This window comes from Phytophthora cinnamomi (assembly GCF_018691715.1).
Source record: "Phytophthora cinnamomi strain GKB4 chromosome Unknown Contig32, whole genome shotgun sequence".
Classification (NCBI taxonomy): domain Eukaryota; phylum Oomycota; class Peronosporomycetes; order Peronosporales; family Peronosporaceae; genus Phytophthora; species Phytophthora cinnamomi.
Genome location: NW_027150965.1, coordinates 316,521 through 448,933, shown reverse-complemented (window position 1 = coordinate 448,933; position 132,413 = coordinate 316,521). Strand labels below are relative to the sequence as shown.

Sequence of the window (132,413 nt, the reverse complement as noted above, 5' to 3'; positions counted from 1 at the left end):
GGGTTCGATGAGTGATGGGAATGGGGTCTCATGCAATCATAATATAATTGAAGGATACGTAGCTTAGCGAGCTGATAGATGACGATAGATAGACGTATCGGCCTTTTGAGCTTAAGGCGACGTTTGTCCTCGCTGAGTCCAACCGTTCCATCCGTGAACTCAGTCAGGTTGTTATGAGTGAAGTGCTCGATCGCCTTGTTAATAACGTTTGGATCAGATTGATAGCTTATGTGGAGTAGCGCCCTCACAGAAATCTGCAAAGTCGTCCTCGCACTAACCCGTCGCGTCCGCTGTCGGTGGGCGCGTCGGGTATTTCCCCAGGACTTGAGTAGCGTATCTCAGGATAGGGTAACGAGTAGCTCGAGCTTGGAGCGTGAAGTCTTCCTTACTGGGACGGTCTTGTCCTTGATCCGTCTTTTCTCCTTTCTTGCCCTTGAACACGTGCGGTTATCGGTGCGTCGCGTCCTTGGGGTGCGCGGCGATATCGGGGCCGGTATGGGTCTTCGCCTTCAGCGACGCGTTATCGGGCGTGTTTGAGCGGTATCGTTTAACGTGTCCCTCTTGTTGGGCACGGGTCTGAGGGTGAGGGCACCGACGACCGAGGGACGGGGGGCCGCGTTATCGGGGCGGCTCTGTTTGCCGGTACTCGGAAGCCTTGGACCGAAAGGGAGACATTCACTTGATCGGCACAAAGAAGATTCGGGACTGAGCCTTACACCTATCCTATGCTACCGACTGACTACTTGAAGATTGCTAAGCTACGGTTCCATGCCTAACCCTACTTCGATGACGCATGCCCTGATTTATGACGCTTGATCTCTGAGACGGATTCCTCCAGACCGCGTCTCAGGGGTTCCTAGGACGGGGTCGTCCTAGACCTGAGACGGGGCCACTCAAGCGATGTGTCACTAAAGTGAGGTAGTCCAAGAGCCCCGAATGACAGCTCCGACTCAGACTTGGCATCTGAGGCGTCTTTAACCCTTTCCGCAGAAGATTCCGTACAGATCGCGTTCTTTCACTCTCGGCAACGGTCCTCTGGCGCGCCTCGCTCGTCACTTCTCATCTCGTGGTCTGCTTCACCACAGCCGTCCCGCTGGTGCACGCGCGCACTCTCCAGGTGGGTGCGTTGCAGCAGAACCTGTATGTCTCCTTCTCTCCCTGCTCATCTGTGTCATGCTTGCCTGGCAGGCTTCCCGCACATCCCCTCCGTCTTCACGTGGGTCTTCGCCATGCCATCCAGCCTCGATAGCGGGAGCAGTGGCTCTACGGTTGACACCGGCCCCGAAGACGTCGATTCTGGCAGTTGTCGCGTCTGCGCGTTGCGTACGCGCCATCCTCCGGTCCCACAAGCGTCCTCTGTCCAGCTACCATCGATTGAAGACCCTGATATATCGTGGCGACACTCTTCATCGACGCCACCGGTTTGGAGCACTAGGTCGCCAGGTTGCGCGAGTACTGCGAGCTGGCCACGGCTTACAACGCCGGTCTGGCCGCTCACGCGTCGACGCTGCATGACCGCAATCGGGCGCTATGGCAGTGAGCCTGTGAAGGCTTTGATCTGGGCGCGGCGACTGTGAACGAATTGCACGAGAAGCTTGACAGTTTGCAGCGCGAGAACGGCCGGCTAGAAGACGTCGCCGCCCATCTTCGCGACCGTGCGGATCACGCCGATAGTTACGAGACTCGTTACCGCGTCCTCGAGCAGTCGTCTCTTGAGTACGAGTATGGTCTGCAGGCCGAGCTCAAGGCCGCGCAGACTCGCGTTGCAGATTTGGAGGCTCGCCTCGCCATCGTCACTTCCCCGCCGACTGTCCCCAATGTATCGTCTACTTCGTTACCAGACGCTCAAGCGCCTCCTGATCGCGAGATGGCCGCCGTTCAAGCCAACCTCGCAAGCACGCGGGCGACCCTGTCCGCCGTGAACGCGCGGCTTGTGACGGTAATGGCTGAACGTGACCAGGCTTCGAGCGAGTCTGTCGAGCACGGACGTCAGCGTGACGCCGTGGCCGAAGAGCTCCGCGTCATGCGAGACCAGCTCGTGCGAAGCCAGCGCGAAACCGAGTCGGCGCGTCAATTAAACACACCCTTGGAAGCCGACGTCCGTCGTTTGAACGTGTTGCTGGTCGCACACGCGGAGGAGCGCCAACGTGACTTGGTCCGGATCCGCGTCCTTGAAGCCTCTCTATCCTCCTCCGAAGCAGCGCGCATCGCCGCCCAAGCCGACTTGACTCGCGCCCAGGCGGAGGAGCTTCGCGCATCTTCTCGTGCAGACCGCTTCCGCGACGGCCTTCGTGAGGCGCGTGATCAAGCCGCGAGGCAGCAAGCGACGGGTGCGGCACGCGTTCATCGTCGCGGCACCCGGATGGTTGGGCTCGAGGAGGAGCTCGCGCGGACGCTCCGTGATCGTTACGAACGAGCAGCTGCTTGGCTGCGCCTGTTGCGCGAGGCGCGTCTGGGACGCGAACGAGCTCGGCGCGTATGTCCGGCCGGCTTGCGTCCGTAATCACGTCCGTCGGGAGGTCCGTGAACACAGCGGACTTGATCCGTAGCCTCGAAGCTCAGGTTGAGGCCGAGGCTAGGCGCGCCGTTCCCCTCCCTCCAGATGATGTTGCCTTGGCGGGTGCTGACGGTGGCTCAGCAGGGTCTGGTTCCACGTCCTCGGCGTCGTCCGCGTCTGCGGCCGCGACCTCTTCGTCGGCTCCTGCGGGGGGACCTTCGTCCACTACGGCTTCTGGCGCTCCTGCTAACCTAGGTCAGCCTTCGGCCCCTGCGCCGTCGAGTGTTGCATCGTCGTATATGGTCCCGCCGCGGTCGGCACCCGCCGCTCCCGCCAGTGCTGCTGCGGCCCAGCGTCGGCGTCCAAGTGCGTCTCCCGGCGTTCCTGCACAGCGTACACATGCGTCTTCTCCGCCGGAGTCCTCCACTGGAGATTCGTCGCCTCGCCTTGTTCGGCGATCGAAGCGCCGGCGCCTTAGGCGCTACGCTTCCCGCTCTCGGTCCCTTCGGGGTCCGACACTTCGCCTCTTGGGTCGTCCGGGGCGCCGGCCAGTCCGAGTACGTATTCGGACGTTGGCGGCGAGTCGCAGGCCGACTCTAGAGCAGGTTCTCAGGCGGAGGCCCGCGGAGATTCTGTGGGCAACAGCGCTGCTTCCGGCGGCGCGGAGAGCGACGAATCCTCCTCGCCCAGCGCTTCATCGTCTAGTTCTTCGTCCTCTAGTTCGACGCCGACCCCCGCACCGGCTGGCGACGTTGCCTTGCCGTTCTTCGCGCCGTGTATCCCTCCGCTGCGGAACGGATCGGAGTGGGCTCGTCGGCGCTATCGCCCCTGGCCGATCGGCCTTCGTCAGCTACGTCTGGGGGGTTTGACGGTGCATGATCTCCGGTCGGTCTACATGCCACCTCGCGATTGGTTGTTCCCCTCGGCCCCTGCGCCGCCGCCGCAGACCTGGAACGAGGCCTTAGTGACCCGGGCCAATGTCGACGCGTTGTACGCGACGCGTCCCTGGGCCTACCTGATCCAACCCACGGAGACGTTGGACTTCGCGGCCGGGGACGCGTCCTTCCAGGCTCTGCTGACCCGGTATCGGTGGCATTTGGACCATTGGGCCCAAGCCTACTGGAAGGGCACCCACGAGTTGCTCATCCCTGCCAACGCGACCTGGGCTTCTTGGCGCCGTCGACGCAACTCTCGCCGATCCCACGCGGGGGATCACTGGGCTCGAGTCGTCCAGTCCGTCCTAGAGCTATTTGGGCGAGGGCTCGCGGACTTGGACCTCTTGCTGGACCCGCTGTTCTTGCAGTTTCCACCGTCCAGGTCGACCGTCGGGCGGTGGTATCCGGGCGTGGAGCACGCGACCTTGCAGGAGGCTCTGGACGCCATCGACTCAAACGAGCCGTGGCGTCGCTTCTTCCGTGGCCAGCCCGACGCGCGCGGAAATTGCGCGGTGGGGCGTGCTCACCCAGCGTACGCCCTTGCTCGACTTCGCGGCAAGTTCGTCCAAGAGATCTAGGCGTTCCTCATTCAGTAGGCCACTGTAGCCTCCTAACTTCAATATATCGTCCTTGCAATTCTTCCGCGTTTGGTTTCTTCCGTTGTTTCTTTCCACTCTTTTCCTATGAGACGACCCTCCGTCGTCCCATCTTCGGCCAACTGGCCGGTCCTCCAGACTTCCCATCTACCCATCGTCCTCGCCCTGGCCACTCCCAGAGGCGAGGGTTCCACCCTTCCTCCCGTCGACGGCCTTCCCGTCGACTTCCATCACACCACCCAGGCCGTCCCCCCATCGGGAACAGGCCCGTCCACCGCGCTCTCGTGCGACTGCATCGCCTCGAACCGGTTACGTCCCGTGCGTTGCCGGAGAAAATCGTACAACAGGCCTCCACAGTTCAAGTCCGTTTCGTCGACCCAAGTGGAGTCAGGATAGTCCTTCCACTTCACTTCAAATTCTCGCCGCGTTCGCCCATACCGCGTAGCTCGACCCTCGCACATGTCGAGGATCTTCTCGACCTCGAAGACGTCGTCCTCCAGTTCTTGCGCGATCCAGCTGTCCTCCGGCAGGCGTTCCTCGTCGAAATCGAAGCGTTCGTCTGCTGGGACCGTCAGCCGGATCGCGGGTCGTGATGGGAACTCCAGGACGGGCTTCAGCTTGGAAATGTGAACGATTGGGAACAACTGATAGGGTGTTCCCGCCGTCTCGAGACGGACCGCAAACGCATTCACTAGCTCTGCGACGCGGAACGGGCCGTGCCACATGTGCGCCAGCTTGCGAGCGTACCCGGGCTTCACGCGATCCAGGTACAACCAGACTTGTGAGCCCGTCTCGATCGAGTGCTGAGACGCGTCCTCGTTCTGGCGACGGGCTCGTCCCGCGACGGCCTCTTGGACTAACTCGAGTGCTTGCGCGCGCGCCATCTTGTAGTGCCGCTGGATCCGCATTCTCCAACGTCGGGCTTCCGCGTCGCGGTGTGACGTGTGGTATTGCAGAACACACAAATATCGTCAGATGTGGATCTCCAGCACAAACCACAACAATCGCCGAGTTAGGTCGGCGCTTGTTGGCCTGCGCAGGGGTTGTCCCCTCGCGGTTCGGCCCAACCGGGACAGCGGGTATCTCGCCTCTCGCCGACACCTGCCAACCAAGGTCCACTCTTCCGGAGATCCGCCGAGCTAGCGGACTCCGTTCACAAACTCCTGTGCCCTCCACCAAAGGATGGACGGCGGTGCGCTAGCGCTTTTACAGGCCGCCGGGGCAGAAGCAATCCGACTTGAAGAGTAACGGCACCCGGGCTGTCCGGCGAACCGGCTCGCTGAATTAGCGAGACTTTTCCTTCGCACTTGGCGAGCACCCAACGCCCAATCCCGGACCGACCTAATCTCTTGGCGCTGCCAGTCGAGTACCCTACAAGCTATGCCTCTCAAGTACCGACGGCAGGCATAATCCGACCCCGTGCAGGGACTTACCGGAAAGTGTGCACGTGTTGTGGGCCTAGAAAATTCTGCTCTGTTTGTTCTTAAGTCTCCTGGGCGCCCTGAAAGGGCGCCTCTACTATTCCTAAGGTCCTATACGAATATCAAGTGAAATGGAGTGGTTTCGGATCTCGGCCGACCCTTCACCCTCGCTACAACGCCTCGAACTCGGCGGAGCCGGATAAGTTGTCCGGATAACCCGGCGAGCTCAACGGGGAGGTCTGGCCGACTCGGCTGAGTGCTGCTGGGCTCGCCGGGCTCACGCTTGGTCCTCTTGTGCGGCTTCTGGCCGTGCCCCGCGTCGTCTGGGCGGCCGGCGGCTCTGTTTAGCCGAGCTCAAGGCCTGGAAACTGCCTTGAACTCGGCTGAGCGTCTCCTAGCGCCCCCGCACTCGGCCCGCCGTACGTGCGTCTTCTCCTTGCGTAGAGCCACCCGTCCTTGGTCTCCGGTGCTCTTGATTCCCATTCAGTCGGCCGCAGTGCGCTCGTGAAGCCTGCGAGCTCGGCGAGCTCGGCGGACTGGCACAGTGTACCATCCAGCCGAGCAGTACCGTCAGCGCCGCTTTCCTGGCCGTCTTGGTACTGCGAGCTCGGCGAACTCGGCGGACTGGCACAGTGTACCATCCAGCCGAGTAGTACCGTCAGCGCCGCTTTCCTGGCCGTCCTGGTACCTTGTTCCGCCTTAACTTCGAGTGCTCCACGAAATCTGGTGTTCCCTACACCACAACTGCCCCGGTCACGTTCCGAGCCGAGGTGGTGAGGGACTTGATCATCACTCTGGGTCAACCTTTCTCTTCGGCTCCAAACCCAACGGTGTCGTCATTCTTCCATCGTCATGCCGAGTCGCGACGAGCCCGCTGCCTCCTCGGTAAGTTGCTTCCCCGTTTAGTACTCGGCGGTTCTCAGGTACTGACCAGCTTGCTCCCTCTCTCCCCAGGCTTCATCACCAAGTGTTCCAAATCCACAACCGCCTCTAGGTGTGGTGAGGTCCGCCGAGGCGCTTGGTCGGCCGTCCCAGGCTTCAGGGGTCAGCGGTATGCGAGATGGCTCGCTCATCGATCTGACCAACTCCCTGGAGTTCGACCGGGAGTCTGGTCCAGCTGCTCGCTCCTCTCCCCCTCGTCCGCCGAGTTCGCATGGCGACACCACTTCGGGCGCCGCCGGTGTTGGCCGGTCCAACTCGGCGGAGCAAGCGAGCCTAAGCTCCCTTGAGGCGCTGGTGCGGGCCGAGTTGGCTAACCGTCAGGAGGAGAACGCTGCTCTCGCCCAACTCCTGGCGTTCATCTCGACTCGGCCTCCTCCTGCCATAGACCCGGCGGGGCGACATGCTCTCCTCTCCTCTTCTTCTCTTGCCGAGGTCACGGACGTCCTTCAGGGCCAGCAACCTACGCCGAGTTCCGCGAACGACGTGGCCTCTCTCCGGGTCGAGCTGAGCACCGCCGAGTCCGTCAACACCCATTTATCTTGGCGTTTAGACTCACTGGCTGTGGAGAACACCGAGCTCCGGAACAAGCTGGAGGTCGCCGAGCACGAACATGCTCTTTGGGAGCGGGAGGCCAAGAAGCTGGCTCCATTTATGACTTCCCTCCGTAAGTCTCTGGCTGCAACCGAGGCCTCCCTCAAGACTGCCCGCGAGGACCAGTCAAAAAAGGTGGCTGCTGCTTTTGCTCACGCCGAGGCCTTCCGTGCACAAGTCAGGGAGCGCGACGCCGAGATCGCGCGTCTCGTTAACGCCATCTCGGCGCGGGACACTGAGTACGCCGCCTTACAAGGGGTGGCGGCTAAGCACTTCGAGCAGCTCACCGAGTCAGCTCGGCTCCTCTCGTCCGGGGACTCTCAGCCTCTCCGTCACGCTCACGCCACCACCGCCGACCAGCGCCTGGTCATCCTGAACTAGAAGAGGATCATCGCCCGCCAGGGGTTTCTGCCCATGCACGACCCTCACATGGCTGCAGCTGCTGGTGCCGGTCTGGATGTACCAAGGCTCAACCCCGCCGAGCTGCAGCTGAATGCGCGCTTGTGTAGGGTATTGGCGGCGAGGTTCCCGGAGGTGATGGACATCCCCGCCGGATAGACTGGATCGGTCGAGTTGATCATTCATCGTCGCCAAGATGGGTCGTCAGCGACTCCGCCGACTTCGGTGGTTTCGTCGAGCTCGCCGTTTCTTGGCGTCTCGACTCGTCCATCTTCTCCAGTGTGTCCGCCGAGTTCCTCCGTGGCGCCTGCATCTGCATCGGCCGCAGGGTCAGCTCAGTCGACCCGCTCGTCGAGGCTCCGGCGGAGTAAGTCGGTGGATCAGCTTCATCGAGCTCGGCTGGACACTTTGACGCCAGCTGAGCGGCTTCGCCGACTCGCGAATCCCAAGTCGCCGACTGCTGCGGGGCCCCGGCGGAAAGAGCACGTACCGCCTCCTCAGCCTTACGCCTGTCCCCTTCCTGGCGAGCCTGGGCACGAGGAGGCAGGTGCCTTGTTCGACGAAGTTACGTAGAGCTTGGTCTGCCGAGTGTCTCCTCCTCGAGCTCGGCGGACGTCCGGGTCGGCGACCTTGGTGAAGCTGGTTCAGCCAACGACTCGGCTATCGACTTCGACGAGCCGGATCTTGCCGAGCCAGTGGTTCCTCTCGTTCCATACTCGGGTTCTCCATCACTTTCACCGGCGGTTGGTTTCGATGCTGGTACTCCGTCGGCTGGACAGGTGGCTCCACCTGCAACGGCGGCTGCCTCGTCGGCGAACTCCACTCCAGTTCCGAGCTCGGCGAATCCAACACGCGTCGGCACCTCGGCTCCGGTGGTCCCTATGACAGCTTCGGCGAGTCCTTTCGTGGTTGGGAGCGCGGGTCGCTCGGCTGCTGCTTCGGCTTTGGCTTCGGCGACACGCCGACTATTATCTTGTTCGATTCCCTGGTCATCGTCGCGGCTTCTCGTGCGTGGGGCCGACAGATCCAGTTCGATTTCGTCGACCGTACTGACTCAAGCTCCAAGCACTCCGTCGAGTTCCACTCGGCCTGCCGTGCCTTCTGGCTCCGCCGCGCTGACTTCGCCCTCCGGTCGGCCAGCCCGAGTTAAGGCGGCCACTTCTCGGGCCCTCAGTGCGCACCTCCTGCATGAGCTGGACACTCCCGACGACGTCGTCCTCGGTCGACTGCACGCCCAGGACTCGCCCAGCGGTAGCTCCGTTGACCCCACTGGGACGTCGGCTCACCCGCTGAGTATTTCGGACGGGTCTTCGGATTCAGATGATGGTGGAGATGAGAGCGATTGACTCGGCGGAGTCGTTCCTAGGTCGAGCTCGGCTACTAGCGACGAGTGGGAGGAGAAAGTTGAAGCTGATGCAGAAGAGAAGGAAGCGCGGAGTCAGGATTCACCGGACTCCGACGACATCCCGCTACGTTCCCTCGTTTCGAAGTCCCTGCCTCCTCCTACCGGCAAAGCTCAGTCGTATCGCGCGGCCCGTCGGACCCTACTGGGCTCCTCCGCCGAGTCGGATGACTCGGACTCGGCCCACTCCAAGAAAAAAATACGGTCTAAGAAGAAGCGCGTTCACAAGCACAAGCACCGGCACAAGCACGAACGCAAGTCCAAGCACGAGTCGAAGCATCGACCCAAGTCGAAGAAATCAAAACGCCGAGCTTCTCTTGACTCGGTGGATGACTCTCGGTCGGCTAAGCGGAGCAAAAAATCGGCTCCGCCGAGTTCCCCTGGGTCGGCTAGCTCGGCTAGTCATTCCCGTCCAGCTCCGCCGAGTTCTCCTGGGTCTGCTAGCTCGGCTAGTCGTCCCCGGCTGGATCCAGCTCGCTCAGCAGGGACCCGGATCACAGCGGGGGACACCGGTGTGCACCCCAACCTGGTGTTGCCCCTAGCTCTGCGGATATCGTATACTGTGTTGCAGACTCGTGCTGCGCAGGCGGTCTCGCGGGACTCCCGAATCTCTGCGCAGTTGGCTCAACTCAAAGACCTGCAGTTCCTGCACTTTGGATCTGCCCGGTGTTGGAACGCGATCCTCGGCCACCAAACTAGGCAGATTGCCGTGGATACTTCGACCGGCAAACCCCGGGTGCCTCCCACCAAGTGTTCTCCAGCTGGCATCCGAGCTTTCGTGAACGTCTTCGATCCCGGCCACCCGGCGCAATGTATTCGCCGTCTCCTTCCTGACACCCCTTTTCTCTTCTCTCTGCGGGTGTTCGAGGAGGCGCGATCTCGACTCGCTAGCTCGGCTAGGCCGAGCAACTTGATGGAGCGACTGGGTGACCTTTGGGTGAAGATTCGCGGTGAGATTCCGGCTCCGGTTGGCAGCAAGCGTTCGGTCGTCGACAATCCAACCCGGTACTTCTTGGCGCTGTTTGAGCGGAATCACTGGCTCGTCGAGTCGAGTATCCTGACGGGTCTTCACCCCTCTCAGAATGTCGGCTCGACCTACGAGGAGATCGCCGAGTCGTACGAGCTCTGGCTCTTGTACAAGGCTGCTCGGAAGCGCCGCAGCGACGCCCTTCGGAGCTTGATGACTATCCTGCCCGACGAGCTACACGCGGTGGTGATGAAGGAACTCGGCGGACTGGCAGCTCCGGAGGTGGACGCCGAGCTTTTCTTCGAGCCTTTCGTTCCGTTATACCCACTGGTGAATCTCGCTTGAGTGCCCTCGGACAAGGATTGGTGTCAGACAGCGAAATCAGTTGATTGCAGCGAGCCTTGGCGAGCTTGGTGGTTGACGGATCCGGCGGCCCACCCTTTCAACACGTGCTTCAGATCCCGGAACGTCGAGTTCTTGGTGTTCACGTCGAAGGGTGTTGACCCTCGTCTGGTGGAGGACTCGGTCGGCGAAGACGTGGACTTGGATGAGGCGGACCCGCCCCAGATGTCGTCGAGTGCCCCGGCCCCATCCAACCGGTCAGGCATTCACATCTTCCAAGGGTGTGAAACCGGAGAACTCGGCTGGTCGGCGGAGGACCTCGATCCGCCTTCTGGGTCCCTGCTCAGCTCACCCAACCTGTGTGAGCCGTCGCCAGTGTATTACATCTTCGGGCCAGCGTCGCCCGAAGGGCCTCTCGACTCGACGAGTCAGTCGGTGTTGCCTCCCGGCTCGGTTGGTGTCTCCGCGGCGACCGCTCCCGGTACTGACGGCCCAGTGAGCTCGACTACAGCGGCAAGCTCGGCTGCGGCAGCAAGTCCAGTGATGGCGGCGAGCTCGGCGAGGATAGCGAACTCGGCGATGGCTGCCAGCTCGACTGCTCCTGCTAGCTCGGCTACCGTGGCAAGCTCGGCGAGAAGTTCCATGAATTTGTTGGCCGCGGCTGCTTCGCTTGCGGGCTCGACTACTTCGTCAGCACACTGTGATGTTCCGCTTTGATGCGCCAGCTCGGATCCTTGTGATTTCCTTTCTCCGTAACTTCCATTTCGTAATTCATGCAATACATGTAGTTTGACGCAGTAACTTTCTTCAACTCATCTCGGCCTGCTGGTCTTCGCCGAGTCGGTGGATCATCATTTTTTTGGTGCAATAGCTTTTAAGTCTCATCTGCAACTTGCACCATTTGCAGACGGTTTTCACATTTCTTTTGCTGCAGATAGTCAAAGAGAAGTCCTCCGCACGAGAGGATAGGCAGTGGTTCCCAGGTTGGCTCATCGTAGCCGACCCACTTCACTCTGAACATCCTCTGCGTCCTGGCCGTGCTTGTGGATAGCGGTAACTCGTCTTCTAAAATGGCCTCGACTTCGTACTTGTCAGCGTCCTCGTCCGGTTCCCAGCTGTCTTCCGGGAGCAGTTCCTCATCGAAGTCGAGTCGGTCCGACTCGGCGAGCTCGGCTACCAGCCGAGTTGACGGTCTCTCGCCGGGTCCAGTAACGGCTTTCAGCCTGGAGACGTGGACGACAGGATAGAACCGGTATCCGCTCTTGTCAGGAAGTTCTAGCTCGTAAGCGAACTCTTCAACCTTCTTCGTTACTCTGAACGGCCCATGCCATCGGTGGGCGAGCTTCTTGGTCAGACCCGGCTTGACTCTTTCCATGAACAACCACATTTGGTCACCTTCTTTGAACAACGACTTCCTGGGTTCAGCGAGCTCGGCGGACTCGGCTGACTCGGCGGATTCAATGCCTCCGTCTATTTTTGTCCGCCCAGCTGAGTTGTCTTCTCCGCCGAGTTGTTCTGACTCGGTTTCTGGATCGCACCGCTGGGTGTTACCTCGAACACTTGTAGGGACAGCTCTCCTTTCGACTCGGCTGAGTGCTTAGTTGTGTTCCCTCGCTCGCCGGGCTTTCTCCCTTAGTTGGAACTCGGCAGCCAGCCGTAATGCTACTTCTCTCTGTCGGTTGGCTTCTCGGCGCCACTCCACAGCTCCCGCCGAGTTGCCTCCACCCTGGCGGACGGACTCAGTCATAGCCTTGAGTGTAGACCTAGCGTCCCAGCCGTGTACCAAGTAGAACGGTTTTTCCCGCCGAGTCGAATCTCTTGAGTTGTTGATAGCATGGACCAGCTTCTCGGCTACGTCGTCCCAGTCGGTTTGGAGTGGATCTTCCACGTAGACGCGGACCGTCTGTATCATGGGCTTCACAGACCGCTCTTGCTGGCCGTTCGCCTGTGGCCTGTAACTCAGCGTTGCTCTTGATCTCGACTGCATCATATCTGAGAACTTCTGGAAGGCTTCACTCATGAACCTTGGGTCTCGGTCGTGTCGAATCAGTGACGGGGCTCCGAACCTCCGGAACACGCACTCTTCGAACGCCTTGGCGACTTCAAGTGCCCTTGTCTCGCTCATAGCCTTCGCGATCACGAATCCAGTGAAATGGTATTGGAATAGCAGTAAAGCCGTGTTTCCCCGCCGAGTCTTCGGCAGTGGGATCACGAAATCCATGGACACGACGTGGAACGGTCTATCTGAGACCACGTTGCCCGGCGAGTATCCTTTTAAGTGAGGCTTGCTCTTGTTGGTGCTGCAGTCTTCACAGACTTGGACGTGCTTGACCACATCAGCATATAACCCGATCCAGTAATAATCCGCTCGCACGCTATGGTAAGTCCTGACGATTCCTTGATGCCCTCCTTCAACGGGGTTGTGGCAATTTTGCAAGATCTCGTCAATCATGGTCGTCGGAACCACCAATCTTAGCGACAAGCCCAGTTCGCCGAGTTCGTTGGTCTTCTCGCCTTGTCTTGTCGATACAGAAGGCTGTCTTCACTGAGTACGAACTGTTCGGCGACCTTTCCGGCATTGTGAGCTCGGCGGAGTGTTAACTGGGCGTAGTCGCCCCGCAGATAAGCCTTGAGGTCCGACCACCGCAGTTCTTCATATTGCGCTTTGGCGATTCTTTGGCGGCGTTCTGCTTGTACGAGCACTGGGTCGATATCCATAGCGGTTGGCTCCCGGGCTTCGCCGAGTTCCACCGGGAGCTCGGCTGGGCTTGCCGGAGTTTCTCGTTTTCCTCCGAACTCGGCTTCGCCTTCCACCGCCCGTCTCTCGCTTGGAGGCCTGCTGCCTTGCTCGAATTCGTCTGGTGGACCCCTTTCTTGTTCCACTAGTGCCGACTCGTCCTCGAATCGGACTCGGCGAGCTTGGCTCCGCGTCACGCTGCGACTTTGGGTTCTAACTCGGCTTTCTCCGTCGAGTCTTCAGCTCGGTACAGCATCTCTTGGATTCGATTGAACGTTTTCAACTCGGTTTTCCGCTCGGCGTTCAACACCACCTTCTCAGCCTTGGCTTCTAACGCTTCTGTTGCGAGGGAGTCGGCCGCCGAGTTGTAGAGGCACACTACGTGGAGGTATCGAACTGAATCCAGTTGTTCGACTAGCTTCTTGTGACGTGCCAACTCGACTTGGAGTGCTTCCTTCTTACACGCGATCACCCCCATGGATAGCTGGATTGCAAGCCGAGAGTCACTTACGATTATCAGATCAGTGACCCTGCGCTCCAAAGCGGCGGTCACCCCATTGTTCATGCCAGTGTACTCGGCTATATTCACCGTGGTCGACTGGAGGTGCGCACTCGCAGCGATCTCAATGTGCAACTCAGGTAACCGCCACAAGATCCACGAGCAGCTGCCGTAGCCACCGTTTTTTTTTTCGGTCTTCGCCGAGCCGTCAAATGACAGTACGTGCCCCTTGAAGGCTACTGGTACACGCGCATAGAGGAGTTCTGGGTCCATCCGGACGGTCGCCGAGCTCTTAGACGGTGGGGCCACATGTGCGAGGAGTTCGTCGAGGCCTACTGCCGGGGGTATCGACGCCTGCAGCAACTGAACGAAAGCTGCGTCTTGTTCTCGAACTCGCTTGACCTTGAGGTGATACGGCGACAGGAGCACCGCAAAGCTGACCGCTCGGCCATAGAGAGACTTCGAGTTAAAAACCCATTCGAGCGTCGAGAACCGCGTGTAAACATTAATCGTCTTCCCAGCGAGGAGTGTATAGTACACTTTGATGAGCTGGATGAGGGGTAGTACTTCCTTCTCGGCGGGGTGATAGCCGAGTTCGTTGTCCTTGAGCACTCGACCACAGAACCGGACTGGGTGGAGTTTACCATCGTGCATCTGCATCAGTGTGCTACTCAGCGCCCAGTCGTTCGCAAATAGCATAGCGTGGACGTCTTCCGCCGAGTCGAAATGCCGCAGTATTGGGGCGTCTGCTACCTTCTTTTCAACTCGGCGAACACTGTATTGGCTGCGGATAGGTCACCCCCTAGCTCGAAGTCGGCGTCCTTAAGTTGGTACAGTACGGTCCCATACACTGCCAAGTTCTGGATGAACCGGGCATAATAGTTCAACGCTCCCAGGAACGCCTGCATTCCTTTCTTCGTCTTTGGGAAATGGAGCTCGGCGATGGCCAACACCTTCTTCGGATCGGCTTGAATCCCCTCCGAGGTCACCCCATGGGACAGGAAGTCGACTCTGGGCTGAACGAAAATACTCTTCGGGAAGCTCACACGGATTCGACACTCGGCGAACCGGGTCAACAATCTGTCAAAAGCGTTCAGGCAGTCGTCGAAACATCTTCCACCAAAGCAAATGTCGTCCACAAACGACCTGCGCTCAAACACGGGGGCCACCTGCGACTCATCCGGTTCTCCAGTCGAGAACATATCTGCATCCGGGTTGTTGATAAAGTGTTCAAGCGGATCGGGCTCAACTTGAGCTCGGCGATCTGCTTCGAACTTCGACATCAGACTCGACTCGGGTCTGAACTCGGCTGAGTGGGTCTTCCGCTGGGCTTCCGACTCGGCTTCAGCTCGGCGGATGCGCTCGGCGAAGGCGGCCCATCCACCCTTCGGCTGCACGTACCCCCACAGTGCGTTGTCGATCAATCGTTGATATATCATGGGTGCGTTCTTAAGGCCGAATGGCATTCGTAACCATTCAAAATGACCCAGTGCGCAGACGAACGCCGAGATCCACCGAGCTCGCCGAGTCATCATCACCGCCCAGAAGCCGCTCGCTGCGTCGAGCGAGCAGAACCACAGGTAATTCTCAAGCTCGGTGAGCAAATCATCCACCAGTGGCATGGCGTATTCCATAAGCAGCGTGACGGCATTGACCATCTTATAGTCGATGCACAGGCGTGTGTCGACCCCATTCTTCTTCAGGACGATCACTATCGGGGAGGCCCACGGGCTGTTGGAGAACGCTATGAGTCGTGACTTCAACAGCACCTTGAGCAGCTCATATAACTTGCCCAGATGTTTCAACGGAACTCGGCGGGCGCGTTGCCGGATGGGCTCATGCCCCTGGACGTCGATGTCGCACACCACCCCATACGCGGTGGGGACAACGCGTTCCCACTAGAAATCATAACGTGTTCGTGTGACTTCAATACGTCCAACAACCGCTTGGACTGCTCCGCCGAGTGGGCCTCACACGTCACGTTACTCACCGAGTAGTCGAGCTGCGTCGGGACGACCTCTGTCAAATCAGACAGGAAGGCCAACTCGTGAGCGTAGTCCTCTAACGCCAGATCTACTGCGGAATGCTCGAACTCGGCGGACTGCCGGTCTTCCATGGCTTCCCGCTCTTCGCCGAGTCGTGCAGCGAGGAGGTAGCGTAGCCGGAGGTTCTCTTCCGGGTCCTCATCCAGGAATTCATCACTGACATCGACTTCTTCGCTGTTGGGACGACCGGAGGGCGGGCTAGGTCCGGTCTCCCCAGGGATCAACTCGACTGACTTCGAAAGATGCGTCGACTGTTGTCCTTGCACCCTTGGCTCAGCTGAGTCGCTCGGCGAGGAGGGGCCGCTCTGGCCGGTTGAGCACGTGGCCATATCCTGGTCGTGTGTCAAGGTGAGGCGGCTGTTTTCGTCTACGACGTCGTTCTCATCGCCTCCCGACTCGGCGGAGTCGTCCTGTGGACTCCATTCGCTGTTAGCCGAGTTGATAACGTGGCCGCCGTTCGCGTCTGATAGATTGGACGGGTTAGTCCGTCCAGCGAACTCGGCTAGCTCTTCTCCTCGCCGGGCCAGCAGTTCCCATTGCTGGGCGCACGTGAGTCCCGGTTCGCCTCCTGCTTCGGGGGGTCGAGCGACCACCGCCTCAGGCTCCTTGTACGGCCTACGTTCCACAGCTGGCGGCTGTCGTGCCAGCCACCCTTCATACAGCTGCTCTTCTTTGTTCAATAGAACTTTGTCGATAGCAGCTTCATAGGCCAGGACCTGCCAGTCCCTGTACTTCACCGAGCTCAACCGGATATATCCCTCGGGAGGAAGTACCCCATGCGGGGCCCACGCAACCACCGAGAAGTGGGCTGGGCACCAGACAGCCACCGCCCTCACATTTGTGAGCACTACGCGCACGGCTTTGCCACTCCGGTTGACGATCACGGTGGGAACCCAGTCTCGTGTGCGCCGTATCCACAAGTCGTGCGTCGAGTCGTCGGGTTGTTGCTTACGCAATTAGAACTCGGCGGGGAGCCTACTCGGCAAGCTCATAGGCTCCGCAGGCCCGTCTGTGATGTACAGGCTGTCCCGCGGCATTTCCGCTGCATTCTTCGATCGAAGCAGCGGAACGATCACCTCGTCGGGCAGTTTGGCCGTCGAGTTAAACAAGTCGAGTCGGATCCCTGCAGGGATCATGAAATCCGTACCTAGGATTAAGTCGACTCCTGCATGGTGGTTCATAATCCACACATCGAACTCGTAAGCTACTTCCCAGCCGAGTGTCACTTTCACTGTCGCCTTGGTCTGGGTTGGGATTTTGTATTCCCCAATGCCTTGTACATCGATCTGCATGTCGTGGCTCACGACTCGCTGCTTCAATCGCAGCTTCTTGGCGAACGCTTCCGTGATGGCAGTCACATTCGCCCCCGTATCCAGTAGGATCTTCGTCCGCTGGTCGTTCACCGCCCCCATCACAAGCGCTCTCATCCGAACTCGGCGGTCGAACTTCTGGGACGACCACCACCCCAATTTTTCTCCAGGGAGCAACTTCATCACCTTCGTGGTCGTCACCAACTCTCTCGTCCGCTGAGTCGCCACTGCACTATCCACTATCGCTCGGCGTTCTTCATCCGATCCGTCGAGCTCACTGCCATTACCGTCGTTTTCACTTGAACCATCACTGTCCTCACTCCGTTCCTCGGGCCATTTTGCTTCGCCGACGAAAGCAAACACAAAGGTCGCTTCTACTGCCGACTCGGCGGACTGTGGCAGCCCGGTAGTGTCCAACCCAGTCAGTGTTGGCGGGCCGCCGAGTTTAAATCACTCGGCGTATAGAGGTCTTGTAGATCATCTGGCACCTTCGACTTGTCGACATTTGCCTTGACAAATAAGGCCAGCTTCTCGTAGCGTTGGAACAGTTCACATTGCCCTGCATCACGGACTTGCTTGCAGAACTTGCATCGCCGACGGCAGAAGTGGACGGAGTGGTTGGCTCCACCACAGGCGGCACAGGGTCCGTACGGTGGGAGTTCACGGGAGTCATCATAGTCTCGGCGCTCGGCGGACCGCCCAGTTCGCTCAGTTGCCCCGGGCGGAACTCGGCGAACATCACCCCTTGGTGTCTTCGCCGAGTTGTTGCGATCGCCAGACCAACGACCGCGATCGCTCACGTTCCCAGCGTCTAGGAAGTCTTCTTCCGAGTCGTCCGCCGAGTCCGAACAGCTATGATAGCTGTCATCGCTGCGGTCGCTCTCGAAATCGTACCGAGCCATGCGTCGCCGGTCCGCCACCTCGTACGGATCATCCTCCAGCACTGCAGCTGCTGCAAGTCGGCGGTCCCGGCCCTCGTCTCGGCGCAGTCGCCGGTCGTCTCGGCGATCTCCGCGTCGATCATCTCGGCGTTCGTCTCGTCGGTCATCTCGGCGGAGGTCACTCCGCCGAGTCGACTCAGACCGTTTCCCATCTCGACTGTACGCTCCTATGAGCCGGTCCCGCTGCTTCTTCCGCTTTTTCCCCAGGATCTTCTGGTTGATAATCTTCTCCACTTTCTTGATGGCGTCGAGCTGCTGCGGATAGAGCAGGTCCATGATGTCGTCGTCTCCACAATTCAACAAGAAGTGCTCGACGTGATCAGCAGCGTCCGGCCCCTTAGACTTATACTGGATCTTGGCCGACTTCGCGTATCCGTTCAAGCATATCAGGAAGTCGCACACAGGTTCGTTCTCCTTGCGTCGAGCTGAGTAGTAGCGCGTACGCGCTGACTGGTCGAACTGCGAACAGTAGTAGTCCAGGAATGCCTCGCTGAGAAGGCTCCACTTCCGCTGAGTCTTCTTCGGCAGCTGGGGGTACCATCCTTTAGCTGCGCGCCCTAAACTCAGCGAGAACAGCTCGCACCAAGCATCTTGGGCCATCCTCGTGCCTTTCATCTCGTAGATAAATCGCTTCAACCACTGGAGCGAGTCTTCAGAGCGGTAACGCTTTCCCTCGAACTCGGCGATCTTGTCCAGCGAAGCGTGGGTACGCACTTCCAAGTACTGGGCCCTGTCGCTGTCGTCGAAGCTCAGTCGCTTGATTACCGCCTTCGCCGAGTCTTGGTAGTCCCTTTTCCATCGTCGTCGTCTCCGCCGAGTTCTGCTTCGTCCGCCTCGTCGTAGAACTCGGCGTACCGACCCCCACTCGACCTCTCTCTCACAGGAGTCTTCATGTGGGAATCCTCAAAGTACGGGGTCCCTTCCGTCGCCCGGAACACCTCACGCCGACCTTTCTTCATCTCCGGCGTCTTCGGTAACGGAATCCTGCTGGGGTCTTCGCCGAGTTGATGGGGCTCGGCGGTTCGTTTTGCAACCGATTGCCGAGGTCCCGCCGGTTGTTCGAGTCCGAACGCCCATCTCAGTCGCCGTTTCCACCGCATCAACTCCAGCGAGGCTCGCCTTGGGGTCCATCCGTCCAGCATCAAGCTGCTGGGTCGGCTCTTGCACCGATACCCCATTGCCTTCAGAAGCAGCATGGTATCCTCCGCCAACTGGTTGACATCGGTGCTGTTCACTGGCTGGGCCAGCTCCGACCCCAGCACAGGCCATTTCGCTTGGGTCATTGCCACCGGCCCAAACATCACCATCCAATCACTCTGCGTCTTCATCTCTTCGCCGAGTCGAGCCAAAACCTTGTTCGCACTCGGCGTATCCGCATTCTTCGTCGCTCTCGGTATTGGGGGCGGACGGTCCCCTGGAGCAACGTCGTCATCGTCATCGTCCGCATCATCGCCGAGCTCGGCGGTTAAGTTTCGCTGAACTGGGAGCGGGTTTCCCATGCGCCCAACTTGTAGCGACAACTCCTCGACTTCGTCGAGTAGTTCCGCCGTCGACTTCACCGCGTCATACTCGGCCTTCATCTCCAACTCTTCCTCATCATCACTTCCATGGTCTCGGGCCTCCTCATCGTCGAACGAGACGGAGCGCGTCACTTCCGCCGTCGCGTCCATAATCGCCGCCGCCGTCGAGTCCGTCGAGTTGGTTAGCTCCGCCGAGTTAGCTCTGGCCGTCGCCAGGCTCGGCGTTACAATTCCTTTGACCATCTTCTCTCTCCTTGCTCTTCTAAAACCGTGGTTAGCTGGTACCTTCGAAACACAAGCTCACCCCTGTTCCCGGGTCGCGGCACCGGTTGTGGTGTTGCAGAATACACAAATATCGTCAGATGTGGATCTCCAGCACAAACCACAACAATCGCCGAGTTAGGTCGGCGCTTGTTGGCCTGCGCAGGGGTTGTCCCCTCGCGGTTCGGCCCAACCGGGACAGCGGGTATCTCGCCTCTCGCCGACACCTGCCAACCAAGGTCCACTCTTCCGGAGATCCGCCGAGCTAGCGGACTCCGTTCACAAACTCCTGTGCCCTCCACCAAAGGATGGACGGCGGTGCGCTAGCGCTTTTACAGGCCGCCGGGGCAGAAGCAACCCGACTTGAAGAGTAACGGCACCCGGGCTGTCCGGCGTACCGGCTCGCTGAATTAGCGAGACTTTTCCTTCGCACTTGGCGAGCACCCAACGCCCAATCCCGGACCGACCTAATCTCTTGGCGCTGCCAGTCGAGTACCCTACAAGCTATGCCTCTCAAGTACCGACGGCAGGCATAATCCGACCCCGTGCAGGGACTTACCGGAAAGTGTGCACGTGTTGTGGGCCTAGAAAATGCTGCTCTGTTTGTTCTTAAGTCTCCTGGGCGCCCTGAAAGGGCGCCTCTACTATTCCTAAGGTCCTATACAAATATCAAGTGAAATGGAGTGGTTTCGGATCTCGGCCGACCCTTCACCCTCGCTACAACGCCTCGAACTCGGCGGAGCCGGATAAGTTGTCCGGATAACCCGGCGAGCTCAACGGGGAGGTCTGGCCGACTCGGCTGAGTGCTGCTGGGCTCGCCGGGCTCACGCTTGGTCCTTATGTGCGCCTTCTGGCCGTACCCCGCGTCGTCTGGGCGGCCGGCGGCTCTGTTTAGCCGAGCTCAAGGCCTGGAAACTGCCTTCAACTCGGCTGAGCGTCTCCTAGCGCCCCCCGCACTCGGCCCGCCGTACGTGCGTCTTCTCCTTGCGTGGAGCCACCCGTCCATGGTCTCCGGTGCTCTTGATTCCCATTCAGTCGGCCGCAGTGCGCTCGTGAAGCTTGCGAACTCGGCGAGCTCGGCGGACTGGCACAGTGTACCATCCAGCCGAGCAGTACCGTCGGTGCTGCTTTCCTGGTCGTCTTGGTACCTTGTTCCGCCTTGACTTCGAGTGCTCCACGAAATCTGGTGTTCCCTACACCACAGACGTGTTTCCGATCGAGAGCGTTGCCTCCAGCGTAGACCGCGCGTCCCAGCCGTGTACGAGGTAGAACGGGGTCTCGTCCCGCGTTCTATCGTGGGCCGTGTTCAACGCAAAAGTGAGTCTCTCGGCATACTCATCCCAGTCACCCTGGTCGACGTCCGTGATATACATCTTGACCACTCTTGTTACCGTCTGTACCATTCGTTCTGCAGCACCGTTCGCCTGAGGACGACACGCGAGTGTCGCTCGCTGTCTCTGGCCCATCAGTTTGTTGAACGCCTTGTAGAAGTCGGCCATGAAACCGGGCTCGCGATCGTGACGGATGGCTTCACTTGCGCCGACACGTCGAAAGACGGCCTCTTCGTAAACTTCGGCTACCGTCTGTGCACTTCACGACGCATTCGCCTTCGTAATGACAAAACCCGTGAACAAGTCAACCCACACAAGCAGTTCGGTGTTCCCTTTGTGCGACGCGGGTAGCGACGGAATATGGTCCATCGCAATGACTTGGAACGGATACGTCGCGACAATGTTGCCTGGTGACTCGCCCTGTATCGTCGGTCGACCTTTTCCCGTCTCACAGTCCGTACATTCTCCGACGTAGCGTTGAACGCTCTTGAAGATGCCGGGCCAGTGGAAGTGGTGTCGTATGCGTTGGTACGTATGTCCAATCCCCTGGTGGCCTCCTCGAGGCTCGCGTGGTAGTGGTGGAGAATGTCGTATCGGAGCGTTTCTGGGACGACCAGCTTGAGGATCGCGTCTCGATCTTCGGCGGCCTCGTTGCCTCGTGTGCGATAGCACAGCAGCCCGCTCTCGCCTTCCTCGTACTGAGGTGCGATCTTGCGGCAGTATTTCGCTTCTCGCTTTGAGAGACTTCCCAGTTCACCTCGCAAGTATTTCTTCAAGTTGGCGATCCAAACTTCCTCGTCGTGGGCAGCACGGACGCGATCTAGCCGGAGACGTTGTACTTCCAGCTCTCGGAGAGCCTCTGGAGCTCGCGATCGGTGGGACGCGGCTCGCGTTGCAGCGGATCGTGCGATCACTGGTAGCACCGGGGCCGCCGTTTCTCTCACATTGTCGTGGGGCGTCGTCGGTTCCTGTGGATCGAGATCCGCTTCGTGCGTCCTAGGGCGCACGACTTCCCCCAGTCTATTCAACGTGATCAGATCTTGAGTCTCTCGCAGGTCGGAGACGTTCAGCCCGGCTTGCCGCTGCAGAGCTTGACCGGCCACCATGTCGGCGCTTGCATTCCAGTCCCGACGCACATGGAACAACTCATGACGAGGCCACGCTTCCAGCGCGTTCTTGGCCTGTTGCCGTAGCAGCTTTAGCCCCGGCGACTTGTAGTCCATCTCATCTCGCATTTGGCGTATGACGAGATTAGAGTCCCCGCAGACGATCAGCCGTACAACTTCTAGTCCTTCGAGTAAAGAACATCCCAGCAGCAGGCCTCGATACTCGGCTTCGTTGACCGTAAGGTCGGCCGCGTACCCAGAGGCAGCTCGAGCGACCTTCCATCCAGGCAGCTTCTAGACGACTGTGCTGCACGCTCCTCCTTCTCGTTTGGCTTTAGCCGAGCCGTCGAAGCTCACAACGTACAACTCCTCATCGGAGGCAACCGTGGGGATCGGGATCACCGTGGTCCGGGATGGACGTCTTCGCGGGGCGATCTCTTCCAAGGCCGCGTCCACGAACTCGCGTGGGGTTATACTCGCGGCCAGCGTCCCGAGTATCTTATCTTCGCCCTTCAGCGACCGGAAGACTTCCAGTCTCCAGGGTGAGAGCACTGCTGCCCATTGCGACAGCCGGCCTTGCAATCCTTTCGGCCTGAACAACCATGCCAAAGTCGTGTGACGCGTCAAAACGCGCACCGTCCGTCCTGCCAGCATCGTGAAGCAGTCGTTCAGAGCCCGCAACAGAGCCAAGATTTCCTTCTCGACGATGTTGTGATTCAGCTCGTTGGGCTTCAACGTCCGGCTGGTGAATTTAACGGGCATACACACGTCATCGTGGACTTGGGCGAGAACGGCGGCTATGGCCCAGGCGTTCACATAGACGATCACGACGGGTTCCCGTTCTGGGTCGAAGTGCTTCAACATCGGGGTCTCAGTCAACTTGGCCTTAAGAATTTCGAACGCGCGCGGGCGTGCTTCCACTTCTCCTGTTCTCGGACCTCTTGTGATGTTGAATACGCTTCGAAATCTTGCCCCGTGAGCGTGTAGAGCGCGGCCGCGTATACGGCGAAGTCCTGCATAAACCGGTGGTAGTAGTTGAGGCTACCCAAGAAGGACTGCAGACCCTTTAGCGTGCGTGCAAATTATAACGCGGTAAGCGATTCCAAGTTCTTCGGAGACCACGTTCCGTGACCTAATGGCCCAGGTAGTCGACCTGCGACATTCCCCACTCGCTCTTCTCGACGCTGATGGACAGATGCCATTGCTCACATACGTCTAGTAGACGTTCAACCTTCTCACACAAGTCGTCCCAAGTCTTGCCTCCAATCAGAATGTTGTCGATGTACGCGCGACGGCCTAAAACGGAATGCATTCCCGGCCGTTCGGGATCGCCTCCTTCGAAAACGTCCCGCGCGGCATTGTCGGGCGACAATCGTAAGAACCCGTAGAGCGCGTTGTCGATCAAGCGTTGGTAAATCTGGGGGGGGCGTTGCACAATCCGAAAGGCATGCGCAGCCATTCGAAGAAACCCAATGGGGTGATGAAGGCCGAAATGAGTCGAGCACGATCTGTCATGGGAACGACCCAGAACCCGCTGGCCATGTCCAAGGAGCAGTACCCCAGATGCTTGTCGAGGTCCTCCAGCAAGTCGTTCACCAGTGGCATCGGGTATACCATCAGCTGCGTGAGGCCGTTCACCAACCTGTAGTCGATACAGAGTCGAATGTCGACCCCATTCTTCTTAACGATCACAACGATGGGTGATGCCCAGGGTGACGTCGACGGTTGGATCATGCCTGCACTAAGGAGGCCTTTAATGAGATCGGCCACCTTCTCCTTGAACTGTGGCGGGATTTTTCTGACACGTTGAGCGACGGGCTTCGCGTCTCCAACATCGATGTCACAGACGACTCCGACGGCTACGGGCGGTAACGCGTTACCCTTCCCGATTAGCCACTTCCGCCGCTTCCAGATGATCTGGCGCAGGCGTTCTCCCTCGCGGGCGGCTGCTTCTGGATCGACGTTGGTCGACTGCCCGACCTTGAGGTCTTCGATCTTCACTTCGGCGGTCAGTGAGAGATCCAGCAAGACTGCCATCTCTGCCTCCAGGTCTTCCGCGAAGAGGTCGGAGCCTTCATGGATGAGGACTGCGTCCTCTTCCGCTTCGACCTGGACATCCATCTCAAAGTCTGAGACGTGCGTCTCTGGGCTGCTTCGACGTGCTTCTCGATCTTGGGTCGATTCTTCGTCGCTTCGCTCTGAGTGGTCACAATCGCGGCGATCACGGGCAGCACATCTGGACACTCTTCCTCAGGGCTGGCAGACCGTCCCCCATCTCGACACAGGACTCTCTGCGGGGTTTGGTATGTCGGGCGTTCCGTCATGGGAACGTTGGATTCCTCCCCAACCCAGACATCGTCAGCATCGCAGGTTGCGCTGTACGCCAGGTTCTGTCATTCTTGGTAGCGGCGCGAACCCGGTTGAACGAAACCGAACGCGCGCGGAACAGCGTCTGCAGGCGTCCACCAGCCTATTGGAGTGTGAGCGTCGAGCGTTACCCTTCACTCCCCGATGTTCGTAACACGCAGATACAATCTCCGCCCGATCCTTCCTTTGATGAGGGTGATGGATGACCCACGACTTCCCTCGAGTTACCCAGAGCAGCGGTGCGGCTCGGTCGGATCTCAGCGAGACGTCCTGTGTCCGTCCTGGGTCGATCCTCAGTGGCGACGCGGCGGATATTGGATGCATCTTGGCGCCGTACAGAGGTCGCCTCCCGATCAGCTGAATGCGGACTTCGTCCGGCAGGCAGGCAGTCCCATCCGCCGTGTCGATACGTACTCCTGCTGGGACAAAGAAGTTCGTCCCCAGTATCGCGTGTTGGCCTACTAAATCCCCCACCCAGAGGTCCATGAAGTACACCAAGTTCCCCGCCAAGGTGATCTTGACTCTCGTTCTTCCGATTGTGTAGTACGTTTCATCGTGGATTCCAACGCAAGTTTGTGTCACATCTGTGTCGATCAGGCAGCCTACCTCACGAGTTCCCATGAATCTTGGCTTATTTGTACCACTTCTGCGGCGCGTAATGTTTCCAGTACCCACGTCGCTCTCCCGGTTTCAAGTCAATCGCGTCCAGAAGGGGTTCTCGTGCATACTCGTCCGCGTATCTGAGGGTCGCGACTTGAGGAGCACGCTCACGCGTGGTACGTACCCGTTTGGATTCACATGTATTATCGTTGGAGGCAGCCGAGCTTTCACTAACCGCCTTTCGCGACTTCTTGGTCACAAATACATAGACTAAAACGAATCGCTCGTCTCGTACTGGTTTCTGACCCAGCGAGCGATCTAGTTTAACATATTTTCGGCTATCAGTGGAAGCATCCCCGCGTGTTTCTGCGGATCATACCATTGACGAAGCTGGTTGAAGAATTTTTCCATTGGGCATCCACCTATGTCGTGCACGTCTCCACAGGCCTTACACGCGCGCAGGCAGCGGTCCGTCGGGTGACGGCCGTCACATTTTTGGCACGTCAGCAAACTCCAGCAGTCTCCCTCCGAGTGTCAATGCGAGCTACAATGTCGGCATCGGGGGCGATCGCGTCCCGCATCGTCCACTCCAGCGTCGCGACACGCGGGTTCCCCCGGCGGCATTTGGCCGGCCACAAACATTTTTACCCGGTCGTCCTAATCCCGATCCTGGTCGTACAACTGGTCCTCGCTGTCACAACTTTCCCGCCCCGAGTCGTAGCCGTCTGTCGCGGCATGGATCGCGTGCACCGCCCGCGGGGGTGGCGCCGGCGAGACTGGGGCCTTCTGTCGGAACTTGTTTGACCCGAATAGTGCCTTCTTCTGATGAGCGAGTCCTCGTTGTCGAGCGCGCAATTTCTTCTCCAGGGCGTTCGCATCTGGGACTTTCATGAGCGTGAGACGGGATGCTAACTCTTGTTCCTGGGATCCAAGGGTGTTGATGAATAGCTCCACGTGCTCCCGTTTCTCCTCGGCCGTTCCGTCCGCGTAGGGGATTTTGGCCCGCATGGCCGCCACGTTGAGCCTGTACAAGTATTCCAGCGGAGTTTCGTCGGGGTGTTTCGATGCATGGTAGTAGCGACTTGCCATGGACACGCCTTTGCCGCAGTACTGGATCCTGAACTGTTCCGTGATGTCAGTCCATGACTTCCGGGCGTTCTTGGATAGCTGCAAGTACCACTGGCGGGCGGGGCCTGCCATCAAGTCTCCGAACAGCGCACACACTTCTTCTCCCGTCATTCCGTCGCGACGCGACGCGGACTTTACCCGGTTGAACCATGCTCGAGCTTTCTTCGCTGGCGTCTCGGCCGTGGAATTCCTTGGGTTCAGAAAACGCGGAGAGGCGTACTCGGGTGAGACTCGTTCCAGCCGTCGCGGTTGAGGCCGCGGCCGCGGTTCCCGGCGTCTCGGTTTCCAGATCGAACAAGTCTTCCGGATCCTCGTCTTGATCGCGCGCCTGGCGTTTGTCGACCGCATCAGCCGGATGATCGCGTCTTCCGATGCTTTAGGGATCACGTTCTCTTCGGGGGACTGGCTCTTCGTCCGCGTCGGTGCAGCTGTCAGTTGCATGATTCGCGGCGGACGACCTGGTATCGGCATTCGTTTTGGGGACTCGATGCTGCTGTCCGAGCCCACACTCGACTGGTATTGGGGTCGTAGCAGAGGCGGTGGAACCACACACCCCCGATCGACGCGGGGCGGTTTGGCCTCGCGTTTGACCATCCCGACTAACCCAGCCAAGGGGCCCATCATAGCTTTGATCGAGTCCTTCCAGGACGCCAGCTCCCAGTCGAACACTCTCTCCATTTCGAACGCACCCAGCACGAAGCCTTTAGGGGGTCCAGTCGGATACCGGCCGGGATCATAAAGTCGGTGCCAAGCACCACTTCTACCCCGGTGCAGTGATCCATTATCCAGACTTCAAAAACATAAACGCGTTCCCATCCAAGCGTGACTTTCACCTTCGCTCGGCGAGTCGTCATCATCTTGCCCTTGGTGATCCCTTGTACATCCATGCAACGTCCATGTCCCACTACTTCGCGGAGCTTCAGTCGCTTGGCAAGTTTCTCCGAGATGACACTGACGTTTGCCCCAGTGTCCAGCAATATCCTCGTGCGCGAGTCGTTCACGGCTCCGTTCACCAGTGTCCGCATCCGTACGCGCTTGTCAAATTTCTGTGCCGACCATCATCCCATCCGTTCTCCAGCTAAGAGTCGTACTTCCGGAGCGAGTCGTCGGCGTGAGTCCCCTTGTACTGCGCTTGTCAAGCAGTCTTCGGTGGTATCTCCAGCCTCTTCCTTATCGTCTTTTTCACACCATACACCCCCACCGAGGCAGTCGCCTCTCTCCTTTTCCAATCCCGTCGTTTTCATGTCGTTATCTTGCTCAGTCTTCGTCCATTCGCACTCGCCCACAAATGCAACGATGCACTCGGCTTCAATTGCAGGCTCTGCTAACTGTGGCAGCCCGATTGGGACCAACCCAGTCGTAGTTGGCGGGCTGCCTAGTTTAAATGGTCCGAAAACAGTAGTTCTTGGAGCTCGGGTGTGAGGTCTTTCTTGTCCACCTTGGACTTGACGATCTTGGTGATTTCTTGGAACACTTCACATTTTCCGGCGTCGTGCACTTGTTTGCACAGCTTGCACCGACGTCGGCAGTAGTGCGCCGAGTGATAGAGGCCTCCGCAGGCTGCGCACGGCCCATACTGGCGAGATTTCTCGTCGCGGTAACCGCGGTTCTGGAACCGATTGTCCCGGCCTTGGCTGCGGCCCGCTGAGTCACCCCTGGGTTGTCGGGTGGCAGACTGGGCGTACGTGCCTTCAGCGGCAACTCGGCGTTCGTTGTCATTGGCTGCCGCAAGGTAGTGGTCGCTTCCATCTGACGAATAGCTATCACCCCAGTCTTCGCCGCAACGCTGGGAGTCGTCGCTGCCGTGTTCACTTCCATCTTCGCTGTTGCTGTCGCCATCATATCTGTGGCGTTGTTGCTGCAGCTCGCTCCGCGTGTCCCGCGTGTCCCGTCCATGAAGTTCGGCGACGATGTCGGCGACAGATGCTTCAGCTAGGCTCACGCGAGGCATGTTGCGTGAGTCTTCGCGACGACGCTCATAATCTCGTTCGCGTCGGTCGCGGCGGTTGTAAGCATCTCACGAGTCGTCACGGCGGCGGTCATCACATCAGCGAGTGTCTCCCGAGCGCTCATGGCGGCGCGAGTCATCGCGACGTCTGTCATCACGTCGTCGGGAGGCATCCCAAGCTCGAGAGTGAGGCAGCGACGACTCGCGGGACGAATTGCGCTCGTCAATCTTCAATATCTCTTGGATCATCTCTTCCAACTCATGTATGTCTGAGATGCGCAGGTGGCACAGGCGCCGTTCGAGTCCTCGGTCGCCGCAAGTCTCGAGGAACCGCTTGACGTGGTCGCGTGCTTTGCGGCCGTTGCTCTCAAACCAAATTCCGGCGCTCCTGGCATAGCCATTGAGCCGGTTTAGGTAGTCGCAAACATGTTCCTTGTCTTCGCGCTTGGCGGAGTAGTAGCGAGTCTCTGCTGACTGGCTGAACTGGGAGCAATAGTATTTGATGAAAGCTTCGCTTAAGAGGCTCCACGTTCGCTTGGTCTTCTTGGGTAGTTGTCGGTACCAATGTAGAGCGCCGTCCCGAAGACTCAGCTCGAAAGGCATGCACCAATCGTTGGGCGATGCTCGTGTTCCTTTCATTTCGTAGACAAAGGCGCGAAGCCATTGCATCGAGTTCTCGCTCTTGTTTCTGGTGCCCGAAAACGCCTTGATCTACCCCAGTGGGCGATGCGTTGCCACCTCGATCCTCGGAGTCGCGTTAAGCAACTCGGATTCGGTCACCTCACGGATTTGGCGCAGGTACTCGCCCATCTGCGCTCCTCCATCGCCGGTAATGTCCGCTTCTTCGTCCGACGAGTCGTCGGTGGGACCGCTGCGGAGGATCGTGCTCCGTCTTGAGTTGCTTTTCGTGCCCCTGGCCGATTTTGAGTCATCGGTGGTGCGTCCAGCGCGGTCTGAGTAGCCCGTAGTTGGTGGAGTCACCATGTGGGAGTCTTGAAAGTACGGGGATCGCTCTCCTGACGCGCTAAACACCCCTCCGGCGGGTTTTCGGCTGGGGTTTTTGCGGATTGTCCTCTTCGGAGTCGTCGACAGCGGTACGCTAGCCGGGTCGACCACTTCGCGAGCCGCACGAGTCTTCCGCGAGTCGTCCAGAGTGAACGAGTTCACACCAAAGGCTGTGCGGAGTCGCTTCTTCCATGTCCAGAGCTCCGCGCCCGCTTCGGCCGGCACCCAGCACTCCAGAGTCGACGGTAAAGGGTGCGCCAGAGGCCGAAGCCCCAATGCTTTCAGAAATCGTTCGGTTTCCTTCACCACTTGTTCGATTGTTACGGAACTCACTGGGCGAGTCAACTCGTGACACAAATCGGCCCAAACCGCTTGGCGAGTCATCGTGGGCTCGAATAGCTCACCCCAGTCGCTCTTCTTCATCTCTTCGTAAAGTTGACCGAGAACCTTGTTGGCCGCCGGCGTGTCACCGTTGAGTGGCGGCCGGTTTGCTCGGTCACTTGAGTCGTCAGGACCGGTGACCTCGAGTCGTCGGCGGCGTCTTCAAAGTCTTCCAAGTCGTCATACGCTGGCCCTGGGCCATCCACATCATCCAGTTCATCCGCGAGGTTGCGCGTCACGGAGCGCGTGTCATCGTCAAGCTCAACCGCGAGGTTTCGCGACAACGAACGCGTGCCCGCGCTGCGTCCCGCAGACAGCACTGCATCTCCCGGAGTCTCGGGTGTCACCACCGCTGGTGCAGGCGCCTTCTCCTCCAGGTAATCGTCGTAGTCTTCATCCATTTCTTCGTCCTTGGCGTCGGATCCAGTCATCGAGTCGTCGAAGCTGACGACCCGCTCAGCAATCGGGTCGAGGTGTGGCGTGATCAGGGCCGCAGTCGAGTTGTCGCCACGCGTTCCGCCAGTTTTCATTGGAGTTGCTGGTACCGCTGAACGTGATCCTTTCGCCATTTTCTTCTTTCTTCGTCTTTTTTCTTCTATTTCTTGCTCTTGTTCTTCTTCTTCTTGGTTGCTCGTAAAGTCGATCGACCTGCAGTAGCGCGAAACACAGAAGGTCACACCAATCCCGGGTCGCGGCACCAGTTGTCGTGTAGGAACACGCGCTAATTTATATAAGGCACACTTTCCCCACCAACAACACCCACCAAGTCACTGAAGACTCAATGGGCTTGTTAGGGTTAGAACCTGAAGGCCCAGGAACTTTCCCTTGCACCGGGTTGATGTTTCCCCTGTGTACCGAGCTTCCGCTAGTCGACCGACGGAAGACTCAGCGTCACTAGCCACGAGCAAAGGCTAGCACGCTCTCACACACAAAAAATACCTCGCAGGCCCTCAGAAGGAAGGGTCCCGGCCTTTTACGGCGTGATACGAGGGTGCCGGAGCTATACTCCGGCGGGAAGAAATAAACGGAGTGCGCTCTCGCTCCTCCAGTTCCTGGCGACGACTCGTCGCTACCAATACACCGGCCACTAACTCTTGTCCCTGCCAGGGATGAACACACGCTACACTAGTAGATGTGCCCACCGACAGTCATAATCCTACCTACCAGGTTTACCTTAAGCTGCAGGTCGTTCACTGCAGGCACCGGTGTCGCCCTTGCGTGGTTGGGAGGAAAAGCTGTTCTGTTATTGTTGCCCGAAGGCTTATCTGGTCTTCTCTTAAGTTTCCTATCGATCAATACAAATATCAAGTATAAACGCGTCCGTTTTTGGACCGCCAGTTGTAACTCACGACTCTTCTGCGCTTTCTCTGCGACGTGGCGGCGTTACCGACGACTCAAACGGCCGCTGAAACACCACCGACGACTGGGGGGGACAGGCGCCGACGACTCATAAGTTCGGATCTTGCCAGTAGGTTCGCACCGTACTTAGCGAGCTGCAACCGCCCGCGCTTGACTTGGGACCGTCGACGAGTCATCGTCACCGGCCTATTTAGGCCAATCGGCGATCGGGGAGTTTGGTCCAATGACTGGCGATGGGTTGTGACTTGCCAGTTAGCGCCGGCGCCTCGAGTCTTCTTCGCCCCTCGTCCCGCCTTTGGGTTTTGGCTTCGGCTTCATTTCCCGATACCACACAGCCGCTGTCAACCCCTTTCATAGATGATAAACAGTTTTAGCAGTTTTAGAAGGAAGATCAATTTACAAACAAATACAGTTCTCATTTTACCTCATCTAAGTCACTTGGGGTCTTATCTGATTTAAATTATATTTGTGTATTCAAATATAATTAACTCAAGTAATTACTAAGTACTTACGCTTCCTCCTACACGTAGCGCAACGTGTAAGCTAAAGTAGTGAGTCAAGTTAGACCCACTACAATTGTAGGTGTCGTCGCGCTCATCCGTTGCTGGATGTGCTCCAGCAGAGCATTCTCATAACTTGAGAACGCCTCCAGACGCGCGTTAATCGCGTCCGGGCCTTGCGAGGCTAGGTGCGCTACGCCCTCCGGTCCCAACAGGGACACCAGCTTTTTAAGCGCCTCCTTTTGGCCTGGGGCCAGGTTCGCGAACGCAGCTTGCTCTATCCTCACAGAGGTACAGTCTGGCAGACTCAGGTGAGGGATTGACTACAAGTGCTACCAAGTGCAGCGGGGCTGCCGTAGCTCCTTGCACAGAGGAAGGTTTAACGACCCCGAGAGTCCAGCAGGGTCCTATCCGAGGACCCGCTCAGAACAAGTCACAAAGACTTCCTTGCAAAAGGCAAACTGTACTGAATTCTTTAGTGGAAGTATCTGCACATCACTATCAGCTATAACTAGCTCTAGTTCATTCCTAATGGTTGGCCCGCGGCCGTACTTCATCCAGGGGTAACCCTTGTGTAAGCTACACCAAAAGGGTAACCCCTCGTGCAACCCCGTTACCCCACACCACTCTAGTGGCAACATAAAACTGTTAAATTGATAGACAGACCTTATGAACGCTCTGCTCGCACCTGCTTGCATTGGAGGAGAGGGACGAGATTGCAGCGGTGGTCTTGTCCACGCGACGACATCTATGTGGCCATTGCGGCCCTGGTGGACCTTTGGGTTGCTAGAAAAAAAGTGAGCTGCTGCTGCCGCTCGACCGCAACGATTTTCGTTCCGTTAGCGTTTTTTTCTGGCCAATCACATCCCCGGAAAAAGTCCGATTTGCTGAATAAAAAAACTGAGAACCCCTAATGCATTCATGCAGGAACTGCAGCTGGAGCTGTCGGAGCTCTTAGCTCAGCGCCCCAGAGCGCAGGCGGGCGTAGCTTCTCAGTGTGCGAGCCACATCCACGACGCCTTCTACGGGACACGCGCCCCGTCGCGCGGCGCCAACAAGTTCCTGGAGCTCGAGACGGCGCTGGCGCGGTCGTTCTCGGGCCTCAGTGCAGGCGCCGAGGATGATTTCTGGGCCTTCGCAGTGCTCGTCGTGCTGCGTCTGGCCCAGGAGACGCAGCCACAGCCTGAGGCGCAGGCAGAGGCAGCGGCTGCCGACGGTATGGGGGGGCAGGAACTGGAGCAAAAGCTGAAGAAGAAGAAGAAGAAGAAGAAGAAGGCGCAGCCCAACGCGCCGCTGGCCTTCATGGTGATCAATGCCCTGCGAACGCTCACTACAGAGGACATCAACGGCCGCCAGCTGGAAAGATGCCGGGTCCAAGGCCAGCAGAACGAAACCCTAAGAGAGTTCTGCGTGCGGGGTCTGCTCGACGCAACCTTCGCGGTACAGCGTGAATACAATACAGTGACATGCGCTGGGGCGGCATTCTCACGCTCTCTTTTGCGGTCTGCAGGATCAGAAGCTGGTGGTGGAGATGCTGGAGCTCTTCGCCATTACCAACATCGAGCCACAAGCAGTTCGAGGTGGAGCTCAGAGTCTTCTCGCCTCGAAGAAATACACAGCATTGATAAAACTTTTTACCATTTTCAGTTCATTGGAATGGTCATTCGAATCGACGATTAAGGCAATGGCCAAGTCGAAGGACTGGTCACCAGCGGAGCTACTCGCTAAAACTTTTGGCGGATCTGGCAGCAATGGTACAGACTACCTCTCTTGATGTTGCTAAGGGGCTGGTGACCTTACTCGTTATGCACGATATCCAGATCTAGCGAAACTACTGGTGGACGAAGCTATCGCGACCCAGGACGTGAAACGGGTACATTTGAGCAGGATGGCTGTGCGAATACTCGCCAAACCGCGCTCCTAACTTACAGTATGGTTTTCAACGCTTTATGGCAGGCGCACCGAATCGTCTACAAGTTCGGTCTACAAGAAGAGTTCCCCGATATCGGTGTGTAGTAGTTTGTTGTGCAGTTAAAAGTAGTGCTTGTCGAACTCATCCGTTGTTGGCTTTGTAGATCTCTTGTACTGCCATGATGGATTGATGAAGCTTATAGAGCGGCACCGCTGGCAGATGGCTCTGTCGTTCGCTGGAAATGATACATCTCTCCAGAAGCTGTTGTTTGAGCACGTGGTGGCTGCTGGAGAAATCCAATGGGCTGTGCGGCTTGCTCAAATACTCAACATTCCAGATTTTGAGTCCCAGGTGGGGGAAATGGTTGCGCAACGAGGCACACTCCGGACGAATGGACTCTCGAACTCTGCCAATGCAGCTGCCCTAAATGGCTGCTTAGCCCTTGAACTGAAGCATGATGCCGTTGTGTTTTGTGACACTGAAGAGTCACTTCATGATGCGATGGATCACTTTTTTGGTCGTAAGGGAGACAGTAGTGAACTTTCCGGTGCTTCAAACCGCACAGCATTCGACGCTGATCATATCATTGGCTTGGACGTGGAATGGAAACCGACGTCGAGTAAAATCGCTGCATCTAGTGGCTCGACAACAACAACCGCGGTGGCGAGTATTTTGCAGATTTCATCATCGTCGCGCGTGTTTATTATCGATCTGCTGGCACTACATGTACCTGGCATTCTGCCTCACTTACTGCATTGATTGTTGTGGCTAGCGTCCTAACCCCGTATTTATGTGTCAGGATAACGATTTCTTGTTTGATGCTTTTCTCGGACGTGTATTTGCTTGCCCGCTTATCCTCAAAGTTGGGTTTGGTTTCGACACAGATCTGAAAGGTACGGTGCTGTTCATGCCATATTGTGAGAAATGTATGATACTGACGACAGTGGTTATATCATTGATATAGTGCTGCATCAAACCTTCCCTGAGCGCTCCACCTTAATTCGCATCCATCCTTTTCTAGAGGTATATCTTTCAAGGACTGGGATAAATTGTCTGAACAAAATCGTTAACAGCATTTATGTGATGCAGCTGAGTGAGGTCGTTTCTAAGTTGCTGGGAATATCAATAGGCAACAGTTTGTCAAATGCTACCAGCCATATCTTGGGCAGACCTCTCGATAAGGTGAGTCCAGTTCAAGAAGCGATCAAAACCTGTTATTCGCTAATGGAGTGCTTGTGTATTTGAAACGATCAGCGAATGCAAATGTCGAACTGGGACGTGCGTCCGCTCACAACACCTCAACTTACTTATGCCGCTTTAGACGCTTACTGCCTTGTTCAGATGACCAGCAAGCTGTGAGTATAGGATCAGGTAGTTTTGCTTTCCCATCTGTGTGGAGAGCTCCAGCTAACAGTGGGAATGTGTTGTAGTCACAGGGACGAGGATGCCGAACTACCAACTTGGCAGCACACAGCTGCTGAAATCCATGATCTGATTTATTCGTCCCCGCTGAAGAACGAGGGAGCATTAGAGGCAATTGCGCTGCGGCAGACATACCGCCAAGAGTGGATGGATAGTAAACTGAGAGAAGGATTTGGTAACGTGGTCGCAAATCTGTTAACGCCACAATATGTCGAAGAATATTGGGAAGATCGCAAGAGACTGCATCAAGAGAGAGAGTTCCAGCGCCTGCAAACTGGAGGCGGAGGAAATGACGAGCTTTTGGATACCGCACTGACATTTCTCGATCTCCACACGGTTAAAGGTTTGCTGGAGCAATCCCAGGACTCGGATCAACCAGCCACGTTTGTAGCCGTCAACACTATTTGTTTCTTTGCCGATGGTGAGTGCGGTAGTTCTACTCTACAATCTAGCTCGACGTAATTCTTCGATGCAACTAATTGTTGCTATTTTTCTTTGCCGCGTTTACAGAGGAGCCATGCGTTGCATGCATTGAAGCAAACTGCAAATTGGACACTGCTCAACTTGCTACGCTCTGTGGTGTTAGCCGACGGCGAATCAAACTTGCGACGCCAGCGGAGTGCTGCGTAAACTTTGGCTTTGAACCAGGTACCATCCCTCCGTTTGGGCACCGGTCATCACGCGTTGGTTCTGAGCAATTGCCGCGATATAGTTGTCGCATTCGGGTTTTTGCCAGCGATACCTTGCGGTATGCCGACTCTCTAGTGTGCGGTGGAGGATCCCACGACGCGCTATTGTGGCTGAATTCCAAGGCATACTTTGCGTTGATTGACATCGAGGCTACAGGTGATATTCAACGAGGTGTATCTGCCATCGCAGCAGCGACAAACACGAAGGAGGAACCGCCTGTTCCACTGAACTCTACATCTACGGTTGGCCACAATAGACAGGGACCGATTCGCGAGTACAAGTTCCTCGCGGACTCCATGGTGGCGCGAGTCGGAAAGTGGCTGCGAACTATCGGGATGGACGTCATCATTTGGGATCCGTATTCAGTCCCCAAGAAGACCGCGAGTCAAGACCACAAGGCAGCGCTGCTGGCACTGTCGGTATGTGAACAGCGCATTCTGCTGACTCGCGACAAGAAGTTGGCCAATCGACGAGATGCCGGTGCGTGCTTCGTGGTATCGAGCGACGACCCGTTCAAGCAGTTTCAGGAAATCAAAGCTCACTTCGCGCTGAAGCTCGTGAAGGAGGAGATGATGTCGCGCTGCTCACGTTGCAATGCCAAGGGGTTCGATATCGTCGACCTAGACTACGTGCGAAACCAAACCGAGGACGAGGTGCACCCGAATGTGCTGGAAGTCGTGACCGAGTTTTGGGTTTGCCGCGTGTGCCACAAGATCTACTGGGAAGGCCCCAAATACGACTCCAACTACGCGAACCTGCTGCGGATGTTTGACGAGGATAGCATCGTCGACTCTATCTAGCCCGCTGGTGCAGTTTGAGATACTAGCAAGCCTGCAGTGCTCATAAGAAAGATAGAGCATAGTGTTCAGCAACCTTCTCATTTCCTATACAATCAAGCTGTGGTTCCTAGTCTAGTTGATGAGCAAGGTTTCGTCGTCATCGTAGCCGAACTCCTTCTTGTACTGCGAGAACAATCGTTCGATCTCCGCAACATATTGCGCGTGCACGGCGCAGATCTCCTCCTCCGTGGGATTGGCCGTTAGCTTGGTGGGAATGGGCTTGCCGTAGACGACACCGAAGCGCTTGCCCTTTGGCGGCTGTTTCGGCATCCACATAAACTTTCCCCAGAAGATGATCATCGGGATCTTGAGTGTCTTGCGGAAGAAGTCGATCACGCCCTGAGGGGGGTTCCACATGCTGTAGTGAACGGTGCATAGGTCAGTTATAGTTGGCTTCCTCTCTATCACTGTGTTGACGCCGTCAGCTACTTACTTGTAGAGCCACTTCTCGCCGAACACGAAGCTCGGCACGAGCTCGGCTCCATGGCGCATTGCCAACTTAACGAAGCCAAGACGTTTCTTCAGCACGAGCTCGTTCACCTTGGAGTTGGGGTCCGTCTTGAAAATCTCCGGCACGCCGCCGGGGTACACCACGATGCTGGTGCCGTCGTTCAGGACCTTGTCGGCCGTGGAGCGCGAGGCGTCGACGCCTCCGAGCCAGAGACACAGCTCGCGGCCGAGAGGGACGTAGAACATCGTCGAGGCTCCCAGCGCTGTTGATACCAAAGCAAAACAAGCCACAGCGTAAGCCCACCAATCATCCGAAACCTCTCGCGCGAGTCCATCGGCGGCGCCTCACCTCGCGTGGGGATGCCCGGGAAGACCTTCTCCCAGTTGCCGCCGTACGTGGACACGCGGGAGAGCACGATGATGCCGTGCGGGTGGAAGCCGAAGATGTATTTCTTGCTGCTGTCGAGCTCCTGCTCTCGGATGACCTTGATCCTGCAGCGAGAGAGAGAGAGAGAGAGAGAGACACACACACACACAGGCTCAGCACCACCACCAGTAGCAGCAAAATAAAAACACCACCGCAGGAGGCTCTGCGCGCTTACCCGAGGAACTTGGCGCTGAGCCCCCAGATGCGACCGGAGCGGAAGGCCGGCCACGGGTTGCCCTTGGCCGTCTTCTGCGCGCCGCTCAGGAAGGACGGCAGGTAGAGCGCCACAAGCGCCACGGGCACGTAGCCGTAGCCGATGCGGTAGAGGTAGTAGAAGAGCACGACGAAGGGCACGCCCCAGACGTTGTAGTGGATGGTCACGAAGCTGAAGAGGTCGGTCACGAGGCTCTGCGCCCACTGCGGCACGCGCGAGTCCTCGGCGAAGAAGCCCGGCGCCTCGTACACGAACGGGGCGTCGGCGGCCTTGGGCGGCGCGGAGGCCGCGCCCGCGTCGTCGCGCGTCTCTGAGGTCTTGAGCTCCTGCGCCGTCATGTCCGGAAGTGAGCGTGTGGCTGGCGGCGGCGTGGAAGCACGAGTGATGTGGCGCGCCGGTCGCCCTGATGTCATGTCACTGCAACTTCAGTTTTGGTTGTGTCAACACTTTTGCATAGAACGGGCGAAACACGCCACCTAAGGTGGCAGCCATCGGAGCCGAGTACTGTAGCTGCGGTCGCTCACAGCACCTGCTGCTGGTGGCGGCGTCACGGACACAATCTGCCCCGCAGACGCGAGCACGGAGGACGAACGAGTTGATCGCTGCAGACTGGACTCGGCGGAGGGCGAGACATCGACGCGAGCACGGAGCTGGGTGCGGCCTCGCCCAACAGCGGGCATGACGGGCTGTCCTCGGAAACCCGACTCGGGAAGCATCCTGAGCGTGTCGATCGTCGCAGGAGGAGCTCCCGGACTTGTCGACACGTGCAGCTGGAAGGCTTGAAAGTGGCGGGTCGATGCTACAGCCGCTTGGGTCATCTCCAGTGGGTCGAGTCCACAGCAGTCCAGGCGCCGATGCAGCCCGACTGGCCAATCGCAGCCCGCTATTCGCGGAAAGGGCGGCGCTTCAAGTTGCTATTCCTGGGTTGACTTGAGTTGCTCATTAGTGCTCGATCCTCAGAGCGAGCATGGGCAACTTCCTCGTGGCGTCGGCCTGCCGCGCGCACAGCCGCTCCGAGGCCGTGTACGCGCTCGTGCGGGCGCAGGTGGGCGCGCTGCGGGGCCGCCAGCGCCGCGGCTCCCCGCTGCAGCGACGGTGCGCGGCGCAGCAGGCGGCGCTGCTGCGGGCGCTGTCCTCCAGGATGGCGCTGACGGCCGCCGTCATGAGCTGCTGGGCCGCGGCCGCCACCGCCCGCGCCCGGGCGGCGCTCATCGCGTCGCTCGTGTTCATCGCCAAGAAGTTCGTGGCCGGCGCGAGCTCGCCGCGCGCGCTGCCGCGGGACCTCGACGACGTGTTCGACGAGTTCAACGCGGTCTTCGAGACGGCGCCGCGGCCCACGCGGACGCTCCGCGAGCTGCAGCAGAGCGCCAAGCTGGAGGCAGCGGAGGCGCTGGAGGAGGCAGAGGAGGCAGAGGAGACAGAGCAGAGCGAGGCGCCGGAGGACGCCGAGAACAACTCGGCAGAGGACGACGACGAGGCCTCGTGCGCCACGGACGCCACGGACCAGCTGAGCGACCTGGACGACGAGTACGAGGTGCTGCCCAAGCTGGAGGAAGACCGCGCGTTCTACGCCGAGCTGGACGGCAACCAGACCGAGGGCGACGTGAGCCAGACCGAGGGCGAGCGACTGCTGCAGCTGGCCTCGAGCATCTCGGACACGTCGATGCACGTGGAGGAGTACATCCTCAGCGGCAAGCACGACAAGTTTGAGACCATCACGAGCGATGTGGACGAGCATGCGGCAGACGCCGGCGAGTGCGAGAAGAGGAGCATCGTGCGGGTGCTGCTGGCGTACTGCGCGTACAGCGAGGACGCCAACTACTCGAGCGAGATGGTGGCGACAGCACAGGAGTGTCTGCAGGTGTGGCAGGGCGACGAAGACCGCGCCTTCAAGTCGCTTGCTGTGCTCTGCAGCGACGTTCCGCGTCTGTGTGCTGCGCTCGAGTGAAGTGAGCTCTCGGGCGACCAAGCACTTATTATTGATGAAGACTGAATACAATTTGTCCCTTGAGTAGGTTGAAATACCCACGACAGGCTCATCATAGTCGTAGCTAGGAAGAGTGCACGAGCAAATAACGTTAGAAGATGTCGGCGCTACCTGCGAGATGGGGGCCGCTTCTTCGCAGCTCGTTTGGCCGCCTTCAGGCGCTGCAACTGGGAGCCCACAGGGTCGCCGAAATGCTGGAACGAGTCCACTCGCGCAGCCGTCGCTGGTGTCCTCGCACTATTGAGGCGCGAAGACCTCGGCGGCTCCAGTCGTCGACTCGACTGCCGCCGTTTCTGCGGGATGTCCTTGAACACGACCGCCCTCGATGCCAGCACGTCGTCGGGATGCACGTCAAGCAGCGGGATGGCGAGGCCCAGCCGCTTGGCCTCCTGCTCCCTGCTCCTGCGCTGCTTCTTCTTGCTCCTGAACTGCGCCCTGAGCGCCGCGTTGCTGGCGTAGTCGTCCTTGAACTCGGCGTCCTGCACTTCCACAAGCGCCTCGAGTCCGCGCGCGCGCTTCTTGGCCGCGCGTTTGTCCTCGTTCTCGTGCTCCAGTCGGAGGAACGGGTCGCTCTGCAGCTGGGCGGCCAGCCCCGGGTCGTTGAGGCGCTCGGTCTGCATCTCCTGGACGTCCGCCACGGCCTTCTTCCTCACGCCGCTCACGAGCGCGTAGCCCCGCGCCGCCGGGTCCGTGCGGATCAGCATCTCGCCGCCGCAGCCCGCGCAGCCCATGCGGAACTCCCAGACGGCGGAGCTCAGGTAGCTGCCCGCCCTCTTCTTGCGCGCGTTGAAGCGCACGCCGCGGCCGATGTGCGCGTCACAGTGCGCGCACCAGACGCTGAAGGGCATCTCGAAGCGCACCACCAGCTCGCCGTCGCTCTTGAGGCGCTTGGCGCGCTGGCCCAGCGGGTGCGAGCGCCGGAACTGGTTGAGCGAGCCATGCTCGGGCCGCCACTCGGCCGGGTAGTAGTAGCCGTCGGCCTGCGCGGCGGCCAGCGACGACATCAGGTCCAATATGGGGATGGCTACATTTGGTGTGCCCACACGCAGGGACGGTACCGCAAAAACCGGTACGGCTGCGCTTTTCAGCAGCAGAAAACCTTTAGAGCCCCCATGACGCGCCGAGGCCCCAAGACCGCGGCGCACGTGCACCGCGACGGCAAGACGGCCGGCGCCAAGACGGACCTGCTGCTGCACCGCCACCGCCTGCTGCGGCGCTCGTCGGGCTTCATGCTGGCGCGCAAGTACCGGTAGGTAGACGACGCCTCCCCCTCCCTCCCAATAGCGATCGCACGCGCACTGACTGGAACCCTGCTCGGTGTCTCTCTCTCTCTCTCTCTCTGTTGGAATACCGTCGCGCAGCAACCCGTGGCCCTCCGAGAGCGACTTCGCGCGCGAGCTCAGCAGCCGCTTCATGCCCAGGGCCGCAGCCCCACCGACGACAGCGGCGGCGGCGTCCACGGGCTCCACCAGCAGCAACAACAGCGTGGTGGGACTCAACGGGCCCAAGGGCTACTCGCGCGAGGAGCTCATTAACTTCTGGAGGGAGATGTCGCTCGTGACCAAGCGGCGGCTTCTGCGGATCCGCCGCGAGACGTACCTCACGGCGCTGGACCAGTTCCTCGTGGGCCAGAACTTGTGCTGCGAGTGCCACGACAACGTCATTGCAGAGTGGGAGGACCACGAGCGGAAGCGCTCGGGCAGCCGCTCGCTGCAGGACGTCTTCAGCGTCTTCCCGCCGTTCCTGGACGACGACGAAGACGACGAGGACGAGGAGGAGGAGGAGGACGACGACGACGAAGACGACGAAGAAGAAGAGGAGGAAGACGACGACGATGACGAAGAAGAAGATGCAGACGAGCTCGAGGACGAGTCGGACGAAGAGATGCTCACCGCGGAGGAAATGGTGCTGGAGGAGGAAGAGTTGGTTTTTAAGTATGAGCTGGAGCGCGAAGGACGGCGAGGTGCCGGCGGCAAGGGCGGCGGCATGCTATCGGACGAGTACTTGGCCGCGCTGGAAGTCGGCAAGCGACAGGAGGACGAGCTGCTGCGACTTATTCAGAAGGAAGAACGCTATATCATTATTCGGGAGGACCACACGGACTTCATCATGGACCTCATCCGCTGCGGCGAGCAGTTCAGCTACGTGTCGCCGTTCCGGTCTGGCTTCGACGACGAAGACGACAGCGAAGACAGCGAAGAGGACGACGACGTCGATGACACATGCCCGGGCGCAAACACTTCACATTTGGCACAGGAATATTTGCTGGAGGTGCTGGCCATCAAGTTCAGAGAACAGGTGCGCTCATGTCATGCTGAGCTGCCGGCCGCCGCCATGGATCTGGCTAACCACGATGTTTTTTCTTGTGTTATACCTGATGGCACAACAGCTGGAAGACGCGTACCAGGAGGCATTGCAGCACTCGCTCGCGATCCAGGCTGAGCTGCTCCGAGACGAGCTGGCCGACCTCAAGGCAAGTCAGAAACCGTCCAGCAGCAGCAGGAAGAAGAAAAACAAAAAGGAGAAGAAGCGCCGCAAAAAGGAGGCCGCGGCACAGCGGGCCATAGAGAAGGTGAACCCCCGAGATACGGGCACACAGTCGTCGCGTGTGTCTGCATCATCACCCAAGCGCAAACCTGCAACAGCAGCAGCGGCATCAGTGCCGGTGAAGGAGCAGCCTGCGCTGGCGCTGACCGACGCGAGCGGCGACTCGGACACGGAGGTGCGCGACCCGGAGGAGGACGAGATCGACCGCGAGGTGGAGCAGTTCCGTCTCCTGTTGGAGAAGATCAACGCTGAGAGCGCGCTGCGGTCTCGGAAGAAGCTGGTGCTGCCCCCGGGCTCGTTCGCCCACCTGACGTCCATGACGGTCTCGTAGAGCTTATCCACACACACAAAACCGGTTGCAGCGAGGTTAACTATCCCCTCTAATCTAATTTCTCGGGTGTCCACCAGTTGTTGCAGTTGAAGTGCTTGCCGCCAAGTCGCCCAACTCGGCAACTCGTTGCCGCCAAAACGGCCCGTCTCTGTCCGCCTCTCTTCCGACTTGTATGGCGAGCGATTTCAGTGGGCAATTTGAAGTGAAGCGCGCAGGACATGGCGAGGCTGCGGCGCTCCCAGCAGCAGCAACAAGCGGCGGCGGCGGCCGACGACTCGGGGCCGGACGCGGACGCGTGCGCCGTGTGCGCGGAGCAGTTGCAGCGCGTGACGGTGAGCTGCGCGGCCTGCACGAAGCTTTTCCACCTGGGCTGCCTCACGCCGCCTCTGCGCCGCCGCCCGCAGCTGGCGGACGCCTGGCGGTGCCCGGACTGCAGGGCGCCGGCCGCCACTGGGAAGCGGAAGAAGAGGGAGGAGGAGAAGGAGCAGCCAGCGCCCAAGAGACGGCGCGTGGCCAAGAAACCCGCCACGAAGAAGGAGGAGGAAGAGGATGAAGAGGACGAAGAGGAGGAGGACAAGCCAATCGCCAAGACGCTCCCCAAGCGCCAGAACGGGAAGGCTGCCATGAAGAAGAAGGCAAAGCCCCAGCCGTCAGCCACGTCTCGGCCAAATGGTCGCACAGCTCGCCGCGCGTCGTCCCGGAAGTCGGCGGTCCAGCTCAGCGAGGAGGAGGAAGAGGAGGACGACGATGCCGCTGATGAAGACAACGATGGCGACAGTGATTTCGTCGGAGAGAGCGTCTCGGAGGAGGAGGAGGAGGACGACGACGACTCTGTGTCCGAGGAGGAGGGAAATGCCCGACCACCGGCGAGACGACGCCCAGTGGTTACGAAATCCCGCGCGAAGCCGAAGAGCGCAGGAAATCGACGTGGAAAGCAACGAGCTGCCCCTTCGCCCGCGGTTGTCGACCCTGATGTTGCAGCAAATGCCAGTGCTCATGCTAGTGATGTGGACTCGTTGGATATTGAATTTGTGGGGGAGAGCGAGGACTCGGAGGGCGAGGAAGATGTGTACGAAGGCCCACGCTACTTCATTGAATATGCGATCAATGGCAGGGCGAAGGTAGGACCAGTCTTGCCGCTTACAGTAGCTTTTATGCTCTGGTTTAATGCGTTCGTGCCGGCCGTTGAATGCAGTGCAAAAGCTGCGAGCAGAAGCTCTTGGTCAAACAGCTTCGCGTCGGCATCAGCATCCGCCACTCGATCTTCGGCGACACCACCTACTACAAAGTAAGCTGCGCGGGCAATTTGTGCTATGATCCAAAGTATTCCTCTGATGTGTTGTTGTGTGTTGAATGTGCAGCACTTGGAGTGTACTGCTATCGGATTGAAGGCTGGACTTGAAGCCAATAAACAGAAGGAGAACCTAGATGCCGAAAAAGCAAGCAAAAAGCCCGCAAAGAAGAAAAAAGATGATCCGATTGAAGGCCTGTCAAAGCTGCAAGCAGCAGACCAGAAGCGTGTTCGCGAGTACATGGAGAAAAATGATCTGGACGGCGTTATTGACGAGCGTCTCGATCTCGCAGATGACCACTTCACCAAGAAGGGCCGCATGCCAGAAAAGCAGCCATCAAAATTTTTGACAGCCACCCTTCTTCCGTATCAACGTGAAGCACTGGCTTGGATGGTTGGACAGGAGGCAAGCAGCTACAAAGGCGGTATCCTTGCGGATGAAATGGGCATGGGGAAGACGATCCAGGCCATATCTCTTATGCTAGAAAACGTCAAAGAGGAGGCTCCATCGACTACCGGGAAGACTGCAAAGGAACGAAAACTCGCATCTGTGCACGGCGGTACTCTGGTTGTCTGCCCCCTTGTTGCCGTCATGCAGTGGAAGAGCGAGATCGAAAGGTTTGTGGAACCGGGGCATCTTTCCGTTTACATTCACCACGGCAACAAGCGCTTGGATTCGGTAGAGAAAATTGCTTCGTACGACATTGTTCTAACGACGTACTCGATCATCGAAAGTGAGATCCGAAAAACGCTCGGCTGGTCGAAAGTCGCGTGCAAGTACTGCGGAAAGAAGTATTTGCCGGACAAGTTGATAACGCACAACAAGTACTTCTGCGGGCCTGATGCGAAGAAGACTGCTCTGCAAGACAAACAACAGAAGAAGAGACCCAAGAAGAAGAAAGCGGCTGGGGAAAGCAGTAGCGAGGACAAAGACGATGATTTGAAAAAGCCTGTTCCGAAACCGAGAGGCCGAGCGAACCCGCGCTCAAAGAAGAAGGACATCAATGAGAACAAAACCACGCCACAGAAGGCGAAGGGCAAGTCACCGTTGCACCAGATTAACTGGACGCGCATTGTTTTGGACGAAGCACACTATATTAAAGACCGGAACTGCAATACGGCGCGCGGTGTCTTCGAGCTCAAGTCTACCTACAAGTGGTGTTTGTCAGGTAAAGCCGCTCTGCAGTCATCTATATTCTACCGGTACTGTATCCAGGTTTTACATTTACTTGTGTTCAATATGCAGGCACACCTTTGCAAAACCGGATCGGTGAATTGTTTTCCCTAGTGCGCTTCCTCCAAGTGAAGAAATACGCGTACTACCACTGCAACGTGTGCGATTGCCAGATGCTCGACTACAAGTACGTATCCACACTCGCCCTTGACCGTAACCCGGTCGTTGCTAACGGATTGCTATGGTAAATCCAGCTTTCCCGACAAAAAGTGTGCGCAGTGCACTCACAGTGCTATTCAGCATTACTCGTACTTCAACAAGAAGGTTGTTATCCCGATTCAGGCATACGGCTACGTAGCAGAAGGCAAACTTGCAATGCAAAGACTGCAGAACGATGTTCTCCAGCACGTAAGTACGCTCGTGGCTTTGTCTGAGTGACATGGATACTGCTAACATGGTGCATTCGTAGATTCTGCTGCGCCGTACCAAGGAAGGACGAGCAGACGACATTTCGCTTCCACCAAAGCTTGTGCGTATTCGAAAGGATCGTTTAGACGAGCGTGAGAATGACTTTTACGAGGCGATCTACACTCAGAGTCAAGCGCAGTTCAACACTTACGTGTCGTCAGGAACACTGCTGAACAACTATGCCCACATCTTCGATCTCCTTATACGACTTCGCCAGGCGGTGGACCATCCATACCTCGTCATTTACTCCAAGTCGAACCCGGCCCTCCAACTCCCAAGTTCGGCTGCGCCACTCGTGGAAGAGCAGCCTTTCGATATCAATGGAGGCGGTAGTCCCGAAGACGAGCGATTGTGTACGATCTGCCACGAGTATTTGGAAGATGGGGTCACTGCGAAGTGTGGGCATGAGTTTTGTCGCGAGTGCGTCAAAGAGTACATCGAGTCGCTTCCAGCAGGCGGAGAGGCGACGTGCCCAACCTGCTCAAAACCGCTGACAGTCGATTTGTCCCCACCAGTTGAGACAGAACTGAGAAACATTGGCAGTGAGGCGCCCAACGCGTCAAGCTACAAATCACCGAAGGCTGTGAATTTGTCCAGCTTCCACCGGAACAGCATTCTTCACAGGATCTCCGACATTCATGCTTTCCAGTCCAGCACCAAGATAGAGGCGCTTATGCAGGAGCTCGAGCTCATGCGTATTCGCGATCCGTCCGGAAAGGCCATCATCTTCTCGCAGTTCGTGAACATGTTGGATATCATCCAGCACCGACTGCAACTTGGCGGGGTCAAGTGTGTGAAACTTTCCGGCAACATGAGCATGGCCGTACGAGACCGAACCATTAAGTCCTTTCGGGAAGACCCAACGGTGACAGCGTTCTTGATCAGTCTCAAGGCTGGAGGCATTGCACTTAACCTGACTGTCGCCTCGCAGTAAGTTTTGATCAATTGCGCCGTGAGTTGTTGCTACTATTGTTTGATCATGTCGTGTTATGTTCGCTGCAGCATTTTCTTGATGGACCCGTGGTGGAACCCTGCGGCTGAAAACCAGGCAATCGATCGCACGCATCGCCTTGGCCAGTTCAAGCCGATTCAAGCTACCCGCTTCATCATTGCTGGCACCGTCGAGGAGCGCATCCTGAAACTTCAAGAGAAGAAGCGCTTGATCTTCGAAGGAACTGTCGGGGCAAACGTGAGTGCTATCTGCCGCCTCACGGAAGAAGATCTGCGGTTCCTCTTCGCGACGTGATGCAAGTTGCCCCATGTATGCGCTGCATCCTCCTTTGCTCACCGTAGGCATTGCATTTGCTGTTCACAATGCTAGTTGCTGTATTTGCGAGCTAGTTATCGAGCTAAACCAACTAATCAAGTACACAGTGAGCAGGTATCAAAAACCAGCAAGCCAAAAAGTAAACAAGAGTACACATGCGCTCAACAAAATAATACGAAGGCAGGCAGGGGGTTGAGTCGCCAAGCTGGAAGGACAGGACACTCTGCTCGGGCTTGAGCTAGCGTGCATCGCGAATGCCTCTCAATGCGTGTAATCCAGCGTACTCGACGGCATCCCTGCCACCCCATACAAAAACGGCGACGCCAGTTGGGGGTCGTTCTGCTGGTACGAAGGGATGTACTGCAGCGGCAGTGTCTGCACGCCGAAGTGGAGCCCATTGGCTGTCGGCACAGGAGGCATTGCGTGCTGAGCCATCCCTAGTAGCTGCTGAGGATAAACGGCAAGCGAATGCTGCTGCTGGGCGTGCTGCAGTTGCTGCGGGGATGGTTGCTGCGAATACATTCGATGAGCTACGTAGCTGCCATAGTCATCAGCGCCAAACACTCCCGGAGAATGGGAGTGCGCTGTCTGCTTTTTGTGAACAAGCTGCTTGGGTGCCGGGAACGGCTCCGGCTTGCCACGGTTCAGCCCGGAGCTACCGAATACCAGCGGGCGGTAAGATTCATGCTTTTCGAGCAAACTTGAATTCTGGAAGCGCGCGATCATAGCCTGCTTGCCCTGCAACCGCGCGTACGAAATAGCGCAGACCTTCTCGCTGTTGAAATTGGTCCACTTCTGGCCGTCAAACTCCTTGTGGAACGCCTCGATGTGCGCTGCCTCAATGAAGTTGATGAAGGCGTAGCCCATGTTGCACTTGTTCTTGAAGTCGATGGGCAGGTAGAAAAAATCGTAGTTGCCGCGATGATTGCGGTTGATCTCTGCGAGCAGCATTTGCTGCGTGTACTTGTTGGGGATGTTGCGTATCATCAAAGTTGTCCGCTTGTCCTCGCCCGACGCAACCTTCGCGATCGATAAGCTGAACTCGCCGGTGCCCTGGTCATTACGCCCCGTCATCGGGCGTCCTGCGGAGCTACTGGCCTGTGCGTTGGGGTGTCCGCTGCCACTTGCTCGGAAAAACTGGTCGCTGTTGCCAAAGCTGCTTCTCATGGGGGCGAATTTGGTCTGCATGCGCTGCCGTCCGCGAAAGTCGTAATAGGCCTGCTGTTGCTGCTGCTCCGTGGCGGACGGAGACACCTGGTTGTTGGAAGACTGCAATTGATGAACACCCTGGAACGACGAATATCCATTCGCGCGACTGGACAACGAGCCGATGCTGCTGCTTGAAGACGGCAGCGTAAACCCGTTTGAATACGCCGCCGAGTCGCCGAAGCTGCTGGACGACAGAGAACCGCCAAGATACGCCGAGGACGAGTTGCTCCTGGCGCGAGGCGCAGGTCTCGCCCAAATCTGCTGCTCTTCTTGGGGCATTAGTACCGGAGACGTGAGCTCTCCGGCTCCAGGATACGTGGATGACGTCGCCGATGCCATCGGGCTGTTGTTGCTAGCGCCGTCCAGGAAGGACGCGTTGAGCGACGACGCGACCGACGATGTCGGAGACGTCAGAAGCGACGTGCTGCTCGACGAGAAGCTCTTGGGGCGAGCCCGAGCGAGGCGCGGGTGGGTGGCTGCGGCCCGGTTCAAGCACTCCTGGAAGAGCTTGAGCTTGGATACGTCCAACGTCGGCGGCGTGGTGCGCGCCACGGACAGCGGGCCGCTCGCGTGGAAGGCGCGCGGGAGGCCGTTGAGCGCGGCGGGCAGCGCGCGCGAGTCGCCGTACTCGACGATGTACTTGGCGGTTTGCGGGTCGGGCTGCAGGATGCTGGCGACTTGGCCGAAGCACGCGCAGACCTGGCGCAGCTCGGCGGCCGTTACGGGCGGTCCGCCGCCGAGCGCGAAACGCACGAGCAGCGTGGCCGAGTTGACGTCGTCCGGCAGCTCGTACGGCAGGCAGAAGCTGATGACGTCCGCGTCGGCGCGCCAGCGGTCAACCGCGGCCACGGCGCTCGTGAGATCGAAGAAGGTGCAGAAGAGCAGGCCGCCCGCAGTCAGCTCGCGGCGCGTGCTGGCCACGCTCCCGAAGTTCTGCAACAACCACCACAACATCATCAACAACCCGTCAGCGCTCCAGGTCCTGCAGCTCGTCTAGGGCCATCACAACAGGGCAATCTCGGAAGATCGGACGTACATTGAGGCGGTCCACGACGCGGCGCACGTCCAGCGCGTCCCAGGCGCCGGCGCCGCAGCGCACGACCACGTGGCGCGAGGCGAAGTCCGTGCGCATGGCGTCCCAGAGCTCGCCGAGCTCGCTTAGCTCCGCGTGCGCCCGCCAGCGGCCGGCGTCGCCCAGCGCCGCGTAGTCCGAGAAGCTGCGCGGGCGCCTCTCTGCTGCTGCTGCGGCGGCGGCGGCTGAGGCTGCTGGGGCTGCTGAGGCTGTTGCTGCTGCTGCTGCTGCTGCTGTAGTAGTAGCTGTTGTTGTTGTAGCCGCGTCTCCGCCGTCCTCGTCCGTGGCGAAGGTGAGCGCGCGCAGCGACTGCGCGAGGGCGTCGTCGAAGCCCCAGAGCGCGTCCGAGTCCTCGGCCGCGGGCGAGTTGGGCGCCGAGGCCGTGGACGGCGGCGACTCGTAGCTGCTGTCGGCCTCGTCCTGCTGGTCGCGCTGCGGCTCCTCGGCGCGGAAGAAGCGGAAGCGGCCCGTGGTCAGGTGCAGGCTGCTGCGGTGGCGCGCGCGCGAGCAGGCGACGCACAGGTCGAGGCGGCAGGCCTCGCAGCGCAGCGCAGCAGCGGCGGCCGCGCACACGCCGCAGGCCGCGGCGGCGTCCTTGCGCGCCACCATCTTAAAGGGAGATCTTTGCGCCCGCAGGAGAAGCAGGCAGTGAGTGCCCCGAGTCGGCCGCGTCCGCCGCCCGGGGGTTTCGCGCCGGAGTTCGTTGCGCTGCGTGGGTGGGGGAGATGGCGCTTCGCCTCAAGGCCAAGATCCGTCCCACTCCGCCCGAAATCGGAAGAGGCAGCGCCAACGCGTGGCTCGCGGCGCTCGGGCGAGTTGGCGCCGGTCGCTGTGGGTGCGCTCGACTCGACAGGGCGATGGCACCGCCGCCGACCTTGACGCGTTTCAGTCGGCGGCCGTGATGGCCGTCGCCTCCGAGCAGCCACTCGAGTTGAAGCAAGCCGGGCGCGCGTGACAACACGGCATAGGGGCCCCCGGCTCGCGGCGCCAGCTGGCGCGTGTCGGCGCTGCTTGTACCAGGCGCGCAGGCGGGACTGGAGGCACCCGCCCACGCACGCAGATCACATTTCGCCCCCAGCGTCAACAGCAGCCACGCCAGCAGCTCCAGCACCAGACAGACGACCATGGCCGAGTCCAACTTCGCGCACCTGCTGCCCCCGTCCTGGACCAAGCACGTGCAGCTCTGGCTGGAGGACGACATCCCGAGCTTCGACGTCGGCGGCTTCGTGGTCGGCGGTGCGTGCGCGCCCCTCCGTCCTCCTCCCTAACGCGCAGTCACCGACCAAGGGCTCACTCTCTCTCTCTCGCTGTGCCTGTGTGTCCTGTGTCTGTGTCTGTATTGCCGCCCGCACGCAGAGGCCGAGGAGACGGCGCTGCTGCTGGGCAAGTCCGAGGGCGTGCTGGCCGGCGTCCCATTCTTCACCGAGGTCTTCCGCGCGCTCGACTGCCGCGTCGAGTGGCTGCTGCAGGAGGGCGACGAGGTGCAGCCCGCCAGCGCCCCCGGCGGCAAGGTGCCCGTGGCCAAGGTCACGGGCAAGTGCCGCCAGCTGCTGCTGGGCGAGCGCACGGCGCTCAACATCCTCACGCGCGCCAGCGGCGTCGCCACGCAGGCCAAGCGCTCGGTGCAGCAGGCGCGCGCGCTGGGCTGGGGCGGCCACGTGGCCGGCACGCGCAAGACCACGCCGGGCTTCCGCCTCGTCGAGAAGTACGCGCTGCTGGTGGCCGGCGCCTCCACGCACCGCCACGACCTGTCCCAGATGGTCATGCTCAAGGACAACCACGTGTGGGCCGCCGGCAGCATCACCAAGGCCGTGCACAAGGCCAAGCAGGCCGCGGGCTTCTCCATGAAGATCGAGGTCGAGTGCCGCCGCATCGAGGAGGCGCAGGAGGCCGCCACGGCCGGCGCCGACATCGTCATGCTCGACAACTTCGAGCCCGAGCAGCTCAAGGCCACGGCCGCCGAGCTCAAGAAGCAGTTCCCGCACCTGCTCATTGAGGCCAGCGGCGGCATCACGCCCGAGACGCTCGGCGAGTACGTGTCTCCGCATGTAGACATCGTGAGCCAGGGCAAGCTCACGCAGGGCTACCCGTGCCTCGACTTCTCGCTCAAGATCCAGAAGTCGGACGGCGTGCTGCAGCAGTAAGACGTTAGGTGCGGTCGTGAAGATGGAGGCAGGGCTGCTGCTAGCTGTTGCATGGCTTCACAATGTTAGCGTTACATGAATCGACAAGAATCAAAATCAAGAGCATTCATTTCAACCTGAAAACCGCGCGAGTCGGTCGGCCAAGTGCTCCACGTCATTGGAAAAGCTCCGGCGGCTGCCGTAGCGACTCCGGCCATCTTTTTGCTGCACTGTTTGCTCCTCAAGCTGCATCAGGCGCACTATCTTCGTAAGCCAAGCGCACAGCGGGGCGATCCGGCCCAAAAAGCTGTTCTCCGTCTTCGCACTGACATTCCTCGCGCGCCACTCGAGCTCAACAAGCAGCTGCGTCACCAACTCCACTTGGAAAGGCCTCTTAGCTCGGGGCAGCGTGAAGCGGCGGAATACGTACTCGACTGACTCGAGCACATCAGTTGTTGCTGCTGCAGCGGCGGGATCGTTCACTGTTACAGAAGTCTGAAACGCGATGTCGATGTTCTTCAGAAGCCAAAACCAAACGAGACGAAGGCGCACGATAGGAAGTACACCGAAGTCGGCTCGACTGCGCCTCAGCCACTGCGCTCCGCTCCGAACGTCCGACATCTTCAGCTTGGACGACATTTGCGAGACTAGTTCCGCGATTTCAATTGCAGATTCGAAACTTGAAAACGAGTAGAACCACCCGAAGAACTGCGCGGCGTTGTGAGCTATGTCTTGAGTCTTGTCTTGCTTGGGACCACTTATATCTTTGCTAAACGAAATTTCCAGTGCTTCGTGAAGAAGCTGAGGGTGCTCAAGCACGCCAATCCACTCGTACTGCCACGAATTGTCTGAAGCGGTGCGACTAGCTTGGAGCTGCTGGAGATTGTTGCCTAATACCAAGAACGCTCGTTCTCGCTGACCAGAGGACCAGCTTCGTCCATTCGGTGAGCGATCCAAGAGCGACACCTGGCTCATCAGTTTGCGGCTAAATAGACGAGCAGCGTTTTGGTGGCGTGTGCTTTGGGACAACACACTAACAAGCTCCGCGCCTCGACAGGACGAAAGCAAGTCCACGTGGCTTCGGCACCACTCGATAAAAGTCACGTACAAGTGAGAATAGCGCCGACAAGCTGCAGTAACAACAGCGCAGCCCGGAAAATCAGCATCCGATCCTTCGTCAGCCCACCATCCGTCAGGCAACACGAAGCTGATCGATTTGAACGGTGATCGATGAGCCTCCAGCATCCACGTCTGAAGCTGCGACCGCCAGCTTGGTAAGTGGTTCGCCCACACACGGACTTTGGCCCCCAATGTAAGTTCATCGAATAACTTTCGTCCACGCAGCATTCTTTGTTCATTTGACGGGTCGTCAGACTGCAATTGAGCGGATCGCCGCTCAAATAGTCGGCGGAGGAAGGCTTTGCCCAACGCCAGCGACTCGGCCCTGCCCGACAATGCCGTCTCTGCGAACTGCAGGAACTGCGCATCGTCCTCCAGACTCGTCGCACACAGCTCCAGCATATCGGACACTGCGTCGCTCTCCTCTTCAGCCTGCACTGCAGCCAGCAGCGATTGGTGCAGCTCCATCTGCACTTCTGCTTGCCTGCATGGCGCCGACACGAACAGTGCGGTCTGCATCTGCTGCAGCGACGCAGACGTGGTCGGGGGCTGCAGGACGTACTCCGCCCACGGCGCAGCGGCCGGTCGAGCTGCTTGGACGTCCAGCAGCGTCTGGATGGCCCAGTCCCTGGCCGAGTGCAGCGTCGTCACGGTCTCCCGAGGCAGCTCCAGGTCAATGGGGAACTCGATCATCTGCAGCACTGCAGCCACAGCCAAGTCAGCGCCCAATCCCCTCCCATGCAGACCAGACGAGCGCCCTCACGCACAGACGTCGGCCAGCTCTTGCAGCGGGGTCGCGTTGCGCTCTGGGGCCTGCAGCAGCTCGTCCAGCGCCGCCAGCAGCAGACTTGGGAACTGAAGGGCGTGCGGGTCCATTAGTCCAGGCGGCGCTACTGCCCATAGAAACAGCGGGCGTGACGCACCTCCGCCGTCTCCAGCGCGGCCTCGTACGTCTCCAGGCTCTGGGTGGCCGCGGCCATCCAGCTGAAGTCCCAGGTCTCCGGCCGCTCGGGCATCTTCGTGCTGATGGTTGGCACAAGTCGCACTTAGCAGTGGTTGAAGCTGCTGGCCTCCCACCTCTGTGGTCTGCGTGCGTGGCTGCGGACTAACGCACGTAGCGTCATGTGTTCCTCTGGATCTACTTGTCGAGCCCCGACGGCTCTGGACGGATGTGCTGCGTGGCAGCAGCACAGGGTGGGTGCTCGATGGAGTCGGCGGCCCCAGCGCGCGCAGTAACCCGCTTCGGTCGACCTTCTGAAGCCCCGCGGAGCCCCCGAGCCAGGTTCTCGCTAGTTGGCGCGCATGATATGCCTACAAACCTCAGAAAGCACCGGTCACGACGTGACTCACGTGGCCTCCGACGCCGAAATGCGGCAGTGGCGACGGAGAACGCGAAAATGACCAAAGAAGTATGAAGCTTCGAACATAAATGCCAGGTTGTTGTTCTGCCTGGCCACAACTTGAACGTTGTTATAGGCCTTGTTGTTGTAGACCTAGCTTGGGCGCTGCGGCAGAGCTGGAAATTGCCCTAAATGTACAGGTCCGCTTTCTCTAACAGCCCGCAAGCTCGGAGTGCTGCAGTTGCATGAAAATGGGTCGTGACCAAACGTGTGGGAATTTGACTTCAGGATTTGCCTGTTCATACGCTTTTGGCACCTCATTTCATACTTCTTTAGTCATTTTCGCCACTGCGCAGTAGTCGAGCAGGTCACTGGCTGGCGCCAAGTGGAATGCGCGTGGCGGCGCTAACGCTCTCGAGACGCAGACGCGGGGCCCGACCGATCGGCTGACGAGCGGGGACACTGCGACCTCAACCGCAGCGCCGCCATCCGCCCGCCACTTGCGAGCCAAAACGCTTCAACCGTTTGTTCAGTGCGCGTACATCCAGACGCAAATTTTTCGCGTTAGCGCCGCCACATGGAGAGCTCAATATGCGCAGCGACATCTTAAACAGCCGCAGCTCGCGACCCAACTGTTCTCGCCGACGAACAGAGACTGGGAGCTCACAGTCAACGCCGAGAGCGTTGAGACCCAACGGACAGAGAGCTGTTTGTGGGCATTGAGGCTGTTGCGCTGGATACAGCCGATGCTGCCATTGCTAACGACGCCACTCTCCGTCTCCTTCCAGGGGTGCTCGAGACCAGCCAGGCGTCACCGCGCCAGTCTCACTTCTCAACTTGCCTCGCCAGCGGTAATCCACACGGAAGCAGCAGCGCTTTCGTATTCCCTCTCACTCTTCAGTCACTAGCCCAAGCATGAAAATCAGCGCCATCCTCTTCCCTGCTGTGCTGTTGGGCATCGCAGCCGCCGGAAACCCGCAGGACGCGGCGCAGCAGTACTCGACAGTCACATTGACGCCGACGCCGACGCAGCAGCAGCAGCAGCAACCCACCCCGGCGCCGACCGTCCCAGTCACTTCTACCCCAGCTCCAACGAAGACCACAGGCGTTCCGACTACAGCTCCGACGACGCAAGCCCCCACACCGTACCCGACCAAGGGCGCTCAACAGTCCGAAAGCCCGACTCCAGCACCATCGACCACGGAATCGTGCACGAATGTCTCGGTCGAAGGTGACGCGACGTACTGCATCCAGGGCCCGGTTTGCAGCGGATCTGGGGACGCGCCTGCTGGAGCCTCGTGCCCTGTGAAGGGTGACGTCGCGGTCCAGGACTGTATCAAGACACTTCCGAGCTGGACAGATGCGAGCACGTGTGTCGCCCCAGTGGACGCCATTTGCGCGCGCGTCAAATCTGGTGTGTGGGGCTGCTTGTACGGCCAGCCGAAGGTAGGCGACTTCACCACACCCGCTCCGACAACACCAGAAACGTACGAGCTCCCGACACCGGCACCTACGATGATCCCTGGGTGGGAGAAAACCCCAGTACCATCGCCGACGCCGACTTGGGTGGACATTACGCCCGCTCCGACAACGCCGTGTCCTTCGAAGGAAGTTCCTCCTCCAACGTACGTGGTGATCACGCCTGCGCCTACAACGCCGACCCCACCGAAGACCGAAGTGCCAACGCCCACCCCTACTGTCCCCAAGTCTGAAGTTCCCCCGACACCTTTGCCGACAACGCCATGCCCGACCACGCCTGTGCCGGCACCGAGTGCTACCCCAAGCAGCACAACGCCATACCCGACCACGACTGTGCCGACGCCAACTGCTACCCCTGCCAGCACAACTCCGTGCCCGACCACGTCTGTTCCAACGCCAACTACTACCCCTGCCATCACAACTCCGTGCCCGACCACGTCTGTTCCAACGCCAACTGCCACCCCTGCCAGCACAACTCCGTGCCCGACGACGACTGTGCCGACGCCAACTGCTACCCCTGCCAGCACAACTCCGCGCCCGACCACGTCTGTCCCAACGCCAACTGCTACCCCTGCCATCACCACCTCGGTTCCGACGCCTCCTTCGCCAGGCAAGCCGTCGAAGCCCACACCTACGACAGAAACACCTAAGCAGCAACAGCAGCAGGGTTCGTCTTCGACCACCCAAGAACAGCAGCAACAGCAGGGCTCTTCCTCGACCACGCAACAGATCAGCACTGCTAACGGTGCTGCTGTGACTGGTGCCACCACCTCGTCAACTTCGAGTGCTGGTGTCGCTGCCATTGTCGCGGGCGTCTGCGCGGTCCTCGCAGCCGCAGCCTTTGGACTCCACAAGTACCGCCAGCGCACCGATAGCAGGTCTCTGCACGTGTGGGAGGGCCAAGTCATGACGCCGGTCATGACGCCCGTCGTTTAAGGCCTCGGCGCAATGCAATGCACGTCTTCGTTGTCTCCGCCTGCTCGTCCCGAATGGCGACAGAGTCGCTCCACGTAGTCTAGCGATTCTCCACCTCTGATCGTGGTTGAAGTTGACTTCAATACGCACACATTCGTAAATATCCATAACCTTCTATCCTATGTTTTGTATACCCATAGGAACACCTAGTTGATATAATTGCATATACAGTCCTAGGCAGCTCACTTGGCATCATGCTCACCCTCGCCCGCCGCTCGTCCCCTCTGCTCCCGACCATGAGCCGCTCCTCCTCTCGCCTGGCCAGCTCCCTATCGCCGCTGCTGTCCACAGAGCAGGTGCAGGAGCTGGCGCAGGGCGGAGAGCGCCGCGTGCGCTTCCTGGACGCGTCCTGGTACCTGGACAAGAGCCGCGACGCCAAGAAGGAGTTCGCGGCCGAGCGACTGCCGGGCGCGCAGTTCTTCGACATCGAGCAGATCTCGGACGCGACGTCCACGCTGCCGCACATGCTGCCCACGCGTAATGTGTAGCCTAGCAGAAGGGGGGACAAGTAGGGGCCTGTATAGCTCACAGTTCCGTCCTGCCGCAGCGGAGACCTTCGAGCACGCCATGATGTACCTGGGCGTGGAGAACGACGACACGGTGGTCGTCTACGGCGGCAAGCACTGCTTCAGGTACTGCACTGGTGCAGCTTTAAACCCGGAGAGGGTTGACTTATGCTGTTCCGCGGTTCTGGTACAGCCCCGCGCGCTGCTGGTGGATGTTCAAGTACTTCGGCCACGACAGCGTCCACATTCTGAACGGTGGGTCGGCCGCTGTCTCTAGGACGGATCAATGCAAGCTCACTGGGCGCTGTCTGCTGCAGGTGGCATCACCAAGTGGAAGAGTGAGCAGCGCGAGATCGAGACCGGCGAGCCGCAGAAGGTGGTGGCCGGTGCGGCATTCAAGGCCAAGCCCAACGAGGCCCTTGCCGTCTCGTGGGAGGACGTGCTGGAAAAGATCGGCTCGAACACCCAGATCGTGGACGCTCGCGGTGCAGCGCGCTTCTACGCCAAGGACCCCGTACGTTGATGCGCTGCTGCAGTACGTGGGCGTCGGGAGGATTCGATGTTACGTTCTTCTTCATTGTTTCATATAATGTAGGAGCCGCGTCCGGGCATGCGTGGTGGGCACATCCCTGGAGCCCTCAACGTTCCGTTCGGAAAGCTGGTTAGCCTCGACGACTACTCGGTAAGCGATGTTACCGAGACATACGAAACGTTGTATCTAACAATTACTTCGCACCTTTTTCTTTTGCGGTGCAGCTGTTCCGCGATCTCGCTGAGATCAAGAGTGCCTTCGCTGAAGCAAGCAAGTGCACTACCATAGGCCATGAACCCGTGGAGAATGAACAGCTCCTTATGCTTTGTTTTTTGTTGTTGAATATGTAGACGTGAAGACGGATGAGACCAGCCCGATTATTACGAGGTATGTTTGCCATCTCTTGGTCGAGAACTGTTATTTCGCGTTGGCTAGTCTTGGGCTGATACTGATGTCATCCTGTTGCAGCTGCGGCTCTGGTGTGACTGCGTGCATGCTGACGTTTGGTTTGCATTTGGCGGGCAAACCGTTGGAGAAGTAAGTCTACGCACGAAAACCTATTATTTGTTCGCGGATTCTAAATAGGTTTTGCGTTTCTCTTGCTCTTCCTACAGGGCTCCTGTGTACGACGGATCATGGTCCGAGTGGGGCCTTCGCAGCGACCTTCCCTTGGAAACGGAGTCGAAATGAGCGCATTCCCAAGACAACTCGCACCTACCAACCCAAGCAAAACAGCGAGAACATGTCAAATTGTTTGAAAAGTTTGCAGCCTGAAATGAGCACGTAAAAGACGGCCATTAATGCAAGGATCGCTTCAGTGACATCATTCGTTCGTGCCGATGTTACTGTTGCCGCACGTGTTTGTTTACACGATCCGAGCCTATCGGCATCATGATGGTGGGTGTTAAGCAACACAGATTTCGCGCGAGACCGATTGCGCTCGTCCTCGGATTACTATGCACCCACAAGTCTAGCAGCAGCAGCAGCAGCCCTCACTTTGAAATCTTCCTCCTACCCAGCACAGCACAAATTCGATCTCTTTCGCGCATCTGCAGATTCTCGACAAGAAGTATGCCTTCTTACCGTGCAGTCCAAGCGCAAAAGCTGACCAAGGATTTCCGAGCTGCTACCAAGATCGTCGAGTGAAAAGATCTATTCGTGCAGCCCAGGGTTATGAACACTTTGAAAAATTCTCCGCTTGCCGGTTAGTGTTTCTTCTTCAGAGCTTTCACCTTTTTCGCATGTTTGGCCGAGTTCATGTGCCCATTGTACTTCTTCACATCGCGGAACGTGAGGCCGCAAGGCTGGCAAGCCATATTGGTGGGAGCCGCAAGTGCTTTCTTTTTCGCGGGGCCCTGTCAGCATGGAGTACCGCAATCGGTCAGTACGTATCAAACCCAATTTGACCTGTAGTCGGCACGCACCTTGTTGGCCGCGCCACTGTAGCGCCTGGGCTCTCCATCGGTCGATACTTCAGGAACTTTTTGACGCGGATCTGTCACTTCAATGCTCTTGTCGAGCGAGAATATGAAATAGTGCGCTCCAGTAGTGGAGGGCGGCTCACCTCGGAACGATGCCGGGTGGGTACGCTGCGGCTCGTAGCCCGAGTAAATGCTGGCGTTAAAAGGCTCCGTCCTGTTGGCATCGGAAACATCAGCGTAAGCGAGGGACAGAAGCACTTTCAAGTAAGGAAGGGCCTCCACCTACCGCTTCATCTTGAAGCCGCTCGCCGCAGCCTGCTCCTGGATTTTCCAGCGGTTGTAGAACAGGGTGTTGCGCAGTGACACGAGCACCTGGCCCCGCGTCGGGTGCAGATACCGCCGCGTGGAGTAGAAGAAGTCCCTTAGCAGCTTCTGGTTGTTAGCCACATCTTCCTCCGTGGCGCCGCCGAGATGCGGGAAGTTGAAGGCGATCGACTGGAACGGCTGAGCCCCTTCCAGCCAGCTCTCCTTCTCCAGGTGCGTCGCGTCCACGTCGAAGTGCACTTCAGCCTGCACCAGAGCCACCACCAACCTTTGCTTAGTAGAGTGCAAACAAGCAGATCCCCTGCACGTGCTGGCCGTGCGTACCGCTGCCGTCTCCAGCGCGTCGCAGTTGAGCAGCGCATTCGGGTATTTCTCCTTCAGGTCCGCCCTGGAGTCGTAGCAGGTGGCAACCAGGTTTTTGCCTCCCTAGCACAGTTCAGGCCCAACGGTTAGCGCTTTCGGCCACTTTCACCCCTTTCGCGATTTCGACGACCCCCACCCACCAGGAACACGGCGAGCGCCAGCGAGAAGGAGAAATCACCGTCGCCGACCACCAAGATGCGCTGGCGGTCGCTGAACGGGCCCAAGTTCTTGGGATTCGGGTTGGAGGACGCCGTCAGCGAGAAGAGCGCGTTGGTCTGCGACTTGGCGGCGCGAATCTGCTGCGCAGCGGCGTTGGAGCTGCCGGCCGCGTGTTTCTATCGGGCGGAGGATGCGCGCGTTGCAGCATTGGGAGGAGATCAGTGAGAGGCAGAGGCAGCTAACTGAGTACAGTTGGGGGCACGCACTTTGTCATTGCGGTGGCGCTTCTTCTTGTCGCCCTGGGCGCCGCGCGACTTCGACTTGGCCATTGTTGCGCTCTGGTGATGGGAACCAGCCGACTCGAATCGCACTTTAGTGGCGGGCATCGTACTTTAGCGAGGGCAACATTCATGTTGAAGTGAGCGTGGGTGAACGGCGTGTTGTTGTACCTCCTCAGATTCGAAGGGTACGCGGTATCACACCACATCTGGAGTCTTGTCGGAGTCTACGGGTGCAATCGGCGTGCGAGGCACCCCGCTTAGGCAGGAGCTCGCTCGTACTGCATGCATTTAATGAACACTCGAAGGGGTCTCCAGGCTGCATATGTGTTGCCTGCTGCACTTGTAGACGCCTCCGCTGGACTGTTTGCAAGTGAATTAGTAATTGCAGTTCATACGACGAACAAACAACCTTGCACCGAGATTCCGCTTTCGCCTGTAGACGACCTGCATCCCGAGCACGCGGCCGATGCGCACCAGCCTTCAGCTTGATGCACATTCATTGGCACCTGCCAGGCCAATCGAGCCTGGCAAAGGAATCTTGTCAAGCTTCAGCCCACCGCGGTCGTGCCCTAGCTGAGCCGAGTCGCCGGTCGGCACAAAGTTAAATGAGCCGAAGTCCAGCACCGAGCCAGCACACAGCGCGACTAACTCAGACCCGCAAGTGCGTTGGGCAATGCCGAGTGAAACCTATCGCCGTCAAATGGGCTCAACAAGTAACTCCAATCTTTGGCTGTGATTGAACACTTTCTAACACCGTGTACTTCCTAACGAAATGCTTCATGAAGGGAAGCGATACCGGGGACCAAACATCATGCATCCTAAGATTTTTCACCAGGGAATCGAGTCCCACCGCAAGCGTATTCATGGACGAGCAGGCAGAAGAAAGTGGTGCTGATTGGGCTCATGCAGTCTGGTGACAGGGGTTTAATCCAACTACTCTATGCTCGAAAGGTTTTCGGCGGGTGCACTGAAATTATCCCTTCTGCGCAGAGCTCGGGTTACGTCGACCAGAACCAAGAGCACGCCTCCGATGCCTCGAGCTACATCGACCGGAACCAAGAGCACCAATTACGCCTCCATGCAGTCCTCCGATCTGGAGATCGAGTCGGTTCCCCCTCACTTTCCAATTCGCCTCGAGCGCCACAGGTCTCAACTAGCCGCTGACGACTACAACAGCTACTAGTACTCGTCAATCATGCAGCTCAACGCTCTTCTTCACGCCATCCTGGCCGGAGTCGCCCTATCTGCTACCAGCATTTCCGCCGCCTGCATCAACGTCTCGGTCGAGGCCGATGCGACGTACTGCATCAACGGACCCATTTGTAGTGGCTCGGGAAGCGCGCCCGCTGGCTCGCTGTGCCCCACCAAGGGCGCCGTTGCTGTGAAGGACTGCAGCAACAACAAGCTGCCGAGCTGGACGAGTGCAGGGTCGTGCGTGGCACCCGCGGATGCCGTGTGCGCGAAGATCAAGACTGGCGCTTGGGGCTGCGTCTACAGTACCACGAAGTCAAGCAACAGCACTGCCAACTCTACTACAGCGGTGACGCCGGCCCCCACCACGACAGTGAAACCGGGGGATACTACTACCAACTCGACTACGGCGGTAACGCCGGCTCCCACTACCACGGCGCCAAAAGCGGGTAACAGCACTGCCAATTCTACGGCAGCGGTGACCCCGGCCCCCACCATGACAGTGAAACCGAGGAATACTACTACCAACTCGACTACGGCGGTGACGCCGGCTCCCACCACCACGGCGCCAAAAGCGGGTAACAGCACTACCAATTCTACGGCAGCGGTGACCCCGGCGCTCACTACCACGGCGGCCAAGCCGAGTAACACGACAACGAACTTGACATCCACTTCCACTTCGACGAACAAAACGTGCATCAACGTCTCGGTTGAAGGTGACGCGACGTATTGCATTCACGGGCCCATTTGCAGCGGCTCAGGCAACTCCCCAGCCGGTTCGTTGTGCCCCGTAATGGGGGCCGTTGCTGTGAAGGACTGCAACAACAACAAACTGCCTAGCTGGACAAGCTCTGGAACGTGTGTGGCTCCGTCGGACGCTGTGTGCGCGAAGATCAAAACTGGTGCTTGGGGCTGCGTGTATGGTGCGGCAAAGTCGAGCAATACCACAACGAACTCGACGGCGACGGCAACGCCTTCTCCAACCACTACTACTGCATCCCCTACGACCAAGCCAGCATCGACGCCGGCAGCAACCACTGCAGCTCCTACCACAAAGCCGGCCGCCACGCCGGCCACCACCACCGTAGCTCCTACCACTAAGCCGGCCACCACGCCTTCTCCAACCACTACTACTGCATCCCCCACGACCAAGCCGGCATTGACGCCGTCAGCTACCACCGCAGCTCCAACCACGAAGCCGGCATCGACGCCGGCGGCAACCACCGCGGCTCCAACCACGAAGCCGGCATCGACGCCGACGGCTACCACAGCTCACCCGACCTCAACCACCACCAACTCGACGGCTTATAACTCGACGACGACCTCGAACTCGACAACGGCCTCTAAATTAACGAATGCCTTGAACTCGACGACAACCTCGAACTCGACAACGGCCTCTAAATTAACGAATGCCTTGAACTCGACGACAACCTCGAACTCGACGATTACCCATAACTCGACCACAACCTCGAACTCGACGATTACCTATTACTCGACAACAGCGCCTGTGAAGGTTGCATATGTAGCTACCGGGGACGCACAGGGTACGGATGTTTCGAACACTAGCTCGGTGGGCATCATCATCGCCATCGTCGCTGTTGGGGCAGTTGCCGCCATCGCTGTCTTCGTCGTCCACAAGAGACGCCAGGGTGCTGCGAAGACCGAGTACCTGGACAACGTGTACCATGGCACCGTGCCGACTCCGTTGTAAGCGCTTGAGATGATCTGTCACCCACATGTGCAGCCAACGGTGTCTCATTTCTCTTTCCTTTCTCACGATACACTGCATCTCGATCTCACGGGTAGCGGGCGAACGAAGCGAAAAATCCCATAGCGAACCGTAGCGGCTTGAGAATAAACCTTTTGATTTTTTTTTCCTGAGTTGCTTGCACGTCCCTTGCATCAAAGGATTTATCGGGTAAACGTTTTCTGAAGCCCGTATGGATCGAGTCAAAACACAAATGCCTGCTTTGAGGTTGTGTAGGAGGTGAAGCAGATCGTAACATTTCAGACGAACCTTTCAGATAAATTGCTATTCATTATGGGCTTGCACAAGTGATATCTGATCGCGACGCGTGCCAATGAGCAGCATGTGTCCAATGCAAACCGTCCGTGTGTCCGAAAGAGATACCATTGGTGGTCCGCAAACGAGTTCCTGTGTTAGTGGGGAGAGAGATACTATAATTCGCTATGCTATGGCGGCGGCACTAATTTTAATGCCAGAAAGCCATCGGGGACACGTGCCTCGATACAAGCTCGTGAGCGCAACATCTGACGTTTGATATCGCTTAGTTCAACAGGATTCCCCTGTCGCTGTATCGCGTTGATACAGTAATGATCCGGTGGTCCGGTCTACACCAGTTGCAGTGCGCATCCGTCCAGCGAATTGATGATTTGTTTTGCTTCTCTAACGGGCAAGTGAAAGTGTCTCTGCGTTCGTGAGCGACTTGGACTCGTGCCTGTGTGCGGTACCAAGCACTAAATCACCCCACACTGATAACAGATATGGCAATATAGGTAGCTGGACCCCCTCCCGGTGGTGCACACCACAAGGTGTTCTCCGTTCACCGGTAGATTAGGTTTTTAGTTCGAACTTGTTTCTGGGTAAGTTTACAAATAGCTATGCACTACATCTCTATCTTCGATCATCTACAATATAGAAACCCGTCATATTCGACGCTTCAGTGCCTTCAAACCCTACATCCTCAAGAAGTGTAGGCCTCATACATCTGACACTCGCTAAAAACAATTCCTGCTTTCGTAAGTTTCCTTTTCCGTAAACTAGCACGTGGAAATGTTACCAGTTTCGAGAATTCGGAGCACACCAACTTCCACGCGCATCGATCCGAGACAACAGGCTCAGTTTCCTTCTCACTTTTCAATTCGCCTTGGACTGCGCACGCGCTTTCACCTCCACTAGTAGTTGGAGTAATCGACAGCTACCAGTACTCCTCAACGATGAAGATTGCCTCCATTACTTTCGCCATTTTGGCAGGAGTGGTCACGGCTGGATCTGGCACTCCCTCCGCGACGCCCGCCCCCACCACTTCTTCGGTAGTGGCGGGTAAATCGCCCTCCTCGTGCATTGAAGTCTCCGTGGAGACTGACGCGACCTACTGCATCGAAGGGCCTATCTGCAGCGGATCGGGCGACACGCCTGCTGGGACGCTCTGCCCCGTGAAGGGTGCGGTGGCCGTGAAGGATTGCCACGACAACCTGCCGAGCTGGACGGGGACCGGCACGTGCGTAGCGCCGTCGGACGTGGTGTGCGCCAAGATCAAGACTGGTGCGTGGGGCTGCGTATACGGGACCCCGACTTCCACTCCGTGCCCGACGCTAGTTCTTGCATCGGAAGCTTCGACGCCTTGCCCGAGCCTTGCTCTGGCCACGGAGAGCTCAGACGCTACTCCGTGCCCAACCCTCACGCTTGCAAAAGAAAGCTCCATCGCTACTGTCGATGAGACTCCGTGTCCGACGTTCGCGCTTGCCACTGAAAGCTCCGACGTAGCTGCTGTTGACAGCACGCCTTGCCCTTCCCTTGCTCTCGCCACGGACACGACTGATGCCTCCCCAACTTCGAAGTCCGCCGCGACGGCAGCTGCTACTTCCACGCCGTGCCCCACGTTGGCCCTCGCTACGTCGGACTCAAGTGCTACTACCACGACGACTAAGTCTTCCTCGGCGACTTCATCCACCACTGCTGCTGTGGCCACCTTGACCCCGTGCCCCACACTTTTGCTTGCCTCTGGAAGCTCGGGTGAGACCGCAAGTACGTCTTCCAAGAAGGCAGTTGCCACTTCGACCCCGTGTCCGAGTCTCCCTATTGCCTCGAGCAGCTCCGCGTCCACCTCAACTCCGTGTCCCAGTCTCCCGATTCCGTCCGATAACAACACTGTCACGACTGCGGCCTCCACGGATTCATACGCGAAGGACTCTCCGGCCCAATCCATCACGACCAGCACAACCGACCAGGCGAATGGCTCAGACGCATCGAGAGGTTTCCCCACCGAGGCGATCGTTGGCATTGTCGGTGGCGCTGCTGCAGTCGTAGCCATTGCCGGCTTCGCCTTCTACACGAAGCGCCAGAATCTGCAAAGCCCGAGTTTGTACCTTGGAGCTGCAGCAACCCCGGTGCGAGGCTAACTGCTGTATGCTCTGGAGGTGTAGGTGTGTCCGTTGCTTCCTTCGGTGGGCTCAACCTGCCTCACGACAGCAGTTCTACTAGTCGGTGATATCTTGCAACAAGCTAACACGACTTTGCATTTTTTGTTTAATTTCTTCTGTTCGGATTGTTCATATGCCTAACTCCGCGGCACACTCGGTCTAGTTGTGTGCTGTGCTCCCACAACTATTTGGACCATCGTGGCGGCAGATCTTTACTCCTGCCTTGTAGTCCATCAGCGGGATGCCGTAGACCTCCGGGACCCGTAATTGATGAACACGGGGAACTTGTCCGGGGTGTACAGCTCCTGCTTGCACCTCCAGTGCATCGAATGTCGCGATGGACTGCAGTGTGACATTGTCCGCCCCCGTTCGCTTCAGCATCCTGTCCGTCTACTACCAGCCATGACGATGCACTGGTGGCCTCGCACTTGTGTGCCATCCGCCAGGGTGATAACCGCGAGAGAAGTTCTGTCGGCATTCAGCTCGCCTGCCACGCTCCACACGGGGCTGCGCTCACGAAACCCAGCTCCCTTGAAAGCTTGGGCATCGAGGCCATCGCTTGGCCGGGTTGTACACCGCTTAGCTGTCGGCAGGCAGCGAGGAGCTGGGGACCCGCTTTTTCGCTTGAGCCCCGGTCAGCACTTCGAACGGTACATTGTCCCACTCCAGGGTCTTCCCAAGATGCACGAGGTCGTCGATGCGCTCGGGCGTGAAGCCCAGCGTGTGCTCGAAGCTGCTGGACCTGGGTAAGCTGGCTGATGAGACGATTTCATCTCTGCTGATGCAGAGAAACTGATACTAGTAGGATGTCACGCGTGAACACAAACAACGAGAACGAGAACGAGATTATCGGCACGGACGAGCGCGTTGAGCGCTGGTCTGGCCACTTAACTTAGTTACGAGATGCACAACTAGTTTCGCTGGTGTCGTGGCCGCAGATTTCTCAAAACGTGAGTCGCGCGGACCCCACGGCGTTCTCCCAGCGGATGATGTACGTGAGCACCTCAAACATGTAGAAGTGCGCGTACGACGGATCTCGGTTGTCAACCTTGCCCGCAAAAGACACCTTCACGCCACCCGAACGTTGGAGGGTTGACTGAGGCTGCGCTGGTGCAAGCCCCCGCCTCCCTCTCCTCAGCACCTCCTTCTTGGCACTCGACGACGAGTCCTCGCTGTCGCTAGAGCCCAGCAACTCCAGGTCCGAGCCGCCGCTGTCGATGTCGAAGTCGAGGTTGTCGTCTTCCTCGAAGAGGAACCACTGTAGCGTGTTGACTCGAGAAAACTTGGGCTGCAGATCTTCCGCCACGATGTCTTCGTGGCCCGTGAAGTACTCCGTGTACCCTTCGGCATAGGCTGGGTGGTAGATCGTCTGGTAGGCCACCACATACCCACGCGGACTGCGCAGGCGGAACATGACCATGTTGTTCCAGTTGACCGTCTTGAGCTGCGGGTGGTGCACGCAGCGCTGGATCACGAGCGTGTCGTCGTTGATCTTGTGCAGGACCTTGATGCCGAGCGTCGAGTACTGGATCGTGCGCATGTGCTGCTCGGTGGTGACGATATCCCACGTCTTCTGCATGAGCGTGTTGGCCGACATGCCGGTGATCCGCTTGGACATGGAGAACTGCAGCGTGGTGCCGTCCAGAAACATTTGGTCCTCCCAGCCGAGCATGTGCATGCCCGAGCTCAGGCACTTGCCGCGGTACCGCCGGTCGAAGATCTCGTAGTAGCACTGCTTGATCATCTCCTGGCACTCGTGCTCGGTGAGTCGCGGGTGCGAGTCGGCAGGCGTGAGGCTGGGCAGCGACGGCGCCATGAGCAGCGAGCTCTTGGCGGCGCCCGACGCCAACGCCGCCGCGGTGATGGCGGACGGCGCCTCGAAGTCAGTCAGGTAGACCTCCAGGGACGACGCAAAGCCGTCAAACTCGGCCAGCTTCTGCTTGGTGGTGGCGATCTGGCGCCGCAGCGAGTTGAGCTCGTTGGTGGCCGCCGCGTACTGCTGCTCGAGCGGCGAGGGCGCGCGGCGCGACGTGACCGCCATCTGCTGCTGGGCGTTCAGCAGCGCGTCGTACCGCGCCTCGAGCTGCGCCACTTGCTGCTGCATGGCCTGCACGTCATTCTGCCAGCCAACACGTCAGCACCTCGTCTACCTACCGTCGTCGACTGGGCCAAGGCATGGCGGCACTTACTTTGCGGCGCTCGCGGTACCTCCGCTTGAGGTCGCGCTGCTTGCGCCGGCGCTCCTCGTCCCCCACGAACGCGCGGGGCTTGGCGATCATGACCGCTGCTTCAGATTAAAGGGATGGACGTGGCTGTAGCCCGTTCCGCCGGTGTTGAAGGCGCGCCGAGGACACAGCACGTGATTGCCCGGGGCTTGACGAACACGGGTCGTTTTCAATAGTAAACGCCGTTGGCGACTGCCGGTCGCCGCGCAACTCAGGGCCGATCTCTGCTCGAGTGTTGAGCTGCGAGCCGCTCCGCCCGCGACAGACGGGGGCAAGTGACGCGGAGCTCTGCGCGCCCAGCGCAAACAGCAAGCGAGGCAGCAGATGGAGAGCGCGCAATAGAGACCAGGCTCAGGGCGCCGAGGACGAGGCGAGATCCCAGCGAAACGCCGTTTTTGCAAGTGCGACCGGCTCCCTGCGCGCGCTTCGACTGGGTTGACCGTGCCGCGCTGATTTGAGCCCCTCGAGCAGAGGAGATGTACGACAAGGGTGCACCGCGAGCGCACGACTCGGGTCTCTGTTTTGTCGCGATTGAAGAATACTACAGCGCGGCTGCAGCTTACATGGGGCCATCTGCGGCGCGCCAGCTGGACGGCGCTGCGTGTGAATGCACCATCGGCTGACTCACGCTCAGTAGTATAGTCTCGGCGGCGGCAATGGCCATTTCGTGGCGACACACGAGTACTGTATTTCGTATTTCGGTGCGTGTTTCAGCATGGACCAGAACTTGTGCATGCAAGCGCGACTGCGTGGATGAATCCGGGAGGGAACACCGAGCAGCTTTGCCGCTGCGATTTGACCGATCGACCTCCCTCAAGCCGCCGATCAGTGGCGCCAGCTCTCTCGCCCGAGGAGCTCGCTCTCCCCAGTCGTGGCTGAAGGCCAGGCTTCACCGCGCTCCTCCGTCGGCGGCGGAAAGGAGCTCCGGTCTCGCACGCCTGTCGTTCGAGCCACCACCTGGCTACGTGTGATTATGGGCGCATCACATCCGCGTTGCTGCCGAAGTCACGCTATCCTATCTGTGATGCGAGCATGCGAGTGAGTGCTGCCAACGAAGAATCCGTGGTCGCCATGCATGCTGGCTTCGTTGACCCAGCGCCGCGTCGTCGCGAGGGCAGTAAAGCGAAGCAATCGTTGTGCGAACGCGAACTCCTACCTTTCGACACCCTCTGGGCGACTCTACGCCGCGGCTCCAAGTGATTCCGACTCTACGTGGGCGGTGTTCGGAAGCGCTACAAGTGGAGCGAGCTGGCTCCGTTTCGAGTCTTCATGGCGCGGAATCCGGGTAGTCGACGCTGTTGAAGTCGATGAAGCCATGTGCGAGTGTAGATACTTTTTTTTTCGTCCGACCTCCAGTCAACAAAAAGCGAGCCGCAATCAAGAGCTTGCTCGTCGCCCGGCACCTAAACCAGCAGCGTTGTGATGACTGCGGCGGCGAAAGGCCGTCGCAAGACTAAGGCAAAGACGTGTGACCAAGACCACGCCCATTGTACAATTTCCCCGACACTCTTCTTGCCAAGTCAAAAACTACACGGCGCCACGTTATTGCCTTACTGTTGCTACACATTCACATAGATAATTTGAGGGTGCTGCGCTTGAGACGCTTCTTCTCATCTGCAACACTAACCTAGCACTCCTCACTAGCTCTTCGATTTCTTCGACGCAGACTTTGCCGCCTTCTTCGCCGATTTCTTCACGACAGGCTTCTCTTCGACCGTCACGGGGTTCGCAGGCGCAGCCGCCGCAGCGCTGGCACCGATCGTAGCCACGCCACCAGCCGTCTTCTCATAGCCATACGGGAACCCGAAGTAGCTGCCAGGGAAGCCGCCGTAGTAGCCGCTGCCATAATAAGGAGAAAAACCGTAACCAGCGTTGTAGTCAAATGGGTAGCTACCGAAGCCGCCGTAGATCCGATAGTCATAGCCTCCGTAGAAGGGATAGCCGTACGGATCATAGCGACCATTGTCATATCCACCATAGTTGTCGTAGTCGTCATAGCCCCCGTATCTCTTGAAGCGTCCGTGGTCGTCACAGTCGTTGCCTTCATAGCGCTTGAAGCCATAGTACTCGTCAGGATGGGCTTCTCCGAGGCGACGCTGATGATGGATATCCTTGACCTGTGCTGCCCACTTGAGGTCACGGTTCACAGCCACGGCCTCTACCGGGGCCTGGGAGAGCGCCGCAGCAGCAGCCACATACAGCGACAGCACAGTGGCGAGCTTGCTCTGCATCGTAACTCCTTGTCCTTGGCGGGGACGCTTGTGCGGAAGCGAATTGCGAAGTGACGTTCCTCCCTGATCTAGCCCGCAGCACGAAGCAGGTCGGCATTGCTCCCTCACCTCCGCAGAGGAAGAAGAACCACATCACAATCGCTCTCGTCGCTGATAGATGGTCGTTCACCCAATCAAGCATATTGCAAGTTGAAGTTGATGTTACTTCATAAAGCTACTTCACCCAAACTACTTCATATCACCACTTCAAAGCATTTGCGTGTCAATCCGCGCACAGAACGACCTGGAGCGAAGAGCCATGAGCGACGCGTTCCCCAAGGCGCCCGCGCCCGTGGCGGGGCTGCACGCCGGAAGCAAGAGCGACTTTGGCGAGGACCTGGACGTGGACGAGCTCATCGAGCGCAACCGCTGCCACGCGGACTACTACAAGCTGGAGGACTGCCTGGCCGACTTCGACCGCGACTGGACCAAGTGCCAGGCGCAGGTCAAGAAGCTCAAGCAGTGCAACGACCGCGTCAACCAGCTGCGCCGGGCGCAGGAGGCCGCGGCCCACAAGCAATAAACGCCGGTCTTGACTCTCAAACGATGGTTCACACATGCATTGATTGACGCATGCTGCTCTACTTACTTTGATCTTCTTCTCTTCTGGGACTGTTGATCTTCCTGCGGCACGGCCTGGAACGCCGTCCACCGGCTTCTTCTTCTAAGGGAAATGAAAGGGGCTCTACCTCGTTGAAAGGGGGGAACGACAAAGGTTAAAAGGGCGCTTCGACCGTCCGGCCTTCGCTGCCACCCGGTGCGCCGTCGCCGGCGGAGGTGCTGCTGCCCTCAGGGGCGTCTTCTTCTTGTTCGTCCGACACATACCAGCCGTCCATGGTGTCGATGTCCATCGCAGTATCCTCGTCGCGGCTCTCCTCCTCCATGGCCAGCCGTGCGTACTCGGCGCGAGCGTAGCGGTCCCAATCTCTACACCCAACAGTTTTCCATTAGTAGACAGTTCCTGCGTCACCATCGCCATTAGTTGCAAAACGTACGTAAGCTCCGGCTCGGCGAGCTGCTGGCGCAGAAGGAACGGGTCGCGCTGCTCGAACTCAATGAACTTGCTCAGGTTGAACAGCACGTTGAAGAACACCCCAGATACGCGGATCTTGTCTGGGCGGATAAAGTCCTTGTGGTAAAACTCGCCCTCCTTCTCAGGATGCAGCAAGTCCGACATCTGGCACAGGATATCCTCGAACGGTACCACCTCGTGGCCGAGGCACTCCATGCGGTGGATTTGGTGGCGATAGAATACACGCATCTCGTCGGCGCGCAGGACGCCGTCCTCGTTCGTGTCGATAAGCTCGAACCAAAACCTAATACTGACGGGATTAGCTTTGTCTTCTTCCGAGAGCATAAAGTCTGAAATTGCATGCATCACAGGACCGTTAGCACCGGCCAAAATCATAGAAAATGGAAGATGACCGGGAAACTCACAAATGAAGTCCTCGTAGCTCATTCTCTTCTTTTCCTCGGCGGTAAGAGTTTGCACGCGAGCAAAAGGGCGCCGCCCGCGCTCGAAAATACGGTCCACAATGATTCGTGTAAGGGCGTGACCGCCATAGCGTACGAGATCGTCAGGGCTCAGAAGGAAATCATGGTCCGTGTCCAGCTCCCAAAATTTGCAGTACAGCACGTAGAAGTGCTCATAAGAGAAGTACGAGTTCACCTGCGCCAACACACCACAGTTGTGAGCTAACAGCACACCGAAATCGATACTCCCACCCGCGCATACAAACCTTGTTGATGTCTTCCTCCTCGTCCACGGTGTTAAATGCGCTGATGAGATTGCTGCGCCTTAACTTTCGCAACGTGATTCGGCCGCTACTGTCTCTATCTACGGAGTAAAATATCCGTACCACCACCGTCAAAGCTGTAGACAAGCAAAAATAGGACAATCCGTCAGCTCCGCTATTACTTCACCCTTACAGGACGCGTGCTACCGATAAAAACTTACCGTATTTCTCTTGAAACTCGGGCGTGCCCCCAAGAAACTCTAGTCCAGGATGATACTTCAACAGTTCTGTAGGCAAAACGACGCATAGGAGCACTAAGTAACAGGAACGTAGTGCACACATCCTCCTCCCAACGCTTTACCGCACCATGCAAGAACGGCGCGAAGTCGTCTCGCTCTATGAAGTCGTTCTTTGGCTGCTTCACCTGTTTGACAACACGGCAGCGTCCGTCAGTTCGCGATCGCGTCACACTCTCCATACTGCAAATCGCGCAAGACCACGTACTACTCTAAAGAAGCGCTCCACGCTGTCACAGGGAGCCATCTCGCGCATCCAGTAGCTCTGGAACATGTCCTTCGTTATGCGCTGCGGCACCGCTCCTCCGTCGGCGCTCGTGGGGCTAGTCGCGTCCTCCGCTGCAGGGCTGGAAGACGGCTTCGGTGTCGTCTCTCCCACCGCCCCGCACGCGGCGAGGATGCGTCGGAAGAACGGCGCGTTGAAAAACGAGGGGAAGCCGCACAGGTCCTTGGTGATGGCTACGAAGTCTTCCACCTTCATGCCCTCCGGGAACTCGCGGAAGCGCGCCTCGATGTCCGTCACCTTGCGCGCCATTGCGTCCGTGGACAGCCCACGCAGCCGGCCGCGTCGGCCCTCGCCGGGCGTATAAAACCTGGGGATCTGAACCTGCTTCGGGGCCTCCTCAGCCATCGGGTGGTCGGGTTCGCCCGCCGCTGCGGGCTCCTCGGTCTTGGAAGCCTCGTCCACGGCCTGCTGCTCCTGTTCCTCCTCCATGCTCTCGTCCGCGTCGGCGGGCGGGGCAGCAGCAGCAGCAACAACAACTTCCTCCTCTGCAGACGCCGCCTGTTCCTCCTGGTTCTCCACGGGCGCCTCCGCTTCGTTGTTGTCGCTGGCAGCCTCACTCTCGCCAGCCGACATGTCTACGTCGTCCGAGGGCGGGGGCGGCGCAGTCGCCGCCTCCTCCGTCTTAGCCGCGTTAGCAGCAGTAGCGGCAGCCACAGCGGCCGCGGCGTTGTGCAGCTCGTCGCCGAAGAGGCTGACCAGGTGCTGGTGGCGTCTGCGGGCGCTGGGGCTGCCGGCCGAGCCGGGGCTGAGCAGCGCGAACTGCTGGTAGTTGGGCGGGCGCTTGGGGCTGCGCGAGGGCGAGTCAGCCCCGCTGCCGGCGGCGCCCACCGAGGCCAGCAGCGCGTCCAGGTTGAGCTCCTTGCCCTGGCGCAGGTCGGCCACCATGCTCTGGATCATCTCCTTCGTGCCGTCCACGTTGAGCCACTGGCGGAAGAGCTCCTCCATCTTCATGCGGCCGGCGGGGCACAGGTGCGCGCTCTCGATCTCCGACAGGCGCAGCGACTCGGGGCCCGTGCCGCTCGAGCTGGTGGGCGACGCCATGGCGGCGTCCGAGGCCTCCACTTCCACGGTCATGGGCGCGCGCGACTCGGTCTCGCGGGCGAGGCGGGAGGATGAGGGGCTTCTACGAGAGGGAGGGGGGCCGGCCGGCGGACGAGCAAGGCGAGCAGGGGGGAGCGAGGCGACCGAGCGACGAGCGCTGTGATCTTCCTTCCTTCTTCGTGTCTGATAGTCCGACGTCCCGCGCCCTCCACGAGGGAGTCGTGCGCCCATTGGCCGATAATGAGTCAGATTCAGCCAATGGACGCGCGCGAGCAGGATACAAGAGACGAGGACGAACACACGCACCCTGGTTCTTTGTTTCCCGCCACTATGCAATGCAGGTTGCCTTTTTGCCTTCGCCGACTGCTGCTGCAGCCTGCGCTGGGGCGGCCAGATGGGCGTCGACGCGCAACATATTAAATATTGGCGCGGGTGGGGCGATTACAATGCGCTGCTGGTCGCTCGGCGTCGCCCCCACGAGCCAGCGGCAGGTAAACGGGCCCGCAGTCAAGGAACTGACCACGATGACAGCAGGCGCCAGTTCGAGTCACAGCCGGCGATAGGGCTCTCACTGGCAGCAGCGTTTGCCGCGCCTGCTGGCGAGTTAGCTAGCGCCGATAAATCCACCGCGGCGCGGAGCTGTTCGTCCCCATGCGGCCGTCGTACTGTGCAGACATACACGCTCTCTCCACCTCATTCTCATTGATCGACTGGTGAAGGTTGCATCGCTGTTGACAGACTCGGCTTCTAGCCGCAACAGAGCTCGGACGCACGCGACAGTTTCGTTAGTCGGTGCGAAAGTGCTCCACAAGCAGCAGCGTGTTGAGACTCAACCCGAGAAGCAGTTGACCGGCGTTCCTGCGGATAAGGTCGTTGCCCCCCAATTCATTGCGGAGACCGCTTGCGCCCTGCTCACGGTGGCGAAGGGCCCCGTTGGATAAGCTATCTAGGCGTCATCCCCGATTGAACGCAGCAGCAACGTCTCCACAAGTTAGGTCCGTGGGAACGACTCCAGTCAGAGCTTGAGAGCACTGAGCCAGATGCCACAACCCACGTGAACTTTGTAGCACGCAGCTCACTTCGCAACAACAAGACTCCATAGTTGAAGTACATGTAGCCATATCAGCTTAAACAGGTATAATGGTTGACTACCTGGTACACTGAAATTGACTACCCGCAAAAGCCGCCGCAGCCATCCCATTTCCAGCAGGCAGCACCGATGTGGAAGCCCGGCAGCGACCGTCCCCAGGACAAGAAGCCCAAGCCCAGCAAGAAGGAGGATGCCGCGCCCATGAAGAGCGACGGGCTGCCGCCGCGCGGCGTGAAGAAGGCGCCGACCAAGTTCGTGCTGTCGCAGAAGACGCTGGCCATGAAGGTGCGCTCACTCGCCCCGTATCATCGCTGCTGGCTGGCCGTGTGTTGTCTGACCCCTGCGCGTTTTGTCGCTTTTCTCTACAGTTCATGCAGCGCAAGAAGGTAACGAACGCGCAGCGCGTCGCCGCCGTGCAGGAGCAGCACAGGCAGGACACGTGGGAGGCGGCGCCCGAGGACGACGCGCAGGACGACGACGGCTCCAGGGTCATCTGCACGCGAGACGTGCCCGACCCGTCGCTGCCGCTGGTGTTTGGCCGCCGATCCTTCGGCGGCTTCAACAAGGGCGTGGAGGACGAGTTCAAGGAGGCCTCGAGGGCGCTGCGCAACGCGGCGTCCGAGGAGAAGGAGCTCCGCGAGGAGGTCTCGGCAGAGGAGATGACGTCGCGGATGCTCAAGTACACGGGGCTGGGCCGCCGCAACGGTGGCAACAACAGGAGCGGCGGCGGCGGCAAGCGCCCTAATGGCAACAAGCGTCAGCGGAAATAAGCATCGAGTCCCCTCAGGTTGATAAGTTATTGCCCGCACCACGCGACGGGGTCGAGGCGGAGTGTGCGTGCTCTAGGGATGCTGCAGTTGTCACTCATCGTCGCTGGCGTCTTCGTCGCTGAAATAGCTGCCGGCTTTGCGCTGAGGTCGACGACGTGCGGATATTGCTGCAGACGCTGCAGACGACGGCGGCGTGGTCGCCTGCAAGGGCGCTGCATGGTGCGTCAACGAGGCGGAAGACGCTGCCGACGGGTAGGCCCACAGCGAGATGGAGAGGTCTTCATCGTCGGAGCCTGTTGGCGGCGCTCTGTATCCAAAACCCATCGAATAACCCATTAGATAGACCCTCTTTGAATGCACCGCAGCAGCTAGGCCCCTCCCTCTCACACAGATTCACGTACAGCATGTCGACGACCCCTTCGTCGTTGAAATAGTGCGCGCGCTCGTGCGGGTCGAACTTCTTCTTCCTCTTCTTGAGATTCTTGCGGCTGCTCTTGCCCCCGGTCGTCACCGGCCGCTCGCGCGTGCCCAGCACGTTGCGCGGGCACTCGTAGGACACGTGCCCCAGCTCGCCGCACTCGAAGCAGCGCTGCGACGTCGTGTACTTGCGCTTCTTGGCGAACTCCCGGGAGCGGCCGTTGTCGCGGCTCAGCGACACAGCCAGCGTCATCCCCTCCAGCGGCAGCTTGTCCATCGCCGCCACCGCCTTGGCGCAGTCCCCGGCCCGGGCGAACTGCACGAAGGCCACGCCTCGACTGCGCCGCGTCTGCTTGTCCCGCAGCACCAGCACCCGCGCCAGCTTCCCGAACGGCGCGAACAACTGCGCCACGTCGTTGGTGGTGTAGGCGTACGGCAGCATTGCGACGTAGGCTGTGCACGGCGACACGCCCGTCGGGACAGCGGCAACCGTGGTGGTGGTGTCGGGCGGCTCCATATTGCCACCTAAGTTAACGATTAAGTCGACAGCCGACATCGACCAATTAAAATAGCGCGGTTCACTAAGTAGACACTAACATGTGTCGACTTAATAGAAGATGTGGCCAATACATCGACTATTGTACGACGCTCTCTTTGTCGACTTAGCGGGAAGCACTAACCTGCGCTTTAGCGCAGCCCAAAGCCTTCTGCCTGGTTGATCGCCAACAGGAGACGCTCTTTGAGCTTGTCGCGACTGCTGTACTCGGGTAGAAGCAGGTGGTTGAAGCTGGTGGCACGATAAAACACATCGGGTTAGCTCAGCTCTCAGCTCAAAATGCTGCTTCAACATGGATCTCACCAGGTGTGCGCTGTGGGCAAGCGATCCGAGTCTGGTCCGTTGCGAGAGATGACAAACACGAGGTTCGAAAGTCCGCGAATGGGCACACGATCGCTTCCGGTTGCGAACCGCAGCAGCTTCTTCTTGTCGTCCAGCGGGAGCGCGTGCACGATAATCCAGAAGTCCCTGTCAGACAACGGCGGTTAGCTTTCGTATACAAAAGTGAAGCTTCTCATCGAGCACACACGAACTGGATAATTGTGCTGTCTTCTGTGAACCCATCCTCGTAATGTGTAGCTTCCTCGAGCGCCTCGAAGTCCAGGTTGCTGCTACCGCAGATCAGCAGTTGCAGCTCCTCCCACCGGAACATACTCAGCACTTCGCGATTGCAGACTTGATGGAAGCCGTGGTGGAAAGCCGCATACTGTCGAGTGACCGATTTGTTCAGCACGTAATCCACGTACAGTGATACGTACTCCTCCCGATTCGCAATTGTCACCGGAATAGAGCTGCCTCCCGGCTTCAGTTCCACCGTCTTCACCTCGCCGAACACTTCGTACGAGTACTCGAAGTTGCGCTGATAAACCCCTTCTACGTCGCCCTGAAAGTTCAACAACTGCCGCAGACCGCGACCAAGATCCGGTAGTGCTACTTCAAGATCCTCCAGACCTAACGGGCACCCCATTAGCTTTTTGTACACGATGTGGGGGAAACTTACGTCCAGGATGACGGCGTTGTAGATTGCAAGAGCCAGCAGTGTGCCAATGAGCTCGAACTCCATTGTAGCTTCCAACGAATCGCTGTTAAACCACAACGTGCGCGTCTCCTCGTCATACGTGAACATCCCGTAAGCCGGGTCCAATAGCTGTCGGATAAGGATCTGAAAAAACTCCTTCTGCACGCCACCTTCATCGATACCTTCCTCGCCGACAAACTTGACCTTCAGCGGTTTTTTCAGCGTCTCCGCTGACGACGACAAGTGCACCAATTGTTGCAACGCATCCTCCACGATGTTGTCTCGCCGCACCTTCAGCACCAAATACGGTGATGGCGCACTTTCCATCGTCAGAATTGAGCGAGAAGACAACACGGCGTCTTGTGCACGTGCGCGCTGTTCAAGGTCAGAGTCAATCTGGAGAACCTTGCTCTTGGAAGCTGCATCTAGTACGAACGGAAAGTCACAAAATGACATTTCCGAGAGCATGCGTTCTGGCATGTGCTCAGCTTCCCGTTCGGCCTCCTCTTGCTCATGTTCACTTTCGTCTTCCTCTCCGCCTTGCTGTCGGCGACGTCGCAGTTCTTCATGTTCCAGCCGACGAACAGCCCGTGTCGCAGCGCGGCGTTTTTTCCAGAAGATGATGGAGCGTGAGTAGTCTTGCACAATATCCACCTCCGAGTTCACGGCGTCGTTGTAAAACTCATCATATGTGGCGAACGGCTCGTGGCCGTTTGCACGCTCTCGGTTTACAGCATGGAGTTCCGAAAGCACACCGCAGGCGGCATACACAAGGTCCATCTTGCGCGATCCGTAAAGGCAGACTGTGATAGCTTGCTGGAGTACATCCATAAGCCGATGCAGTTCGTCAGTCGAGAAAAAACTCATCCATTGAGCACGCACAAGAGCCTTGGCGTCTTCCGGTAGGTAGTAGAACAGTCTGCAAAGTCCACCCACAACGTTCAAATAGTCTGGGTCAAACATCGACGGGTGCTCGAGCAGTACCAAGAAGAACCGCAGTGCACGCGGGGCGCGCCACGTCGAGCAGACGTTCCAAGGCTGCGTCACCAGCATCTCCAGGGCGTTCCGGAAGGTGTTTTGCATCGCCTCCTGGTCGCTCCCAGTCATCGCAGCATCCAGTAGCGCAAACACTCTTCCCATCTGGTCGCGATCAATGCACCACCACTGCGTTTGGGCTTCGACCTCGTCTGTCCCGTCGCCCACATTAACGAACGCAGCACTCAGTGCATCCGGATCAGAGAACGCCTGGTATACCAGCCTCTTCACGACGCGGTAGTCGCTCGTCTCCGTCGCGAGCTTTAGGGCGTTCTCCAGTTGCGTCCCCATTGGAACAGCAGGGGCAGAAGCAGAAGCAGAAGCAGGAGCGCTCACTGCATTGTCGTTGGTGGTCGAAGTGGAGCGAGCCTTCGTGGCAGCAGAAGTCGCGAAGGAAGAGGAGGAACTGGAAGAAGTAGCCTTCTCACTGGCAGCTGCTGGTGCAGTAGCAAGGGCCTCTGTGATGCTGGCGGCCGCCAGGTTGCTCGTCACGGACGACGTTGAGGCGGGCGGCACTTCCTTGAGCGTCTCCATCTCGACGTCCTCCGCCTGTTGTTGCTGCTGCTGGCGCGAGGCGTCCTCCATCTTGACGTCCTCTTGGGTGTGTGCAGACGCGTCCACCTCCGCGTCCGCGTCCGCCTTGGGCGTGGACGCTGCAGCTCCGTTGGCGCCCTGCTGCATCTCCAGCAGCGCGCGCGCCACGGCGTCGTTGGGCTCCAGCCCCTGCGAGAGGAAGCGCGCGTACGCCGTGCGGAACAGCTCTTGGAGCTGCTCGGCCTCCGCGCTCTGCTGCTGCTGCGTGTCCATCGTCGCCCGCAGACGCTTGTTCTCCGCCTTCTCTGGCAAGTTGGCCAATGCGTATAGATCTTTGAAGTGCATGACCGATAGTACTGCATTGGCCGAAATAGTTCCTCTTTTCCACCAATGAAGTGAAATAAAACATGCGATTGGGTGTTAATGATGGTTCGAGAACGGCTCCAACGCTGCGGCTACCTGCCCTTCATGCCGCCGCACTGCATGAACCTCCATGAACATCACGACAATGCGTGCGACTTCGTACACCTGCTCGCGCGAGCTAGCAAGAATGCAGAGCTTGGGCGCGTCTAGACGGGCATTTCGCGGAAGGCGTTCTATACAAACTTCAAGACACCTGTCTCAGCGGGTAGACGACAGGTTTTCCGCCAATCGGAACGCGCCGTTCTCTTCCGACACCTCGAAGCTCGCACTTCACCGTCATTATTCCGCACGCAGCGCGCCACGTACGTCGGGAGCCGCTGGGCGCTGTGTACCGAGCGAGATGGACGCCAAGATGCAGGCCTGGCGCAAGAAGATGCCGTCCACACGGCAGCTCGCGTCCAGCCTCAACCACCTCGTGCAGCAGAAGGCCGTGGCCGCGCTCTACACGCCCACGGAGGTGGAGCGCATCAAGCAGATGACCGACATGATCGCGCAGGCCACGAGCGACTTCGAGGCGGACGAGGACTGGGACCGCATCCTGCGCGTGGTGGACGCGCTCAGCAACGTCAGCAGCCGCGCCGTGTACGTGGCGGCGCTGCAGTGGGAGTTGTCGTGTCTTACTGACTCTTGTGCTGTTGTGCTGCGACTTCTGCGTCTGCTGTTGCAGGCTCAAGGAGTCGGTGCGCTACCTGAAGCTGCGGCTGGGGGACCCGTCCTCCCGCGTCGTCATCCTGGCGCTGACGCTGACCGAGTCCATCGTCAAGAACTGCGGGGACCTGGTGCACCAGGAGATCGCCACGGAGCCCTTCATGAGCGAGATGGAGACGCTCTACAGGGTGAGCTGCATGCTGCAGTAGTAGGTGGACCTGCTGAGTCTTGTGGGCTGATAGTGTTGTTGTTGCTGCTGCTGCTGCTGCAGACGCACGCGAACAAGCGCGGTAGGGACAGTATGGAGATCGCCAGCCGCGTGCTGGACATGGTGCAGGCCTGGGGAGAGGCCTTCCTGCCATACAGAGTGAGTGCAAGACAGTGCTGTCATATTTGCAGTTGGATTGGCCGACTAACGTGACGTTGCGACTTCTGCAGCACGAGTTCCCGCTGTTTGTAGACACATACCACAACATGCGCAAGAAGGGCATCAAGTTCCCGGAGCAGTACGACGAGTCCAAGGTGCCAGTGCTCACTCCGCCGCCGGATACGCCAGCTGGAGGGCGAAGTGATGCAAGCGCAGCAAGTGGCAGGGCCATTCCGTCTAACCAGACGCGTGGCTCGAGTTCTATCGACACCTCGTCCTACTCCAACACCAGCAGCGGCTTAGGCGGTTTGTCGACCCCTGAGCTCTATCGTGTTGCGACAAATGTGTCTGAGATGTTTGAGGACATGTTGTTCGAAGCGCAGAAGGACGCTTCTTCCATCGGCAGCCATGGCGTTATGGAAGAGCTGGCTGTAGAAGTGAGAGAAATTCTACACAGAATGGAAGGTGCTATTCCGATCGCTGTGGCCGAGGGTGACGAGGTAAGCTTAGTACTTGAATTGTCGGGTATCCGTGTGTCGTGCTTGGTTAACGCTTTGTTGCAACAGGATCTTGAAAAGTACCTGTCGATCAACGATGACCTTCATGCTGCGCTGAAAAAATATGACAAGCTGCTCGCTGGAAATCAAGTCGCCGAAGCGAGAGCAAATGGCAACCCCCAAAACGATGACATCGATCTTATCGATCCATTTGGACTCGAGAAGGCCATTTCGCCCCAAAACAACCAAGATTCGGGCGACGACGATCCTTTCGCTGACTTTGTTCGCGCTCGAACTGGAACTATCAAGAAAAGTCCTGAAGCGATAAAACCGATTACCACTGCGAGAAAAGCTGACGTCCAGGATGCAGCGAAGGCACCGAAGCAGGAGGACGACGATCCGTTTGCGAGCTTCGTGCAACAACGCGCAACAAAGATCCTTAGTAGTAGCAACCAGGACGTGGAGAAGGAGGTGAAGCCTGCAGCGCCGGCCAAAGATTTGATTGACCTCTGGGACGGTAAGAATCTTGTTGGCTCATGTATGTCGGCGTAATTGCACTGACGCATGCGCAACCAACAGATATCCCTGCTGCAACGCCTGCACCTGCATCGGCTCCGAGTCAACCGGCCACGCAGCCTGATCTTTGGGGAGATGACTTGCTCAGTAACCAGATTCCTGTGTCTCAGCCTGCTGCGGCACCTGCTGTGTCTACGGATGATCTGTGGGGTGGTATGTTACCCTTACGAGTAGTTGCGATTGTCAGGAAGCTAATTCATACTTTTCCGCAGGTGAAAACACTTTCTCGATGTCGGCCGCGTCCGTATCATCGCAGCCTGTTCGCCCCAGCACCACTAGCAGCACTCTAGGTGCTAGCAGCTCCAACGACCCCTTCGATATGCTGGACTTTTCAACGAAGGTTTGTGCTATGCTTTTACTTAGCTGCAGCTGCTATCTGTATCGCTAACTAGCGTCTGATGTTCAGGCTTCTATCTCGTCCCCAGCCAACCCCTTCGATGGTCTTCAGCCTGCCTCTCCAGCTCAGCCTCAGCAACATCCACAGCCCACAGTCAACAAGTCGTTCAACCCCTTCGACTTCTAGATGGATTGTGTGGTGGCTAAAATGGTGTTGTTGTACGCTGATGTATATGCAAAATACAGCGAAAATGTCAACAAAAGCGTGAATTCACAGCTGAGTTGTCTCAATCTCTCAAAAGGATGAATTAGCGGTCCTAGATATGCATCGTAATGAAGGTGATCGACCTGACCGGCTGTGCCTGCACCCCACTCAATCGCGCGTGGTCGTCATCTTCAGCCTCCCTTCACTTGGAGCCCTTCGCCGCATGCTTCTGGGCTCGCTGAGGCGCGTCGCGCTCACCTCCAGTTGTCTCGGCCTTCGCGTACTCGCCCTTCACCTCCTTGTGAGCCGTGCCAGCAACGGTCTTAGCGGCTTCCGATTCCCTCGCGCGAGTCTGCTTCATAGCTTCCGGGGCCTTGTCGGTGTTGGTCTGCTCCTGGGTCGTCGTGGGATCCTTGGGCTTCGTCGTCTTCGCCTCCACCTTCGCAGTGCCAGTGGCGGCCTCAAGCTGCTCCTTCGCCTTGTCCTTCACGTCGCCAGCCTTGTCCTTAGCTTGGCCGGCCTTGTCCTGTGCCATATCCTTCGCTCGACCGGCAGTCTCGGCAGTCTTGACCTTGGCCGCACCAGCCTTCTCCTTCGTCAGCTCGGTCGCTTCGCCAGCCTTGTTCTTGGCCATATCAGCGTTGTTCTTCGCCGTCTCCTTCGCCTGGCCAGCCTTCTCAGCCGCCATGTTCTTCAGTTCACCCGCCTTCTCCTGGGCCTCACCAGTCTTCTGCTTGGTCATTTCCATCGTCTCGCCAGCCATCTCCTTACCACGCTCATACCCTCGCGCGAAAGTCTCCTGAACCTCGTTCTTCGTCGCTGCAGCCGCACCTGTCGCCACCGCCACCTTCGTCTCCATTTCCTGAGCCGTGCTCGATTGCTGGGCTGCCAGCTTGGCGTTGTACAGCGTCTCCGAGATGTAGTTCACGCTCTCAGTCACCATGTCCACGGTGGTGGCAGCCACCTTGCAGCCGAGTCCACCGGTCACCTTGGTGTCCATCTTCGCCGCCGCGGCCGATACGCCCAGGCGCGCATCCAAGTCGCGAACCTTTTGCACAACTCCGCCGGCCTTGGTGCTCATGCCCAGCTTCTCGTCACCGACCTCGGCAGCGCGAACTGCTTCACCTACAGCCACTTGAGCACCGTGGGTGGCTTGGCTGGCAATGTTCCCAATGGCGTCACGTAACTTCACCAGCTGCTCGTTGGTCGTTTCCAGTGCGTCGGTGGCGCGTTGGCGGCCCGAATTCACCCAGTGGTGCAGTGTGTCCACGGCGTGCTGTCCGCGCGAACCAGCGTACTCGTTGTCGTAGGCGACAGCTTGCGTCTGGAGGTCGTCGAGGGAATCGCGCACCTTGTTCATGCCATCGATCGCCACCGGAACCGATCGCTCCGACAGGTCCTGCCCCTGGGTCTTCAGCTTCTGCGTCGCCGAGCGCGATGCATCCAGCGCCGACTTCAGGTATTGGCCCGCGGGCTCGAAGCTCGAGTGATTCTTCTCGTACTCCCCAACACGCTTCGTCAACTGCGCAAACCCGAACGCGTGAGTCAACTATCGCATCTCAACACCGTAGTGATCTCATGCATGACGAACGCACCTCCGTCAGATAGGAGTCGGCCTTCTGGGCCGTGTCGTGGATCTGTTCCTTGGCACGGTCGATATCGTTTTGGTGGGCGTCCATCTTGCTCTGCAGGTCGGCCATTCAGATCGCTGGGGTCTTTTTGGTGCTAGTGTGTTGCTCGAGAGGCAGAACGCACAATGAAGACGCCGAAAGGGAACTGAGCTATCGCGCCGTTAGGTCTGCAAACATTTCCCCGGTTTGCCTGCGCTTCTTGCGACGGCACCTCGTCCCAGCGAGTGTTGGGTGGAGACACTCGACAATTGCACCAAGCTTGACGTGTGGTGACAACGGCCTTTGCATTCGTTGGGCTTTTTCCAGGCTAAGCGAAGGGGGTCCCAAGCTTTTCTCAACTATTTCATTCTCCACCAGGAAATGACGGCGATATATCGTGCAGTTAGTGACAAATGGTGCAGGCAACGCGAATGTCGAGAAAGGATGTCTTGTTGGCTAGAAAAATGAAAATGCAAAGCTGGGGTGAGCCTCGCTCTCCTACACCTACGCGCTCTTCGTCCCGGACGTCTTCTCGCTCGAGTCTTCCGCCGACGAGCCTTGGAACGCGCTGGCCACGTAGCCCAGCGACGAGGACACGACCCCCGTCGCACGCTCCATCAATGTGGGGCCAGCGTCCTGGTCGGCGCTCTTCGAGGTCGACGCGTCCGTGGGCTTGAGCTTCTCCGACGCGTCCGATGCCTTGTTGGCCAGACCCCCGGCAGCGTCCGAGACTGCCGTCTGCGCTGATGCGGCCTGCTCCGCCATCGCCTTCTGCGTGGCGGTGATCTGGTTCTGCAGCGCCTCGAAGCCGTGGAAGGTGGCGTCTCGAGTGGAGTTGACGAGCGACGAGATGGAGTCCTGCCAGGACGAGGCCGTTTGCGCGCCGCTGTGTTTGGCGTTGTCCACGCGGGCGTTGATCGAATCGCGAACGTGCTGGTCGTAGGCCTGCGCAGACTTGCCCAGGTTGTCGAGCGCCGATCCCGCTTGGTCCATGGAGCGCTTGACCGAGTCGACGACGGCGTCCGAGGCGCTGTTGCCGTCCGTGCGGATGTCCTCCCCTGTTCGTCTGAGCTGGTCCACGGATGCCCGAGCACGGTTCATGGCGGCCTGGAAGTAGGACGTGGCCGTCTCCTTGGAGGACTTGTTCGAGTTGTCGTAGTCGGTGAACTTACTCTTGAGCGAGTCCAGGTAGCCCGCCGCCTCGGTGGCGCCGTTCTGGAGCTGCTCCTGCAGCTTGGTGAACTCCTGCTGGGTCTTGCTGCTAGAAGAGTTGTCGGAGGTCTTGTCGGAGATGGCCATGGTCGATGGTTAGCGTTGGCTGAGGTTGTGGTCGAGTTGCTTGCTGCGCGTGCGCGGTAAAAAGTTGGAATGAGCTCCTAGCGTCGAGCGGTAGTGGGTCATTTGCTTGAAGGGCGCCATGGGCAGCCATCGATTGCCATTTGGTGGCTGCTCGGGAATGTGTCACTGAGAAATCCTTGGTTCCGGTAAATGAGAAACCACTTGGTAGCGGCCTTCAGCTCCACGCCCATTGTCGATCGGCCTGGTTGTGTTATTGGTTGACCAGGTTGAAGTTGGTCTTGGGGACAGAGGGGGCCAAGACCATTTCTGCTTTCGCTGCTTCGAGGCCATGACGAGCACCATCGATCCTCGCGCTCTCGCGATTGCCATCGAGCTGGCCAACCAGCTATCTAGCGACGGTGCATTCGTCGATGAACACGACGCCAATCTGGACGGCGAGCACATGCTCACCCCGAGCAAAGTCGTCACGAGCGAATCGCTACTCATTGAAGACGGGCTGGCATCCCAAGGTCTGGCCCCAGACATCGTCAGCGTCATGGACGTCACCGTGGAGACTGCAGCTGCTAACGCAAGAGATACCGCAGCGGTGCGTGCAGGGCTGCATCGGAGCACAAGCTGGTGGTCGCTGATTGAGCGCATGGTAGATATTACGGAGGAGGACTTGCTGGTGATGGAATGGTAAGCTGTATACAGCTACCCTTGTCGAGACGAAATATCTAATGTAGCAAGAAGTTGAATTCAATAAAGTAATCGACATCTCTACAAATTCGTCCTCCGGCCCGGAAGTTCCGGCCTTGATCACTAGTATTGGTAGTCAATATAGATCGCGCTAAGGCTCATTTCATTCTCGACTCCGTCCCACCTATCGTTGCCTGCCAATCTTGCAACTTTTCCCGAGTATCCGCTCCAGATCGGTTCGCTGAGGCAGACTTGACAAGGGGGATGCCAAGATGTCGGGGTCAACGGGAACCGTAGCCTCGAAATTGATGTCGCCGTACTCGATGTTCACGAAACTCCACTCGAAGATCCGAACGGTGCTCTTGGACAAGCCTATACTGATGGTCTCCATCGCCACCACTGCCCGCTATTTCTTTATCGAAGCACGCATACCTATCGTCGCAGTCGTCCTCGTATTGGTCATCTTTCTCGGCATCATGACGCATATGCACCTGCCGCAGCATGAGGTCCGCGTGGACGTCGACGTCCAAAACGCGCAGTCGTTCAGAGGCCCGCCAATTCATTTATGATATTGAATCGGGTCCACCGTTAAAAACTGCAATTTCACGCTTAAACAAAAGTAACAATAACAACAATTTAAAAACAATAACAGCAATTTATATAGTATTGGAACAATAAATTGGTTGCAATTGTTGTATTGGAAAATTAACCACTGAACAATATCAAAAACATATTATATTGCTTAAGTACAAATTAAATCAACTAATTGTTCAATATTAAAACAAAATTGAAGTTCAATATAAATTATTGTTATTGTTACTTTTGTTTAAGCGTGAAATTGCAGTTTTTAACGGTGGACCCGATTCAATATCATAAATGAATTGGCGGGCCTCTGAACGACTGCGCGTTTTGGACGTCGACGTCCACGCGGACCTCATGCTGCGGCAGGTGCATATGCGTCATGATGCCGAGAAAGATGACCAATACGAGGACGACTGCGACGATAGGTATGCGTGCTTCGATAAAGAAATAGCGGGCAGTGGTGGCGATGGAGACCATCAGTATAGGCTTGTCCAAGAGCACCGTTCGGATCTTCGAGTGGAGTTTCGTGAACATCGAGTACGGCGACATCAATTTCGAGGCTACGGTTCCCGTTGACCCCGACATCTTGGCATCCCCCTTGTCAAGTCTGCCTCAGCGAACCGATCTGGAGCGGATACTCGGGAAAAGTTGCAAGATTGGCAGGCAACGATAGGTGGGACGGAGTCGAGAATGAAATGAGCCTTAGCGCGATCTATATTGACTACCAATACTAGTGATCAAGGCCGGAACTTCCGGGCCGGAGGACGAATTTGTAGAGATGTCGATTACTTTATTGAATTCAACTTCTTGCTACATTAGATATTTCGTCTCGACAAGGGTAGCTGTATACAGCTTACCATTCCATCACCAGCAAGTCCTCCGTAATATCTACCATGCGCTCAATCAGCGACCACCAGCTTGTGCTCCGATGCAGCCCTGCACGCACCGCTGCGGTATCTCTTGCGTTAGCAGCTGCAGTCTCCACGGTGACGTCCATGACGCTGACGATGTCTGGGGCCAGACCTTGGGATGCCAGCCCGTCTTCAATGAGTAGCGATTCGCTCGTGACGACTTTGCTCGGGGTGAGCATGTGCTCGCCGTCCAGATTGGCGTCGTGTTCATCGACGAATGCACCGTCGCTAGATAGCTGGTTGGCCAGCTCGATGGCAATCGCGAGAGCGCGAGGATCGATGGTGCTCGTCATGGCCTCGAAGCAGCGAAAGCAGAAATGGTCTTGGCCCCCTCTGTCCCCAAGACCAACTTCAACCTGGTCAACCAATAACACAACCAGGCCGATCGACAATGGGCGTGGAGCTGAAGGCCGCTACCAAGTGGTTTCTCATTTACCGGAACCAAGGATTTCTCAGTGACACATTCCCGAGCAGCCACCAAATGGCAATCGATGGCTGCCCATGGCGCCCTTCAAGCAAATGACCCACTACCGCTCGACGCTAGGAGCTCATTCCAACTTTTACCGCGCACGCGCAGCAAGCAACTCGACCACAACCTCAGCCAACGCTAACCATCGACCATGGCCATCTCCGACAAGACCTCCGACAACTCTTCTAGCAGCAAGACCCAGCAGGAGTTCACCAAGCTGCAGGAGCAGCTCCAGAACGGCGCCACCGAGGCGGCGGGCTACCTGGACTCGCTCAAGAGTAAGTTCACCGACTACGACAACTCGAACAAGTCCTCCAAGGAGACGGCCACGTCCTACTTCCAGGCCGCCATGAACCGTGCTCGGGCATCCGTGGACCAGCTCAGACGAACAGGGGAGGACATCCGCACGGACGGCAACAGCGCCTCGGACGCCGTCGTCGACTCGGTCAAGCGCTCCATGGACCAAGCGGGATCGGCGCTCGACAACCTGGGCAAGTCTGCGCAGGCCTACGACCAGCACGTTCGCGATTCGATCAACGCCCGCGTGGACAACGCCAAACACAGCGGCGCGCAAACGGCCTCGTCCTGGCAGGACTCCATCTCGTCGCTCGTCAACTCCACTCGAGACGCCACCTTCCACGGCTTCGAGGCGCTGCAGAACCAGATCACCGCCACGCAGAAGGCGATGGCGGAGCAGGCCGCATCAGCGCAGACGGCAGTCTCGGACGCTGCTGGGGGTCTGGCCAACAAGGCATCGGACGCGTCGGAGAAGCTCAAGCTCAAGCCCACGGACGCGTCGACCTCGAAGAGCGCCGACCAGGACGCTGGCCCCACATTGATGGAGCGTGCGACGGAGGTCGTGTCCTCGTCGCTGGGCTACGTGGCCAGCGCGTTCCAAGGCTCGTCGGCGGAAGACTCGAGCGCGAAGACGTCCGGGACGAAGAGCGCGTAGGCGTAGCGAGCACACCAGAGAGCGAGGGTCACCTCACAACGACTTCTGCTTTTAAAGCTTTGAACATGGTCTGCATCACGTTATGGGAGACTTTGGCTCGCAAGTTGAAGTTTGCCTAGCTCTCTGGGCCAATTGACAAGCATGTCGCTCCCTGACATCTGCCCGGGCGTCTAGTCGAGTAGCCGAAGTAAACAGCGACGGAGGTTAATAGTGTTTGGCCGAACACCTTTGGGCAAGATGTTTTCCTCTAGCCCTTGCCAGCTAAATCGGTCTGCTGGGATGCTGCTGCTTGCTGCCTGGTAGCGCACTCCATTTGACTCAGCCCTAGAGGAAGGAACCATCCCGCTCGAAAATAACCTGCAAGTGGCCTCCGCCTTGTCGCCACTCCTGCTTCTCCGTCTGCCTGCGTCAGTTGCTGCACCTCTTGCTGGAAGCCACGCCGACTAACGACGCAGCTCACTCGCCATCCAGCTCAGCGCACCTTGAATTCTGAAGACCACCCCCACGGTCGAGTAGTGTAGCGAACCATGGCGAAGAAGGGCGGCAATGAGATCGAGACGCTCGTCAAGGTGCTGGAGAAGGGCACCAAGGACAAGCGCGACATTGTTATCGACGACATCATCTCGAACCCCATCTCCTGTGGCTACCTGCTCGACTTCTGTCAGAAACAAGTACGCCGAGTTCAATAGCCGCCATGCTATCGATGGTTGAGGGCGTGACTGACAACTCTTGTGAATGTGGTTGTGCAGTATTGTGCCGAGAACCTGAACTTCTTCATGGCTGTAGACAAGTTTAAGGATGAATGCGGCCTGCTTGACTTTCGTGACCCGGAGTCCGTGCAGTCGTGCAAGGAGATGGCCGACCAGATTTGGGCCGACTACCTGTCGCTCAACTCGCCCAACGAAGTGAGTCTGCCCTCCGACGACCGGGAACAGACCAAGGAACGCATGAAGCGGCCGGGTGAATTCCGCGGCAAACTCTTTGATGTCGCAATGCAGGACGCCATCAAGACGTTGCAGAAGGACACGCTCATGCGCTTCCTCAAGGCCCAGCAGTACACAGAAATGGCTACCAAGGTGACGGCCGTGCACGAGATGATAGTCAAGAAGGTGTTCGACTCGGACAACTCGTACCAGATTGACATACCCACAACGACGACGCTCACGGACGAGAAGATCGCAAAAGGGGGGTTCTCTTTGGACGACATCCTAGGCGACAAGATTCTCTTCCGTGAAATGCTCGACTACCTCGAGAAGAGTACGTTGCTAGTTGATATCTTTGCTAGTTGATCCGAGTGTACATGACTGACCTGGTGCTTCGCTCAACAGAATTCAAAGCTGAAAACCTCAAGTGCGCGCGCCAGATCCGACGATTCGAAGAGATGGCGCTGCAGATGAAGGCCGACGATCTCAAGGACTTCGCCTGGAACCTGTACCTGTACTTCATCGCGCCGGGATCTCCCTACGAGGTGTCGTGCACCAACCTGGATCGTAAATCTGTACAGCTGCGTTTGGGGTGCCCCATCAAGGCCATGTTCGAGCCCATCAAGGAGAACACCATGCTGGTGCTCAAACAGGACCACAAGGCGTTCCTGCAGCAGCTGCAGCCCAAGACGCTCAAGGAGCGGCTCAAGGCAGAGAAGGCCGGCAGCGCGCCTCAGAAGACAGGCTTCCTCTCCAAGTTTAAAGTATTCTAGTCAACCGCAGCGAGAGTAGATGGCACTAAGGCGGCCAGCAAAGTAAGAAGCGCCGCCAGCATAGGATGATGATATGCAAGCCTAAACCGTTCTATTACCCGATGCACTGCCTTGCGTCCTCCGCGTCTAAAATACAGCGACCTCCCCTCGTGGGTCCTTCAGTGCCTCTGGGCCGCAGCGGCCAGCAGCTTCTGCTCGTCGATGGCGACGGCCGCCATCTCCATCTCCACGTCCTCCATCAGCGCGTTCACCTGTGCGTCGTCCGCCGCCATGTGGGCCTCCGCCTCTGCGTTGTAGAAGGAGTTCAGCACGGCCTCGTCCTGCTCCCCCTCCTCATCGTAGTATTCCTCCTCCTCCTCCTCCTCCTCCTCCTCTTCCTCCTCCTCGTCGACGTCCAGATCCGCGTCCAGCTGCGCCACTGTGCGCACCGCGGGGCCGCTGTTCAGCGCCTCCTGCGTCACGTCCACGGCCGCCACGATCTCCGCCTCCTCCTCGTCGTACACGAAGCGCGTGTGCTTTCCCTGGAAGACCGGCAGCCCCTTGGCCACGTTCGCCTCGTCCTGGAAGAACTCGGAGCGCGCGCCCAGCTCCGGCTGCGCGCGCACGGCGGCGTTCAGGCGCTCCACCTCCTGCGTCGTGAACTCCACGGCCTGGCGCTCGTACTCGGCGGCCGAGATCCGCTGCGCGGACGGCGCGTGCAGAGGCGCGGAGGCGTCGTCCATGGCGTGGTCCGAGTCCATCGTGGCGAATGCAATGCGGAGGAGCTCTTCGGGATCGCACACGACTGGTGGCGGCGGTACCAAAACGTGCACCCTACCAAAACACCAACTTCTGACCAAACAACACCATCAGTATCGCTGAGGCAAATACGGCACGGACGTTGTGAACGTTGAGCGTACTCCTGTTTTGGCAGCGCATCCGCTCCAGTCACGTACGTCAGCGCGTGTGTCAATAGCGGATCATAACAGACTGAGAGCATGGCGGCCGGCGCGTACGACCGGCGCGGCAGCAGCATCGCGGCGCAGGTGGACGCGGCCATCGAGCAGGTGGTGCAGCGCTTCGAGAGCGAGGATCTGGCGCTGCGGCTGGACGTGCTGCGCGCGCTGAGCGCCCAGGCGCGGCTGGCCTTCGAGACGACGCGCGTGCGCGAGCGGCTGGCGCAGCACCCCGTGGCGTCCGACCTGATCCAGGGCGTGACGAGCCAGAGCCCCGTGTACAAGGCGCTGGCCGAGCGGCTCACGGTGGACAGCTGCAGCTGCGACTACGACGCGCGGCGCAACGTGCTCATGACCACGGACGTGCGCTGGACGCACGCGCCCGCGAGCGCCAAGAAGGCGCCCAAGAAGCGCAAGAAGGCGGCGAGCACGACGGAGAAGAAGAGCGCCATGATCACCAGGTACAGGTTCGAGCGCGTGCGTCAGGCAGTGGAGAAGCAGGCAGAGGCAGAGGCAGAAGAGGAGCAGGAGGAGCAGGAGGAACAGGTCGACGGACAGCAGGAAACGCTCATCAAGTTCTCGGTCGTGGTGGCCTTCGGGGACGACGACGCCACGCCCAGAGAGCTGCTGCACTACGAGCTGGCCTGCGAGCACCCGTACCCGAAGAGCTACTACGAGGACCAGCAGCAGCTGCCGTCGGACGATGAAGAGGAGGACGGGGAGGGTGACGAGAAGAAGGAGCAGGACGAGAAAGAAGAGGAGGAGGAAGAGCAAAGATCTTTCGGTGAGGAGATCCGCGGCTTCAGCTTCGACAACGAGGTGCTGGCGGATGTCGGCGCGTGGGTGGGAGCTGACAAGGAGGAGCTGGACCCCGTGGACGTCGTCGGCTTCTTCATGGCGCTGCCTGTGCACGAGGATGAGTGGCTCGTGGATGAGCGCGTGTGCGAGATCCTGTTCCAGGGTGGAATGGGAGGCGATAGCAGCGACGAAGAAGCTAGCGAGCAGGGAGAGGAAGATGCAGGTGACGAGTCGGACCCTGCAGAGGAAGACGACGAGGACTGAGCTGGCCAGCTCGGACAGTTAGCGCCGTAAATATATCTAGAGCCCACTGAGACTGGATTGACGAGACTGCTGCCTTGGCGCATGCGAGCATGAGGAGCGCTTGAAGTTTTCGGGGAGTCCACGCGTGCTATTTTCAAGGTGCGAGGGGATCTCATGCGAGTAGTTTCGCTTAATCCCAGCCTCCTCCGGCTGCTCTCGTTCCTGTCTGTATAGCATTGTTGGTTCGGTCGACTGCAGCGTGTCGGTGTACTTGTTCGTCTCTTTCTGCAGGCGTCACGGACGGAGGAAGCGGTGATGGCGGCCGGCAAACAATTGAGTAAGCAAGCTGTGGGTCGACCTCCTTCATCTACGCGTGATGACTGCATCGACGATCTGTACGAGAACAATGCGTTTGGCGATGAGGACCGCGAGCTTGAAGTCGCCACTAATAAGGCTGAAAGCAAGACGACAAGAACTGCGATGGAACCTCAAGAGTCCAAGGGTCCAGGGAGCAAGTCGCAGGGGAACAAGGTGCAGTTCGATGTATGGGTGGCTCGCAAGGACAAATACGAGCGCATGGCACGGGCGTTGGCGCAACTGGATCCAGTCCGCGCTGGTAGCGAGGAATCCTGGCTCGAAGTTGCGGTGGCACTCGCAGCAACGGACTGCCAGCTGAAGACGGGCAAAACCCCGGCGTGTGACTGCCCCGGAGTGTGCCGTGAGCCGGAGCATTCTGTGGTGAGGCAGCGCACGCGCTGTCAATGTCCGGCACGAAAGTGCTCTTTGTGCAGACGCTGTGTCGGCACGAGTCCAGGCGCGATATCCCCCAAAATGATTGCAGCACTGGAACCGTACGAAGGAGTCGTGAGCGAACCTTCGGATAGCACAAAGACTATCCTCGATCTAGCAGGTGTGCTTGCTCGCAGCGGCGAGGGCCACGTTTTGAGCCTGGAAGACGGCTCCAGTATCCGCATCACGACAGCAGCATTCCGGATGGCTCAGACTGTATTGGCACAGTGCAGCGTACTGGAATCGGCCGAAGGTACTAAGCTGCAACGACCTTGTTCGTGCCCTGTGAGCTCGTTGGGAGATCTCTGGGTCAAGTGGACCACGAAGAACCACACCTTCTCGCGCGTGCCGCTCAGCGAGGACGAGGCCCGACAGTTTTCAGCAGGCACTCGTCAGATGATGGATCAGGACAAGAATGAAGACGGCAACACGGTCTACTACATGACGCTCAAGTGGCACGCAGCGGCCAAGCCTCAAAAGGGTGATACAGCCAAGATTGCAGCACGGCGAGCACTGACAGCCGACCAAAAGAAGCAGAACGCTTTCTTTCTTGGGCTCTGCAAGAAGTACTGGCAGAAGGCTCAGCTCCGTGTGGCTGAATATCTCCAGAAGACACTAACAGCGACTGCAGACAACGCTCAGAGCTCTGGCAAAAGTACAGCCGACGTAGAAATGCAGGCGCTGAATCGTCTCGGCGTGCGGCGGATGCTGCAATGGCTGGAGGAAGATGCTGAGGCTGTGGAGAATGCTCGGCATGAAGAGGCTCGCGAAAAGGCTGAAGGAGGAATCGTGGCGCACAACGCATGGGTCCGTCGTAAGGACCGCCTGCGTATTCGTATGCCGACTCCGGAGGCGACTGACGGTGCAAGGCCTGCTCGTCAGGCCCCGCCACCTCGGTTTGACTTCTCAATGGGGGCTGGTGTTGTTCGCCATAAGCAGCCTTGTCGCCCACCAAGCTCCACGGCAGAACTCATGCGCAATAGCGGGCTCAAGTACGTGCACGCCATGAGCGAGGGCTTCCAGGGTCGGGGCGGTGATTTGGAGAAGAGCAAACAGTTGCTTGTTCAGCAGGGCCACGTGTTGCGAGACAACTTCGACCAGGATGGTGGTGACGACGATGACCCAGACTCGAATCCTTTCTCCAAAGACCGATATCTCTTTGAACGACGTAATAACCCGGCACTGCGTGGTAAGCTTGAAGGTGATCGACGTAGACGAGAGCAGAGTCGTGAAAGCTACGCTGCTTGGGTCGCGCACAAGGCAATGCGAGATAAGGCGGCAAAGTTCTTGGAGCACCTGCCACCTCCTAGGGAAGGAGAAGAGGGCGATCCGATTATTGACAATAACGCAAGCTACGAAGACGACTTCGACGATTCAGGCCGGGGGCCTGCAACACCAGCTGCAGTGCGGTGGGAAGAAGTTGGCAAAGCTCTCAAAGCAGTTGATCGCACACTGTTAGACGCGTGGGTGCGTTGGAGTCGAGGGTTTCGTAGTTCTGGCCGATGTCGAGCACTGTGGGAGAGTTTCGCTCCCGTAAGTTGTGACGTTCATTGTGCGTCGTCGCCGTTGCGTGACGTGTTCCTCAAGCTGCTTCATCGCCCGTCCGGCGTGAACTACAAGCAGGCATGTGCAGAGTTCTGCTCACGAAAACACAAGCAGGCACTGGCCCGTGGCGATGCAGTCGATGAGAATGGCGAAGAGTTAGACGAGGACCTGGAAGAAGCCAAGCTCGTAGCACGGTACGGTTTTGTGACTGGCCGCGAACTTGCAGTGCTACTCCGTGGTCTAGGACTTGTCTTGCAGCCTGAAGAAATCCAACGGCTTGTTGAGTTCTTTGCCGACCCTGAAGATGTCCAAGGTGAGAGCGGAGCTGTTCGTATTAAACTCGATGCGTTTTTGGCTGTGGTTGGCGACGAGCGTCGTGCGTTGTGTCGTGGCGACACGGATCAATTGCTGAGCGCCGTGTGCATGTGGGAGACGGTGTGTCATGAATGTGGCATGTTGAATGCTTTTCAACTCGTGCTAGGCACTGAAGGCTCCAGTCGTCGGCGTCGAGCCGAGTTGCCAGGACATGTTTGCAGGCGCGAGCAATATGGAGGCAGATTTGCGTGCAGTCCTGAAAGCGATATGATCGCTGTGCGGCGTGTAGCTCCACGTCGCTGCGCCTTCGCTCAATGGGATGATACCCAAGCCATGCCATTCCTAAAGAAGTTAGAACTGTGGTCGGCAGTGCCTCGCGAGCAACACGTGCTGCGCGAGCTAGTAACCTCTGGAAAACCACCAAATGTCCCTGTGCTGGAGCGAGATGACAACGATGACATATTGGACTCAACAACGATGCTGCGTCTCACGTGGAAAATGGCTGCGGGGGGAAGTGGTGGAGCTCCAGCTTTCTATCAACTCGAAACTGCAGGCGCGGAGGGATCAGCGAGCTTCCGCGTCAGTGCTTACCACGAAATCTGCCGCGACCCAAAGGACTTCTCCGACAACGACGGTGTTCCTCGCGGCTCGTTCACGGTGACAGGGCTGTCACCGAATACAAAGTATGCATTCCGCGTTCGTGCGCTCAATGGCTTTGGAGCAGGCTCTTACGCTTTCTCGTACTTCGTGACAGCCCCAGCAAGACCAGCAGAGCCACTGGCCATAGTAATAGGGCCACACAGTGTTAAACTGGCATGGGAGAGTTCTTCGTACTACACTCGGCGACTACGAGAGCTGGAGGAGGTCTTTCGAGAAGCTGACGCCGATGGTAACGGGCGAATCTCACGTGACGAGTTGATGGAGGAGATTGAGCGTCGCAAACCAAAGCTTGTTGCATTCCTTCAACAAACTACAGCTGCGGCGGCGTGTGTGGACAATGGTGCAGCGCCACCGTTGAGCGTGTTCGACGCCATCGAGACTGACGACAACGAGAGCATATCGTGGGAAGAGTTCCTACGCTTCTTCCATGGCGTCTTGGATCTCTCGGATACGGCATCGCGGAGTTCTCGGGGTTCTAAAGGCTCTACAAGGTCGACACAGAGCTCACGTCGATCATTGAGCGGGTCGGTTTCCTCTAGGTCACTCCAGAAATCTAGCAAACGGTCTAGCAAGTCTAGCACATCCGCTGCAACCTGTCGATACATCCTGAAGCAGTGCTCAAACGAGTCTGCAGGCGAATATGTTGAGATCTACCGTGGTGCAGCGCCGAAGTTCGAGGTGCTTGGTCTTCACAGCGGTAGCACATACCAGTTCCGAGTACAAGCAGTGAATGCTGAGGGCCGGGCCAGTCTGCACAGCGAGCCGGTCGTAGTAAACACACTCCTACCTACACCAGCACCACCGACTGTCAATTCAAGTGCGCTTGAACCTGCGGTGCAAAGTGGAGTTGTTCAGCTTCGTTGGGCAGTAGCCAACGCTCGCCCTAGTTTGTCACCTGCTGCTTTGCGAGCTCCCAACGGCACCGACCATCAGGTGTCTCGGTTGTTGAAGGAATGGGCGCAGGAAACTAGTCTTGACGATGGGGCTGTCGACTACAAGGCGCGGTTCGATCGCTACGATGTCGACGGCAGTGGGTATCTCGAATTGCCCGAGTTTCAAACACTGCTAAGCGATCTTGGCGTGCCCCCGACGCCCGAGCGACTCGCTGCATACCTAGCCGCTTTTGATCTCGACTCCGATGGCAAGATTTCGTTCTCGGAGTTTGCTCGCTGGTGGACGCAGCCGGACGTGCACTACGTATTGAAACGAGACGCCGGTTGTCGGGACGGGCAAGATGATGACACGCAGACACCGGGTTCTTCCAAATCTGACGAGATGCGACTCGTTTGTTACCGCGGTTCTGAGGCGACAACAATTGTGAGCGGCCTGGAGCCGAATACTCGTTACCACTTCCGTCTTCGGGTTGTAGGTGCTCACGCATCAAGTGCACTAAGCGAGGCCCTGACAATTTGCTCTGCACCCAGCGCACCCACGTGCATTGGACGAGTAGATGTGGGCCACGACACTGCACTGATTCGCTGGCATCCAGGTCCCGGGGGTGCAGCAAAATACGCTGTCGACTGCAAACGCATCGAGACATTGACGCCAAAGGTTTCCAGCTCCAACGATGGGCCCAGCGACTGGAGACGAGTGTACGAAGGCCGTGAGCCGCTAGCTTACATACGCGATCTTCAGCCCGAGACAGTCTACCGTCTTCGTGTGTTCGCACTCAACAGCGATGGAAATCCTAGTGCGCAGTCGACAGTCTCGCAACTTTGCACAACAAGCAGAGAAGACGCTCAGCGTCGCTTGCGACTCGCCAGGCGTCCTGCAGGCGCCGCCGACTACTTCGCCATTGAATGCGGGCCGGAGGAAGGAGACCTGGTGCTTGGTGATACCGTGCTCTTCTGTGAGCGCCTCATGCGCCGCAGCACAGATGTCGATCGGTTTTCGAGATCAAGCGCGGGCTTGGCACAGTCCTCAGTGTACTCTGTTACCAGTTCCACAGGTGGTGCAGAGGCTGTCGGTGAGCGCACAGTCGCAGCAAAGGTTGTTGGGATATCTCGACACCCTCGTCACGGAAACGTTCTAGCACTCACGGTGGTCTGGTGCACCGTTCAGCTTTACAACATCGAATCTTCAGCGACAGCTTCGAGGCGTGGTGGGACTAGCATCAGCGGGAGAAAACGAACGACATCGATCCACACATCAAGCCGAGAACTCGCCTCGATGGCTACTGCAGACGGTTATTCGCTTGCCACAGACCTAAAAATCTCACGACCCGAACGCAATCTGTACCGCTTCGACACATTTCGCGCGGAGTGGGAAGATGAAGCTGCTCGGTATGCCAGCACGTGGGATAAGTAGACGCGAAACTTGTGATGCATATCAACAGCGTAAGACAGTACAAGTACAGACAAATGGCAAAAAGTATCTACTTACGTGTTGTGCTGTCTACTTGGTGATCTTGATGTCGCGAATGAGCTCGCACAGCTCGTCGTCGACGTAACGCGGAACGTTTTGAGCCTTGCCACGTCGACGACCCTGGTCGTGCAGCTGCTGCAAAAGCGACTTCGCGTCAGGCTCCTTCGCATCGGCCTTGCGGATGAAAACGACACTGTTGACATCCTGCTCGCTGGGTTTCAGGGCAAGCACGGCACGCGATCCTGAGAACACACGTTGCAGTCGTGCAATAATGTCCTTGTACAGACCACTGTCGCGGCACGACACGTTAATGAGCAAGACGCCGCGGGGGCCCAGCAGACTGTGAACGTGGGCCAGGAAGGCGTCCTCAACGAAGCTAATAGGTGGACAACTCATGCCGACATCGCGCTGCTTCGCATCAACATCCACAACGATCGAGTCGAAGCTAGGCTTTTCAGACGTAGTCGACTGCTCCGCCACATACTTCAGCGCGTCAGCGACCACCACGCGCATGCGGTCGTCTTGATGGAAGCCGAAGTACTGCTCAGCCACCGTCACGATCGTCGGGTCCAGTTCACACGCCGTCACGTCCATTCCGGGAACGTTGTCGTGAAGGTACTGCGCAAGGCAACCGCCACCGAGACCAAGCACCAGTGTACGGTGAAGGGCATCGGGTGCTGTTCTAGAAGACAGTGAAGCCGCATGCAGCGCTGCGACCATGCCCTTGTGGTAGTCGAACGCCAGGTAGGACGTGTCCACGCCTGCCTGCTTTGCCTGAGCCTTCTTTTTCTTCTTCTGGTTCTTCTTCTTGTTGTTTTTCTTCTTTTTAGCCGCAGCCGCAGCCTCCTCGGGCGCCATGTCCGAGGTATCAGCACCCGCAGGAGTCTCCACCGGTGCAGGGGTAGCAGCAGGGGTGGGAGCTGCGGTTCCACGGGCCTGCAGCTTCACCTCACTCTGAATGACGTTCGTGTTGCTCAGGAAAACAAGACGGCGAAGCTTCTCGTCGTCCTCCTGCACCTCCTCCACAAAGAAGGCGCCGCTGAGCGGCGACGTGCCCTGATGCACAATGTTGCGCGCTCCCAGACCTTCCTCCACCGTCAAGTACGGGATCTTCTCATCCGAGCCGAGCGTGTCGGGCGCGAGCTCCATGACCTTCGCGTTAAGCTCCTCCTGGACCTTCGCGGTGCTCTCAAAGGCATGACCGCCGCGACCGAGCGCAACGAGAATGAGGCGGCTGAATCCAGCACCCGCGGCCAGCTCGTTGGTCCCCTCCTCGGTCGAGAACATCCACTCGTGCTCGCGACCCTGCGGGATCAGGAACACGGCGCAGCTGCCGTTGGGTCCGCGCATGCTGGCGTCCACCAGGCGCAGCGTGAAGCGCGGGTTCACCTGGCCGTCCACGCTGCCTTTCTGGCCCACGCCCTTGGCCGCGTCGCTCTCGTTGTTGGCGATGAGCTCGATGATCTCCTGGCGTCCGACCTTGAGCTGACGCAGCGCCGCCTGCGTCATGGCGAACCACTGCGTCGCCTCCACCTCGTGCGTGAGCCAGCGCTGGCGCGCCTCGCCCACGTCGCTCACGAGCTGCTTGCTGTTGTACTGCGCCTTCCTGGCGGCCTTGCCGTCCGCCTTGGGGCACTTGAGCGCCGCGGCCAGGAAGGGCGCGAAGGGCTTGCGCGCGTCGCGTGGCAGCTCCTGCACGCCCACCGCCCAGCTCGTGGGCTGCGCCTCGTCCGCGTCCGCGTCTGCGGCGCAGAAGAAGCCCAGCAGGTGCTGCAGGATGAAGTCCTGCGCCATGGTGACGCAGCAGTAGCGGCCTCCGGGCGCCAGCACGCGCCGCACCTCGCGCAGCATGCGCGTGGCGTCCTCGCGGACCTCGGGCGTGTCCTCCGCCATGAGCGCGTCCAGCGCGCCCTTGTCCACCACCAGGTCGAAGCTGGCGGCGCCCAGCGCGCGCATGTCCGTCATGTCCATCTCCTGCCAGCGCAGCGCCGGGTGCTTGCGCCGCATCTCGTCGATCACGCGCGCGCTGAAGTCCACGCTCAGCAGGTCGCAGAAGCCGTCGGCCGCCAGCTCCGCGCTCAGCGCCGAGTTGCCGCAGCCCACGACCAGCACGCGCACCTTGGCCTTGAGACGGCGCAGCAGCGACGGCGGCGCGTCATCCGGCAGCCCCAGCAGCGCCTGCAGCCCGGGGCGCAGCGACGCGAAGTCGCCGTACCACTCGAAGGCCTGCTCGCCGCGCCTCTGGAAGAACTGGTCCCAGTACTCCTGCTTGCGGAAGTCCTCGGCGCGGCGCGGCAGCAGCTCGTGGCTCGTCATAATGGGCTCGGCTGGCTCGGCTCGGCTGGGTACGTTTAGAAATGGCACGAGCCACTCAGAGCCGCAGATGGCTACACCCGTTTAAAACGAAGCGACTGCGGGTCTAGCATGATTCGCGGGGAGTGTTTCAAACAAGGCGGCCAGTCATTTTCGGACCGGAACGACCTCGACGCAAAGATGGACGGCAGCAACCCCCGTACGTGGATCTCTCTCCCCTCTCCCTGTGTACGATGAGAACGCGCCCTCACCTCCCTGTCCAACAGCCAAGAAGACGACGCTGAGCGCCTCGGCCAAGGAGTTCTCCTTCAACCCCGGCGCCACGACGTGGACGCCGCCCGCGTCCTTCACGCCGCCGCCCCCGGCGCCCGCTCCGGCCCGCGCGTTCGACGTGGCCATGCCCGTCCCCAAGAAGGGAGGCGCCGCCGTGCTGGGCGCTGCCAAGTCTGCTGCTCCGGCTGCTCCTGCCGCCCCCGCTGAGCCGGTCGCCAAGCTGGAGGAGAAGGTGGAGAAGCTGGCCGTGGAGGAGAAGAAGGAGGAAGCGCCCAAGGCCGAGGAGGAGGAGGAGGAGGAGGAAGAGGACACCTTCGAGGAGGAGGCCGAGGTCGGCGATGAGGACCCGCGCGAGCACCTGAACGTCGTGCTGATCGGACACGTCGACGCCGGCAAGTCGACGCTATCGGGCAACCTGCTGTACCTGATGGACATGGTGGACAAGCGCACGATCGAGCGCTACGAACGCGAGGCGAAGCAGCGCAACCGCGACAGTTGGTTCTTGGCCTACATTATGGACACGGGCGAGGAGGAGCGTGCTAAGGGTAAGACTGTCGAGGTCGGGCGTGCTCACTTTGAGACGGAGACTCGACGTTTCACCATCCTGGACGCCCCCGGTCACAAGAACTACGTGCCCAACATGATCCAGGGTGCGTCGCAGGCTGACGTGGGTATCCTCGTGATTTCGGCGCGTAAGGGCGAGTTCGAAACTGGTTTCGAGCGCGGTGGACAGACCCGTGAGCACGCCATGCTGGCCAAGACTCTGGGCATCAACAAGCTCATTGTTGTGATCAACAAGATGGATGAGTGCAACTGGGGTCAGGAACGTTTTGACGAGTGTGTGAACAAGCTGCGTCCGTTCCTGCGCATGTGCGGGTTTGCCGTCAAGCGTGACGTTGCTTTCATACCCGTGTCCGGCTTACAGGGCGACAACGTGAAGGTGCTTGTGGATAAGGCCAAAGCGCCGTGGTATGAGGGTGAGTCTCTTATTGACCACATGGACACTATGCACATTGCGAACCGTAACCCGGATGGTCCTACGCGTGTGCCGATCCTGGACCGTTACGCCGACCGCGGTACCATTGCTCTGGGCAAGGTGGAATCTGGTATTCTCAGGACTGGCCAAAAGGTTCTGTTGATGCCCACGAACGCTACGGCTATCGTGAACCAGGTGTACATTAATGAGCTGCCCGTGCGTACTGCGAAGCCTGGTGAGAACGTGACGATCCGTCTGTCCTGCGGCATGGACGAAGTCCAAAAGGGGTTCGTGCTCTGCGGGACCAAGGAGGAGGTCCCTCCTCGCGCCATCCACGCCTTCGCCGCACAGATCGCTCTCGTGGATACCCTGGAGCACCGCCCGCTGCTGACCGCCGGCTACAAGTGCATTCTCCACATCCACACCGTAGCGCAGGAGTGTGTCGTCGCGAAGCTGCTGCGTCCCATCGACCCGAAGACAGGCAAGCCCGTGAAGAAGCACGTGACCTTCATTAAGCAGGGTCAGGCGGTTGTGTGCCGGATCGAGGTGGACCAGAGCATCACGATTGAGACGTTCGCGAACATGCCTCAACTGGGTCGCCTGACTCTGCGTGATGAGGGTAAGACGATCGCCATCGGTAAGGTGCTGGCGCTCGAGAAGTAAGTAACTTGAGCGTGGAGAAGCATGCGGCAATCACCTGGGAGACGAAGAGGCAGGGGCCTGGCGAGTATTGGCGGTACTTTTAGGCTAGACAGGAGCGAACTCCGTAGCCACTTGGACTTGCAAGCTCCAGGTTGCTTGTTAACGAAGTCATTTTAGGTACCATAGTAACGGAGCGCTAGGTCCATGTTTTCACATCAGAGTCTGTCCGTCCGCCTGGTGGACCACTTGAGGACCATTCGATCATCGAAATAGAAATGGGGCCTGTTTCTTTGTTTAAAACGGTTTCAATATGGTATATGAATCGTCAGCAAAGCTCGGGAGCATATCATTATTTAGCAATCTAAATGGACGGCAGCAACCCCCGTACGTGGCAGCAACTCGCAGCGAACTCTTGCAGACAACAGCACTAGCATTTCTCGCCCCTGCCCACCACGAGCCTAATAGCACCCGTATGTCAACCCCTACAGCCAAGAAGACGACGCTGAGCGCCTCGGCCAAGGAGTTCTCCTTCAACCCCGGCGCCACGACGTGGACGCCGCCCGCGTCCTTCACGCCGCCGCCCCCGGCGCCCGCTCCGGCCCGCGCGTTCGACGTGGCCATGCCCGTCCCCAAGAAGGGAGGCGCCGCCGTGCTGGGCGCTGCCAAGTCTGCTGCTCCGGCTGCTCCTGCCGCCCCCGCTGCGCCCGCTGAGCCGGTCGCCAAGCTAGAGGAGAAGGTGGAGAAGCTGGCCGTGGAGGAGAAGAAGGAGGAAGCGCCCAAGGCCGAGGAGGAGGAGGAGGAGGAGGAAGAGGACACCTTCGAGGAGGAGGCCGAGGTCGGCGATGAGGACCCGCGCGAGCACCTGAACGTCGTGCTGATCGGACACGTCGACGCCGGCAAGTCGACGCTATCGGGCAACCTGCTGTACCTGATGGACATGGTGGACAAGCGCACGATCGAGCGCTACGAACGTGAGGCGAAGCAGCGCAACCGCGACAGTTGGTTCTTGGCCTACATTATGGACACGGGCGAGGAGGAGCGCACCAAGGGTATTACTGTCGAGGTCGGGCGTGCTCACTTTGAGACCGAGAGCCGCCGCTTTACGATCCTGGACGCCCCCGGTCACAAGAACTACGTGCCCAACATGATCCAGGGTGCGTCGCAGGCCGACGTAGGTATCCTCGTGATTTCGGCGCGTAAGGGTGAGTTCGAGACCGGCTTCGAGCGCGGTGGACAGACCCGTGAGCACGCCATGCTGGCCAAGACCCTGGGCATCAACAAGCTCATTGTTGTGATCAACAAGATGGACGAGGCAAGTTGGGCTCAAGAACGCTACGACGAGTGTGTGAACAAGCTGCGCCCGTTCCTGCGCATGTGCGGCTTTGCCGTCAAGCGTGACGTGGCCTTTATCCCAGTTTCGGGTTTGCACGGTGACAACGTGAAGGTTCCTCTCGACAAGGCCAAGGCGCCGTGGTATGAGGGCGACTCGCTCATCAACTACATGGACACTATGCACATTGCGAACCGTAACCCGGATGGCCCCATGCGTGTGCCGATCCTGGATCGCTACTCGGAGCGCGGTACCATTGCGTTGGGCAAGGTCGAATCGGGCGTTCTCAAGACTGGCCAAAAGGTGGTGCTCATGCCTACGAAGACCCCGGCCGTGGTGAACCAAGTCTACATCAACGATCTGCCTGTGCGCACCGCGAAGCCCGGTGAGAACGTGACGATCCGTCTGTCCTGCGGCATGGACGAAGTCCAAAAGGGGTTCGTGCTCTGCGGGACCAAGGAGGACAACCCGCCGCGGGCCATCCACGCCTTCGCCGCACAGATCGCTCTCGTGGACACCCTAGAACACCGCCCGCTGCTGACCGCCGGCTACAAGTGCATTCTCCACATCCACACCGTAGCGCAGGAGTGTGTCGTCGCGAAGCTGCTGCGTCCCATCGACCCGAAGACAGGCAAGCCCGTGAAGAAGCACGTTGCTTTCATCAAGCAGGGCCAGTCGGTTGTGTGCCGGATCGAGGTGGACCAGAGCATCACGGTCGAGACGTTTGCGAACATGCCTCAACTGGGCCGTCTGACCCTGCGTGATGAAGGTAAGACGATCGCCATCGGTAAGGTGCTAGCGCTTGAAAAGTAAGGGTGTGAGATCCGTTATGGAGCCAAGCATGAAGTCCATGCATGATACTCAAGCCTCACCTACGAACTAAGGCGCCGCTGAAAGAGAACGCATTTTACTGGGAACGTTTGTATTGTTGTGTTGCTCGATTTTGAGCCTGTAAGCTCATTTTTCTTGGCCCTCGCTGCGACTCTATGCTCCAGCGGAGGCAGCAACCGCACCAGACATCTGTTCGCGCGCGATGGCGAAGATAGCAACTAGCGAGGACAACTGCAGCTCCTCCGTGGTGCCATTCGACAGGCGGTGCTCGAGTTTGGCCAGCTCGTCGAATAAATACATGCGGCACCGCGGCGGCAGCTCCAACTCCGTGGTGTAGCGGTACACGTCCTGCAAGATATCGCTGGTAGCGTAGCCCTTGAGCTTCTGCATCTCGGCGCACTTGCGCACGGCCGTCGGGAAGTTCTCGTTGAAGAGCCACTGGGTCACCGATTCGATGTCCTTCGGCAGCGGGTTGCCCGTGCACAGGTATACGTTGGCCTCGTTGACGACGTCGTGGGCCATGGACGTGGCCTGGAGGATGTTGAGGATGCGCCGCATGTCGCCCTGGCCGAGCCGAAGAATAGCCTTGAACCCGTCCTCGGTCATGTTCAGCCTGGCGGACAGTAGCAGCAGTAGATCGACGACAACAACAACGCAAATTAGAACTCTCTCCACGCATATACTCTCCCCCCGCTGCAACGACGTACTTCTCGAGCTGCGCGATGTGCTTGACGCGGCCGCCCACTTGGCTCTCGTCCAGCGGCGCGAAGCGGAAGCGCGTGCAGCGCGACTGCAGCGCCGGGATGATCTTGCTCACGTAGTTGCAGATGAGGCAGAAGCGCGCGTTCTTCGTGTACTTCTCGATGACGCGGCGCAGCGAGAACTGTGCGTCGTTGGTCATGGAGTCGGCCTCGTCCAGGATGATGAGCTTGACGCCCTGGCTGAAGAGCTTCTTGGTGCCGGCGAACTCCTTGATCTGGTTGCGCACCACGTCGATGCCGCGGTCGTCCGACGCGTTGAGCTCCAGCACCATGGAGCCGTAGTTCTTGCCGTACAGCCGCCGCGCCGCCGCGATGATCATGGACGTCTTGCCCGTGCCCGGGGGCCCGTAGAACAGCAGATGCGGCAGCTTCTGCGCGTCGATGAGGCGGTTGAGCGTCGAGATGATCTCGCGGTGCGCGATCAGGTCGTCCAGCGACGACGGCCGGTACTTCTCCACCCACGGCCACGACTCCGTCGACCGGTTGCGGCTTGAGATGCCCTCGAAGGCCGGCGCCGCGTCCTCCTCGGCCGACTTCATCTCCACGTCCGCCATCTCGACTGGTATCCGATGCGATAGTGGTTGGCGTTTGGCGCGGAGACCGGCCATTGGCGGAAATGCCGGCCAATGGCAGTCCGCTCGATAAAAAACTGCAACAACTTGTATCGATACAAGCGTCCGGGGCGTTAGACATTATACATGAAGAGGCTTCCGGCTGTCTTTATTACCGCCATTGTGGAGCGACCTGCAAAACTACAGACACCAAGTACGTACCTACCTGAAGTTGTAGCCACTAACGATCACGCGTCTCCGTTCGCCGCGTGCTTCGGAAATGGACTTCAAGCCAGGTTGAGCAATGCTCGCATCGTAGCGAGCATTCGTTACACGGTTTGCCATCAGGCAGTGACGTACTGCACCTGAAGCGACCACGGCCGTGACTACATTCGCGGGGGCCGCAACGTCACACTTGCAGTTCGAGCGAGCTGCCTGCGTGCACCGACAAGGCCTCGGTCTGCTTCGGATCTGTTTTGTGAATCATCAAGTGGTAATTTTAGACGGATACGTGTTACACTATGATATCATACAGGTCCAGACTGGTATATCCTTCATTCAATTATCCGGATAGCACTTGTACTACTTCTTCCCACAGGTTTCTGCCGTGTTTTTCTCCGGCCGCGTCGATTTCCATCTTCGTTTCGGGCATTCCTGAACCGGATCAGAGACGAACGAGCAGCGAGAGCAGCAGCAGCTACTAAAGCCATGGCGACCGCTACGGAGCCGCAGGAGCTGGAGAAGCTGCAGGAGCAGATTCACAAGGGCGCGGAGGAGACCAAGTCGTACCTGGCCACGCTCAAGGCCCGGCTGGCCGAGTACGACGCGCAGTACAGCGTCTCGGAGACGGCCTCGTCCTACCTGCAGGCGGCCATCGAGCGCGCGCACTCGTCGGTGGACGAGCTGAAGGAGCTGGGCGAGTCGCTCAAGCAGAAGTCCCGCAGCTCGTCGGCGCCCGTCGTGGACGCGGCCAAGGCGTCGCTGGGCAGGGTGCAGGAGGCGCTGGACGGGCTCAAGGAGCGCGGCCGCAGCTACGACGACCGCTTCCGCGCCAGCGTCACGAGCTCCGTGGACTCGGTGCGCGGCGGCGTGTCGTCGGCCACGAGCTCCGTGTCCACGTCCATCGAGCACATCGTGGTGGCCACGCGCGAGCGCAGCAGCTCGAGCCTGGAGCAGCTCAAGGAGACGCTCTTCAGCGCCGGCTACGGCGCCTACGTGGTCGCCGGCGGCGTGGTGGGCAAGGCCGAGGAGCTGGACGGCCGCTACGGCGTCGTGGGCACCGTCTCAGGCGTCGTGGGCGCCGTGGCCGGCAAGGTCTCGGACCTGGACCGCGCGCTCGGCGTGTCGGCCACGGCCATGAAGGTGGACGAGAAGGTGACGGGCGGCCTGGGCACGGACCTCGTGAGCCGCGGCGTCGGGCTCGTCAGCAGCTCGGTGGAGTACGTGACCGGCGCGCTGCAGCAGGCCAAGATGGCGGCCAGCGAGGAGTCCAAGGAGAAGGCGCCCAAGACGATCGAGGACGCGACGGACGCGGCGAAGACGGCGCCGAAGGACGCGTAAACCGGACGGTAGTCTCCATGACAGGTAGGCGCAGGGCCACTAAATATATTCGAGTTGCACATTAGTCGCCGGTGCCTGCGCAGTGCGCCCACGCCGACGACTGGCAGCGCGGACCAAGAATTGACAGTTTTGGTCGCTTCAACGCCATCGCGGCTCAACCGCCGGCTAAATCGGGGAAGTACATGCAACGCACGCGCTGCTGCGTCTGGCGATAGAATTCGTGTGCAGGCAGCAGACCGGCACGTGGACGACGAGATCGCCTCCATCGCCGTGCTGATCTGTGCCTGAGCAGTCGAGATTTCTCGCCCTCTACCTCGTGATTCCTTGTCGCGATCGAAGGGGCCGGTCGTCCTAGCGCATGTTCCTACTGCTGCATCTTTCTCTTGGCCCCTGAAGAGGAAGAGCCGAGCCGCGAGCGTCGTCCCAATACAGCCCTCGATGCGGGTCGTGATGCACGAGACTCCCAAATGGAAACGCCCAGTAGTGCAAGATCTGCTACGGCGATCGGCCAAAAGAATGCGGCGGAGTGTGAAGCGGAGGATGAAGGGCGAAAGCCGGCGTCAGTGGATCGAAAGGAATTTACACGACTCCGAAGTCGGTATCGTGCTGGATGTAGCACAGTGTCTGCTAAGGTGAGCCAGCGCTTCTGAAAGGGGTATTGATGCAGTTGTGTTTTGGAATTGCTGACTCGGTGAATTCGCCACACAGTTTTGTAATGGTGATTGCCATGACAAAGTTAAACTGGAATAACCCCGATACAGCTTTCACGACGGAGTACCTCGTAATCGACACAATTAATCTGGTAGCGACATTGATCAACCTTGGCCTCAGGTAAGTCAAGCTCACGACGAGAATGTCATGGTTGGATATTAATATGTCATTTATGACCACCGTAGATTTTATTCAGCAAGCAACCGCAAGAGTTTTCTGCTTCATTGGTTATCCGTTGTAGAGATCATCTGCGTGCTACCGCTTCTGGTGGAATTTATAACGGGATCGACGGATACAAAGCCCAACACCTACGCATTCCGATTGCTTATGATGCTGCGGGTGATGCGGTTACTACAGTTTTATCGACTTTTGCGGCTTGCGAAATCGGCCAAGCTTCGACAAGGCCTATTGATCTGCCTGACAACATCGTGCGTCATCATTTGCGCAGCCATGTTCATGCAGGTAAGGTGCTTCATGGTTGCTACGATACCTCGTGACGAAACTCATGTCATCTTGGTATGGTCAAGTCTATTGAATACTGTGATCCAGCATACAAGGGAACACAAGTTTCAGGTGAAAATTGCCAAGACATGACGTTTCTAGATGCCATTTATTTTGTATGCATTACAATCACAACAGTTGGGTACGCAGTTCATGTGGGTATAAACAGCCACGTGAAAGCATGGTGACAACTAATGTGCTACGTCTTTAATGCAGATTCGGAGATGTCGCGCCAAAATCTAGTATTGGCAAAGCGTTTGATGTCGGGTTGATCTTTTTTGCTGGATCGCTGATTCCTCTTCAAATTAGTGGCTATTCGTACATCCTCAGTCGGGAGGTAAATGAGTCGCCTTCATATCGGAGTTCAATTTGCTAAACTAACAAACTCATGGTGGCGGTGGTGATGCAGACAGCGTTTGATAAAAAGTATATACCGGATAGAAGTACGCAGCACGTACTTCTCTGCGGTGAAGTGGAAAATGGGGCCTTACTCTTCTTTCTTCACAATTGGCTACACAAAGACGAAGAGCGTCGAACGCGCCGAAAAGTTGTCATCCTTGCACCCACCCTGCCATCCAATGATTTACGACGAGTTCTCCTCCACCCGGACTACGAGCAGCGAGTGATTTATCTTCAGGGATCAGCTATGGTAGCTGCGGACCTTCAACGCGCTGCTGCGCCGTCAGCAGAATTTTGTTTTGTCATGGTGAAAAAGCACAGCGACACACTGGATCAAAACGATACGGCGGCCAACCTGATCACGTGCTCAGTGCGCAAGAACAATCGGCATGGTAGGTGCTCAGCGTCTGATTTCTGTTTTAAATCTAACAAACGGTGTATGTTTAGCACCACTGCATGTTCAAGTATCCAAGTTCGACAACACGCGACACTTTCACATTTCAGGAGCCACTGCGGTAATATGCTTGGAGCAGTTGAAATTGGCATTTTTCGGCAAGTGCTTATGGATCCGAGGCCTGAATCCATTTCTTGGGAACCTCATTCAGAAGTTTAGCCACGCGGAGGAGTGCAGGTACGATAGAGATGCCAATCAAATGCGTGGACGTTGAACTGATTTTAGGATTTGGGTTATGTTTATCAGGGGATACTGGCTGTCGGATTATCTCTCCGGGTGTGAGCAGAAGATATGTGAAGCTGCGCTCCCACCATTTCTTCTGAACATGTCCTCGTATCGCTCTCTTGCTGTGCTGCTGTATCGTGAATTTGGTATTCCCGTCGTTGGTCTGAGAACGGTTGAAGACACAGCCACCGTCTACCCGATTGATGAGGAGTTGTCAGACGCAAACTTCTTGAGTATCTTTTTTATCGGCCGAGGAAATGACACCGCAAGTAAAATTGAGAAATTGACACCAGCTGTGTTTGTGCGGCACCCTGATATTGCACCGGCATCTCTTGGCGTCAGTGATAATCGCAACATCCGAACAGTGGCCAATATGTTGACTGCCGCGATCGAGCACAAAATGCCCTTTGGACGCCGCGTATCTGTAGGTTTTGGTCGCGATCGTCGAACCAGCGCAACCCCGGAGAAGGCTGTGGTGAGAATGCATACGAGGCGACTGCTTTCTACAAAAAGCTTTGGAATGAGCATGTTTTCCACCCACAATCTGGAAAAGATCGCTCCGGTCGATCGAGAGGAAGACGAACCAAGTGAAGCTGTGATTGCGAGCGAAGACAACAATGTGCTAGGCACCCCAGAAGAAAATCGTCTGGATGCCTGCCGCTTTTCGAGGACGCACACAGACTTGAGCCAACTCGCAATGGACCAGAATTACTCCTTGGGAAATCCTCTAGACCCATCAGAAACACCAGACCACAAACCACCCAAGCCTATTATTCCTGTCATTGCTTTAACTCCGGCTGAGCTTGTGAAAAAAGCAACTGCACCGAGTGGCCGAACAAAGGACCCTATCGTTAAGCCTTTATCAAGTAGGATGCCGCTAAGCGCTAGAAGTGCCAGAAGTGCCAGGAGTGCCAGAGAGCGCAGTACGCGTAGCATTACGGAGCAGTCGAGTGACAAAACCTTGCCTACGAGTCAGTCTTCGGGTCAAACACCAGTCCCAACGCCAAGTCCAAGCACTTTAGACTTGGCTGCAAGCGAACCTCGAAAATCACTGGTGGAGGAACCAACTGCTTCGAGTAATGTTCTTGCAGGTCCTTCATTCCCTGGCCCGCCATTCGTTGACCTCGCGGCGGCACAGCAACTGGGTGAAGCAGAGGATGATTACCACCCATCGAGCTGGGAGCCCGCCCCACTCACGCGGGCTTCGGTGGCTGCTAGCGGCAACCTCCGATCGCGCATCCGCCATTTGTCGTTGTGTTTCCGTCGAGATCCTCCTCCAATAACACTGAATGACCACTTCGTCGTCTGTGGGATACCCAGCAATTACGAGGACTTCCTTGCCAACCTGTCAGACTTCAATGAAAAGGTTTCAGGCATAGTGTTCATCACGCAGCGAACTTTGACGGAGAAGGACTTCATGGCACATCAACTGCACGACCGTCTCTACTTCGTTCGTGGCTCTCCTCTCAGTATGCACGTATTTCATACGGCACGAATGTTTCACGCACGCAGTATTTTGATCATGTCGTATTGTGGAATGGAGAGTACTAGCAGCACGGATGTTGAGAACGATCAGGAGAACATGGACGAAAACATGGCCGACGTTGACGCTATCACCACTCACCGTTTTATTAGCGAAGCACTGCAGAACGAGTTGTCTCGATTACAGATTAATGGTATTAACGAGACGAGACCCATACCCTTCATCGTCGCCGAGATGATTCGCCCGAGTAACGTCAAGTTCCTCATCGATCGCAGTGGGTCTCTATATGACGAAAAGGTAGCAGCGAATGAGTCTCGTCAACGCGACCTGCTCAAGGAGGTTAAGTTTATTGACAGTTCGTTCTTCAGCCCGCTTTACACATCGGGACACATCTACTTCTCGAATTTCATGGATGCACTTATGGGATCGTGCTCAAACCAGCAGCTCATGATCGAGATGGTCACCCAATTAGTGATTAGCGGTAATATGAGCATGAAGATGCCGAACCGAGTGCAGAGATCGCGACATCGACTGACACAGATCCCAGCGCCCGAGAGGTACCATTTCCGTCCTTACGCACTGCTGGTAGAAGGGTTGCTTCACGAGGTACGCATTCTTTATTTTCTGCTGTATTGGCCGTCCACACTATTGCGTTTACCTTCTTACCTGCTGCTTGTTACCTGAACAGAGCATTATGACATTGGGCATTTATCGAAGTGCTAGCACCCGCACGTCGCCACAATTTGTTCTAACAAACCCACCAGGAGACGAACTTATCACCCCACAAGATTTCCTTTTTATAATCAGGTGAACGTGAGAGATGCTCGTATTGATATTACCACCAATGGACAGTAAGTCGGGGACATGGATTAAAGTGTTATGGTGCAAAACTCCAGTCGGTCAACCGCGATGATAGCATCTCCGGAAGGGGCCCACTGTAGACCAAATGCCTGGAAATCCTCTGCGTTTGTGACGATTTGCAGCGCAGCTTCGGTTAGTCATGAACTAGCATCGAGGCAGTGGAAAAGAAAGTGAGATCGTACCATTTGGTATGTCAATCCAGGAGATACCCTCGGGAGTCCAAAGGTGTACATGATTCTGTCCTGATGTTATCGCAAGACGAGCTTGAACCGGGTCCCATCGCAAGCTTCGAACAGCCTCTAACAGCGACACGACTGAGTGCAGTGTGAGACTTTCTGTTCGCCAGATCCAGACGTTGTACGGCATCTGGTCACTTCTAGTAGCGATAAACGCCGAGTCAGTACTCCACACGACGCGGCTGATACCGATCTTGGGATTTTCCGCCCTACAGATGACAAACAATGTAGTGATGGTTAGTTTGATCACGTCTTCACGACACGATGCAAGTAATAAGGCTCACAATGGATCGGAAAAAATCGTCCGGACGGAAAACGGTGGATCACGCGTTACAAAGCAAATGCCGCGGGCCTTTTTCCTACCCGCAGCTTGAGCTGCGGCTGATGCTGCTTGCAACGAGTTGGACAGAAGCGAGGAGCTCCGTTGTATCACCGTGACGCGCTTGCCTTGCGGCCTGTCCATGACGTTGGCATCGGCAAAGTTTTCTTCGTATTCAACCTACAGCGGAAAATAGTATGACCACGATCAGCCCATGTCACATGCTATCCGTTCCAGTTGGAACACTCACCGCTGCCTGGTTGGTGTGGGAACTCGTCACAGCAATGCTTTCATGGTCAAAATCCGCGACGGGCTTCCAGTTGATGTGGCTCAGCACGCGGAGGTGCTCGTCATAGCTACCGAGCGCGAGGAATTGTCCAGACGCAGACCAAGTCATGGATTTTAGACCCAACGCGTTTTCATACGCCTGCAGCGTAGGACGAACAAAATAAAGCTCGGACCTCTCAGTGACAGAACTGAGCAGCAAGCGCTACATAATTCCGTACATCGTACCTGGTACTTTGCCAGTAGTGCGCCGTCCGGTGAGTAGAGCAGCACTCTGAACTCCAAGTGCGTATCTCGAACGGCGATCGTCCTGCAAAAACGCAGTATCGCTCACAACCCGGTCCTAAAACGACTAGCTCTTCAACGCTGACGTACGCGTCGTCGGGCGACCACAGAATCTCGACGCAGTCGTAGCTCTCAACGGAGAAGTGGGTCGTCAGCTCCCAGCTCTCACAGCTGTAGATGCCGACGAAGTCCTATCAGGCACAGCCAGTTGGTCAGTCTGCTGTCGGTCCTGTCCTGCTCTGTCTGTCCTGCACCTTGCAGTCGTGTCGCTCTGCGACCGCCAGGAACTCTCCGTTGGCCGAGAAGCTCAGGCCCTCGCCTGCCAGCTTGGGGTTGCGGATGGTGCTCCTGGCCGCCGGGTCCTCCAGCGACCACACGGTCGCGTGCAGCTGGAAGTCGGACACCGTCACGACGTGGCGCGCGTCGGGCGTCCACCTGGCGAAGACGAGGCCGGCCACCCCCTCCGAGATCTTGCAGCTCCAGGACGCGTCCTGCGCCGACCAGAGCTGCACCACGGCGCGCTTGAGCATGGCCGTCAGCACCAGCTGCGAGTCCGCGGACCAGGCCACGGCCTGCACCACGTCCGCCGTCGAGTAGCGCTGCACCAGCTGCAGCGACTGCGCGTCGCGGATGGCCAGGCGGTTGCCGCTGGCCGCCGCCACGTACCGGCCGCACGGCGACCAGCGCACGAGTCCGTGCGAGACCCGCATCGGCGCCGACACCTCCGCTTGCATCTGTCGATTTTGCTGTGGGGTAATTTTTTTTTGGTTGTGGGTTTTATAAAGGAATTACTGTAAAAAATTGAATATCTTCTACTGAATTCAAATTGCTAAAACCAACCAATTCATTTTATAAGCCATTCAGGAACTTTAAGTAAGTGGCTGGTTTTAGCAAATTGAATAGAAAACATTCAGAATGATTTCATCATTCAAATTAACACTTATTTCTGATATTTATTTCGCGATTATATACAACCCAGTCCGCTTGATAAAACCCAAAACCCATTTTGGATGGGGCACGGGCCGAAGACGGGCGTTGACGCGGCGACGGCGTCCACGCGGACAGCGGTTGGTCTTACGAAGTGGGAGGCAGTGCGCGACCAGCTGCAGAGCTCCAGGAGTGCACGCGCGCTGCAGGACCGGTGGATACTCATCGCGAAGGACGTGGCGGCGTTCGTCGAGTGCGTGGCGGGCGAGGAGGACGAGGGGGAGGAGGCCGTTGCGAGGGCGCTGGGGGCATTTGCAGAGGCGACGGACAGAGACTTCGAGTTCCTGGGCTGCTGGAGGCGCGTCAAGCACTGCGCAAAGTTCAAGACGCTGCAGGGCGACAGAGCAGCGCAAGCGGACGCGGCGGAGCTGCTCGAGCAGAGCCTCGAGCTGCTGTTACTGTGACTGCTCGCGCTACCAACGCTGGCAGAGCCACCCGCACCACTCGAGAGACGAGGCGTGTGGCTTTGAGGCCAGCGACGCCACCGCCTGTGAATTTGGTGCCCATACAGCAACAGCAGCTGCGGCGGCTGGCGAGCGAGGTGAGGCGCAACAACGACCTACAGGAGGCAGAGATGAACATGAGGTTGTTCAGCGAGGCGCGGCAGTCGGAAGACTCACCGAGGTTCTTCAAACTGCTCAAGAGGAAGAAGTTGCTGCTGCTGGAGAGAGAGGTCGACGAGCTCGAGAAGACTCAGCAGCGAAGGAGATTGGGCTAGCGCGAAACACATAGTCGTATTATGCAGGCAACGTACGCTGGCAGCAACTGCTTCTCTTCGCCACGATCGAGGGCTGGTCTTACGGCAACGGGTCTGGGAGGTGGCGCTGGTCGAAGCGGTCTCCGGCGACACGCTTTCTTGGAACAGGCCGATAGGCGACTCGGCCATCTGGACTCGGCGCCGTGTCGGGGTTCATGGCAGGAGTGTACTTGGGACCTTCCCAGTAGATTCGGCCGCAGCCGTCACAAGCCCAAAACTTGACGACACTGTCCGGGACTTTTTTGCGAAGTCGCTCCGACATTTCCTTTCGAGCGGAGCAGGCGTCGATGGGGGAGAAAGTGTCCGAGTTGCACCGGGCACACCGCGAGGAGCGAGTGTCTACCAGGTCCAGCAACCCGAATTGCAATTTGACTTCGCGGAATTGCTTGTAGCACTCATCGTCTGACAGCACAAAGCAAGCTCCAGCGTCGCGGCGGCTAGGAAGGCTCGTGTCCCGAGTCAAGACGATCCGATTCTGCTTGGCAGCGTACGCAAGCATAATGCTTTTTGGGTCCTTGTTTCGAGTGCTTTTGACATCGCTAGGGTTCCAGGCGACTACATCGACTCCGATTGTGCGCAGCCAACGGCCCACTTGAGTCACCATGGAGTCTACCAGAAACTTGTATTCGAGGATTGTTGGCTCCGACTCAGTGGTACTTCCAATTCTCATGCCAATATCATCAGCATTGGATCCGGCAACAGGAGGGCTCGGTGACATAGGGCGCGAGTAATCACGGGAAACTGAGATACCGTCGATGAGTTTGATGCTGATCAAAGCGAAGAATGCCTTGGACTCCACCCAGATGACCTCTTCTTGGGATCCGGACCCTGCCGCAAGGTATCGCGCTTTTTGTAAGCGCGAGTCTCCGTACACCTCAATTTGCCGTGGCTGCGCAGAATTTTTGTCGAATGTTGGCACCCATAGCTTGTGCCCGAATGGTGCCACCGTACCCGGTGTAAACCCAAAAACGTCACGACACTCGGACGCTGATGCCAGCCGGACTCGGCGACGTCCAACACCGCAGAATCTTGCAAACTGCGCCACATCGAGCTTGCGTGTGGCGTCAATACACACCACTGACGGCGTATCTAAATGCCACCAATTCCAAAAGCCCAGGTTAGAGTTACCAGTAGCACAGATGCCGGAGTTATCACCATTGCTTACCATCAATAAGAATGCAAATGCTGTTCACCGCGATAAAGTCCTGAGTGTCGGTGTCGGCCTCGAGGTCTTGTAGCATCGCGGTGATCTGATCCATCGGTAAGAATTTCAGCGACGCATCAAGACTCGCGTCTAACTCGTGCGCTCTGGCAGCTTTTCGTTCCTCCCACATATCCTGGACCTCTTGGGGCGATACTAGCGGGGTAGCACGTTGTACTTCGTTTTCTGAGGAGCACCTCTGCCGCCAGTTTTCTTGGTACTGGTTTCGTAACGAAATAGCTTCAGCCACCTCAGCTTTAGTGAGTGAGCTTGCTTGCTTGAGGTGGCAGGCTTCGAGCCAATAGGATGAGCTGTCACCATCCTTTTCCTGGCTCCGCCTGGTCAATATAATAGCAAGCGTTAGACTAGGAATCGTGATCGCAAAGAACTTTTGGACTTACAGCTTCTCTGCAACTTGAACAAGACACAGCGCATCCAACGCCGCATATGTCAGTTGGTCCTGCGAAAGCGGGCGATGTTCCCAATCGCTAAGCTGCATTCGCTATTCGTAAGGAAGATTGCCGTTAGCATTGATTTCGTTTGTAGAACCCAATCAACTCACACCTTGTCGAGTGGTTTCCCCAGAATATGACGGACAGATTGCGATAAGCTGGTGCCAAAGGAGCCACAAGACTTCAAAGCTGATGTGTTCAACTGCAGAAAACAATATTACGTCAGTGCTCCGTTGATGGCGGATTAAAGATACGAAAGAACTCACATCTACGAACGGGTAAACTGTAGCAAATGCTTGGCGCTCGGGAAATGTTTGATGCAAAACTGCAACAAAACGCAACGTGAGCCAGGATCTACCACGTGAAGTTCGAGCCCACACATCGATGTATCGAACCTTTCAAGTCTGAATCAAAGCTGAAGCCCAGCTTGACCCACCGAAGTGATGTGAACAGCCGTAAGAGAAAGTCGTCGAACAGGAAATTGTTGTCCTGCATAACGTACAGTGTAAGCCAACTCTGCGAGGAATGACCCCTACTGGACACGCCCAACTTACATGAAGAGCAAGCAGATCGATGATGAACACCCGATCCGACGAGGCAATTTGGAGGATACTTGCCACCGCTGCCGTTGATTTCGACCGGGAGTTGATAGGCTTCCACTCGACATCCAGGCCCACCAGTTGCTTGGCACTGACCTTTTCTCCAGGAAACTGGCAATCAAACGACCCGAAAAAGTACTGCATTGCGCCTCTCACCCCGTCCTCTGAATCACAGAAAACAACATTATCACCCATGAGAGTCAGGGTGAGATAATCTACCCTTTCGAGTTCATGTTGGCTTGGATGTCCAGACTCTCCAAATTCGCCAGGCCCTGGACGGTTATGAAGAATCTGCGAGATGTCAACACCTGCAGCCGCCATCTTCTTCTCAAGTTGATCTGCACGCGTCAATTCTCCGGCAGCGACCATTTGCTTCAGCAGTTCCGTTTGAAGTATTGTGTCATGGCCAACAAAGGTAAGTGCGAGCTGCCAGCGCTGGGTTTCAATGAGTCGCATGAGACCGTCACGGCTGTACAATACATCTATCGGCATCAACCAGTTAGATTGCCATAATAAACACAGGGCAGAAGCGCTGCACGTACCGATATCCGGATATTGTTTCTGGAGATTGAAGTTCGACACAAATCGATGCGCCTAAGCAACAAACAGCAAAGTGTTAGTTTTTTTGTGTTGCAGACTGCAGCGGCCACCATTTGCGTACGCGCTTAAAGTCCTGGATATTGATCGTTTCGTTGATCAACGTTTTGGCGAGTGCTGCGTGATACAAGGCAACCCCATCAAAAAAGTGTTTCCACGCACGAAGCACCGTCACCATCTGTACCCGTATCTCCATCTTGCTCAAACGTTCTCGCTATCAGCTCTGCGGACGTCCAGTCTTTCGTCTGCACCATTCTCGTCACGATGGTCTCGAATGGCCAATCCACGTTAGCAAACGTCTCGCACAACTTGATGAGCGCTGCATGGCTCTTCGACGCAAGGAGGTGCTCCAGTGCGTTGCGCACAAGATCAGGATCAATATCCGTGATGTCGAACAACCCCACCATCTCCACGAGTAGCTTTTGGTCCTACAACACAAAATGGCAATTAGCATTGCAGCTGAGAATTGGTTTGGCGGTGACCTTACAATGGTCGAGTTGTTTCCCAGTCCATTTGAGCAGAAGGCCCGCAGCGCTTCGTTATTCCTGCCTTGAAGTCGACAGAGCTCTGCGTGTCGGCCGGCTGCTTCTCCGGTAACAAGCTTCCTCAATGCGTTCGCCACCAGAAACGCCAGCGGCGCATTGGGCTGGCACTTTTTGGGGCTCTTTTTGTCTGCGAGGGCCGCGTGCTTCTTTGACTTGCTGCTGCCGACGGCGCAACCAGCTTCGAACGGCGGCTCCTGCGCCAGAAGCAGCAGCACTCGCACCACGAACTCCCAGAAGGGTTGAGCGTCGCTTCCCTGGCCGAGGCGCGCGAATACGTCGACCAGCGTCGACTCGAGCGCGAGGAACTTGTTGCTGCCGCGCGTGGACGAGGAGCTGTAGAAGGCCCAGTGGATGCGACGCGCCCACAGCTCGGCGGCGGCGGCGCCACTGGTACTGGGTCGCAACCCATTGCAGCGCGAGTGGAAGATCCCCACCAGCTCCGGCCCCAGCAACTCCAGCATGACGACAGCGGATTCACTTATGCAGCGACTGGCAGCGGGTTGAAGTGACGCACTTGGGTACAAACGCAACTATCTTACGGCATATTCGTGAGTGAAGGTACCAAATATGTTTTGCACTAGGTTTTTCGCAACAAACTAAGTTAGAGAAGGATTCACGCCCCTTTCAAAAGACAATAGAGACCTTTCGAAGGCCGTGTTAGATGTCGGTTGTTGGAATCGCTGTACTACTATGCTATCCAGCAAGCGACAACCGGTAAGTTCCCATATTTGCTTTCGACACGTTCAGGATGTTGGAACGACTCCTCATCACAGTTCAACAGGTAGTACGCATTTTCTAGCCAAGAACAAAGAATATCATGCCACATGCAGCTAGAGCACGAACCTCGTTCTCTCTGCTGCTTGCGCGTCATGTGCTTAGCGATCTCAGAACTGCGGATGAAATCGGAGCCGTGCTGCTATCTGAGAACGAGCATGTAGAGCGACCACTAATTCCAGATGCTCGCTTCGATGCAAGCTCTTATCCTGATCCAAATTCCCTCGAAGATTACCGGTTCACGTGCGCGGAGCTACAACAGCTCGTCTAGCTGATGCACAACTCCGATGTATTCATCACTCTAGCGCCTCAAAAAGTCCAATACATAAGCGTAAAAAGTCTCGTAAAAGTTTTCTCGACGCCAACACGGAGGTGTTTCCTATCTGATAGGGGTGCCACACGTTTCTCCATCTCTCTGATGAAAGCGACAAGAAAATTCAGCGTCGAAAAACTTTTTACGAGACTTTTTACGCTCATGTATTGGACTTTTTACGACGTTACATGACCGCCGTGATTTACGGTATCCATTGGTATGACTTACACCAAGGTGAGGAAGTATCTAAAACTCTAAACAGATATTTTATCTGTTAAAATCACAAGTGGTTTGTAGCCACTTGTGCGTGTAACCCCTTTACAGAAAACCTTCAAAAGTATGCTACAGTGGCCACAATGGGGGATACTGTCTTAATTATCAAGGGGTCTGCACACCTGAGGGTACGATACTGCTTGCAACTTAGTTTCGAAAGCTCTGATTGACGAAAACTAATTGTTTATAGGCCTGTGTATCTCCTTTTTTGGGCCGATCGAGGGACGGCTTCACGATTCTACTATGCTTCGTGAGAGTAAGTTGCCGCCCTACTTAGCAAGTCATCCTGATATTCGTCAACTCGGTGCCATTATCTACGGTGATCCTGCGTATGGGATTGACAAGATGCTTTGCAGTCCATTCCAGGACGTTTTTGCGAGTGGCGCAGAGAAGAAGTTCAACAAAATTATGAGCAAGAACCGGGTTTCAATCGAGTGGATGTTCTCGATCATTAAGCAGAAGTGGGCATTCCTGGACTGGAATAAAAAACATAAGATTCTTTTGACTCTAGTAGGGCTCATGGTTCTCGTGGCCGTGGTATTAACTAATGCACTGACATGCATTCGAGAGGGCAATCAGATTAGCCGCTATTTCAACTGCTGCCCGCCCGACGTCACCGAGTATTTTCGAAAACCATCGCAGGTGAACACGCTGCTGCTTCGTGCTTAATCGATCTTCGACCGAATTAGTTGCAGGAGGTCGGTAATTACTTTCATTTGCACTTGCCGTTCTTGTTGACGCTTGTAGTGGGTCTAACTTGACTCACTACTTTAGCTTACACGTTGCGCAACGTGTATGAGGAAGCGTAAGTACTTAGTAATTACTTAGGTTAATTATATTTGAATACACAAATATAAGTTAAGTAAGAAAGGATTCCAAGTGACTTAGATTAGGTAAAATGAGAACTGTATTGCTTGTAAATTGATCTTCCTCTAAAATCTGCTAAAAACTGTTTATCATCTATGAAAGGGTTGGCAGCGGCTGGCTGTCAGAGTAATATGCATGACTCTGATTGGCAGAAAGATGCTGCTTTCTACCAATAGGATCTTTGGGTATGTGTGGACCACTCTTTGTGGTGGTCCACTTCAATGTATCCATTGGTGTGTCTTACACCAAGGCGAGGAAGTATCTAAAACTTTTAACAGATAACCTATCTGTTAAATTCACAAGTGGCTTGTAACCACTTGTGCGTGTAACCCCGTTACACCATCCCCCCCTTAAGGTTAGACGCGCGGGGTCCCCGCACGTCAATCTTTTGGAATTGACCATTCGTCAATTCTCCGCGTTTGGAGAAGAAATCCGCGCTCATTCAACGATGAGCGCGCCTCAGAAGAAGTCCGCAAAGTCGGTGGGGAGTCATCTCTCCATCGACGACTACTTCGAACGCCAGAAGGCGAAGTACGGCGACGTCGTCGACTTCGACGACGACGATGAAGACATGGAGGGCGAGGAGGACTCGCCCTCAAAGCGTAAAGACTCAGTGTCGAGCGAATCGCTCGACCCTCACGCCAAGAACGTTCGCCCGCGTGAAGGGGACGAATCGGACGCTTCGAGTTCGAAGCGTTCGCGTACTGAGAGCGATACCCCCACTCGCTTACGCTGGGGCTCTCAGTACTCCGCGCGCTGCTGCTGCAGCGCGTGATGTCAAAGCTCAAGGCTCTCCGCGCGCTGCACCTGCAGCGCGCGATCCATGGATGCCGTCCGCGTCCGAGATCGCGGACCGGTATGGGAACTCGGTACCTCCGAATGAGGTGCCGCTGTACGTATGCAGCGCCATCAAAGATGACGCTGTGGCTGCCGAGTTGCACTTTGATGCGGAAACGCATCAAAGGCGCGATACTACATCGGACTCTTTCATGAGCTCCGATGGTTTCAAAGCAAGAAGACCTCTTCTCGCAGCAAAGTGCCCGAATGGCAGGCACTTTGTCAAGCTGGAACGCCTTTGTTGAAAACTTCAACAAGAGGCCGAGTGCTTACCGTGATCGGATTAAGCAAGCGCGTGATCGCTTCGAGACGTACTCGAAGCGTGGAAAGCTGGAGCAACTTCATGTGACCCGTGGTCGTTGGCCTTGTTGTTGGGGGAGTCTGCGCCCTGCGCAGACTCATGTGGTTTGTCCATTGTTGCAGCTGACACTGTGCAAGTGTCAGCGGTTTTCTGCGGCTGCTGTATTGCAGTCGTAGATCCTCCCCCACTTAAAGTGGGAGCCATCACTCCGAGTAAACTCGGTAGGCGTGGATGCCGCATGGCATTCCCGTAGAACGGTGTATGCCCGGTCGAGGCATGCACTGAGTTGTTGATGGCAAACTCTGCCATCGATAAGCACTCGCTCCAGTATTGGAACGAGTGAGCGTAGCTCTTCAACATATCGACGAGCACGCGATTCACGCGCTCGGTTTGACCGTCCGTCTGCGGATGATCCGCAGTCGACATGGAAAGCTGGCTCCCAAGAAGTGTAAACACTTCTTGCCACAGGTGCGCTGTGAAGCGCGGGTCTCTGTCCGACACGATGTCGGACGGCATGCCATGGTGTTTGAACACCATGTCGACGAGCAGACGGGCCGTCTGCTTCGCGGTCACTTCTGTCGGCACCGCAGCAAGATGGTACATCTTGCTGAAGCGGTCGACGAAGACCACAACACCGGTATTCCCTCCGCTGTCCGGGGGAAGACCAAGGATGAAGTCCAAAGACATGGACTTCCAACACTCCGACGGAGTCGGTAGTGATCGCAGTGGAGCCTGCGCGAATGGCGCAGGCTTTACGCGTTGGCATACCTCGCAAGCACGGATGTACTTGCGCACCCACTTATACTGGTGGTGCCAGTAGAAGTCGCGCGTGAGAAGGACGTAAGTCTTCTCACGTCCGAGATGTCCCGCAGTCGGGGCATCATGATACTCGTACATGATCCTGAGTCGCAGGTCATGGTCATTCGGCACGACAACGCGATCCGCGTTGTCGTCGACTGCATTGTAAAGCAGTAGTCCGTCGTGCACACGAAAGCGGTGTGCACGCGCTCGAAGGTGCTTGGGCAGCTTCTGACGGGACATGTCAGAAGGCGCTGTGCCATAGGCCAGCAAGAGCTTCGCGTCCGCGTCGTGCGCGTACGCGGCCTTCACATCGTCCAACAGGGACGATGTGGGTTTGCTCGATCGCATGGCGTCAATGGCATTGACGTCAGCAGCTTCTGCGTAGTCCGGCCGACGTGATAACGCGTCGGCCACCACATTCAATCTTCCGGGTTTGTATTCGACCCGGAAGTTATACTCCGCAAAGAATGAGAGCCATCTCGCCATTCTTTGTGATATGTGTGGCGACTTCACTGCGGTGCGCAGTGAAGCATGGTCGGTGTAGACCACAAATGGTCTACTTCCAAGCAAATACACTCGGAACTTTGCGAGTGCATATTTCATGGCAAGGAGTTCCTTGTCATGCACCGGATAGTTGCGCTCAGCTGGCTTCAGCTGACGCGATTGGTAGTAGACGACACGATCACGGCCCTCGTGATCGTGCTGCATCAACGCGCATCCGATCGCGAAATCGGATGCGTCACACACTACGTGAAATGGGCGATCTTGGTCAGCCACTGCCAAGATCGGCGCCTCAGTCAAGCCCCGCTTGACTGCATCGAATGCTTTTTGGCAATCGGGTATCCAATTCCACACAGCTTCCTTCTTGAGAAGCTGTGACAGCGGGCGGATCTTGCCCGCATAGTCCTCCACGTACTTGCACAAGTACGTGGCCAAGCCAAGGAACTGCCTCAGTTCCCTGACACTTGAAGGCGTTGGCCATTCATTGATCACTCTGACCTTTTCCGGGTCAGGGCGAACACCATTCTTCCCTACGAGACACCCGAGGACGGGTATCTCGCTAGCCCCGAAGATACACTTCTTCAGGTTCGCGTAGAGCTTATGCTTTCGCATAAGCTCAAGTAGCTTCCGGAGATGCACCCTGTGCATCTCTACGTCGGTCTTCCCGTCTACAGCCCGGCTGTGGATGAACACATCATCGAAATAGCTCGGCGCGAAGTCGCGCACCGAGCGCAACAAGTGCGTTACGCACCTGTTGAAAGTCGCAGGGGCGTTCTTAAGCCCCTGTGGCATTACTAGCCATTCCCAGAGCATGCCGCTTGGCGTGTTCACTGCTGTGAGAGAGATATCGCTCTCATGCATTAGGATTTGATAAAATCCGTCTCGCAAGTCGAGAGTACTGTAAACGGTGCTCCCGGCCATCGAATCGATGATAACATCTTTTCGCGGTATCGGCGTCTGCGCCGGTACCGTCGCATCGTTCAGCTTGTTGTAGGCATGAACGATGCGCCATCCGCCCTGTGGCTTCTTGACACAGAACGTCGGAGCACTGTGCGGGGACTTTGATTCCCGCACTTGTCCTGCTTTACGACGACTTTCAAAGAAGTCGTCGATCGCTTTCACTTGCTCTCGCGGCAGTGGCCACTGCCGCGTGACACAGTATTTCGTGCCCGGCACGAGATCAATCTCGTGCTGAATGCCCTTATCCTGCGGAAGCTCCGCAGGAATGTCTTCCGGGAGTACGTCTTTGTACTCCCTCAACAATTCGTAATAGGACTCAACTTCAGCGAGTCCCAACCTTGTTCCTCGAAGCGCTCTCGCTTCGTCTTCGCACTGAGAGTGTCTTCACTCTCAGTGGTACTTCCCATGAAGAGCTGCCTCAGCTCTTCGCTCTCGCTCGCCGTTCTTTCGCTGTCCGAAGAACGCAGACTTGCTCGATGCGTCCATCGTGCAAGTCGCGCGTGAAGCGCTTCCAGCTCATGGCTGGAAGCGAAGTCAACTCCGACGCCGTCGTCGGAGGACTAGCGAGTTCCATGTCACGATACTGGAATCCAGTATCGGTGCGCGTCAAGACGCTTAGCGTCTTGACACCCGGCGTCACCGCCGCAGTCTGCCCAGCAGACTGCTCTTGTTGCGTCTCGGTCCCGGACCGAGACTTGCGCAGCGTTTTCCGCTTGCGCCGTCTTCTTGTTGTGCGGAGCCCGGCTCCGCACAGTTGTTCTTCTGGTCCAGGCCCGGCCGTGGACAGTTGTTCGCCGGCGGACCCTGTCCGCGGGCGCGCGATATCAAGCCCGGCTTGACCCGGATTTTCCTTCGTGCAGCCCGTGTAGTGGGTCTAACTTGACTCACTACTTTAGCTTACACGTTGCGCAACGTGTATGAGGAAGCGTAAGTACTTAGTAATTACTTAGGTTAATTATATTTGAATACACAAATATAAGTTAAGTAAGAAAGGATTCCAAGTGACTTAGATTAGGTAAAATGAGAACTGTATTGCTTGTAAATTGATCTTCCTCTAAAATCTGCTAAAAACTGTTTATCATCTATGAAAGGGTTGGCAGCGGCTGGCTGTCAGAATAATATGCATGACTCTGATTGGCAGAAAGAAGCTGCTTTCTACCAATAGGATCTTTGGGTATGTGTGGACCACTCTTTGTGGTGGTCCACTTCAATGTATCCATTGGTGTGTCTTACACCAAGGCGAGGAAGTATCTAAAACTTTTAACAGATAACCTATCTGTTAAATTCACAAGTGGCTTGTAGCCACTTGTGCGTGTAACCCCGTTACACCATCCCCCCCTTAAGGTTAGACGCGCGGGGTCCCCGCACGTCAATCTTTTGGAATTGACCATTCGTCAATTCTCCGCGTTTGGAGAAGAAATCCGCGCTCATTCAACGATGAGCGCGCCTCAGAAGAAGTCCGCAAAGTCGGTGGGGAGTCATCTCTCCATCGACGACTACTTCGAACGCCAGAAGGCGAAGTACGGCGACGTCGTCGACTTCGACGACGACGATGAAGACATGGAGGGCGAGGAGGACTCGCCCTCAAAGCGTAAAGACTCAGTGTCGAGCGAATCGCTCGACCCTCACGCCAAGAACGTTCGCCCGCGTGAAGGGGACGAATCGGACGCTTCGAGTTCGAAGCGTTCGCGTACTGAGAGCGATACCCCCACTATCTTACGCTGGGGCTCTCAGTACTCCGCGCGCTGCTGCTGCAGCGCGTGATGTCAAAGCTCAAGGCTCTCCGCGCGCTGCACCTGCAGCGCGCGATCCATGGATGCCGTCCGCGTCCGAGATCGCGGACCGGTATGGGAACTCGGTACCTCCGAATGAGGTGCCGCTGTACGTATGCAGCGCCATCAAAGATGACGCTGTGGCTGCCGAGTTACACTTTGATGCGGAAACGCATCAAAGGCGCGATTACTACATCGGACTCTTTCATGAGCTCCGATGGTTTCAAAGCAAGAAGACCTCTTCTCGCAGCAAAGTGCCCGAATGGCAGGCACTTTGTCAAAGCTGGAACGCCTTTGTTGAAAACTTCAACAAGAGGCCGAGTGCTTACCGTGATCGGATTAAGCAAGCGCGTGATCGCTTCGAGACGTACTCGAAGCGTGGAAAGCTGGAGCAACTTCATGTGACCCGTGGTCGTTGGCCTTGTTGTTGGGGGAGTCTGCGCCCTGCGCAGACTCATGTGGTTTGTCCATTGTTGCAGCTGACACTGTGCAAGTGTCAGCGGTTTTCTGCGGCTGCTGTATTGCAGTCGTAGATCCTCCCCCACTTAAAGTGGGAGCCATCACTCCGAGTAAACTCGGTAGGCGTGGATGCCGCATGGCATTCCCGTAGAACGGTGTATGCCCGGTCGAGGCATGCACTGAGTTGTTGATGGCAAACTCTGCCATCGATAAGCACTCGCTCCAGTATTGGAACGAGTGAGCGTAGCTCTTCAACATATCGACGAGCACGCGATTCACGCGCTCGGTTTGACCGTCCGTCTGCGGATGATCCGCAGTCGACATGGAAAGCTGGCTCCCAAGAAGTGTAAACACTTCTTGCCACAGGTGCGCTGTGAAGCGCGGGTCTCTGTCCGACACGATGTCGGACGGCATGCCATGGTGTTTGAACACCATGTCGACGAGCAGACGGGCCGTCTGCTTCGCGGTCACTTCTGTCGGCACCGCAGCAAGATGGTACATCTTGCTGAAGCGGTCGACGAAGACCACAACACCGGTATTCCCTCCGCTGTCCGGGGGAAGACCAAAGATGAAGTCCAAAGACATGGACTTCCAACACTCCGACGGAGTCGGTAGTGATCGCAGTGGAGCCTGCGCGAATGGCGCAGGCTTTACGCGTTGGCATACCTCGCAAGCACGGATGTACTTGCGCACCCACTTATACTGGTGGTGCCAGTAGAAGTCGCGCGTGAGAAGGACGTAAGTCTTCTCACGTCCGAGATGTCCCGCAGTCGGGGCATCATGATACTCGTACATGATCCTGAGTCGCAGGTCATGGTCATTCGGCACGACAACGCGATCCGCGTTGTCGTCGACTGCATTGTAAAGCAGTAGTCCGTCGTGCACACGAAAGCGGTGTGCACGCGCTCGAAGGTGCTTGGGCAGCTTCTGACGGGACATGTCAGAAGGCGCTGTGCCATAGGCCAGCAAGAGCTTCGCGTCCGCGTCGTGCGCGTACGCGGCCTTCACATCGTCCAACAGGGACGATGTGGGTTTGCTCGATCGCATGGCGTCAATGGCATTGACGTCAGCAGCTTCTGCGTAGTCCGGCCGACGTGATAACGCGTCGGCCACCACATTCAATCTTCCGGGTTTGTATTCGACCCGGAAGTTATACTCCGCAAAGAATGAGAGCCATCTCGCCATTCTTTGTGATATGTGTGGCGACTTCACTGCGGTGCGCAGTGAAGCATGGTCGGTGTAGACCACAAATGGTCTACTTCCAAGCAAATACACTCGGAACTTTGCGAGTGCATATTTCATGGCAAGGAGTTCCTTGTCATGCACCGGATAGTTGCGCTCAGCTGGCTTCAGCTGACGCGATTGGTAGACGACACGATCACGGCCCTCGTGATCGTGCTGCATCAACGCGCATCCGATCGCGAAATCGGATGCGTCACACACTACGTGAAATGGGCGATCTTGGTCAGCCACTGCCAAGATCGGCGCCTCAGTCAAGCCCCGCTTGACTGCATCGAATGCTTTTGGCAATCGGGTATTCAATTCCACACAGCTTCCTTCTTGAGAAGCTGTGACAGCGGGCGGATCTTGCCCGCATAGTCCTCCACGTACTTGCACAAGTACGTGGCCAACCAAGGAACTGCCTCAGTTCCTTGACACTTGAAGGCGTTGGCCATTCATTGATCACTCTGACCTTTTCCGGGTCAGGGCGAACACCATTCTTCCCTACGAGACACCCGAGGACGGGTATCTCGCTAGCCCCGAAGATACACTTCTTCAGGTTCGCGTAGAGCTTATGCTTTCGCATAAGCTCAAGTAGCTTCCGGAGATGCACCCTGTGCATCTCTACGTCGGTCTTCCCGTCTACAGCCCGGCTGTGGATGAACACATCATCGAAATAGCTCGGCGCGAAGTCGCGCACCGAGCGCAACAAGTGCGTTACGCACCTGTTGAAAGTCGCAGGGGCGTTCTTAAGCCCCTGTGGCATTACTAGCCATTCCCAGAGCATGCCGCTTGGCGTGCTCACTGCTGTGAGAGAGATATCGCTCTCATGCATTAGGATTTGATAAAATCCGTCTCGCAAGTCGAGAGTACTGTAAACGGTGCTCCCGGCCATCGAATCGATGATAACATCTTTTCGCGGTATCGGCGTCTGCGCCGGTACCGTCGCATCGTTCAGCTTGTTGTAGGCATGAACGATGCGCCATCCGCCCTGTGGCTTCTTGACACAGAACGTCGGAGCACTGTGCGGGGACTTTGATTCCCGCACTTGTCCTGTTTTTACGACGACTTTCAAAGAAGTCGTCGATCGCTTTCACTTGCTCTCGCGGCAGTGGCCACTGCCGCGTGACACAGTACTTCGTGCCCGGCACGAGATCAATCTCGTGCTGAATGCCCTTATCCTGCGGAAGCTCCGCAGGAATCTCTTCCGGGAGTACGTCTTTGTACTCCCTCAACAATTCGTAATAGGACTCAACTTCAGCGAGTCCCAACCTTGTTCCTCGAAGCGCTCTCGCTTCGTCTTCGCACTGAGAGTGTCTTCACTCTCAGTGGTACTTCCCATGAAGAGCTGCCTCAGCTCTTCGCTCTCGCTCGCCGTTCTTTCGCTGTCCGAAAGAACGCAGACTTGCTCGATGCGTCCATCGTGCAAGTCGCGCGTGAAGCGCTTCCAGCTCATGGCTGGAAGCGAAGTCAACTCCGACGCCGTCGTCGGAGGACTAGCGAGTTCCATGTCACGATACTGGAATCCAGTATCGGTGCGCGTCAAGACGCTTAGCGTCTTGACACCCGGCGTCACCGCCGCAGTCTGCCCAGCAGACTGCTCTTGTTGCGTCTCGGTCCCGGACCGAGACTTGCGCAGCGTTTTCCGCTTGCGCCGTCTTCTTGTTGTGCGGAGCCCGGCTCCGCACAGTTGTTCTTCTGGTCCAGGCCCGGCCGTGGACAGTTGTTCGCCGGCGGACCCTGTCCGCGGGCGCGCGATATCAAGCCCGGCTTGACCCGGATTTTCCTTCGTGCAGCCCGTGTAGTGGGTCTAACTTGACTCACTACTTTAGCTTACACGTTGCGCAACGTGTATGAGGAAGCGTAAGTACTTAGTAATTACTTAGGTTAATTATATTTGAATACACAAATATAAGTTAAGTAAGAAAGGATTCCAAGTGACTTAGATTAGGTAAAATGAGAACTGTATTGCTTGTAAATTGATCTTCCTCTAAAATCTGCTAAAAACTGTTTATCATCTATGAAAGGGTTGGCAGCGGCTGGCTGTCAGAGTAATATGCATGACTCTGATTGGCAGAAAGATGCTGCTTTCTACCAATAGGATCTTTGGGTATGTGTGGACCACTCTTTGTGGTGGTCCACTTCAATGTATCCATTGGTGTGTCTTACACCAAGGCGAGGAAGTATCTAAAACTTTTAACAGATAACCTATCTGTTAAATTCACAAGTGGCTTGTAGCCACTTGTGCGTGTAACCCCGTTACACCATCCCCCCCCTAAGGTTAGACGCGCGGGGTCCCCGCACGTCAATCTTTTGGAATTGACCATTCGTCAATTCTCCGCGTTTGGAGAAGAAATCCGCGCTCATTCAACGATGAGCACGCCACAGAAGAAGACCTCGAAGTCGGTGGGGAGTCATCGCTCCATCGACTACTACTTCGAGCGTCAGAAGGCGACGTCGTCGACTTCGACGACGACGATGAAGACATGGAGGGCGAGGAGGACTCGCCCTCAAAGCGTAAAGACTCAGTGTCGAGCGAATCGCTCGACCCTCACACCAAGAACGTTCGCCCGCGTGAAGGGGACGAATCGGACGCTTCGAGTTCGAAGCGTTCGCGTACTGAGAGCGATACCCCCACTCGCTTACGCTGGGGCTCTCAGTACTCCGCGCGCTGCTGCTGCAGCGCGTGATGTCAAAGCTCAAGGCTCTCCGCGCGCTGCACCTGCAGCGCGCGATCCATGGATGCCGTCCGCGTCCGAGATCGCGGACCGGTATGGGAACTCGGTACCTCCGAATGAGGTGCCGCTGTACGTATGCAGCGCCATCAAAGATGACGCTGTGGCTGCCGAGTTGCACTTTGATGCGGAAACGCATCAAAGGCGCGATTACTACATCGGACTCTTTCATGAGCTCCGATGGTTTCAAAGCAAGAAGACCTCTTCTCGCAGCAAAGTGCCCGAATGGCAGGCACTTTGTCAAAGCTGGAACGCCTTTGTTGAAAACTTCAACAAGAGGCCGAGTGCTTACCGTGATCGGATTAAGCAAGCGCGTGATCGCTTCGAGACGTACTCGAAGCGTGGAAAGCTGGAGCAACTTCATGTGACCCGTGGTCGTTGGCCTTGTTGTTGGGGGGAGTCTGCGCCCTGCGCAGACTCATGTGGTTTGTCCATTGTTGCAGCTGACACTGTGCAAGTGTCAGCGGTTTTCTGCGGCTGCTGTATTGCAGTCGTAGATCCTCCCCCACTTAAAGTGGGAGCCATCACTCCGAGTAAACTCGGTAGGCGTGGATGCCGCATGGCATTCCCGTAGAACGGTGTATGCCCGGTCGAGGCATGCACTGAGTTGTTGATGGCAAACTCTGCCATCGATAAGCACTCGCTCCAGTATTGGAACGAGTGAGCGTAGCTCTTCAACATATCGACGAGCACGCGATTCACGCGCTCGGTTTGACCGTCCGTCTGCGGATGATCCGCAGTCGACATGGAAAGCTGGCTCCCAAGAAGTGTAAACACTTCTTGCCACAGGTGCGCTGTGAAGCGCGGGTCTCTGTCCGACACGATGTCGGACGGCATGCCATGGTGTTTGAACACCATGTCGACGAGCAGACGGGCCGTCTGCTTCGCGGTCACTTCTGTCGGCACCGCAGCAAGATGGTACATCTTGCTGAAGCGGTCGACGAAGACCACAACACCGGTATTCCCTCCGCTGTCCGGGGGAAGACCAAGGATGAAGTCCAAAGACATGGACTTCCAACACTCCGACGGAGTCGGTAGTGATCGCAGTGGAGCCTGCGCGAATGGCGCAGGCTTTACGCGTTGGCATACCTCGCAAGCACGGATGTACTTGCGCACCCACTTATACTGGTGGTGCCAGTAGAAGTCGCGCGTGAGAAGGACGTAAGTCTTCTCACGTCCGAGATGTCCCGCAGTCGGGGCATCATGATACTCGTACATGATCCTGAGTCGCAGGTCATGGTCATTCGGCACGACAACGCGATCCGCGTTGTCGTCGACTGCATTGTAAAGCAGTAGTCCGTCGTGCACACGAAAGCGGTGTGCACGCGCTCGAAGGTGCTTGGGCAGCTTCTGACGGGACATGTCAGAAGGCGCTGTGCCATAGGCCAGCAAGAGCTTCGCGTCCGCGTCGTGCGCGTACGCGGCCTTCACATCGTCCAACAGGGACGATGTGGGTTTGCTCGATCGCATGGCGTCAATGGCATTGACGTCAGCAGCTTCTGCGTAGTCCGGCCGACGTGATAACGCGTCGGCCACCACATTCAATCTTCCGGGTTTGTATTCGACCCGGAAGTTATACTCCGCAAAGAATGAGAGCCATCTCGCCATTCTTTGTGATATGTGTGGCGACTTCACTGCGGTGCGCAGTGAAGCATGGTCGGTGTAGACCACAAATGGTCTACTTCCAAGCAAATACACTCGGAACTTTGCGAGTGCATATTTCATGGCAAGGAGTTCCTTGTCATGCACCGGATAGTTGCGCTCAGCTGGCTTCAGCTGACGCGATTGGTAGTAGACGACACGATCACGGCCCTCGTGATCGTGCTGCATCAACGCGCATCCGATCGCGAAATCGGATGCGTCACACACACTACGTGAAATGGGCGATCTTGGTCAGCCACTGCCAAGATCGGCGCCTCAGTCAAGCCCCGCTTGACTGCATCGAATGCTTTTTGGCAATCGGGTATTCAATTCCACACAGCTTCCTTCTTGAGAAGCTGTGACAGCGGGCGGATCTTGCCCGCATAGTCCTCCACGTACTTGCACAAGTACGTGGCCAACCAAGGAACTGCCTCAGTTCCTTGACACTTGAAGGCGTTGGCCATTCATTGATCACTCTGACCTTTTCCGGGTCAGGGCGAACACCATTCTTCCCTACGAGACACCCGAGGACGGGTATCTCGCTAGCCCCGAAGATACACTTCTTCAGGTTCGCGTAGAGCTTATGCTTTCGCATAAGCTCAAGTAGCTTCCGGAGATGCACCCTGTGCATCTCTACGTCGGTCTTCCCGTCTACAGCCCGGCTGTGGATGAACACATCATCGAAATAGCTCGGCGCGAAGTCGCGCACCGAGCGCAACAAGTGCGTTACGCACCTGTTGAAAGTCGCAGGGGCGTTCTTAAGCCCCTGTGGCATTACTAGCCATTCCCAGAGCATGCCGCTTGGCGTGCTCACTGCTGTGAGAGAGATATCGCTCTCATGCATTAGGATTTGATAAAATCCGTCTCGCAAGTCGAGAGTACTGTAAACGGTGCTCCCGGCCATCGAATCGATGATAACATCTTTTCGCGGTATCGGCGTCTGCGCCGGTACCGTCGCATCGTTCAGCTTGTTGTAGGCATGAACGATGCGCCATCCGCCCTGTGGCTTCTTGACACAGAACGTCGGAGCACTGTGCGGGGACTTTGATTCCCGCACTTGTCCTGCTTTACGACGACTTTCAAAGAAGTCGTCGATCGCTTTCACTTGCTCTCGCGGCAGTGGCCACTGCCGCGTGACACAGTACTTCGTGCCCGGCACGAGATCAATCTCGTGCTGAATGCCCTTATCCTGCGGAAGCTCCGCAGGAATCTCTTCCGGGAGTACGTCTTTGTACTCCCTCAACAATTCGTAATAGGACTCAACTTCAGCGAGTCCCAACCTTGTTCCTCGAAGCGCTCTCGCTTCGTCTTCGCACTGAGAGTGTCTTCACTCTCAGTGGTACTTCCCATGAAGAGCTGCCTCAGCTCTTCGCTCTCGCTCGCCGTTCTTTCGCTGTCCGAAGAACGCAGACTTGCTCGATGCGTCCATCGTGCAAGTCGCGCGTGAAGCGCTTCCAGCTCATGGCTGGAAGCGAAGTCAACTCCGACGCCGTCGTCGGAGGACTAGCGAGTTCCATGTCACGATACTGGAATCCAGTATCGGTGCGCGTCAAGACGCTTAGCGTCTTGACACCCGGCGTCACCGCCGCAGTCTGCCCAGCAGACTGCTCTTGTTGCGTCTTGGTCCCGGACCGAGACTTGCGCAGCGTTTTCCGCTTGCGCCGTCTTCTTGTTGTGCGGAGCCCGGCTCCGCACAGTTGTTCTTCTGGTCCAGGCCCGGCCGTGGACAGTTGTTCGCCGGCGGACCCTGTCCGCGGGCGCGCGATATCAAGCCCGGCTTGATCGCATGGCGCTTCGTCGTGCAGCCCGGCTGTACGACAGCATGCAAATTGCGTCAGTGCGGTACGTTTGCAGCCGCCCGCACTGTTTGCAGCGTCAACTCCCGGAGTTGACACGCCTTCGTCACCTCGACGCCATTTATTGGCGGAGCCCCTCATGACCGAGGGTGCGTCGGCTCCCGGAGCCGACGCGTCGTTGTCGACCTGACCACTTCGGGTCAGGGACTGCCCCTTACACGCTTGAACGTGGGTGTTGGTTCCCGGAACCAACACATCTTTTTCTTCCGACGTCGGCAGCATTGCCGACGTGGGTCTCACTTGTGCGCGCCCTCGCGCACTTCTTGGGCACTCCGGGACAGCAGCATAAAGCGCTGTCTCGACTGGTGAGCCGCGCGCACCTGCTGGTGCGCGCGCTGCGGTAACAGGGCCATCGCTCTCTGTTCCGCTGTCGCGTCCGAAGCGCACGA

The 132,413-nt window shown here is 57.7% G+C and overlaps 40 protein-coding genes across 43 annotated transcripts; 22 read left to right on the top strand and 18 right to left on the bottom strand.

The window, feature by feature from the left end:
- Positions 1–31,846: 31,846 nt before the first annotated feature.
- IUM83_18582 (Exonuclease mut-7) lies at positions 31,847–35,954 on the top strand (the record flags this gene model as incomplete). The annotated part of the gene is made up of 14 exons (XM_067943591.1): positions 31,847–31,927; positions 32,058–32,570; positions 32,641–32,884; positions 32,951–33,003; positions 33,087–33,138; positions 33,206–33,393; positions 33,568–33,768; positions 33,842–33,935; positions 34,007–34,065; positions 34,132–34,224; positions 34,297–34,397; positions 34,473–34,885; positions 34,975–35,112; positions 35,230–35,954. 14 exons carry the CDS (start codon positions 31,847–31,849, stop codon positions 35,952–35,954), a joined length of 2,955 nt encoding a protein of 984 aa, XP_067792891.1.
- A 111-nt stretch (positions 35,955–36,065) lies between these two features.
- Positions 36,066–37,576, bottom strand: IUM83_18581 (diacylglycerol o; the record flags this gene model as incomplete). The annotated part of the gene is made up of 5 exons (XM_067943590.1): positions 36,066–36,351; positions 36,427–36,706; positions 36,793–36,935; positions 37,046–37,487; positions 37,561–37,576. The coding sequence occupies 5 exons, from the start codon at positions 37,574–37,576 to the stop codon at positions 36,066–36,068; spliced, it is 1,167 nt and encodes a 388-aa protein (XP_067792893.1).
- A 475-nt stretch (positions 37,577–38,051) lies between these two features.
- Positions 38,052–39,032, top strand: IUM83_18580 (N-acetyltransferase san; the record flags this gene model as incomplete). The annotated part of the gene is made up of 1 exon (XM_067943589.1): positions 38,052–39,032. The coding sequence occupies one exon, from the start codon at positions 38,052–38,054 to the stop codon at positions 39,030–39,032; it is 981 nt and encodes a 326-aa protein (XP_067792892.1).
- A 146-nt stretch (positions 39,033–39,178) lies between these two features.
- Positions 39,179–40,075, bottom strand: IUM83_18579 (C2C2-type Zn-finger protein; the record flags this gene model as incomplete). Its single annotated transcript, XM_067943588.1, has 1 exon — positions 39,179–40,075. One exon carries the CDS (start codon positions 40,073–40,075, stop codon positions 39,179–39,181), a length of 897 nt encoding a protein of 298 aa, XP_067792936.1.
- Positions 40,076–40,183: 108 nt separating this feature from the next.
- On the top strand, positions 40,184–41,949 carry IUM83_18578 (uncharacterized protein; the record flags this gene model as incomplete). The annotated part of the gene is made up of 3 exons (XM_067943587.1): positions 40,184–40,320; positions 40,433–41,369; positions 41,461–41,949. The coding sequence occupies 3 exons, from the start codon at positions 40,184–40,186 to the stop codon at positions 41,947–41,949; spliced, it is 1,563 nt and encodes a 520-aa protein (XP_067792937.1).
- Positions 41,950–42,167: 218 nt separating this feature from the next.
- On the top strand, positions 42,168–46,128 carry IUM83_18577 (ATP-dependent helicase; the record flags this gene model as incomplete). The annotated part of the gene is made up of 7 exons (XM_067943586.1): positions 42,168–43,070; positions 43,145–43,237; positions 43,311–44,409; positions 44,487–44,601; positions 44,669–44,822; positions 44,884–45,812; positions 45,885–46,128. 7 exons carry the CDS (start codon positions 42,168–42,170, stop codon positions 46,126–46,128), a joined length of 3,537 nt encoding a protein of 1,178 aa, XP_067792933.1.
- Positions 46,129–46,410: 282 nt separating this feature from the next.
- Positions 46,411–49,039, bottom strand: IUM83_18576 (mei2-like protein; the record flags this gene model as incomplete). The annotated part of the gene is made up of 2 exons (XM_067943585.1): positions 46,411–48,291; positions 48,395–49,039. 2 exons carry the CDS (start codon positions 49,037–49,039, stop codon positions 46,411–46,413), a joined length of 2,526 nt encoding a protein of 841 aa, XP_067792959.1.
- A 515-nt stretch (positions 49,040–49,554) lies between these two features.
- On the top strand, positions 49,555–50,574 carry IUM83_18575 (nicotinate-nucleotide diphosphorylase (carboxylating); the record flags this gene model as incomplete). The annotated part of the gene is made up of 2 exons (XM_067943584.1): positions 49,555–49,666; positions 49,787–50,574. The coding sequence occupies 2 exons, from the start codon at positions 49,555–49,557 to the stop codon at positions 50,572–50,574; spliced, it is 900 nt and encodes a 299-aa protein (XP_067792934.1).
- Positions 50,575–50,685: 111 nt separating this feature from the next.
- On the bottom strand, positions 50,686–52,688 carry IUM83_18574 (uncharacterized protein; the record flags this gene model as incomplete). The annotated part of the gene is made up of 3 exons (XM_067943583.1): positions 50,686–52,373; positions 52,440–52,527; positions 52,596–52,688. The coding sequence occupies 3 exons, from the start codon at positions 52,686–52,688 to the stop codon at positions 50,686–50,688; spliced, it is 1,869 nt and encodes a 622-aa protein (XP_067792935.1).
- Positions 52,689–53,927: 1,239 nt separating this feature from the next.
- Positions 53,928–55,427, top strand: IUM83_18573 (Mucin-like protein; the record flags this gene model as incomplete). Of its 2 annotated transcripts, XM_067943582.1 has the most annotated exons (2): positions 53,928–54,637; positions 54,727–55,141. In XM_067943582.1, the coding sequence occupies 2 exons, from the start codon at positions 53,928–53,930 to the stop codon at positions 55,139–55,141; spliced, it is 1,125 nt and encodes a 374-aa protein (XP_067792929.1). The 2 variants fall into 2 exon arrangements, with proteins under 2 accessions (XP_067792929.1, XP_067792928.1); XM_067943581.1 differs by having other exon boundaries at positions 53,928–55,427.
- A 233-nt stretch (positions 55,428–55,660) lies between these two features.
- On the top strand, positions 55,661–57,194 carry IUM83_18572 (3-mercaptopyruvate sulfurtransferase; the record flags this gene model as incomplete). Its single annotated transcript, XM_067943580.1, has 9 exons — positions 55,661–55,943; positions 56,014–56,098; positions 56,166–56,227; positions 56,290–56,486; positions 56,568–56,654; positions 56,729–56,774; positions 56,855–56,891; positions 56,973–57,041; positions 57,119–57,194. 9 exons carry the CDS (start codon positions 55,661–55,663, stop codon positions 57,192–57,194), a joined length of 942 nt encoding a protein of 313 aa, XP_067792930.1.
- Positions 57,195–57,709: 515 nt separating this feature from the next.
- Positions 57,710–59,100, bottom strand: IUM83_18571 (uncharacterized protein; the record flags this gene model as incomplete). The annotated part of the gene is made up of 6 exons (XM_067943579.1): positions 57,710–57,859; positions 57,929–58,139; positions 58,212–58,495; positions 58,574–58,675; positions 58,753–58,947; positions 59,038–59,100. The coding sequence occupies 6 exons, from the start codon at positions 59,098–59,100 to the stop codon at positions 57,710–57,712; spliced, it is 1,005 nt and encodes a 334-aa protein (XP_067792931.1).
- Positions 59,101–60,247: 1,147 nt separating this feature from the next.
- IUM83_18570 (Mucin-like protein) lies at positions 60,248–61,554 on the top strand (the record flags this gene model as incomplete). Its single annotated transcript, XM_067943578.1, has 3 exons — positions 60,248–60,959; positions 61,136–61,327; positions 61,397–61,554. The coding sequence occupies 3 exons, from the start codon at positions 60,248–60,250 to the stop codon at positions 61,552–61,554; spliced, it is 1,062 nt and encodes a 353-aa protein (XP_067792932.1).
- A 1,647-nt stretch (positions 61,555–63,201) lies between these two features.
- On the top strand, positions 63,202–64,386 carry IUM83_18569 (mucin-like protein; the record flags this gene model as incomplete). The annotated part of the gene is made up of 1 exon (XM_067943577.1): positions 63,202–64,386. One exon carries the CDS (start codon positions 63,202–63,204, stop codon positions 64,384–64,386), a length of 1,185 nt encoding a protein of 394 aa, XP_067792906.1.
- Positions 64,387–65,350: 964 nt separating this feature from the next.
- IUM83_18568 lies at positions 65,351–66,686 on the bottom strand (the record flags this gene model as incomplete). 2 transcript variants are annotated; one of them, XM_067943575.1, is made up of 2 exons in its annotated part: positions 65,351–66,526; positions 66,597–66,686. In XM_067943575.1, 2 exons carry the CDS (start codon positions 66,684–66,686, stop codon positions 65,351–65,353), a joined length of 1,266 nt encoding a protein of 421 aa, XP_067792904.1. The 2 variants fall into 2 exon arrangements, with proteins under 2 accessions (XP_067792904.1, XP_067792905.1); XM_067943576.1 differs by having other exon boundaries at positions 65,351–66,514.
- Positions 66,687–68,272: 1,586 nt separating this feature from the next.
- On the bottom strand, positions 68,273–68,863 carry IUM83_18567 (uncharacterized protein; the record flags this gene model as incomplete). The annotated part of the gene is made up of 1 exon (XM_067943574.1): positions 68,273–68,863. One exon carries the CDS (start codon positions 68,861–68,863, stop codon positions 68,273–68,275), a length of 591 nt encoding a protein of 196 aa, XP_067792903.1.
- Positions 68,864–69,161: 298 nt separating this feature from the next.
- On the top strand, positions 69,162–69,425 carry IUM83_18566 (Complex 1 LYR; the record flags this gene model as incomplete). The annotated part of the gene is made up of 1 exon (XM_067943573.1): positions 69,162–69,425. One exon carries the CDS (start codon positions 69,162–69,164, stop codon positions 69,423–69,425), a length of 264 nt encoding a protein of 87 aa, XP_067792902.1.
- A 193-nt stretch (positions 69,426–69,618) lies between these two features.
- IUM83_18565 (serine threonine-protein phosphatase 2a regulatory subunit b subunit alpha-like) lies at positions 69,619–72,294 on the bottom strand (the record flags this gene model as incomplete). Its single annotated transcript, XM_067943572.1, has 7 exons — positions 69,619–69,829; positions 69,898–70,264; positions 70,340–70,571; positions 70,642–70,775; positions 70,860–70,925; positions 71,005–71,062; positions 71,143–72,294. 7 exons carry the CDS (start codon positions 72,292–72,294, stop codon positions 69,619–69,621), a joined length of 2,220 nt encoding a protein of 739 aa, XP_067792901.1.
- A 1,186-nt stretch (positions 72,295–73,480) lies between these two features.
- IUM83_18564 (M-phase phosphoprotein 6) lies at positions 73,481–74,121 on the top strand (the record flags this gene model as incomplete). The annotated part of the gene is made up of 2 exons (XM_067943571.1): positions 73,481–73,636; positions 73,720–74,121. The coding sequence occupies 2 exons, from the start codon at positions 73,481–73,483 to the stop codon at positions 74,119–74,121; spliced, it is 558 nt and encodes a 185-aa protein (XP_067792900.1).
- Positions 74,122–74,211: 90 nt separating this feature from the next.
- IUM83_18563 (RNA binding protein) lies at positions 74,212–75,055 on the bottom strand (the record flags this gene model as incomplete). Its single annotated transcript, XM_067943570.1, has 2 exons — positions 74,212–74,428; positions 74,523–75,055. The coding sequence occupies 2 exons, from the start codon at positions 75,053–75,055 to the stop codon at positions 74,212–74,214; spliced, it is 750 nt and encodes a 249-aa protein (XP_067792899.1).
- Positions 75,056–75,225: 170 nt separating this feature from the next.
- IUM83_18562 (HECT E3 ubiquitin ligase) lies at positions 75,226–78,026 on the bottom strand (the record flags this gene model as incomplete). Its single annotated transcript, XM_067943569.1, has 3 exons — positions 75,226–75,325; positions 75,398–75,562; positions 75,628–78,026. 3 exons carry the CDS (start codon positions 78,024–78,026, stop codon positions 75,226–75,228), a joined length of 2,664 nt encoding a protein of 887 aa, XP_067792898.1.
- Positions 78,027–78,444: 418 nt separating this feature from the next.
- Positions 78,445–80,715, top strand: IUM83_18561 (uncharacterized protein; the record flags this gene model as incomplete). The annotated part of the gene is made up of 8 exons (XM_067943568.1): positions 78,445–78,686; positions 78,772–78,940; positions 79,024–79,119; positions 79,191–79,619; positions 79,686–80,133; positions 80,196–80,345; positions 80,405–80,532; positions 80,599–80,715. The coding sequence occupies 8 exons, from the start codon at positions 78,445–78,447 to the stop codon at positions 80,713–80,715; spliced, it is 1,779 nt and encodes a 592-aa protein (XP_067792897.1).
- Positions 80,716–80,935: 220 nt separating this feature from the next.
- On the bottom strand, positions 80,936–82,433 carry IUM83_18560 (uncharacterized protein; the record flags this gene model as incomplete). The annotated part of the gene is made up of 2 exons (XM_067943567.1): positions 80,936–82,255; positions 82,329–82,433. 2 exons carry the CDS (start codon positions 82,431–82,433, stop codon positions 80,936–80,938), a joined length of 1,425 nt encoding a protein of 474 aa, XP_067792896.1.
- Positions 82,434–82,847: 414 nt separating this feature from the next.
- IUM83_18559 (Anaphase spindle elongation protein 1) lies at positions 82,848–83,642 on the bottom strand (the record flags this gene model as incomplete). The annotated part of the gene is made up of 1 exon (XM_067943566.1): positions 82,848–83,642. One exon carries the CDS (start codon positions 83,640–83,642, stop codon positions 82,848–82,850), a length of 795 nt encoding a protein of 264 aa, XP_067792927.1.
- A 328-nt stretch (positions 83,643–83,970) lies between these two features.
- Positions 83,971–84,324, top strand: IUM83_18558 (uncharacterized protein; the record flags this gene model as incomplete). The annotated part of the gene is made up of 1 exon (XM_067943565.1): positions 83,971–84,324. One exon carries the CDS (start codon positions 83,971–83,973, stop codon positions 84,322–84,324), a length of 354 nt encoding a protein of 117 aa, XP_067792960.1.
- A 1,431-nt stretch (positions 84,325–85,755) lies between these two features.
- On the bottom strand, positions 85,756–86,106 carry IUM83_18557 (uncharacterized protein; the record flags this gene model as incomplete). The annotated part of the gene is made up of 1 exon (XM_067943564.1): positions 85,756–86,106. The coding sequence occupies one exon, from the start codon at positions 86,104–86,106 to the stop codon at positions 85,756–85,758; it is 351 nt and encodes a 116-aa protein (XP_067792940.1).
- A 327-nt stretch (positions 86,107–86,433) lies between these two features.
- IUM83_18556 (Anaphase spindle elongation protein 1) lies at positions 86,434–87,234 on the top strand (the record flags this gene model as incomplete). Its single annotated transcript, XM_067943563.1, has 1 exon — positions 86,434–87,234. One exon carries the CDS (start codon positions 86,434–86,436, stop codon positions 87,232–87,234), a length of 801 nt encoding a protein of 266 aa, XP_067792941.1.
- Positions 87,235–87,761: 527 nt separating this feature from the next.
- Positions 87,762–88,930, top strand: IUM83_18555 (G protein signaling regulator; the record flags this gene model as incomplete). 2 transcript variants are annotated; one of them, XM_067943561.1, is made up of 4 exons in its annotated part: positions 87,762–87,905; positions 87,984–88,139; positions 88,233–88,491; positions 88,563–88,930. In XM_067943561.1, 4 exons carry the CDS (start codon positions 87,762–87,764, stop codon positions 88,928–88,930), a joined length of 927 nt encoding a protein of 308 aa, XP_067792938.1. The 2 variants fall into 2 exon arrangements, with proteins under 2 accessions (XP_067792938.1, XP_067792939.1); XM_067943562.1 differs by having other exon boundaries at positions 87,984–88,491.
- A 158-nt stretch (positions 88,931–89,088) lies between these two features.
- Positions 89,089–89,870, bottom strand: IUM83_18554 (uncharacterized protein; the record flags this gene model as incomplete). Its single annotated transcript, XM_067943560.1, has 2 exons — positions 89,089–89,761; positions 89,830–89,870. 2 exons carry the CDS (start codon positions 89,868–89,870, stop codon positions 89,089–89,091), a joined length of 714 nt encoding a protein of 237 aa, XP_067792958.1.
- A 37-nt stretch (positions 89,871–89,907) lies between these two features.
- On the top strand, positions 89,908–90,927 carry IUM83_18553 (uncharacterized protein; the record flags this gene model as incomplete). The annotated part of the gene is made up of 1 exon (XM_067943559.1): positions 89,908–90,927. One exon carries the CDS (start codon positions 89,908–89,910, stop codon positions 90,925–90,927), a length of 1,020 nt encoding a protein of 339 aa, XP_067792944.1.
- Positions 90,928–91,221: 294 nt separating this feature from the next.
- Positions 91,222–94,364, top strand: IUM83_18552 (protein tyrosine receptor type; the record flags this gene model as incomplete). The annotated part of the gene is made up of 4 exons (XM_067943558.1): positions 91,222–93,158; positions 93,234–93,553; positions 93,845–94,238; positions 94,310–94,364. The coding sequence occupies 4 exons, from the start codon at positions 91,222–91,224 to the stop codon at positions 94,362–94,364; spliced, it is 2,706 nt and encodes a 901-aa protein (XP_067792924.1).
- A 2,065-nt stretch (positions 94,365–96,429) lies between these two features.
- On the bottom strand, positions 96,430–98,895 carry IUM83_18551 (methyltransferase-like protein 13; the record flags this gene model as incomplete). The annotated part of the gene is made up of 3 exons (XM_067943557.1): positions 96,430–96,530; positions 96,598–96,621; positions 96,696–98,895. The coding sequence occupies 3 exons, from the start codon at positions 98,893–98,895 to the stop codon at positions 96,430–96,432; spliced, it is 2,325 nt and encodes a 774-aa protein (XP_067792942.1).
- A 177-nt stretch (positions 98,896–99,072) lies between these two features.
- On the top strand, positions 99,073–100,804 carry IUM83_18550 (putative translation elongation factor 1-alpha; the record flags this gene model as incomplete). The annotated part of the gene is made up of 2 exons (XM_067943556.1): positions 99,073–99,091; positions 99,159–100,804. The coding sequence occupies 2 exons, from the start codon at positions 99,073–99,075 to the stop codon at positions 100,802–100,804; spliced, it is 1,665 nt and encodes a 554-aa protein (XP_067792943.1).
- A 451-nt stretch (positions 100,805–101,255) lies between these two features.
- On the top strand, positions 101,256–102,926 carry IUM83_18549 (putative translation elongation factor 1-alpha; the record flags this gene model as incomplete). Its single annotated transcript, XM_067943555.1, has 1 exon — positions 101,256–102,926. The coding sequence occupies one exon, from the start codon at positions 101,256–101,258 to the stop codon at positions 102,924–102,926; it is 1,671 nt and encodes a 556-aa protein (XP_067792888.1).
- Positions 102,927–103,097: 171 nt separating this feature from the next.
- IUM83_18548 (Replication factor C subunit 5) lies at positions 103,098–104,259 on the bottom strand (the record flags this gene model as incomplete). Its single annotated transcript, XM_067943554.1, has 2 exons — positions 103,098–103,557; positions 103,652–104,259. 2 exons carry the CDS (start codon positions 104,257–104,259, stop codon positions 103,098–103,100), a joined length of 1,068 nt encoding a protein of 355 aa, XP_067792907.1.
- A 705-nt stretch (positions 104,260–104,964) lies between these two features.
- On the top strand, positions 104,965–105,816 carry IUM83_18547 (voltage-gated ion channel superfamily; the record flags this gene model as incomplete). Its single annotated transcript, XM_067943553.1, has 1 exon — positions 104,965–105,816. The coding sequence occupies one exon, from the start codon at positions 104,965–104,967 to the stop codon at positions 105,814–105,816; it is 852 nt and encodes a 283-aa protein (XP_067792890.1).
- A 540-nt stretch (positions 105,817–106,356) lies between these two features.
- On the top strand, positions 106,357–110,444 carry IUM83_18546 (Voltage-gated Ion Channel (VIC) Superfamily; the record flags this gene model as incomplete). The annotated part of the gene is made up of 12 exons (XM_067943552.1): positions 106,357–106,448; positions 106,525–106,647; positions 106,713–106,989; positions 107,055–107,170; positions 107,245–107,365; positions 107,438–107,471; positions 107,550–107,819; positions 107,875–108,058; positions 108,128–108,157; positions 109,427–110,195; positions 110,278–110,334; positions 110,397–110,444. 12 exons carry the CDS (start codon positions 106,357–106,359, stop codon positions 110,442–110,444), a joined length of 2,121 nt encoding a protein of 706 aa, XP_067792911.1.
- Positions 110,445–110,458: 14 nt separating this feature from the next.
- On the bottom strand, positions 110,459–112,309 carry IUM83_18545 (WD repeat-containing protein WRAP73; the record flags this gene model as incomplete). The annotated part of the gene is made up of 7 exons (XM_067943551.1): positions 110,459–110,550; positions 110,633–110,895; positions 110,971–111,185; positions 111,256–111,432; positions 111,519–111,600; positions 111,666–111,766; positions 111,830–112,309. 7 exons carry the CDS (start codon positions 112,307–112,309, stop codon positions 110,459–110,461), a joined length of 1,410 nt encoding a protein of 469 aa, XP_067792913.1.
- A 276-nt stretch (positions 112,310–112,585) lies between these two features.
- Positions 112,586–112,966, top strand: IUM83_18544 (Glutathione S-transferase T3-like; the record flags this gene model as incomplete). The annotated part of the gene is made up of 1 exon (XM_067943550.1): positions 112,586–112,966. The coding sequence occupies one exon, from the start codon at positions 112,586–112,588 to the stop codon at positions 112,964–112,966; it is 381 nt and encodes a 126-aa protein (XP_067792912.1).
- Positions 112,967–113,359: 393 nt separating this feature from the next.
- IUM83_18543 (Exonuclease mut-7) lies at positions 113,360–117,174 on the bottom strand (the record flags this gene model as incomplete). Its single annotated transcript, XM_067943549.1, has 12 exons — positions 113,360–114,408; positions 114,485–114,858; positions 114,922–115,022; positions 115,085–115,174; positions 115,239–115,297; positions 115,368–115,461; positions 115,527–115,735; positions 115,880–116,053; positions 116,114–116,165; positions 116,233–116,285; positions 116,353–116,596; positions 116,656–117,174. 12 exons carry the CDS (start codon positions 117,172–117,174, stop codon positions 113,360–113,362), a joined length of 3,018 nt encoding a protein of 1,005 aa, XP_067792909.1.
- Positions 117,175–132,413: the final 15,239 nt, after the last annotated feature.